We start from the raw sequence: 120,389 nt of genomic DNA on the forward strand, positions 1-120,389 counted from the left end.
GGGCGAGAGCAGCTGCACCCAACCCGACGCGGGAGGAAGAGGAGCGTGTGGGAGGCTCCTTCCAAGCTCGCTGCTGGGCTAGTCAGTGGCCAGGGGCTGCACCCCAGCCTTCCCCGCTCTTGCAGGATCTGGGGGAGCGGCCTGGTTTCCCTCGGCGTCGAGGGGAATCGGCCTGCCCTGTTGCGCCCGGGACGCGGGTCGTCCCTCGCGCGCTGACACACACACACACACACACACACACACGAGAGTTTGGCCCCCTTTCACTGCGGGGGCCACACAGCAGCCATTCCTCCCTTCCCAGTCCAGCCGTTTGTTTTAGGAGTTCGCCCCCCCTCCCCTTAATCGGCGGTGCGAGCGGGGGTGGGGGTGGCGGCGGAAGAAAGAGCGGACGGAGCTTTTCTTCCTTCGTCACCCCCATTGTTGGCTGGAGATAAGGGAACAAGCTGACCCGTCCAGTCTCCCCTGTTGTTTGGGCGGGAATATGGGGATGGCCTGGCTTCGTCCTTCGGGCTCCCAACTTCAGTGGCCGAGAAACCCTCCCCGTTTCCCTCTCCCCCGTTGGAGAGGGGGACAAGGTTTGCGAGGTCGCTTAGGCTCCCAGGACCCCACCGTGCCTGAGGTGAAAAGCAGCTTAGCCCCAGGCGCACCATGCGCCTGGGAGAGGACACCGAGGCAGGACTAAGCCCGGTTGGCTGCTGGTCACGGGGCGTCTGAGGGGCTCCCCCTCCCCTCCTTTGGGTTGGCAAAGAGAGCGGCGGCGGCGGCTGCCCAGCGGGTGGGTGGGCGAGCTCCACATCCACCATCTTTGCTCGTTCCTGCTCTCTGCTTGCAGCGCTTGGCGGGGGAGCTAGCAGAGGCCTGGCCTCGCAGGCGGCGCCCTGCCGGGGTGGCTTGGTACGAAGCAAGGCTGAAGGGAAGGATGGTGCTGGGCGCTGGCAGCGGGAGAGGCAGGGCTTGTCCAGCGCGGGCAGAGAAGGGAGCTGCGGCGCCATGTGCAGTGGGAAGGGAGGGAGGCCGAGGCCAGGCCGGGCAGGACGGCAAAGGGACGCCAGCCCTTTGGAACAGGCTGAGGAGCCCAGGGCAAGGAGCAATAGGTGGGGCAAGGGTGGGGCGGCCGCCCTGAGCGCTAGGGGGCGTCCGAAAGCGCAGGGGCCGCGTAAGTGCCCCAAGGAAGGGGGGAGGCCATGCGCAGCGACGGGCAGACGCGCACGCGCGCGCTGATTGGACAGCGCAGCCTTCGCTGGCGCTGCTGCTGTTGCTGAACCCCAAGAGTCAGTGAGGGGGCGCGCGCGAGCGCGCACAGGGGACAGCCGCGGGGGCGCGTGTGCAGCAGCGGCGCGCGGGCGCGCGCGGGCGAGGAAAGGAGCTAGCAAGCGAAAAGAAGCTGGCAGGCAGCTGGGCTGGAGACGGAGCTGGTAGGGACCGGAGGAGCCAAGTCGGCTCTTCCCTTTGGCCCTGTGCAAGGGTGGGGGAAACAGAGTCCGACAGGTAAACTGCAGGAAAGACTTTCCTGTTCTCCCCCAAGGCGGAAACTGGTCTCTGCGGGCAGATTGCACCGGGACATTGCAAGGGCGCCGCAACCCTCACCCGGAGGGCCTCTGGAAACGGGGTGGGGGTGGGGCAAGGCACGCCAGCCGGTGTCTCGGGCCTAGTGCAGAAGCCGGGTGGTGGCAAAAGGCGGCCGGGGTGGGGGTGGGGGCGGAAGAGGATGAAAGATCCAGAAGCCTTTGCTGAAGCGATCCCTGCTCAGCAGCTGCAGATCTCTGAGAGGCGGGGGCGAGGAGGTAGGGGGAGAGTGCGAGGAGCCAGGCCAGGCCAGGCCTGCTCTGCTGCGCTCCCTGCAACCAGCAGCGGCAGGATGGATGCTGCGCTATTGTGAAAGGCGACATTAGGCTGCGCCGATCAGGAGGCAATGTTGCCTGGGTAGCTGCGGGCCGGTGGAAGAGGCATGCAGCCGGCTCGGTGCAGGCTCTCTGCGGCCCCACAACCAGGAGCGGGAGGCGTTTGCTGGGCCTCTGCCGCCGCCGCCGCCGCCGCCGCCGCGGAGGAGGAGGAGCAGCAGCAGCAGCAGTAGAAGTGGCTGCCATTTTGGAGAACAAGGCCCTGGAGGGTTTGCCTGACCCCATTGTTGCTGTGTTTGCTTCACAGGTTGATGCCCGCCGCACAGGATGGATCAAGCCTGCGAAGTGAGCAGGAGGGGCTACCTGCCCCCCTTCACCAGCCCTTTGGCGTTAGATGTGCCGGAGAACGGGGACGGCCCTTACGGGGGGGAGGGTCAGAGCCGAAGCCCCGAGCCACCTAATGGGTGCACCATGCAGTCAAAGGCTGCTGCTGCTGCTGCCTATGGCCCAAACCCTTCCCCCTGCTACATCCCGCTGCGCAGGCTGCAGGATTTGGCCTCCATGTTCAGTGCCGAATATTTAAATGGCTCAAAAGATGGCTCTGATTGTTTGCAGGAAGTTGAAAGGAGCGACTCCAGCGCTGAGCTCTGCGATTCTTCAGTGTTAACCGACTCAGAAGACTTCACCCGGCATGACTCGGCAAGACTCCTGGATTTTGATTCCATCTCTCCTTGCTTGGAGGACGACCCGGAGGTGGATTCCGAAACATCATTCCTAAAAGCAGATGAAAGCCCAGAAGAGGAAACTGAGTTTATGATGGAGGACAGAGACACCGGCACCTACAGTGAGGAGGGGGAGCCGGAGGATGGGATGGAACTGATTGAGGAGATCCAAGGAGGACGTTCCATAGAAATTAGACACAATGAGACACTGTCTACCTTGTTCCCAATCGGCTTTCCTCGAGAGCAAATACAAAGTAACACTTGCAAAGAGGCTGCAGTAGGAAATAGAACTGAAAAACTAGACCTGCGCCCGGTGTCTTATTTTCCTGGAGATACAGATTTAAAAACAGAAAAACAGTGCAGCATTACGAAGAAGGTATCTGAAAAAGAAAATCCAGCCCAGGGTCCCATCACACTAGGAAACTTGATAGAAAGGCTTGAAACTTCAATTACTGCAAAATCATCATCCTCAGCAGCAGCAACAGCAGCATTGCCACCTGTAAGCAGTCTTGGGGTACCCGTTAAGTTCTCTGCAAATTTATTTATGGGGAAATGTTCTACATGGTGTTCCTCTGGTCTGTTGCTGTTACAGAGAGAGCGAGAGTTGGAGGTGGGTGGAGTTAACAGGTTGTAGAGTTTCCATGTGTTTTGTTTCATTTGCAAAGCAAAGTGCAGATAATTAAAGGAAGGTAGTTTGAACAAGAGCTTTGAAAACAACTTGTTTTGTGGTCCTTCTGCCTGGCATACAATCCTAGAAGTTGACACAGTGAAAAAAATTCCTTATCACAGAAGCTGAATTGAATATAATTCCCTTCCACACATTTGAATATAATTCCCCTAAACACATGACTTGTCATCTTTCTCTGCTGATTGTAACAAGAATTAAGATTTGGTAACTTTATAAAAGTGTTTGAAAACATGCACCCCTCACAAACTCCTGCTCCTTATACTTACTTTTTGCACTGTTAGCTGAAATGAGGTACTGTATTTAAAAAAAACCCAACAACTATGATAGCTGGAAAGCCAAAACATTATTCAGACAGAAAACCTGCTCTTCAGTTTTCCTTTTCAGCAGATTCTTAGTGGTTTTCTTTTTAAAAAAAAATTATATTATTATAGTTGCATATGCTAAAAAGGTTTAGTCTTTGATTTCTGGCTGTCTTTGTAAGGTTAATAGGGCTGTTTCCCACAAGGTAATAGTAAGAAAATGTGTATACTTTTGTGCATATATTTTTCTTGATTCATGTGCGCTCTTTAGAAACTTGCTATCAGTTGTGGCTTTTCAGTGCATTAATATTACACACACACACACACACACATATATATGAGAGAGAGATAGCAGCCCTTAAAATGCACATGCATTGCATTTTACATGTGGTGTGGAATGCATATGATAATGCAAGCAAGTGTTTACATCTTATGTCCTGGTATACATTTGCAGTTAAGATAGCGTGTGTGAAGTGGCCTCAGTTAAAACAAAACACTCCATTACTAAAATGAGATTTCATTTAATAGTTTAAGTGAAAAGTGTGAAGACTTGCATTGTTTTCTGTTTTGCAGAATGAACTGGTGCATGCAGAGTAATTTTTTATGGTTCTGAATTCTTTTAAGAGGAGAACTGAGGTGTGTTTGTTGACTTTTAATGATGGTGATAATGGCCTGGTTTGTACATAAAGCTAAACAAAAAGCCATGGTGAAATTTCAGTATGTTAGTGTGTGAGTACTCGCAGTAAAAAAAATGTGGCTAGTTCTCCCTTGATCTTCCTGATGGTGTGCTACTGAAATTAAGCCATGGTTTGGCTCAGCATTACATCTTAATGTGGGCTTGTGGTTTGTCTGGGCAAGAAACACTGTGAGTCTGAATTTGGAAATAATGGTAAATTAATCTGTACCTTAATTTCCAGGTAGTGTGGCAGTAAGAAGACCAGGCCATAATTATTATTGTGAGTGCTTGCCCATTCACACTTAGCAATGATTTGGCTTAGAGTTACATGCAAACTGGACCTACAGTAGTTTGAGAATACCTCAAGTCAAAAGACTTACATTCAGGTGTAACTTTGCAAATAGTGCATAAAGTTGCAGTCCTGTGTACATCTACCTGGGAATGCACACAGTGGAACTGACTTCTAAGTAAACGTGCATAGGATAGTGTTGTGAAATTATTTTCACAACATTTGTGAAACAACATGTTGGGAAAGTCTACTAGAATATTTTGTACCATGGCAAAAATATATATGGTATTGTAGAACTTGAAGTGTTTTGTGCAGTTACATTAGAATTTACCTGGCTTTGGTATTTCAGTTACTGAGAGACCTCTTCCCAAAATAATGTCACTGCCAAATGGCTCACATCTGATATTATTTCTACTGATAGTTACTCATTCCAGAGTATTGCGTAAAGTATTGCCTAAATGTTTGTGGAGCAGATAGCATTGTGCAGGTGTTAACACACATATGTGCACCTGAATACTGTAAAGAGAAGAAATGGGTTGTATCCAACTTAATATCTGAATGCATGGAACAGCTTCCAGAAGTGCAACATAACTTTTACTTCTTTCTTCTCCCTTACTGCATACTCAACCCTGAGTTTTCTCCAACACTCTGGAGTAGATTTGGGGGTGGTGCAGGGGGAGGAGATGGAGGGGAAATTATGGTATGTTGCACTCACAGAAGTCATTCTGCATGTGCAGTGATTTAGCTAAATGCAACCCAATTTTTTTTATTAAGGATATTGTCCCATTAAAGAAATCTTAATATGATCTGAGTTTAAGCCTATTAATCTAGCAATTAAATTTGCATAATGTAAAACAAATGGTTCTGAGGCTAGCAATGTAGGCATTGGGTGATATCCAACTAAGTCATACTCGATGAGTAGTCTCATGGAAATCAATGGACTGGTCTAAGTATGAGTAATGTTGGATACCCCCTTTCGGTTTTGGATATTGCATGCATGTGTCATAGCAAGCATCATCTTAGAAGAAGCATCCCCTTCTCTGTGGCACTAAAGTGAGAATACCTCATAAGTGGTGCTAAAAAAAATAAAAATCTGCATGATTGATTGGGGCCCCAGTGAGGCTATAAGTGATATCACAGCACTTTGCAGATAGTTTTACTTTGCAGAATCAGTTTTACTTCCAAAATTCATTATTACATTGAGTTACAGTTGAAATGGACAACCATTATAAAACATTTTCAAAGTGTATGGCATCTAGTTTCTGTTAGGAGTTTTTTTTTTTTTTTTAGTTGTGCAGAATTCTTTTGATTGTCTCATTGTATAATGGCTTTTTAATGCAAATATTTAAAAAATAGAATGCTGGTGCATAAATATTGATGAGAAATGCCTTTCTTGAAAGGGGGTATTTGGAAATCAGACCTTTTTTTGTAAGGCGTGTAAAGATGGAAGAGAGCTTACCGAAAGAATGACATCAGAAAGTCTCAGAAAATAATTTTGTTTGTGGTTGTCTCATAATTCTGGTCTTGCAATTGTCTCTGAGCAATGGGTCCATTCAAGGTTTAAAAGCAAGGAAGAAAATGTTGTTTGCTACTCTGGTGTCTGAGGCTCATGTGTCAGGGATGGTTTAAGCCAAGGGAGCTATTATTACAGAAATACCGTAAGCAATAATTCTATGACTAATTTTGGTTACGTTTGAAATTATTGTTCTTTGAAGTTAGCTCAAGTAATCCAGTGATCCTATCATCGCACGTTATTTCGTTACTGTAGCCATAACATTCATGTGAAGTTCTAATAGATGGCCATTGCATCTTTGCAAGCTGCTAAAACCTGTGTGCATTTTGGGGGTTAAGTTTTTCTCCCACAACAGTTGAATAGATCTTCAAGTCCCAACAGCATGAATCAGTATCTCTTGTGTTCTCAAGCACTCTTCTTCTAGGGGTGAGAGTACATGACAATTCATGGTGTGATTATTGCAAGATAAGAGTTATGTATGAGCTTCTATGCTCATCAGTTGGTGCTGCTTGCATGTGATGTAGTTAAAATGGATAAAAATTAATGAGCTAAGAATAGTAATAATTAAATATTGTTGCAAGGGCTCCCGCTAGCACAGCTGGGCTTTCCCTCTCCTCTCCCAACACTCCCTCTCCACCTCCCCCAGATCCGTTCTAGAGAGTCAGGAGAACCCTCAGAACACCACATGGGAGAAGAGGGGTATTGTTTCATAAGTAAAGATACTTGTGCTGATGGAATGATCAGAAGTGTGGGATTTTTAATTGCTCCCTGTAAGTTTCTCTTTTTAGAAGTAGCCTAGTATAATCAGACTAAAAAAAGCATGTTAATCCTCCAATTATTGGCTCCATCCAGCTATCAGATCATACCATAGTTTGTTGTGACATGGGCATCCTATGGCGACTCTCATACATTTCTCTTCTTCCTTCCTTCCTTTGGGTTGTATGGAGGATTAAGGTTTCAATTGCATTTTGAAACAAACTTTAGCTTCTCATTTCATCTGGATATGGAAAATAGGTTTGTATAATATCGCACAATCAAACTCTGGCTTGCTATGAGTTGTGCAAACCACGTGCTTCAAAAACTGGGAAAATACAGCTTGCTTCAAAAAGCAAGAAAGCTTCCATTAGACACATGAGGAAAGGGAGGCTTGAAAAAGTGTGTCTGCATTTCCAAAAACTCTGGTTTGTTGCAGTACATAATGTAGTTTTAATAATTTTCAGTTTTGTGTCTCAGATTTCTTCCCTGTTTTTCACCGTGAGGTCCCATGGTGCGTTACAACAATCTAAAAAATACAATATTAAAATAATTTAAAACAAATTACAGTTAGTGGAATATATTGTAAAATTTCTCAGGTGTCAAAGGCCAGGGTTAAGAGGTGGATCTTCAGCATATGATGATAACCACAAAAGTAAGGTGTCAGATGCACTTCTGGGGGGAGAGCCTTCCACAGGTTAGGGGTTGCCACAGAGAATGCCCTCTACTGAGCTGTCAATCTCCAAACTTGTGAGGGTGACAGAACTACCAAGAGGGCCTCCTCTGTCAATTGTAATACCCAAGGGGGTCTGAATGGAAAACAGCCTCAAAATTGATAGGGCTTTATGAAAGACATTGAGTTAGGAAAGCAACAAAAGTGCAAATAAAGAATCACATGGAATACTGCTGTTAATGGCCTTGATGCTAGGGGCAAAGAACTAGCAGGTCATCACAGGTCATGATTGCCAACCTTTGAACATCTGTAGATGCCATCCTGTATATGGTTAAGATACTTCTGTATCCTTTAATTATCTGATATCTGTATTTTCCCCCATACCAAATTATGAATATTTATAAACAAGGACATTTCCTTTTCATCTTATGAAAATGAACTGCTCTTCCCATAATTACCAGCACTTCTGACATATGAAATTTGGGGGGGGGATCAAATAAGTGGTCACCATGTATCATTTTATAAAATTATGAAAAATACCGAGTGTATATATAATTATACAAAGTATATAATTAGAATGTTGATCCTAGTTGTAAGCCAACATGGACAAATTATTATACATTATTTTTTTAAATATATGAAGAACCAATGAGAAACTTCAATCAGAAATTTAAACTGGCCTTTTTGTGATTTAAATCACATTTATTTAAATTAGTCCACCCTTGATGTAATGAAATAGCTGGAGGAATGTAGGCCAGTTTGGGCACTGGTGTATCAACCCCAACTGGACTAAAACCACAAAAGGTAGCAGCGAAAGGAAGAGTTCTTGTTCTTTCTTACTGTTATTTTTTAGTGTGAAACACTTTTTTTAAAATGGAAGTTCCAAAGCAAGTGCAATTCATTGGAAAGGTTGCGAGAGAGTAGTTTATGACATCTCTGTAGTGTAGTTCACACTGAATTCTGAAGGCTAGGCTCTGAGCCATTTACATCAACTTGCAGTCCTGAGGTATTAGACCCCTAACACCTCAGCAAAATCATTTGCCAGGCATCAAACACGTTTTGCAATTGGGTCCAATTGCAACCACTTGGAGATCTCTGGATGCCAGGCTGGCAACTGGGGAAAACAAAATGTCACTTAGAGAAAGATCTGAAATATTTTCCTTGAAGCTTGAATTTGTTTTATTCTGGATTGTTTTATTTTACGTTCTAATATGTTCCAAACCACTTTGAGATTTGTTTTTTAAACTATAAAGTGATATAGAAATGAAGTGAATAATAATAATAATGGTGATGATTAACTGCATTGCAAAAAATAAGAGAAAAGGCACCTAGACATTCCATTGTGGTGACCGTCACCTAGTTTTAAGGTGCCATTTGGCGATTAGATTATATATCTGAGTTTCCAACACTGGTTGCAAGTTGGAATGCTATGCTGAGAGAGAAAAGCTTACAGCAGCTCTGCAATGTATCCTACTGTTAATATCGAAGGTCAGAAGTGAAGCTGAAGCTTGCTTGGATTCCCAGTCAAAAGTCCCCTATACCTCTCTGGTTGCAGTACAGGTTGATGCATTAAATTGCCCCCTTCGATCTCCTTCCAGTCAAATCAGCCACTCAGTTGCATTCAGAAGCCTCATTGGCTTGCGTGAACACTGCTTGTACTTTTAAATGTTTAAAACCCAAAATCATAAATTTAAGTTTTGTGCACGAAGCAAGAGATTTAATTTTAACTTTTCTTTTTCTGAGATCCCTCAGCCACATGCATAGGCAACATGCACATGTAAGATATATACTGCAGCATTTAGTCTGTAGTGACATATGGAAGTTCTGTTAAGCCCATTTTACTTTTTAGAGATTTGCTAATCTCTATCAAGGGTGCTATATATTACCTTATTCCCCCCCCCCCCCCCCGTGAAACTGGCAGTCTTCTTAGTAGTGTTCATTTGTAGCAGAATTAATGGTCCTAATTTAACCCAAAAGCTTTAACCAAAATAGTCTGCCACATGCAGAAGGACATTTTGCAGTACAGTCCCAGGCATGTTTCCTTAAAAGTATTATTTAAGTTCAGTGGGATTTACTTCCTGGTAATTGATTTTAGCATTGCTGCCGTAATTCAATTTATTTCAATGGGCTTAGGCCATCTAGCTGCATCTAGGGTAGCAGTTGATTTATTGGTGGGAGGCAATTTTAATTTATGTAGACAAATGATGACAGTAGATCAGAGAGTTTATCTTTATTTATTTTTGGGATGTTCCAATGTGTTACTGTTCATAGAAAATAATATATTTGTTTCTTTGTTTCTTTCCAACAATGAATAGTAGCTTTTGCTAACTTATTAGTTGCCTCACATTTCTTTCAAAAGCTCAAATAGTATCTGTCTCGAGGTTTTGCTTACACTCAGATGTAAACAGCTACAGAATTTTAACTGACTGAAATTCAGTCAGTGGATAATCTTAGTTCATACCCTTTAAAATCCCAGATCAGCAACAAATACTCCCAGAGCCAAATCTATCCCCCTACGGAATACTCTCTGATCCCAGCCTTGACCCCCCCCCTCAAGTTGCCAACTTGGAAGCTATAAAAGATGTATGGAGAAAATTGAAGTTGTGGCTGTGGAGGTGAAGTAGGATTTACCCTCTGTCACTACATCCAAACTATATCATTATTACAAAATTTATTACCCCCCCCCTTTACCAGGAGGTCCCATGGAAGGTTGTAACATGAACTATGGTCGGAAGAGTAGGATGAGTCCTGAAAAGATATACCTCAGGTGTCAAAGGCCAGGATAAAGAGATGGGTCTTCAGCATGTCAAGTGACAGTGCTGGATCCAGGAGTACATCCAAGCTTCCTTCCTCCTTCTAAGGAAGTGCAAACCCATCAGAAAAGGTGGGCTTTCTACCTCCTGGACTTGAGAACACATAGCACTTTGTTTCACAGTTTAGTTTCACTTTGTTGCCCCCCATGCAGCTCATCACTGCCTCCAAACACCTGTCTTGATGCCTCAGTCAGCTCTCCTGATACAGATAGGAGAAAGAGAGGGAGAGAGAGCGCTGGGTGTCATTCATATATTGGTGCCACATCACTCCCAAACAGCTGATGACTGGTCCTAGTGGCTTCATATAGGTGTTAAATTGCATGGGTGATAAGAAGTATAGTGCCCCAACGACCACTTCCTTGAGCTATTCCAGAAGGATGCTATGGTCAATGGTATAAAAAGTCACCAGAAGGTCAAAAAGAATGAGCAGGGTTGCATTCTCCCAATCCCTCTCCTGACAAATGACATCAGCCAGGGCAGTTTCAGTGCCCTGACCAAACAATGGCTAGTTGCTGATTAGGATTTTAAAAATGGTGTTGTTAAAGCCATTAATTTGGGGGGGAAACTATCTGAAATTATTTACAACAGGCAATCCCTGCTGCTGCAGATTGGTGAGTTTTACATTAAACTTCTATGTCACATATAACCATAAACTAGCATAATTTGTGAACAAGTTCTGGGATGTACTTGACAGATGCAGTCCTTGCTAGAGGCCAATTACTTTCCTTTTAGGGACATTTCTTTTCAGGGAGAAATAAGCTTGGCTCTTGGAGGTGGTGCTGGTGTCTTTGTATGGGAAGATCCCTTGCTTGTCAAGAAGCAATAGGGTACGTCATACTCAATCGGGATGAACACTTCTAAGAATGACCATTTTTTTAAAAAAAAGAAACTTACCTAATGACAGAACTTTCCTAAGTGGTAATTATACGAAGTAAACAAGCAGTAGTGAAGTATCGATCATGCCTGCGCTTTCTTTCATAGGTTAATTTAGAGGAGACTCCTTTTCCAATTGGTTAGTTATTACGAACACTACTACACAGTATTCATTAGTGTTTTAAGTTTCTTCACAATGCTCTTATCTTGTAGTTGTGTAAAGGGAGATATTATCAGTGAGTTGCTGCATCCTTTAAATTGACTCTTGAATGTCTGTGTGCCTCACCGTTCAGAAATGTGATTGATTTCATAGTACAATTAGGTGGCAGGAATCTATGCCTTTGAAGAGTAAGGAAACATCTTGCAAAACCAGGAGTGAGGAATCTCAGGCCCAGGGACTCAATACAGCCCTCCTGGCCTCTCTGTCTGGCCTTTGAGACTCTTCCCAGGCCATGCCCCACCCTTGTGGCCCCACCTGTCACTGTCCCTGCCCCACAATTGCCTTACTGGAATATGTTCTAGATAATGTAATTTGCTTGCTCGGTTGGATGGAGAGGTGGTTGTGGATGTGTAGAAATCCACAATTCTTGCTTGGCTGGAATGTAGCCTATCGAGTAAAGGTGTAAGAGTCATTGTATATGTTACACAGAGCAGATTTGGAGAGGAAAGGGGGAAACCCCTGTAGCATACAAGGAAATCCTTGTACTGATGGGACATCGTAGTTGACTACCACCCATAGGGGTTATTATTATTTATTTTTGTTTATTAAATTTGTCAGTTGCTTCATCTGGCCCAGGACAACCCAAAGTGTCTTACAACCCGACAAATGGACAGTAAATCACACATAGATACATCAACACCAAGAGTAAAGAGAACTACAACAAAAACTTCTTACCCACTTTTTAAAGGCCACAGATAGTGTAAGGCCAAAGGCCTGGTTATAGAGGAAAGTGTTGGCCTAGTGCATTAGTAACCTGGTCATAGCTGGATTCCTTCTATTCCATTTTGATAGCATTGGTTAAGGCTTCAGTTGCAGTGAGAGAAGACCAGATTGTGCCATAGCTCATAAAATAACACTATAAGACTGGGCTACTCTGTTTAATATGTACTTTGGTAAGGAATATTGTCAGCTAGCTTGAAGCTGTAAATATTAGTAGTTGTGTGAGTTGAGAATTTCAACTTATTTGAGAAATAAGGGTTCTGTATCTGAGACACAAAACTGAAAATTATTAAAACTACATTATGTACTTCTATTTAGGTACTGGAGCATATACTATACACTCCATGTAATAAAATCACCTCAAAGCCATGCTTGTCATACAAACAGGTTTTGCATTTCCTGGTTTCTCTTGTGTTCTGGATAGAATTAACGATGGGCTAACACAAAGCTCAACATCTTGGAGACTATCATGCTGATATCCCTTGTCAATTGGATATTGTTGTGGAAAATAAGGAGGGAACTATTCAGGGACTAGTTGTTTTTCATGTTTGGAAAACAGTAAAATGTCATTTGAAAATAAATGATCAGGAGAACTTTGCTGCGTTGAAAATATAGGAAGTGTGTCACGGAAAGTGCCATAAAAATAAAGATACCAGATGCTGAATAAACTTATTTGTTAACCAAACAGATAAATATTTTAAATAATTAATAGTACGCATTATTAATACCGGGGAGAAACAACCCCGTTTCCTAACTTCTATGATGAGAATGTTTTGGAAATTATTTTATTAATTTTTATCTAACCAAATTTCTCATTTCATTTCGTTGCATTTAGTTACAGTAAGCATGGCCTCTTTGTCTGGAGCGGGGGGGGGGGGAGGGGGGCTATGAGGAAGGTACCATACAACATTACAGGGAAAGTTTAAAAAGAGATTTAACAGCAATCATAATAGCCTGAACAGTCTTTCTAAATTAACACAACCTTCTTTTGAGATGTTTTTAAATGAAACAATGATATGCTATATAACAAAGGATAGGAGGAGGTTATTTACTTAAAACGTTAACACCATACTGAACTTCAGGGAAGCAGTAATTTCTTTATCAATACAATGTAAATGGAAACAGTGCTTCTAGAAATCTATTTTGTTCATATCCTGTTTCTTTTTATGTTAAACAATGCCCCCATTTTGACATCATGGCTTATTCTCAAAGTTTATTTATCCAATATTTTGAGCAGACAACATACTTGCTGTGACTATCATGGAAGAAGTTAATTTTTTGTGTTCTCTGTTTATTGAGATGTATAATTTAACAACAGTAATAGGGAATCTGATAGTATTCATAGAGTAATGTTTTAGATATTACATCTTGTGCCTGTTTACTCATACAGTTGTTAACCTGTTCCAATTCATAATTATTATTCAATAACAAAGGATAAATTTTGGATAAATGATCTTTAACTTTATAAAAAGTGTCAAGTTTTGTTAAATTCCTTAACTTCCAAATTTCAAAACAACATGGTTCAAATAATTTTTTTAAAAAAAGGTTTCGAAACAATCTCCCCTTTTTGAAAAACATTGAACCGTGCCAAATCCTCTGGATAATTTCAGGGTTGGATTGCTGTAATTGCTGTGTTGGGCTACCATTGAGGTTGATGTCAAGGCTTTCGTCGGTAGAGAACATGGTGACTGGGTTTTTTGTGGGGACAAACTACTGCCAGATAACAACATAACACAATTCTCACCATGAAAATTCTTCCAGATTTGTTAGATCTTCTAATTCCTAATATAGAAAATCATAATAATTTATGTAGAATTTGTATAATTCATTACTACTCAGATATCATACAGATTTTTATTTGTAACTTTATGCAAATTATTTTCTTACTTTTTAAAAATCTGTTTTATATCCTTTTGCTTTATCTTTATATCCAGCTAATGAGCTATAATCAGATATTAGCCTTCTAGTCCTGCCAAAGACTTAACTGAGTTTGATATTTCTGTGTCTTGTTCATGCGTTACTATTCATAGGAACATAGGAAGCTGTCTTATACAATGTTAGACTACTTATTCCATCTGTTCCAGAGCACTGTCTATGACTGCCAGCAGCACTCCAGGCCCCTGCTACCTTCCAGATGTTGTGGACCAGGCATAGGCAAACTTGGCCCTCCAGATGTTTTGGGACTACAACTCCCATCAACCCTAGCTAACAGGACCAGTGGTCAGGGATGATGGGAATTGTAGTCTCAAAACATCTGGAGGGCCGAGTTTGCCTATGCCTGTTTTGGACTATAACTCCCATCAGCACAGCCCTTCTGAGTGGGCCCAATGGGAGTTGTAGTCCAAAACACCTGTGGGGCAACAGGTTGGCAAAGGATTAATCTAGAAATCTGTTGCTTACAAATGAAAGAAAGGAATTCTGTCATAGATGTGGGTCTTGTTTTCTTTATGTTAAAGAAATGGGAGGATATTTTACACATTGGTATGTGTGAGCATTCAAATGCTTGGACTGTGTTCACATACTGTATTTCATACAACAACAAATGATTTTGTAAGGAGAAGCCATTTTGCTGCAATTTGGGTATGTATTTTTGGGAATGTGGGACAACAGAAGGTGCGTTGTTCATTGTCCCTACCCTTTATAAAGAGGAATATTGAATGTTGTGCAGGTATAGCCGATAGCTTTATGTGCAGTATAGCAAACTGCATTTCGTTCTGCGTTAAGTAGGCTAGGTGAAGTCCTCTAATTACATTAATGCTGTTAAGATTTAACAGTAAATTAAATCACTTGTTCATACTTTTGCCATTACAACCCACCCTCCACCCGAACATACACTATTACATAGATTCATTACAAAATGATCAAAATCTTATCTTTCGTTTTGCTTCTGAGAATGTTCTGTAATTGAAAGAATTGGATTGTACACATAATTCCAGTACTTTCCCCACAGGGCTGTTAATGAAATCACATCTGCCTGTAAAGGCAGCAAAGAAGCACCATGGCTTTAGAGTGCTGTGAGAGTCAGGGCCTCCTCCCTTTTACGACTGTGCTTTTTTATTTTAGTAGGATGATGCATAATACTGTCCCATAGTGGGAGGTGTTAGAGTGGGTGGGAGGAGTTAGAGTCTGACATCCTCTCAGATGGGAGCTATAAACTTTTGACTAGGGGTAGAGCTGTGTAGATGATGGAGTCCTGGACTAAATTTGGTATTGGTACAGTATCAGGCTGCCAGTATTGTTGTGTGTGGTTTTTGTGTGTGTATATATTTTGTATATTTTTTGTATATTTTCCTGGGGACTTGTTGGAATAGGTACGTGTTGGAGATTGTGTTAGTGTTTTTTTGTGTGTGAGAGAGTTTGGTTAAATGTGTGCAGGTGTGGAATGATTGGAAAGATAGGGCTCTGTTAGCTGATGTGGAATTTGTGTGGGTATTTGAGTAAGTGGGACCATATTTTATGGTTATTGATGTTCCATATGCTGTATTATGCCTTGTAATAGTTTATATACTGTATCTTCTGCTTATCAGTGGTTTCTGCATGAACCAACTGAAAAGCAGGTGGGGGAGAAGGGTTTCTGGATGTGGCAGGGTTCAGGTGGTGCGTGATGAAGGAAAGGAATATTCTTCCTGCATTCTCTTGGATTTCTCACTGTGTGCTGAGAAAAGAGAGCGCCTTCAGCAGCACATGGCAAGGAAATGCAGAGGCAGAGATGTGTGTGTGGCATTGGCTCCACCCACTTTCAATTTGGTATCGCCTTGTGTTGGCACATGACTTCCATAATGTTGCTCACAAGGGAATACAGTTCATCACTTGAGCTGGAAACTATTCCCCACCGGTAGGTGACCTAAAAACAAGTCTCACTGTGTCGAATGGACCTTACACCCAAGCATATGTGTGAAGGTTGCAGTCAATAAATCTTATTCCCATCCTTCATTTCCCAGCCCTATTCCTTTACCTTTGCTATGGGTTTTATTGACTTTGCCTATTTCCCCACCCTTTTGTTGTGTCCGCCGTTTCCCACTTTCTTCCTGCCTTCACCCCATCAGCATTTTCCATATTGACTTCCATTTGCTGTAAGGAAACAGGCATGTTAGTTCTGGGGGAATTAAATTAATACCGTAAGTGGACTTGTGAAATGCAAGCAGCCCTTTTTATGGATCATCCCATGTGAAACATTCCAGTTTACACAGACAGCCTTTCTGCCTAAACTGAGTGCCCTGTTTGCAATCTGTGGTTTGCACTCTGGTTTTTCCCTTTTGCTGTCTCCATACCCTGAGCACTTGGTATCTCACCATTACCTGTGAAACATCCTTATGTTTCAGAGCCATAATGAGCTAAAATAAATACTTTTAATTTATTTTATATGACCACAACATTAATTAACTACAACTGCAGTCGTACCTTGGTTGTCGAACACCTCAGTACTCGGACATTTTGGCTCCCGAACGCCGCAAACCCAGAAGTGAGTGTTATGTTTTGCGAATGTTTTTTGGAAGCCGAACATCTGACGTGACTTCTGCAGCTTCACAATGAGTGCAGGAAGCTCCTGCAGCCAGTTGGAAGCCACACCTTGGTTTTCAAACTGTTACGGGAGTCAAATGGACTTATGGAACGGATTGAGTTTGACAGCCAGGGTACGACTGTACTGTATTTCACAAACACACTACAAGGTGTGAAAAGAACAGAGTTGTATGCCCTCTGAAGCAGGGCTGGCAAACCTGCAGGCCATATATACCCCTGCCCCAGACATTTTCAGTAGCTCACAGAGAGCTCTTGGCATTTGCCCTCCCCCTTTAATTTTTTTATTTTAAAATCACAAGTCAGTGCTGTTTGTGCCTAGGAGACCTTCCCTGCTGAGTAACTCAAGTGGTAGTGTTGTATTCACTGTCGCTTCTTGGTTCTGTAATACCAAAATTTGTTTTGAAGGGCAGGATGCAGTCCTCTTGACCTAGCACAGCCATGGTTCAGGCCCTTGGCCTGAAATATGCAGGGGGAAATGGGACTGGGCTTAACTATTTTTATAAGGTAGTAGTGAAGATTGATGAGATAATGTGGATTAAGCACTTTAACAATTAAGGCACTGTGCAAATGTTGTTGTTATTGAGAGACCTGGAGAACACCTGAATCATAGCTACAGTTCTGTTTCAACTACAGTAGAACTAATCTCCTCAGCCAAAAACACCAAAGCAAAACTCTCACAGAAGGGGGTGGGGAGGTGCTAAGGCCATTTAAAGCCATTCTTTGGATTGCTGGGGAACTAGAAAGTGCCTGTAATCTTCCCACCACTTTCTTAATGAGCAAGGAGCATCACAGTTGTTAATGAGATGGAGAAAAGCTACAGAAATGATATTCGCTGGAGACAGAACCCTAGTGTTAATTTGTGCAAGCATGTGATTTATTCTGCTGCTTCCAATGAGACCGGTGGAGCTGAAAACCGCTTTAAAGTGGCTTTATGAAAAAGATAGTTATTGGATATGTGCAATAATTAAGACTATTAATAGTATGACTGTTTCAAAAGGGAGCTTTTGTCTGAGCTTGATATGTCTCTGCCATGACTGAGCGCTTGTGAATTTAATATAATTTGTTTAGCAATTTCTTCACTTAGTGTGATCATCTCTATAAGCTACCTTACAAGGAAAACTGAAAATTAGAATGGCATCTGTGTTTATGTATTGGGTTTTGAAATGTAGGAAGTGAATGTGTGTTCCGAAGAAAGAGGTCTCTCAATAAGACGCAATGACTGGTGGGGGTTTAAATTATTTTTTAAAATATATTTCATTTTTTTATTTTTCTTAACTCTTAACTTTTCTTGAGAGTCCCATGGACTGCAAGAAGATCAAACCTATCCATTCTTAAGGAAATGAGCCCTGAGTGCTCACTGGAAGGACAGATCCTGAGGCTCCAATATTTTGGCCACCTCATGGACAGTGTTCTCGAAGCTACTAACATGAGTTTGACCAAACTGCAGGAGGTAGTGGAAGACAGGAGTGCCTGGCATCTTTGGTCCATGGGGTCACGAAGAGTCGGACACCATTAAACGACTAAACAACAACAATGCTTCAGCAGCTTCGAGAACACTGTCCAACCATCTCGTCCTCTGTCGTCCCCTTCTCCTTGTGCCCTCAATCTTTCCCAACATCAGGGTCTTTTCCAGGGAGTCTTCTCTTCTCATGAGGTGGCCAAAGTATTGGAGCCTCAGCTTCAGGATCTGTCCTTCCAGTGAGCACTCAGGGCTCATTTCCTTAAGATAGGTTTGATCTTCTTGCAAGTCCATGGGACTCTCAAGAGTCTCCTCCAGCACCATAATTCGCTTTGCTGAAGCATAGTGTTAGAGTAATACAGTTTGGATAGTATGTGGCGATGAGGTGGTGAGATGTGGGAGACAGTGAAAAATGGATGTATTTTGTAGCACGCTTGCCCTGTCCCCTTACTTGCTTGTGTGGGGTGTTTTGTTCTGGCACCCCCAACTGTTAAGAGTGCTGTGAGGGAGTTGCTGCAAGGTTCCTGTGAGGGTTCAAGGAAAACAAATGTCCACACTGTGCTCCAGTTCCTGGCAGGGTTCTGGGACACAAGTTGTTTGTGCAAAGAGCTCCCTTTGTGTGCAGAGCACCACTTCTTCCTCTTTTGTATTGTTGGAGTCCCTTCTTGTGAGCCCTGTGTCGCCAGAGACAAGAGAAATAAAAGCCCCCCGCTGCATGACTTGTCATCTTGAGTTATGACATCCCTGTATGTGGTTTATATATTTGTGGTGGTAGGCTGCATTTGGGCGTTGAGACTACACCATAGCCTATGTGAGAGAGGTGCTCACTGAGGTGGGGCGGCGGCTATTTTTTCATTTGTTTCCCTCCCACTGCTGTAAATGGGAGGAAATTTCTTGCATGTGGTCTGGGGCTGTTGTAAAGCTACATTGTCACTGAGGATGTGGTAGTGGTCTGTGGGGAAGTGCTTCTTCCCTCTGCCATTTCTGTGCCAGAAATTCCATGCTGCAATTCCATGGTGCTGTGCTGCCATATCTGTTATGGCACCAGTGTTCCACAGAGTTCCTCATAGCCCCTCATCCAGCATAACTCAAGCATAAGAGTGTTCTCCTATGTGTAGTGTCTTTCCTAATGTTGTATTAGTCTAAAACTGTGACTCATAATGCATCATGGTTGTTGTTTTTTTAAATAAAAAAGTTAAATATTGCTTGTTGGACTAGAAAAGGTCAACATTTGGGGGACTTAGATTATGGTTTTATAACAATTTTAAAAACATTGGTCTGTTTAAAAAAACAAGGCGTATCTTTCATTTTGAATAACACTTTAATTCTTAATTAACTTTGCAAGCACGAAGTCTTCCTAACTGCAGATATGTGCCCTTGGCACTTCCTCTTTCTCTGTATTCTATGTAGTGGAAAATTGAAGTAGATGACTAGTACAATTGTGCTCTGGCTCCAATAATTTAATGTTGAACTTCACTTCAGAACTGATGATAAATTACACGAGAGCTAAATTTCTGTGACAGATCTTTATCTGAGGACTTGGGTTTCTGCTAAAGAGTTGAAAGCAACACAGGAAGCAGCTTTATACCTTATAGGTCCACCTAGTTCAGTGTTTTGCTACTCTGACTAGCATCAGAGGTCCAGAGTTGTCCTTCTGAGACCTACCTGGAAAGGCCATGGATTGAATGGGGGACATTTTAGTATGCAAAGCAATTGTTCTAAATATGTGTTCTACCACCTTGCTATGGAGGGGGGGGGACACAATTTGGAAGGGGAGAAGGAGATGCTTTTCTTCTGAACCTACTTTCCCCAGTTTATTTTCCCCCCACCTTGGGTTTCCAGGTGTGTGGTTTTCCTGTATGCTAGAGAAACAGCTTAAGAATTAAATACCCTACAGTACTGTTAAGTTGTGGGCGAACATATCAGACGACATAGTGATTCTTCCAAAGCAGCTCTTTATTTGTAAGCTGGAACAGAACTGAACTGAGGAGCTCAGTCAGCCTGCTTATATAGAACTCCACTAGAATGCAACAGTAACCATTTTCTGTAACTAGCCAATCACTGAACGTCACTTTCGATCCTTCATTTGCATACAAACTATCCAATCACTGAACGTCACTTTCGATCCTTCATTTGCATAACTATCTACAGTATCCCCCTGCTGGCCCAGGGTGAGAACTTCAGTACATAACAAGTACCTTCCACATCTCCATCCAATCACTGCCTCTTCCTTCTGCTTTTCAGCTGTTCATCCTCACATATTAAAATTTAGTTAAAATCAGCATTAGCATTTTTAACTGGACATTTAAGAAGCACAAATGTAGTCTGTAATTATGGTTTCTTGATTCAGGCATCATGCTACACCACCATTGTTTTCAAACCATGGTTTCCGATTCTGCATTCCTGGTTGATTGCAAATCATGGTTTGACAATCCGTACATCACAACAAGCATTGTTTTTAATATGTTTACAAATTCACTTTCCCATTTTCTATTGCTTTCTCATACCTACGTCTTTGCACTGTTCTTCTGGGGACTGCAAGATGCAATAAAGGCTCACCCATTCATTCTGTCTTTGATTTTGGAGCGAGCTGAAATGAATCAATTTAGTGTTGATATGGGGAGATTTTTAATCCATCAAAGAAAGTGGGTGTGTCTGGATATATAGTTTGCAACTATCTCTGTATCTAACCTAGAAAAGTTGATGCTGTTTTAATAAAGCTTTATTTAGTCTGAGGAACTAATTTTCAATATTGGCTTCTAACACTTAATAACTTGTGTAGCACTTAGTTTTAAAATTATAAATTTCCTCCTTCCATAATTTTATATGTAGAATCATGGCTAGAATGCAAAGAGGAACACACATTTTTGGGTGTTGATATTTCTGTTTGGAAGGATCCCTTCACAAAATGCTGCTCTGGAAGGTCCTCCAGCTTTTGAGAGGGAGGTGGCCTTTCAGAGAGTGTACGGAGAAGGTAGCCCCATGTGTTCCACCTTAAAAGCAAGGCTAGAGCTTGATTCTTTGATCACATTTTGCAGTCACTAAGAAACATTAGAACTGAAAACGTTCCTCCTAACGGCAAGGGTATCCAAATCCTCAATTTTAGCAATAACATCTCATTTCCTCCCTTCTCCTCCCCACCCTTTATTTTGCCTAGTACCAGTTTAGAGCTTTAGCTGTTTCCTTGACAGGAAAGGGCAGCGATTCTGTTTTTCCATTAGGAGAGGTGACTATTGTGTTCAACTCATCCACATTTAGAGTTCTAAAAACTGCTTATTTATTAGTGATATAAGTTTGCCCTTGGCAAATGTTTGGTTTGATGAGGAAAAGAGTCAGGGTTGGCTGCTGGGCCTGCACAATGTGTAGGTTGTAGATCTGTTAACTGATTGGAAGAATGTGAAGTGATCTGTCTTAACCAGTTAGCTGATTTAACTTTTTTTGTTTAGATACAAGCTACCGTAATCTCTATATTGGTGCCTTTGTTTCATTTCCCAAAGGAAGTGTAAAATAACTTGTTTATAAATCTTCACATTATAATGTTGCTGTTTACAGTTCAGTACACAAGAGCATTGGTAGAATAAGAGAAGATTTGTGATATTTTCTTTCTCAATCCTTATTTCAGCAATACCTCAAAACCAAAAATAAACCAGTGTGCCCTTCCACTCTTACCCTCTTGCAATTAATCAACTGATTTAAGCCAACTGCAGTTTACAGTCCTGGTGGCTCAAGCAGCTTCCACTAGAGTGAATTATATATCAATGCAGTTTATTGTTTTTTCTCCATAGGGTCGAAATAAGAAGAAACCTGCTCCGGTGAAGTATGAAACTGGAGATCTTGTATGGGCAAAGTTCAACAGGCGTCCATGGTGGCCCTGTAAAATTTCCCATGATCCTGTGCTAGACACGCATTCAAAAATGAAAGGTAATAATATATTATTTGCATTACATGATCAGAGTTTTAGTGATTTGTATTATCCATACACAGCTCACTTTGCAGATTAGCCTCCATAAGTGTGTATTGACCAGGGTGGCTGTCAAATAAGCTGCCTGGGTGAAGATGATGATGTTGAGGGGGGTGGGCTGTGTATCTTTAATGTTTGTATAGCTTGTCAGGCAGCAAACTGCAGCTTCCTCTGTCAAAAGTTCTGGAGTCCTGTACTCACTCTCTCTCTCTCTATATATATATTTGGCTTGGTCACCCTGCCATGAAAAAGTGAAAGGGTAGTAACAGCCATCACTATTTTAGATTGCAAGCCCTTCATTTCTTATCTTAATTGCATACATAACCATATGCATTGATGGCATTACATGAATGCTAATGATAATAATAAGGCCCAGCCCTAACCTGGGATAATTAGAATGTTTCATGGAAATCAGTGGAACTTTGTTTGGTTAGTGGTTTGTTTAGGATTACAGGTAGGTAGTGGAAGCCTATGGCTCTCCACTTAGAAGCAAGCCCATTAAGTTGGACTTACTGCTAGGTAAAGGTATATAGAATTGCACTTGGTCTCATCCTGTGCCCACTTTCCTCGGAGTAAGTCCAGTTAAACTCAAAGGGCTTATTTTTAAGTAGACGTGCATAATACTGTTCAAGTATTCAATACTGAGAGATTGTGAAGAAAAGAGTTCTCAAGGTTCTGGAGTTTAGGAGGTGGAAGAGGAAGGCTTTGGTGGAAAGAGAATATACTTCAGTGGGTGGGTTTGCTGAAGGAGTATGTCATGAAGTGAAATATTCAGTGGTGAGAGAACAATGTGAAAATGTTAGAAATCAACCAAGAAGACAAGGGTAGGGAGAGTGGACCAAGTGCAAGGTGTGAGCGTTATTTCTTCACAACAGGTAAATTATTGCCTCTTATTGAAATTTAAAACGTGTGTGCCACCATTGCAAAGTCTCTGATATTTTGAATTAAATCCACTGTCCTTCAGAACCCCATATTCCCCCCCCCCCGCAAAAAAACCCCACTATGCTTGCATCCCTGAGAACTTCAACCAGGAACCAATTTGAAGAGTAAAACTGTTCTTCTAAAAATGAAAATTTGAAGTAGAATAGGCAGTGGTTGAGAGAAGAGAATGGTACCCAAAGACGCATTGACCTCTCCCAGATTCTTGTCCACATAGTGTCCAAATAGCTCCCTAACAGTACAGTGGTGCCTCGCAAGACAAAATTAATTCGTTCCGCAAGTTCTTTCGTCTTGCGAGTTTTTCGTCTTGCGAAGCACGGTTTCCCATAGGAATGCATTGAAAATCAATCAATGTGTTCCTAAGAAAACCGCCTTCAGTCCAGGTCCGGGGACAGTCTGTCCCCCGACCTCTTCTGAAGGCTGGGGGGGGGACAAGGGCTTTTCTTCCCACCCCCAGCATTTTAAAAAACCCCGGGACAGCAGAGGACTTCTCCGCTGTCCCGGGGTTTTTTAAAATGCTGGCGGGCGGCAGCGCTGCCGCCCACCAGCATTTTAAGATCGCCCCGGACAGCGGACTTCTCCGCTGTCCCGGGGCGATTTTAAAGCCCCCGGGAAGGCAGGCGGGGGGGGGAGCAAAGACTTTCGCCCCCCACCGGCCTTCAGAAGAGGTCCCTCCTCTGAAGGCCGGTGGGGGGCGAAAGTCTTTGCTCCCCCCCGCCGCCTGCCTTCAAAAGCCGTCCGGGAAAGTGGAGAAAGCGCTGCGTTTCTCCGCTCTCCCGGGAAGGCAGGCAGGGGGAAAAAAAGACTTTTGCCCCCCGCCGGCGTTCAGAAGAGGTCCAGGACCTCTTCTGAAGGCCAGTGGGGGGCAAAAGTCTTTGCTCCCCCCCCCCGCCGCCTGCCTTCAAAAGCCGTCCGGGAAAGCGGAGAAAGCGCTGCATTTCTCCGCTCTCCCGGGAAGGCAGGCAGGGGGGAGCAAAGACTTTTGCCCCCCGCCGGCCTTCAGAAGAGGTCCTGGACCTCTTCTGAAGGCCGGTGGGGGGCGAAAGTCTTTGCTCCCGCCCGCCTGCCTTCAAAAGCCGTCCGGGAAAGCGGTGAAAGGCGCTGCATTTCTCCGCTCTCCCGGGAAGGCAGGCAGGGGGGAGCAAAGACTTTTGCCCCCCGCCGGCCTTCAGAAGAGGTCCTGGACCTCTTCTGAAGGCCGGTGGGGGGCGAAAGTCTTTGCTCCCCCCCGCCGCCTGCCTTCAAAAGCCGTCCGGGATAGCGGGAAGCGCTTCCCTGCTATCCCGGACTGCTTTTAAAATGCTGGCGGTGGGGAGCAAAGCCTTTCGGCCCCCCGCCGGCCTTCCTGGACCTCTTCTGAAGGCCGGAGTGGGGGGAAAGGCTTTGCTCCCCACCGCCAGCATTTAAAAGAGGTCCCCGGAGATTTCCCTATGGGCTTTCTTCTTGCGAAGCAAGCCCATAGGGAAATTCGTCTTGCGAAGCGCCTCAAAAAACGGAAAACCCTTTCGTCTAGCGGGTTTTTCGTCTTGCGAGGCATTCGTCTTGCGGGGCACCACTGTATCTGAAATATGTATGCTGAAGTAGGGAAGAAAAAGAAATTAAAACTTGTGCTGTTCATTCATTCATAAGATGTTTCTCTTTGGGAAAACAGTTGCTTCTCTATCCTATGATGACAGCTTCTGAACTCCTTTTAACCCATGGGTAGGCAAACTAAGGCTTGGGGGCTGAATCCGGACCAGTTGACTTCTAAATCCGGTCTGCAGATGGTCCGGGAATCAGTGTGTTTTTACATGAGTAGAATGTGTCCTTTTATTTAAAATGCATCTCTGGGTTATTTGTGGGGCCTGCCTGTTGTTTTTATATGAGTAGAATGTGTGCTTTTATTTAAAGTGCACCTTTGGGTTATTTGTGGGGCATAGGAATTTGTTCACCCCCCAAAAAAATATATATATAGTCCAGCCCCTCACAAGGTCTGAGGGACGGTGGACCGGCCCCCGGCTGAAAAAGTTTGCTGACCCCTGTTTTAACCCCTGACTCATTCAAAAAGTAAAACACAGGGAGCACTGAATGCAGAGGGCCAACAACCTCTAGCAAAATTTGGAACTTTAGAGTTCTCTCCAGAATTTCAAAGAAAAGACTGATTTAATATTTAATATAATTCTCTCTGAAAAATGGGTTCTAAATTAAATCTGTATTAGTTTGCTTCAGTGAGCAAGTGGATAAGACCAAAAAGCAAGAGCCACACCAAAAGAAATACAGTGGTACCTCGGGTTAAGTACTTCCGGAGGTCTGTTCTTATCCTGAAACTGTTCTTAACCTGAAGCACCACTTTAGCTAATGGGGCCTCCCACTGCTGCTGCACTGCTGGAGCATGATTTCTGTTCTTATCCTGAAGCAAAGTTCTTAACCCGAGGTACTATTTCTGCATTAGCGGTGTCTGTAACCTGAAGCATATGTAACCCGAGGTACCACTGTAGTAAAAATAACCAACACATCATGAAAAAATGTGTATATTTATTTAAGACAGTGAAAGCATAATACAAAATGAACAGTAAATTATATTTAAAAAAATACACTACAGATGAAACAATTATAATGGGGCAACCACATGCACTATATGCACTATATGGGAATATGAAACAACTTGCACTGACTACTTATAGTACATAAGTTATTATAGGTAAATTACCAGTTATCCTTCTAACACTCTCCCTCAAGTCCAGCTAACTTAAAAGCAAATGCAGTAAGAATGTTTCACTATATTATAAAGGTCTGCTTAAGCAATATATGAAAATTACTCAAGATTTGAAAGAGAGTAAGTGAGATGTAGGGATATTCTAAAAGACTTGAGAACTTGGGAGGAATAATGAGTACATAAATGATTTTACCAAAAGCTCCAAATCTACCAGACTTGCTGTGGTGAGGTCTGTTGGTTCCAGATGGAAGTTTCCTGAGCAAAAAATGGAAGTACAAATCTCAGCAAACATACAAGCTTGCTCCAAGAAATGCAAAATTCACAGACCTGTTCTACATCTCCCAACACCACCATTTCAGGGAATGTAATGTTGGGGGAGGGAGAAAAAACAATATAAACTAAAAGCTGTAAGGAAACGCTGAGAGAGAAAAAGAAGAGACTACCCCAGTCTTACTTCTCCATTTTCTTAATTTTAAACACCTCCCATTTCAAATCCCTATCCACACTCTGGTTTTCTCTGGTAACCCCCTTAAATAAATTTACCCATTAAAAATCAGTCCATTAAATCATGACTTACACCAAAATTCTCAGACTTCTTCATTACTCTTCCTTAATTGCAACCCTGAATCTCTCAGCTTTCTTTATCAAAACAAGAAGTCATTTTTGCCAAGCCAGAAAGAAGAACCTTGAAAGTACTTGGTTCTGCCCTGCTTTCTTAAGCTAATTGTCCAAAACAAAGACTTCACTCTTTGAAAAGGAAATAAAATGTTGGTTGAAAAAAGAATTATCTTCTAATGTGACACACATATAGAATAAAGGCACATATGCAGACAATTACCAGATAACAGGGGGAAACTTCACTCTCATTAAAATGCCCACTTCTTATCCTACACTCCTCTCCCTCTTCCACCCCATGGTTTATAATTGGTGTATTTTCCATTGAACAGCTGCTTCCCTGTCTAATCATATGGAGACATAACTGTAAACCCTGAACAAAAAAAAACCAAAAACACATTTCACATCAAAAGGTACCTAGAGTTATTAGTGTATTGAAGTAATAAGATACTTCTTTCTTAATTCAACAAAAGTGCTGTGTTTGTCCAGCTCAGGCTTGAATAGATTACAGGAATACATTTTGTCCTCCTCCTTGCTTTTAATTAGAATAGCAAGTAACCAGAATTCGGTCATCTAGGGGCACCTTTGGTGTTGCTATCAGAGAGAGGTTAACCTATCTTCATAGGTTCCATTGCCGTATTTTTCACAAAGCTTTTGTCGTAGGAAGAATGCTCCCATTATTCAAGGATGCTTAGCCAGCATCTTTTCTGTTCCTGCAGCCATCGACCTAGGCATAGCGATCGTCATGGCTTCCTGAAACCACAATTTGGTGCATACAATATGTGGATCTGCTCCTTCCGTACAGCACCCTGGAACCCAGAAAATAAGTCCAAAAGGGACTTGACTATCACCCTCTAATGGTGAACTCAGGTGGTGAGTGCCAATAGAAATAGAGCCAAATTAATGCATATAACAAACAAGAGGGCAGGAACCAGTGTGTTCTGGGGAACCCTGAGTGAAATACAAAACAAGGGTGCAATACTCCCCCCACCCCAATGTTGCATAATTTATTCCAGGTCCCATTTGTTAGATATGTTTTAGAAAATATTTTGGGGGCATTCCTACAGCTTGACACAAAATGCTAATCTTGCCAATTTTGTCTTTGATAGTGTCCAATCGCAGACCACATCGAGAATACTATGTGGAAGCCTTGGGAGACCCATCTGAAAGAGCCTGGGTTGTAGGGAAAGCTATTGTAGTCTTTGAAGGAAGACATCAGTTTGAAGAACTGCCTGTCCTTCGGAGAAGAGGGAAGCAAAAAGAGAAAGGTTACAAGCACAAGGTAAATCTCATGTTCTCATTTGGTTTCTTCTTGAGTGTTCTCACCTGAGTGCGAAACCTAGGTGTATGATTTAGTGGAAGTGAAGTACTTCTTAAAGACCATGGATCGCAGTTGGAAAAATTTAAACTCATGCTCAACTCTCTCACTTAACTCCATCAGCATACAAAGGTGCTCCATTTTTTGGGATTGCGTTTCTTATACTGCTTTAAAAATGCCTGATATGATTTGAGACTTGGAGGCTGCTGATAAAGGAATGTCTTTTGCGTTGACTTGTCCATATAGCTACCTGATAATAGACTGGAAATATAATCATGTAAATCTGGCCATTATGTTAGTTACAGGTATATAAAGAGAACTTTTGACAACACTTTTCAATGTGATTAATGGAGAAAACATTGTATCTGAAGGGCAAATGTGGAGTAATATGCGCAGGAAGGAAACCCTACTGTATTTCAAAATCTTAGTCTACAGCTTGAATTCCTTCTGGAGCCAGCATCCCATTTTGTGGTCCTAGCTCTGTGTTAATATTTCCAAAACTGAGATTCTGGCATAAAACATCCAGGCAACCATTTTCTTGAGACTAGATTCAGAAGAATTCAGCTATATTCCAGTTTTGGAACTTATTAAGCTCTCAGGGAGCCAGAATGGAACCAGACTGTTTGTGCTTAAAATAAAAAAAGGTGACAGAGCAGCTTTTAAATTGATTGTGTGGGGGAAGCTGAAAGCAGCTGCAAAGTCCTGTTCAGAACAAATCATGGCCCTGAGAGGAAGGGGGGAATTATTATTATAATTTAAATTGGGGAGAGGGTAGAATGTGTCACTGAGAGTGCAGGGGCACATGATAGCAACTGAGAGGCAAGCAGGTGTCAGAGATTTGTGGAGATGGAGTAAAAAGCCTTTTGAGTTGATATATTTCCCACTGTGCATATGTATTTGAATTGTTTTTAAAATGTGGAGTGTTTTATTCCTTGTTGTTTGCCACTTTGGACTCCTTTGGAAGGTGTGTGTGTGTGTGTGTGTGTGTGTGTGTGTGTGCGTGTGTGTGCGTGTGTGAAGCCTCTGAGTCAAGATGAGTGAGCTGGAGTGCTTGGCCTTAGATGAGAGCATTGATATAGTGGACATAATGGAAGCCTGCTATAATGGAGAGAACCAATAGAACACAGTTACCTCTGGGTACAAGCTCTATAAGAAGGACCAAGAAGGGCATATTGGAGGCGATGCCACTGTGTGTGAAAGAAAACATAGAGTCCAGCAAGCTAGAAATCCCCAAAGGAGCAGACTCTTCCTGGACTTAAGTGGCATGCAGGACCTGGTGTGAGATGTAAATGTTATAGTACCTACTGGGAGCAGTGACCATAGTGCTATCTAATTGCATACATTTGTAAATGGACAGTTGCCAAGAAAATCCAGCACAGTCACATTTGACTTCAAAAGATGAAACTTTCCTGAAATGAAGGGATTGGGGGAAAGGAAAAGGAAGTTGAAAGGCATAATCAAGAGAGCTAAATCTCCAGGTCAGGAAAGGTGCCACCAGGGCCAGGAGGATACCAGAGTGGTTAATGAGCAGAGGCAAAGAGCTATTAGAGCCAAAAAGTTTTCTTTTGTTATTTTTTATTTTATCAGCAAGGCCTAGAACATCATCTCTTGTCACAACTGACTTAGTTCCTCAGACTCCCTTCCTGTGAAAGTTAGATCAGGCACAGAGATCTGCTATATATAATCCACCAAGGAAACAGATGCAAATAATTTATTCAGCTTCTCTGCAGTCTCTTTATCCTCCTTTAGCATACCTTTGAATCCCCTGTCACCTGAAGGTACAAGCGCCTAAATGATGTTCTGCTACTAATGTATTTAAATAATATTCTATTGTTAGTATTTATGTTTAAGCAATGTGCTCTTTGATTGTTTTATAGCATCCTTTATTGCCTGCTTAGCAAATGAAAGTCTTGTCCAATGAGGAAAACAAAAAGGAGCACAAATTTTGGCAAAAGAAATGTAAGCAGGCAATAGGGGATGCTATAAAACAATTGAAGTAGCAGAACATCATTTAGGCGCTTGTACCTTCAGATGACAGGGGATTATATATAGCAGATCTCTGTGCCTGATCTAACTTTCACAGGAAGGGAGTCTGAGGAACTGAGTCCGTTGTGACAAGAGATGATGTTCTAGGCCTTGTTGACAAAATAAAAAATGACAAGTCACATTCATGTTCTCCACGACTCTAGCTTTGATCTGCGTACTTTAATTAATTATGTGCTGCAGTTACATTTTGTGAAAGAAGATAATGTTCATATCTGTGTGTAATTTTATCTTTTTGTGTATTATATTTTTTTTGTAACTTGTTTTTTCCTTTCCTATACTTTCCAGGTTCCTAAGAGGTTTCTGGCAAAATGGGAGATCAGTGTTGGCCTTACAAATGATTATCTAAAGCAGAACCGTGCTCAAAAATACATCCCGACTTCCAGCAAACCGGACAGTGAAAAGGATGTGCATTTAATGGGATCTTGTACAAAGGACTCCTTAAATGAACAGAGCAGACAACTGAATGGATGTTTGAAATCACTAACATTGGACTCCAAACATTTGACCCATGATAAGGGGAAAGTGTTCACCAAATCCCGAAACAAGAAGAGCTCTGACACCCGGAGGAGAACTAGAGTAAGAAAAAGTAGCACCAAACTGGAGGCATCCAAGAGAGAAAGTGGGGGGAAAGGGCCAGTAAGCAAAGCTAAAAATATGGTTGCTGCAGATATGCCAGAGAAGCAGGCTTCTCATGAACTTTGCAGAATAGCAAAGAGCCTAATGGGATCCAAAGGCAGCATGGAAAACTACTTGCTCTCTTCTTTTGGAGAAAGACAGTTCGAAAACAAATATAAGAAACCAGGGTTTGATATATCTAATAGCAGCTGCCAGCAGGAAACATCCAAAGCGGACGTGAAGAAAAAGAGAAATCCAGCAGGCTTCACTTGCAGTTCAAAGCTACAGCAGCACTATTCCAGAACTGATGCTGGAGCAGAGAGGAAACAAATAGACTCTGATTCATCGGATAACGGTACCTGTGATCTAGACTCCCTTGACCAAAGTTTAGCAGCGGTAGCAGCTTATAGTGTCTTGAAGAATAGTGACTCTGTAAATAAAAGTGGAAAAGAACTGTGTTCAGGGCAAAGAGATATTAAACATTCTGCACCTGTCTCAAAAAGCAGCAATCGAAGCCGCAAACCTCCAGAAGGTTCTCTAGACAGGAATATCAATGTTGAAACAGGAGGTGAGGAATTCCGTGAGCCATCCCTTGCAGCTGAGGTGGCTTCAGTTTACAGGAATGACAATCTTATCAATGTAGATAAGCACACTACACTCCAAAGTAAGGGGTTTATAAGTCAAATGGATGCAAAACAGCCTCAGTTCAGAAATATAAAATGCAAGCATAAAGAAGCTGCTGCTGGGACAGACTCCTCTCTTAAGGAAGATGAATGTAGCCCCGACTGCTGCTTTTCTGCTACCAAAGGTTCTCCTGGGTCTCAGTTAGATATGCCTAACAAAAGTGGGAAGGCTGATGGCCCCAAGCTGCTGAACAGCACAAATGAGAAACCCGGTGATTCCGCTGAAATAGAAACGGCAGTTGTGAAACACGTGCTTTCAGAACTGAAGGAGCTGTCGTATAGGTCCATGAATGTTGAAGCGAAAGACTGTGGGCCACCTAAGACCACAGTGCCCTTACTCTTTTCATCTGTCTCTGGGCAGAACCATTTGCCTATTGAGCCCGATTATAAATTCAGCACCTTATTAATGTTGTTGAAAGATATGCATGATAGTAAGACGAAAGAGAAGCAGATCATGACTACTCAGAACATAGTCTCTTATAGGAGTTCTCACAGCGATGATAGTTCTGGAAGTAACACTCCAAGTGATTTGACATCTTTGCCTACAATGGGAACCACTCATAAATTAGAAAAAAGCCAAGATAGTGTTCGAGAACCAGAGTGTCAGAAACCCAAAGAAGGTCAGTCCTCTTTTTCACATGGTATCGCAACCAAGTTGATCGATCCCGGTGCTAACAAAAGGGAACTCACAAACGCTTCTGTTTCTGGTACAAACTGCACCACAAGGCGCAGCTGTCCAAAATCTAAGCAGCTATCTAAACTAGTAGCTAATGCAGCATCAAAGAGCAAAACACTAAAGCGGTTGTCTAATTCAGCTGAGAGTGTGCCCCGCCAGGATAGAGCTGCCCAAGGCTCAGTTGCTAGTGCGCTAGACAATGCAAAGGAAGATGTTGAAAGGAAAGTGTCTTGGGAGTTGATGGGACACTCCCCTGACGAAGACTCTGCAAGTTCCTCTGATGACAGTTTAGTTCGTATAAGAATGAAGTCAGAATATGATAAAAAGAGAGAGAGCTGCAACTCCTTTGAAAATGGGGAGTTGGATTCAGGACTGGATAGAGAAGGCTCCTTGGGTGATGAGCCTAGAGATGTATGCCACGTAGCGCCCAAAAAGCGATGGCAGCGTTTTAACCAAAGCAGTGCTAAAGCTGGTAAGCACATCAGTAGATCTAGGGAAGCAGAACAGTTACGTGCCTTTGGCCTCTACAGAATAAAAGCAAGCTTCAGACTGTAGGCTTCTCCTCACTCTTTAAAAAGGGAGCATGCATTATAGGCAAGAACTGTGAGAAGCACTTAGTTAGCTGGGCAACATTTTGCAGAATCAGGGGGATGAAACAAAAATACAGTTCTTACAGAATTGAGAGTTTTACAGTTTTGAGATCCTAGTTTGAGTTCTCTGTACAAGGTAAGGATTCCTTGTGCTGCACCACTGCAGATTGGGGGAGCTGGAACCACATGGTGAAATCTTCCACCCTATAGATAAATAAATATATATGGAGTATTACTCAGTAATGGGCAAGATCCTACCTGAAGTCTATAAGTGGTACAGCTCATAAACTCTTCAGCTGTCTGCATCTGCAGGTTGTGAGAACTAGCCCTTAAGAGGTTTTGTGCCACGAGTTGCAGTGCATAAAAATCTTAAGGTTATCCAATTGAAATGCTGGTTGTTACTCTAGCTTTTCTCTTCCGTAAATTTTAATACAGGTTCACTTTAATCTTTTAAAACTAGAAACAGCGCTTAAGAAGGCATAGTGTGATTTGCAAATATATATATATATATGGTTTCTCTTACCTTGTGCAGAAGCTTTATTTATAAATTAAAACATGATGGACCCAATTCTAGCATGAAAGTATAATATTTACTGCTCAGTATTACAGGAGACTCATGAGAAGGAAAAATTGCAGCCCAAAAGGTAGATAAAAGTTTGGTAGTACTGTACCAAATAATGTGTGTTTATTTCTCCCTGTGGAAAGCAAGTGGTCTGCTAAACTGAGTGTATTGCCAACAACACAATCCTATACATGTCTAACTCAGAAGTAAGTCTGTTGGCTTACTGATAGCTAAATAGGTGCAGAATTGCAGTCTAACACAACTTTACCTGAGAGTAAGCCCAGTAGGACTAACTTGCAAGTAAGCATGTCTATGGTAGTGCTGCATGTTGGGTTAGGACTCAAGAAGTCACCACCATAGACTGCAGCAATTTAAACTTGAATCTTACATTCTATAAACTTTTCAATCTTGTTTTGCTGTTCTCCATTAGTAGTTTTTGATCAGTGATCGTGCATTGGGTGGCAACATGAACTAAATTTCAAAATGTAGAGGGCTGGCCTACCCTGTTTGCGAAATGCAAATTGCATGCTATGTGAAATAGAAGATAAAGCAAAATGTGTGAGCCAAGGCAGTCCTAGTTCATTACTTATCTCTGTGTACTCCATAAATTAACTGCTCTAGCATTTAACTTTCTGCTAGATCTGAGACACATTCTCTTGAATGGTAATCGCCCCACCACATTTTGAAAACAGATTTTGCAACATGTTGTGAAGAATAGGTATTTTTGATAAAGGATTTCAGTAATGTTTGTGGATTGCAGTAAAATGCAGGAGATGTTGCAAGATGAGCAATAAAGTATTATTAACTAACTTTTATGAGGAAAGTATCCAGATCTTGCCTTCTGCAGAAGACAAAAGGTTAATTTGGCAAATACACAATTATAATTATTTTTATTCTGGCCAAGGGCCAAACACGCTGCATTCAGTTTAGCTTCTCCATACACCTGTTCAGAGCATTTCAGCTTCCCACTTCCAAGGGCAGCTATTCCCAAAGATTTCCAGGGGTTGGGCGGTGGCAGCACTTTAGAGTAAAAATAGGTAAGATCATTCTGTTTCAGTTTCCATGTACTCACAGGTCCATTCTGTTCTGTTTTTAGGAGGGGGAATTGATTGCTTTTTAATAATACGCACTTCCCTGTGATATGCATTTTCTATGCATCTTTCCTATAAAACAAATTTCTATATGATTGACAATGTATCCCCCCCCGCAATATGCATTTTTGTAAACATTTCCCCTATGAAACATGCATTTCTGCATGCACTTTTTAAAAAACAAAACTGCATCGCTAAGTGGGCAAACTGATAGCTGCATTCCAACCCACCCATAAATCTAGGGAGAGCCAATCTGACACTAAAAAAACTCAAAGCAGTTTATAAAAAGAATAAAAAGGGGGGAAATAGTCTGTGTTTAGCTTATTAAAAAAGTTTAAAGCAGATTACAACACCTGTAAACATTCTACATATCTGAGCAAGCATGTCCAAACAAACATGTTTTTAGCAGATGCCTAAAGGAGTACAGCGGATGTATGTCAATAGGCAGGGAGTTCCAAATTGTGGTTGCTGCTGCACTAAAAAAAATTCTTAGAAATGCAGAATGAGTATTGTTTGGCACTTGTAGCGGTGTCCATTCCACAGATTGAAGCAGCTGAGTGGGCACATATGGAGGAAAGCGGTTTCACAAGTAAACTGTGGTTCTGAGTTGTTAAGGGTTCTATATACTAATAGCAGCACATTGAACGTGGCCCAGTAGCAAACCTGCAGGCCTCTGAGAACAGGTGTTATATGTTGACGGAGTCTCACTTCTGTCAGTAATTGTATTGCAGCATTCTGCACTAACTGCAGCTTCCAGATCAAGTGCAAGGGAAACTCCCCCCCCCCCAACAGAGCACATTGCAGTAATCCAGACTTTCTTACTGACATTGCTTCTGTTTTTCCCTATGCACCTCCTCCTTTTTTTCTTAATCATCTTTACGTATTATTGTAAGCAACCACAGTAACTCCATTGTTAGGAAATGCTTTTATTCACGATGATTCACTATGTGGCACTCCACCACAAAAACCATGAGATGTTACTGTACAAATTCAGTAATCCAAGTTACAGTCTCTCACATTGGTATCAAAATAATTTTTACTCAATAGCTACAGCCAGAACGAGGATGGGTACTATTTGTGTTACGCCGTGAACCTTACTGAGATAGATAAGGGATAGCCAGCTTCCTTCACCCAAGAGATTGGTGCTCTCTGTTCTTGTCTTGGCCGGAGGTGGTTGATGCTAGAGGAAATGTCCATAGCTGCTCAATGACTTCATCAGGGTTTGGGAGGTGCCTCTACAGGTCCTCCTTTCCTCTACTTTCAGCCTGATGACTCCCATGCATGTTTATGGTAAAGACAGAAGGCAGTTTGGAAGAAGCAGCAGAGGCATTTTATTTATTTTTTTTTCTCCAAAATTTTTATTAGGTTTTTTTTAATAAAAGAGATACAAAATTAAAAAACAGCATTGTTTGTGTCTTTACAAAATTTCATAACGTCTTTGGACTTCCTCACGTCATCCGCTCGCACTTACATTGTTCATAAAATTTTTCAAGCAAATTACCATCTTATTTGTAATCTTATAACCAATCATTACAATATAGTCTAATAATGCTCATCTAATTTAGTGATGGCCAATTGTTTATAATCAAGCATCCTTCTTAGCATTCCATCAAATTACAATAATTTTGTAAGTAAATCTTAAATTTCTTCCAGTCTTCTTCAATCCTTTCTTCTCCCAGGTCTCGAATTCTGCCAGTCATTTCCGCCAGCTGCATATAGTCCATCAGCTGCATCTGCCATTCTTCCAGCGTGGGTAGATCTTGAGTTTTCCAGTTCTTTGCGATGAGTATCCTTGCTGCCGTTGTTGCATACATAAAGAAAGTTCTGTCCTTCTTTGACACCTTCTGGCCGACAATACCCAGAAGGAAGGCCTCTGGTTTCTTAGTGAAAGTATACTTAAATACCTTTTTCAGTTCATTATATATCATTTCCCAGAAGGCCTTCACTTTAGGGCAAGTCCACCAGAGGTGAAAGAACGTTCCTTCATTCTCTTTACATTTCCAACATTTATTGTCAGACGAGTGGTATATTTTGGCAAGCTTAACTGGGGTCATGTACCATCTGTATATCATTTTCATTATATTTTCTTTCAAAGCATTACATGCAGTAAAATTTAGCCCAGTGGTCCACAACCTTTCCCATTCCTCAAACATAATGTTATGCCCAATGTCCTGTGCCCACTTTATCATAGCCGATTTAACCATTTCGTCTTGTGTGTTCCATTTCAACAGCAAGTTATACATTCTTGAAAGTACCTTAGTCTTAGGTTCTAACAGTTCAGTTTCCAGCTTCGATTTCTCCACCTGGAACCCTAGCTTTTTGTCATTTTTAAAAACTTCTTTAATCTGAGCGTAATGTAACCAGTCTCGCACTTTATCCTTCATTTTTTCCATACTCTGCAATTTCCAGTTATTTCCATCTTTTTCTAATATTTCCCAATATTTTGGCCAATTGGCTTCCATATTGGGTCTTTTTCGGGCCTTAGCTTCCAGAGGTGAAAGCCACCTTGGGGTTTTATTTTCCAATAAGTCTTTATATTTTGTCCAGACATTAAACACTGCTTTTCTGACAATATGGTTCTTAAAGGCCTTATTGATCTTAACTTTGTCATACCATAAGTATGCATGCCAACCAAAATTATTATTAAACCCTTCCAGATCCAACACATCAGTGTCTTCGAGAAGTAGCCAGTCTTTTAGCCAGCAGAAAGCTGCGGCTTCGTAATACAACCTTAAGTCTGGCAGGGCAAAGCCCCCTCTTTCCTTTGCGTCAGTCAGTATCTTAAACTTAATTCTGGGCTTTTTGCCCTGCCAGACAAATTTAGAAATATCTCTCTGCCACTTCCGGAAGCATTCCGTCTTGTCTATAATCTGTAGTGTTTGAAACAAAAACAACATTTTTGGCAATACATTCATCTTAATAGCAGCAATTCGGCCTAACAAAGAAAGCTTCAATTTTGTCCAACTGTCCAAGTCTCTCTTAATTTCAGACCAGCATTTTTCATAATTTTCCTTAAATAGACTCAGATTTTTTGCTGTTATGTTCACCCCTAGGTACTTTACCTTTTTCACCAATGATAATTCTGTTTCTCTCTGAAACTGTTCTGATTCAATATCTGTCAAATTTTTCCCCAACACCTTAGTTTTCTGTTTGTTTAACTTAAATCCCGCCACCCGACCAAAATTGTCAATCAATTGTAAAACTCTTTTCGTACTAGATTCCGGCTCCTGCAGTGTCAAAACTAGGTCATCTGCAAAAGCTTTAAGTTTATATTGTTTCGCTCCGACCTGGATCCCTTGCACCAACCGGTCCCTTCTGATCAAGTTTAAGAGCACCTCCAGGACTGAGATAAATAACAAAGGGGAAATCGGGCAGCCTTGTCGTGTTCCTTTTTCAATTTTGAACTCTTCTGTTACCACATTATTAACAATCAATTTTGCTTTTTGTTCTGAATATATTGCGTCAATCCCATTTTCAAAACCCCTCCCCACTCCCATTTCTTTTAAATTTCCCTTCATAAATTTCCAAGAGATGTTGTCAAAGGCCTTCTCCGCGTCTATAAAAATTAGCACTGCTTTAGTGTTTATGTCAGTTTGCAAAAGTTCCAAGACATCAATAATGTTCCTTGTGTTAGCAAACATATGTCTGCCTGGGAGAAAGCCTGCTTGGTCTTTATGAATTACTTGACTTAAAACTCTTTTAAGTCTGTTTGCCAAAACATCAGCAAATATTTTGTAATCCACATTTAAAAGGGAGATGGGGCGGTAGTTCTTGAGCTGTGTCTTTTCAGTTTCTGATTTTGGTATCAATGTGATGAACGCTTCTTTCCACGATTCTGGCGCCTTCTTTCCCTCCATAATTTCATTGCTGACCTCCAGCAGTGGTTGGATCAAATAATCACTTAATGTCTTATAGTACTTGGAGGTCAAGCTGTCTGGCCCTGGAGATTTGCCCAATTTCAAGTTCTGAATGGCAAGTTCAATCTCTTGTCGTGTTATTTTGCTGTTCAGGAGTAATCTATTTTCTTGTGACAATTTTTCCAATCCGTTTTTCCTCAAAAATTGTTCAATCTCAACTTCATTCTGCGGCCCTTGAGTATATAATTTTTTAAAATATTTTTGAAAACACTTTCTAATCTCCACGGGGTTCTGTATACTTCTTCCTTCAATTTCCAAATTTGTTACTATGTTCAATTTTTGTCTTTTCTTCAACTGCCAGGCCAGCAGTTTCCCACATTTATTTGCCGATTCAAACGTTTTTTGTTTCATTGATTTAATCTTCCATTCTATTTCCTGGTTTATCAGTTTTGAATATTGTGCTTGATGAAGTTTAATTTCTCTCAAAATCGGCTGTGACTTCGGATTGGCTCTTAGCTTCTTCTCTAGTTCTTTAATTTTCTCCAGAATCTTGTGCAGCAGAGGCATTTTAGCCCATATATCTTTCCTTCTACACAGAGGAGAGTACTTCTATTGTACGAGATCAAGAGAACCAGACACCATTCTGTTGCTTATGGACTACCAGTTGCCCAGCTCAGAGATGTTTACTCTTCGTTTACAACAGAGTAATCAAAGCTTAAAATGAGAACTTTGCACAATGCTATTCAGTTTAAAAAGGAAAAAGTGGAAAGTCAACAGGTGTAGGAGACAAATTTATTAGAATGAATGCATAAACCTCAATCTGCAAATATTTCAGGCACTTCACATCACCTCTATAAAAATTAGTTACCCTTATGGAAGTTGGAGCTAAAGTTAGCTCTTTTGTTACCCCCTACTTAAACTATAGCTGGGTTCAGATTCATTCTTATAAATTTGTCTGTCCCTACAGGATTCCTATTTTTCCCCAGTGCTGCCTTAATCCTACCCAGTGTCTATGGCTAAGCAGGGAACTCTGCTTTTCTGAGTTCCACTTATAAGCACTAGCTGCAGTGCGTCACTGTGAAGATGATATATCAGATTAGATATGGAATCTTCTTTGGCAATCACTCGTAGCCGAGTAAGATTGTCTTCGATAAACACGGTTTTAACAATGAGTCCATAAGTGACTGTGGAGGCCAATTCTGGATCCACATGTCCTTCCACAGTGGGGACATTGGTTTCTGGGCAGGAGTTGATCACAGTGTGGATTTGCCAAGCATGCCTCCCTCTTAGCATGTTTCTCCCTTGCATCCTGAGTTTGAGGGTCTTTGAAGACATAGAGTATAATACTGTGTTCCACATACTGATTTGGATCCAGCATTCTCATGAGCAGAACTCCATTAATGGAATGATACTGCTAGAGGAAGAGCCCATTTTTTCCAGTTCCACCTTCCTTCCTCAGCCCCCTGAAAAGCTGAACCTCTGGGACAGTATGGGGACTGCAAGGGAAAGGGGAAATCAGGAAATATCATTTACCCAACTTCTTCCAGTGAGCCTTTGCAGGATCTCAGTAGTCCCTCCAAAAATGGAAAAGCTTATCTATTAATGGAAAGGGCACACTGGATTCAACATGTTGTAGAAATTATTATTATTATTATTAGAAATGTACATTGTAGTCTTATTCTTATTAAGAGTTTTTTCTCTGGATATGTAGCCACTCTTGTTTCAGGACCAGCTTTATTTTAGAACTGCTTTCATACTGTGTTAGGAGGAGCCACCTGTTTTGCTTGTTTGCAATATTGATGTTTATTGTTTTTCAACATAGGATTTCCTCGTGGTTTGTTTGTTTTTAACAACAGGAAAAAACTTTTAAAAGAGGAGAGAGAAAAAGAGTTCCTAAGACTTATAATGGACTCATTTGTACAATCCAGTTTGAGAGTAGGTTAAAAAAATGTTGATTTTTTTATATAAAAAAGACAAAACTCAGAGGTTTAGGAGAGTATCCTAGAAGAAAGTCATATTACAGTTTTACAGATATGACTTAATTCCTGCTTCAACCACAATATTTCAGTCCTAGCTTCTTACCCTCAAAAGGGGCAATGCAGTTTCCCCTGCTTGACTTGCACGTGGCACTGCTAGGCCAGACTGGGCACAATTTACTGCACTGAGACCCAGATAAGAATAGCCTGCTGACACTGGGGACAAGATGTTGATGGCAGTCATTGCAGCTCACTTGCTTTCCATAATTGGGCAGGAACCGGGTCCTTTTCCTTTGTGGGGTGACGGTTGTGGGGTTTGCATGGATTAGGATCACTGTGTGGATTCCTACTGAATAATGAGTGGTGGCATGGTGGTCAGGGAAGAAGCTTTGTATGCAAACCTGAAGGAAAGGGCTGCTTTTGAACTATTATGGCAGGAGAGGATTGCTTAAAATCTTAAATGGCATAGTCAAGGAGTCTCAAGCATCTGAGCTATACACCTCAGATTCATGTGATCATCACTTTGTTGAGGGCACTGGAAAATGGCACAGGAGCTTCAGCAGACCCTGGCCATAATGAAGGGTTCTATCCCAGCCCTTCTGATCTTCTCAGAAGACTAATCCTGAGGCTCTTTCTCCTTTTTTATCTTCTCAGTAGCTCATTCAGAGAAGAAACGCCTTAGGAAGCCAAGTAAGCGGCTTCTGGAATATGCAGAAGAATATGATCACATATTTGCACCTAAGAAAAAGAAGAGGAGCCAGGAGCCATTTCGGAAGGTGGGTATGAAACAAAGAAACAGGTATAGGCACCTGCGAGAAATTGGGAAACTGTCATCTAGGTAGTTTTCCTTTTTTTAAATAGGGTTTTTAAAACTAGAACTGGGATCCAACATGTGTGTATGCTTTGGGGCAAGGTAGTGGAATTCCACTTCTGGCTGAGGCCCCTTCCATCACATGCAAATGCCACCTGAGAAATTGCCTCAAACTTTAGGAGTAGCTTATCAGAGGGCAGGTGGGTAATCAAGGAACCCCAAAGAACTCTGGTGCTTGCTTGGAATGCTGCAGGTGACTCTAAGGAAAGGCAGAAGCTTAGTGTTAGAGACTCTTGCTTTCCATGCAGAAGGTCTCATGTTCAGTCCCTGGCATCTGAGAAGGTCCCCTGTCTGAAACCCTGGAGAGCCTCTGCCAGTCAGTGTAGACCAAATCGCGCCATACAGAGAGCAGCTTCCTATGTTCCTTCCCAAGGATCCTAGCCATTATGAGCCAAGTTTTTTGAAACAAAAAGTACAGACATCTCAACAATTCCACCCCACTTTTATATACCTTCATGTTGTCTCGGAATGAGCAAAGTGATTGAAGGAAAAACAGAAGTGCCCGGCTGGACCTTGGACTATGGCTTTGGCTCCTTCTTTTCTTTGACTTTCTTTTTTGCTCCAGATGGGTTGGCTTTGAAGCACACACATCAGCCAGGATGTTGTTGCAAATGTTGTAGTGGACCTTGGTTATCTGCCTCAAGAACATCATGCTTAACCTTTATGCTACAGGTTCCTGTAGTACTTTGAATTACAAAGCATAGAATTAAAAAAGATATATATATTCCTGGTCATGACTGAAATAAGCAGGTTTTGCTTTATGATTTCAATTCATCAATGTTTCTTACTTCAATTGTGAGAAGGGCTATACCTTGAATAGGTTTCTTTTTAAAATGAACTCAGAAAACAAATAACTATAGCGTATTTTCAACATTAGAAACATTGTATTTCATCAATTCACATACATAACTTAACTATGGGTTATACAGCTGCCAATGAAAACAGCATCTCCATAGGCTAGTTGTCCCTCACTCCCCAGTGATGTCTAGTGATTCTCACTCAGTGGCATGAAGTCATCAGACTATTCATTTTCCCAACCTTGTCAAACTGTGCCCAATGACGGTATGTCGGGCAAACACTGCATCTGATGGCATGGGCTGGTATTACTTGCAGGGAGGGAAGCTAGACAAAGACAAGCCATTTTCAGCAGCAGCAGCACCATCACATACACTGTGTATTTTGTAAAATAAAAACTTGGTTGTGTGTGCTTGCGTAAAATGATTTCCTAGCACAGCCAAAGATGACCAGTTTTCTTCTCCTTGTTTTTCACCTGCTGCAGAAATGTAGCCATACTTCTCTAGAGAAGTCTGAAATCAAACAGGATTGCAGCGCTGGCAAGCAAGCTCGTAACAAACATCTAGAAAAGAAGCCTTTGGATTCAGTTTCGTCTGCTTCTTCGTCTAAAGAGTCTCCTCCCGTTCTTGAAGCTGAGCGGTCTTTGTCAGATGAGCCCGACTCCCATGCCATGGAACCAAGATCAGAAATGCCAGTTTTGACATTGTCATCACCAAATGTTTTGGAAGGTGCTGCTGCTGTTTCTCCTTTGCAGGGAGAGAGACAGTTAATGAAGTCAGGTAAGACATGTATCATTAGCATCTTCACCAGAAATAAGCTCTAGTTACTTGAAACAAAACAGGTGTCTTGTTCCTTGGCCCTTGATTCCTGTTTCCTGATTCTAGTCTCAGTTAACTTTATACTATACTGTAGTGTACTGTACTATACTATACTTTACTGAAATGTTTAAATGTGTCTTTGATTGTCCTTAATCTTGCTACCACACTTGCTATCCTCTCCTGCCACACACTTTGAGAACCACACACAATATGTCATTGCTCTTTGGTTCGGACCTGAAGCTTTTGGTGCTGTCTCTCACAAGGATGGGGGTGGGGGAATAATAAATGATACTGAAGTTTTTGTTCCTCGTGAGATCTAAATAGCAAAAAGGAGGATTTTTTATTATTAAATAAATAAACTACAGGTCTTTAGACTTCAAAGCTCCTGATGTCTTAGATCTCAAAGTGGCTTATTACACTAAAAATATACAAAGCGAAGACGAAACCTCAAAATTTTAAACCTAAAAACTTAAAAATTTTAAGCCACAAGAATTTTCAACCTCAGAAAATTAAAACAAGTTAGCTATAGTTGGGGCTTGCTGGGTTCTACCCAGTATTCCAGGTGTGGTCTGACCAAGACAGAATAGAGTGGTACTGTTACTTCCCTTGACCTGAACACTATACTTCTGTTGATGTAGCCTATAATAGCATTAGGGATTTATTTACTGCTGCATCACACTGTTGACTCATGTAAAGCTTGTAATCCACCAAGACCCCTAGATTCTTTTCACATGTACTTCTAGTAAGCCAGGTGTCTCCCATCCTATATTTGTGTATCTGGTTCTTCTTGCAAAACCTTACATTTGTCCCTACTGAAAATCATTTTGTTAGCTTGCAAACAGTTCTCTGATCTATTAAGGTAATTTTGAATTCTGATTCTGTCTTCTGTGGCATTAGCTACCCCTCCCAATTTTGTTATTTCTTGGTTTGGAGCAGATGAGGTACAACAAACAGTACTGGTGTTATACTGATTCTTACTTGGTGCTGATAAAACTAGTTTGTTTCTAGTGAGGAAAATTCATTTTTATTTTAGGGAGTTTTGAGAGTAAGCGCCAGAGGAAACCAACAAAAAAGCTGTTGGAATCCAATGATTTGGATACTGCATTCATACCAAAGAGAGAGTGGACTTCCATAAAGAAGGTAAGTTCCTTCCTTCTGCTTCAAATGTTACCAAAGATCTGCTATTCTCCTGAATGTAAAATTATTTCATCTGCACAGAATTTTGATCGGCTTTCATTTGGTTAAGGGTACCTAATAGAAGCACTCAGTAAAAAATAATACAGTGGTACCTCGAGTTAAGTACTTAATTCGTTCCGGAGTTCCGTTCTTAACCTGAAACTGTTCTTAACCTGAAGCACCACTTTAGCTAATGGGGCTTCCCGCTGCCTCCACGCCACCAGAGCACGATTTCTGTTCTCATCCTGAAGCAAAGTTCTTAAAAGGTAAAGGTACCCCTGCCCGTCAGGGCCAGTCATGTCCGACTCTAGGCTTGTGCGCCCATCTCACTTAAGAGGCCAGGGGCCAGCGTTGTCCAGAGACACTTCCGGGTCACGTGGCCAGTGTGACTAAGCTGCTCTGGCGAGCCAGACCAGCACAGCACACGGAAACACCGTTTACCTTCCCGCTATAAAGCGGTACCTATTTATCTACTTGCACTTAGGGGTTCTTTCAAACTGCTAGGTGGGCAGGAGCTGGGACCGAAAGACGGGAGCTCACCCCGCCGCGGGATTCGAACCGCCGACCATGCGATTGGCAAGCCCTAGGCGCTGAGGTTTTACCCACAGTGCCACCCGCGTCCCTATTTCTGGATTAATATTTCTGGGTTAGCGGAGTTTGTAACCTGAAGCGTATGCAACCTGAAGCGTATGTAACCCGAGGTACCACTGTAGTGATAATCAGAGCTCAGCCTATAAAGTTCTTGTTGCACTTCTTTTCAAAAAGGTGTCATTCTCCAAACTGAGCGAACATTAGACCCGTAAGCCTTTGAATCTATGGCTCTTTTACAATGACCAGAGTCATGCTGTCAAACATATGCACATATCTCATTATTTTCAGTTGGGAGTCTGTAGGAGTTCTTTTCACTAGAGAGTGCACTCTTTCAACAAATTGATAGTGGATTGGCTGGCTGTGAAGAGAAGAAAGCCTCTGATGTACAAAATATCTCTCTGTGTGAGCACGCATGTGTTTTAAAGTAACGTAAGCACCGGCTGGAACTCCAAACCAGGACTCCTCTCTAAAGACTTTTCCTGTGCTAGAGATCAGGCCTTTTCTATAGGAAACTATGGTTATGGTCCCCTTTGCTAAAATGTATCCAAACAGAGTCCTTAGAAGATTTTTTCCATTTTCATTTTTTCCATACCTTGGAAGTCAAACAGAATTCATTCCGGAAGTCCATTCGACTTCCAAAACATTCAAAAACCAAACCACAGCTTTTGATTGGCTGTAGGAAGCTCCTGCAGCCAATCAGAAGCCCCATTGGATGTTCGCATCCCCCCCCCCCCAAAAAATTGCAAACCGGAACAATCACTTCTGGGTTTGCAGCATTGCTAATTCAGGACTCAATTTCAGTTTGTTCTGAAACACCTATTGTGATAGGGACAACCATAGAATGCTTATTCTACATTTTATGAAAAATGAATTCAACTTGCTTTTCTTTTTTGAAAAACTGTTAAAGCAACCACATCCAATATGAAAATGCAATAATCATTTGTTTATATACTGAAGCATTTATGTCCTATCTTTCTGTCAGGGCGGCTCACAATAACAAAAGTTAATCCATCTGTTGATAAAAATTAAACAGTAACAATTAAACAATAAAACCAGCCACAGACACACAAAAGAAGAATTTTGTAGCAGAGCAGACATTAAGAGTAAAACCCGTTCGTTAAAGGAAAAAGCCAAATTTTGACTGCAAAAAATCACAGAATTGTTGATTTGGAAGAAACTCCAACAGTTGCCTAGTCCAAACCCCTGCAACACAGGAATCATGGCTAAAGAATTCCTGACAGATGGCCATTCAACCTTTGTTTTAAAATCCTCCAATGCTTGTCTGCATGCAAGAAGCAAAGAATGATGTACCCAGCAATCTGTGGGGCCTCAGGTGTTGAGAAAAACTCCTGAAAAGGCTGATACTAAAGTAGGTGGTCCTTGGTATATTCCGGTTCCAAACCATTTAGTTAAATCTATTTTTGGGAACTGCCCTGAGATCTACGGATGAAGGGTAGTAGACAAAACTAACTAAATAAATCTAAATAAATAAATAATAAAGTGAAGCCACAGGCACTTTATTTTCTTTTGCTGCTGCCTTCATGATAATTCATTAAATATACAATTATATTGCTGTAAGCTGCCTTGTGAATTGTAAAAATGAAAAGGAAGGGTCTAAATATTTTGAACTGTGAAAATGGTATAATATGCTGCATTTAGTGGAGGCCCCTCTAGATTTGTTAGTATGTTACTGTTTTTGTGAAAGTTATGATTTTTCTTCTGCTTCAGCTGTGCAGAAAGATTTCTTCAACAGTTATAACTAAGTAAATATGATTCTTCCTACTTCTTGCCACCCAGGGGTTCAGACACTGGGCAATCACCTCCCCATCCTTCTGATTATGGAAATTTGTGATGCTTCTTCTCGTCGTTGTTTGTTAATATGTTGAAGGTAGAATTTCCGTTGAGATGTGGCCAGGGAATCACATCTCGTTGTAGGTGTGCGAATTTGCTTGGTAAATTGTCCCTGTTGCTTGTTCGCAGTGTTCTGAGGCTGGTCCTTTGGATACTGAAATGTCTGAGTTGTACTCCACATCTCAGCTTCTGGACGCTGGTGAAGGTAGGTGGTGCTTCTGTTCTGTAGCATGAAGCTGGCAGTTTCCTGTGAGTGAACATTAATAATAAGCTAAGCAAGATTCTTCCGTCACGTTACATAATCATCAGCCCACTGCAGTGTAAGCAGATATTTTCACGTAGAGAACAAGTCACAAATGAACTGGGTCCAGATCAAAAAGAAGGAATTGCATCTTTGCCTAATAATAATAATAATAATAATACCCTGCCCATCTGGCTGGGTTTCCCCAGCCACTCTGGGCGGCTTCCAGCCGAATATTAAAAACAAAACAGCATCAAACATGGCACCAATAAGCTAGTTAAAAGGAGTATGAAGATAAATGAAAATATAAGAAAAGATAAATTTTGGATAAATATTATGTTAAAATTAAGCTTCTAAGCTGGGGGTTCTACTATCTAAAATTAGGGATAATATTGGAAAATTATAATATAAGAATTGAAACAAGGTGATAAATTGCTGGGTAAAGATCGAAAATTTGGAACGCAGGAACGAGAGATGTGAGGAAGTCCAAAGAAGTGAAGAAAGTATGGTCATTGTAAAATTATATGTCATTTTCTTTGTCTTTTTTTATTGTATTAAGAAAATCTTTAATAAATATTTATAAAAAAATAAAAAAATAAAAGTAAAATAGTTGCTTATTGTCTTGACATCTGCTGGGAGGGCATTCCACAGGGCAGGTGCCACTACCAAGAAGGCCCTCTGCCTGCTTCCCTGTAACCTCACTTCTCGCAGTGAGGGAACCACAGGAAGGCCATCGGTGCTGGACCTCAGTGTCCGGGCTGGATGGTGGGGGTGGAGACACAGGTATACAGGACCGAGGCTGCTTAGGGCTTTATTAGTCAGAATCAGTTTAAAAATGAAAACATACTAGAATTTGTGGCAGCAGTGAGTGTAGTGATGGACTCAGGAGCACTCCAAAGATGAAAAAGGTGTGTGGGGTGGATCTGGCCAGAAATCTGTTCAGACAACAGCAGAGTGATAAGAAACAACGTGAGACTCAAGGTGTCCTTCGGCTTGCCTTTCTGAATTTTCAGTGCTCACCAACCACATTTTTCTTCATGATCATGAGGATGAGAAACTAGCTGTTAACCAAGGTGGCTCCTTAGACGCCAGTAACTCTGCTGTATGGTGTTCAAAGGGATACCTGGAACCACCCTGTTTATCAACTCACTGGTACTTTCTTCCAACTTGTGGTATTTGGGTAATGTGGAACAAGGGTGACTTTGTCTTATTTTTGTGAAAATATACTCAACAACACAATATGAATTTTCATTCTAAACTGTGTAGTCCTCAGAGGTTTGCAGACATTTATCTGGAATTGAATTACGGGTTAAGAATGGGTATGGTGTGTCCTACTCATCAGTGCTGGATTTTGGGGTTTAAAATTTGAGGGCCATAGTTGTCAGAATTACCTTAGGGTGCAGTTATAGTCTTGAAACATCTTCCTTGCTGCAGCACCTGAAAAGGTTCCAGGCAAACAGAGAAGGCGGAAGCGGCAACGACGTACTTTTGCCTCAGCGCCATACAAGAAGGAAAAGGGTGAAGATGTACTGGGAGAAAATGCAAACTCTGAGGTACTTCTGGGCTTTGGATTCTGTAAAAGGATACATGTATGACGTCTTTTTGAAGTAGCATTATATTTTAAAAAATGCATAAAACTATTGACTGTGTTGTAAAAGAAGGTATAAAAGACTTAACAGCAAACAAAGGCAAGAGTATTGTGTATAAACTAGTGGCTCATGTTTAAAAGATTTGCGTTAACCTAAGTATTCATACACACATACATTTCTGTGCCGCTAACCCAAGAAAAATGTATTTATTTTTAATTATACATACAAACAACAATTACAGGAACTTGTTCTCACAATGTGTATAAGGCTGGGAAAACCTGCCACAGCTACAAGCTGAATGTCACACTAACTGCCCTGAAACCCTTCAAAAAAACCTCCCCTATTCAGAGAGTGGTGTATATAAAATCAAAAGTAAAAACATAAAAAGGCAAAGTTCAGAAGCACATAAAACCAGGTTTTAGGGATATTGTTGTGATACGTACATGGTTGGAAGTCCATTTTAGATTACAGTATACTGAAATTCACTGGACAGTTGGCTTTAGCATTTGAAACAGTATATTCTAAAGCATGTTTCTGTCATAGGCTTCCAATTTTACAATACTATATTTCCATTCACATACAGGATGTGGAAATGAAAGCTGCACGTTTTGTATTTCACATACTGTGTTCTTTCCACAAGACCTAGTATGAAATTGCTTTTCTGCTCTGTGACACTTTCATGGAATAGAAATATATGTTCTTTTTCTCTGAAACCAGTATACTACAGTCTTCTTGAACATCCACCAGTTGTTTGAAAGTATACGCCCACAACTTTCTCTTGGTTTAGCAATGACAGGAGGGTTTCTGTACATTAGGGTTTTATATATTTATTTAGTGGTTACGTTTATAACCCATCCTTTTCTCACAGTGACCAACGTGTTCATATGAGTGGAAGAGTTGCACCTGCTTCTCTTAACACAGTCATTTGCAATTGTCCATTTGCATCTCATTATATAGTCTACACTGTTTGCTGAAGACACACTTCTGTACCCTGCCCTTTGACAGCTGAACATTTGTGTGATATTTGTGAGACCACCCCTATTATTCTTTGGTTTGTTTTGAGTTGCTTTATTTGATTTTGATATTGTATGATTTTATGCTTGCAACCCATCATGGGATCTTGTGAAGGGGGGGGGGTATGAAATATAATAAATCAATAGCATTGTGTGTCGGATACTGAGGTTGCGCCCTGGAGACAGTGTGGTGTAGTGGTTAGCGTTTTGGAGCAAGACCTGGGAGATGGGGCTTCTAGTCCCCACCCATGAAGCTCACTGGGTGACTTTGGGCAAGTCGCTGTCTCTCAAATCTACCCAACCTCTCAGGGTTGTTGTGAGGATAAAATGGAGATGGGGGAAACCATGTATGCCACCTCCTGAGCAACTTGGAGGAAGGGCAGGATATAAATGTAATGAATAAATAATGGTTGTGGAGATTCCCAACATAGGTGTTTAGGAAGTATACTGCCACAGGGCAGCAAAATAGTCACAGTCATGTGTTTTTATTAAAGTTCAGAATGTTTCTTTCCCTCAGTGAAACCTTAAAAGTGGAGAAGTGTGAGGAGAGTTAGCGCCACAGCATGAGGCATCTTCTGCAGGCAGAGTGATTAGGGCTAGAGGCGTTGCATGCAGCTCAGCAAGCAGGTTGGCAGAACATCCCTATGTATTGTACCCAAACTATAAGAGCAGCCCAGAGGAGGGGGTAAATGAAAGAGAGAATCTGACTGATCACAGTCTTTCTTTTTCTCAAAAGGGAGATAGGACTAATCATGGAACAGCTGGAAGTCCCAAGGAGACTATTGAGGAAGGGTCTGAAAATGACCATGGAGTGCCTTCATCCAAACGGATGCAGGGGGAGCGAGGAGGAGGAGCTGCTCTCAAAGAGAACGTGTGTCAGGTAAAAGTCTGAAGTGCTTTGCTTGAATGCTGGTAATTGTGAAGATGACTTGAAGCGGCCAGACTACTTGGGGACAGGCCATGTTAGCAGGAACCAGATCTTTGCAGAGCTTGCATCCAATGCTTTTTTAAAAGCTTCTGCAAACAAAACTCTTAAGGTATTTTTATTAATTTTGACATGAGGGCTTTCTGTCTACAATCCTTATTTTGTGTGCAGTCCCAGAACCATTTTGGGTAGACAGGAAGTGTAGGGGGTACAGGATTGCAAAAGTGTGTTTAACGTGTGCCTTGTAAGGAGCTTCTGAAGTAGTGTAAATCACTCAAAGTTCTAATGTTTGAGCCAAACAATTGGACCACAGCGGCTGTTGATGAAAAGTACTTCTGAAAATGTGTTAGCTGTGGTTTAGTAGGTATGCATAAGCTAGGATTCCCTACTCCCACTGTTAAGTTGTGGGTGAACATATCAGACGACATAGCGATTCTTCAAACAGCTCTTTTTTATTCACAGGCCAGAACAGAACTGAACTGAAGGGTTCAGTCAGCCTGCTTATATAGAGCTCCAGTACAACATAACTGTAACAATTTTCTAAAACTATCCAATCACTGAACGTCACTTTCGATCCCTTATTTGCATAACTATCTACAATATCCCCCTGCTGGCCCAGGGTGAGAACTTCAGTACATAACACCCACCTCTTTAATTTCAGTCCTTGACCACACACTGTTTATAATTCCTTTGCAGATCTGTGAAAAGCCAGGTGAATTGTTGCTCTGTGAAGCCCAGTGCTGTGGAGCTTTCCACCTGCAGTGCCTCGGGCTCTCAGAAATGCCGAAGGGCAAGTTTATCTGCACTGAGTGTTCCACAGGTACGAAACTGTACTCGCTGATGGTGTGGCGAGCTCTCGGGTTGCTTTCAAATGTTGGAGCTTGTTGAAAACAAATGGCTTTGCAGCATGGAGCAGAACGCCTCTGCTGTCTACCAGGCTGGAGCAATCCTGATCTTGTATGTTGTTGCCTCCAGCCGTGGTGACTGTTTGTAACTTTTTTTTTTTTTTTCTCTGCTGCTGTTCAGGACTCTTGCACCTTCTGTTCTTTGATTGTGTTTCTTCTACTTTGCTGCCCTCTCCTATTAGGAGTCCACACGTGTTTTGTATGCAAGAACAGTGGAGAAAACGTCAAGCGGTGCTTGCTTCCTTTGTGTGGGAAGTACTATCATGAAGAGTGCATACAGAAGTACCCTCCCACAGTCATGCAGAACAAGGGCTTTCGCTGCTCACTGCACATCTGCATGACTTGCCATGCAGCCAACCCAGCAAATGTCTCCGCATCTAAAGGTACAGTAACCTTTTCTTGTGTCCAGAATGGAAGTGCATTTCTACATTCATATTAATTCATTGGTGTCCGTCCCCCCCGTTCTTGGATATTTTAAAGGTGGGGTTGGTGTCTAAAACTTCAATCTTAATAAATGATTTTTCCAGCTTTTATTATTATTAAGAAAATGTAATTCCAATATATTTCTCTGCTAGGTCGCTTGATGCGCTGTGTCCGATGTCCTGTTGCATACCACTCGAATGATTTCTGCCTCGCTGCTGGGACTGTGATCCTTGCTTCCAACAGCATGATTTGCCCAAATCATTTTAGCCCTCGAAGGGGCTGCAGAAACCATGAGCATGTAAATGTCAGCTGGTGCTTTGTTTGTTCAGAAGGTAAGGCGCTTTGTGCTGGGCCTGGTGCGTTATGAGTGTTGCCATGTTTTGAATGAGTACAAGCATAGGAGGATGTTGTTGAGCAAGTGAGGGGGCAGCCTAATCTATCAGCTCTTTACCACGAAATGATACAAATGGCCACGATGCTGTCCTTTGTGTAAGTGAAACATATTGCCGGACTGAGGTATACAGTCAGGATCATCTCTGGGGGTCCCTACTTTGGGCCTAAGGGAGAGGGAAGCAGCCAAAAGAAGGCAATGGGCCTTCCATAGAATGCAATACAGTGGTACCTCAGGTTAAGTACTTAATTCGTTCTGGAGGTCCATTCTTAACCTGAAACTGTTCTTAACCTGAGGTACCACTTTAGCTAATGGGGCCTCCCGCTGCTGCCGCACTGCCACCATGTGATTTCTGTTCTCATCCTGAGGCAAGGTTCTTAACCCAAGGTACTATTTCTGGGTTAGCGGAGTCTGCAATCTGAAGTGTCTGTAACCCGAGGTACCACTGTATCTAAAGGCAGTGGTCATGTTAGTGGGATGGGCCACAGTGATAAAGCCACTAAAACAAAATGTAATATATATGTTTGCTAAGCTTGCTGACATAGCAGGCACAGCAAATGAGACATGGAATATGGAACTTAAGCCCTTCTTCCATAGAGCTTAGGGCAGTATACATGGTTGACTTCCCCCTTTTCACCATCTCTCCTTCTGTGAGCGAAGATTGGCATAACTGCCTCCTTGTCATATATAACACCTCAGAAGACGAAGGAGTGGAAAAAAGTAAATGTTGTGGCCCGCAGGTGCTTCGCTATGCAAATAGATATGATTGGGTTTAGCACTGGCATATTGTATTGGCTTTGACATAGTTGAGACCTTTACAATAAAATGGATACCGGGGGGGGGGGGTGAAGTTAACTTTATTCTGGAGACCAGCACGACCCTCTTTTGACCCATTTTCCATTTAAAGAACTGAAGTGGGATTTTTTGAGGTCTGGATAGGATGAACTCCCCTTTTAATGTGATGCTGTGCATAGGTGTTCCTGTGGTTCTGTCCCTGACATACCTGCCTTTCTTTCTCACAGGTGGAAGCCTTCTGTGCTGTGAATCCTGCCCTGCCGCATTCCACAGGGAGTGTCTGAACATTGACATGCCAGAGGGGAGCTGGTACTGTAACGACTGCAAAGCTGGCAAGAAGCCACACTACAAGGAGGTAGTCTGGGTTAAAGTGGGACGTTACAGGTGAGAGTGAATGAAGGCAAATTCTGTTATATTTAAAAGATTTCAGTTGTCTCTTGTGAAAGCTTGTTGCTACTGCTCATTTTCACCGTGTGATTTCTGTTCTCATCCTGAACCTGAGGTACTATTTCTGGGTTAGCGGAATCTGTAACCTGAAGGGTCTGTAACCTGAAGTGTCTGTAACCCAAGGTACTACTGTATTCACAATGTCAAGAGGGGACCTCCCCTCAGCTTTATGTGTATTCTTACCAGCATGGCTGTTGCTGCCCTTACAGTTATTTCCACAATGTTAATAGAATACGTAAAGTCTTCTACTAATGTGGGTTCCTGTTATGCCATGGTTAGGTTAGCACGCACGCGCACACACACACACACACACACACACACTGCATCTCCAAAGGAGTGGATCTAGGAAACAGACATTCCAGAAATTTATCCATGGGTTCATCTGTTTTTCTTGCCTTTGTTCATTTCCAGGTGGTGGCCAGCTGAGATTTGCCACCCTAGGACCATCCCTGTCAACATCCAGAAAATGAAGCATGTCATCGGTGAATTTCCTGTGCTTTTTTTTGGGTCAAATGATTACCTTTGGACCCACCAAGCTCGAGTATTTCCCTATATGGAAGGAGATGTGAGCAGCAAGGACAAGATGGCAAAGGGAGTTGATGGCATTTACAAGAAGGGTAACCCATTTTCTTTTACTCTAATGTAACCATGAAAGTTAGCAATGAATCCCATCTTTTTCTTTGTTCTCAAGGAAATAAGATGCTGCTTTAGGAAAAAAAGAATAGATTCTGGCATCATTATACTTCAGAAATAGCCCTGGCTAGAATTATAGATTGAGCAACTTTGGTTTGTCATGATGTCTGAACTGATGAGCAGTGGTTTGTGAGTGGTCGGCACACCAGAATTGGAAGCTGTGGTTTGAAATAGGTTTGCAAACCATAGTTTCTGCTAAGCAAACTAACTATAGTTATAACTATTGCTTTGCCTCCAAAGGCCACTGGGCCTAGACACAGAAGCACTAAGCAGACAAGTAGTTCTAAACTATACTTTGTCCATCCAGAACCTCAAACTGTGGGTGCATTTGCATGCCATGGTAAACAATGGTTAATTCTTTACCATGAGTATGCAGCTTGCTCCCCATTTTTCCCCTTCTGCTAGTGAGCAGGAGCAACAAACCACAACTCTTGGTGTACATGGTTGAAAAATAACACTAAATCAGGGATTATAGTTTGTTGTTCCACTTGCTACTGGATGGAATAATGTGGGAGTGATTTCCATATTCCTGGTGAACTATTAACTGTGGTTTACTGTGACATACAAATTCAGCTAAAGTGTGTTGAGAGGTCGGAACTGAGTCTCTTTTGTTGTTGTTTTTAATCTTTCCTGAAGTGACATTTCTTGAGGTAAGAACTCAGCATGGAGTAGATGGGGATTGGTGTCTATATAGCTTTAAGATGTAGGGATAAAACAAATTATTTCAAAAAGCTTGAGTTACACAAAACAATGTCTTTACTTTTTGCAATCCTGAAACAAAGGCATGCTAAAGTTTTCTGGCTACTGCCTGGGAGTATGGAAATCTCAGTACTGTTCTCAGTTTTGCTACAGACTGTGAATCCTAGAGAATCCTCTTTGTGGCTGCTGTTTCCTGTCCCGTCTGTTACTGGTGCCTCACTTCAGCATATTTTCATGTAAGTGCATATATAAAAGTGGCTGAATGTCTGTTCATGTATAATAAGGAAGTTTTCTTAATTTAGCTCTGCAGGAAGCTGCTGTGAGGTTTGAAGAGCTGAAAACGCAGAAGGAACTGAGGCAGCTACAGGAAGACAAAAAGAATGATAAGAAGCCCCCTCCTTACAAACATATCAAGGTGAGGATGCAGGAAATGATAGCAGATGGCGGGCCTTGGGCACATGTGTTGCCCCCTATCCCTTGAAGGTGGTTGGGCTATGGGACTGTGTGCTCCATCCTTAAACATAATGAAGGCACAAGTCTTAACCATTGTTAATGCTGACCAGGACGTGCTCTTAACTATACACTCTTCTTGCCAATCTTTTCTTCATATCTTGCCACCTGCCACTACACCGCAAAAGCTGAAACCTGTACAATCTGTCCACTGTGAAACATTTCCTTTAGACACAAGCTGTTTTTGGTGGTACCACAGATTCACATGGCAAGATTCACCTAACAATTCATGTCAGTGCAAGCCCTGTGTGAGGATTTCCACTTGCACAATGGGACTTTTCCCTCCTCTGCTCCCCCTCCACACCCGCTGAATTGGGTCTAAGGGGGTTGGGAGAAGCCCCAGAAGTGCTGGGGGATCATTCTGTCTGGCAAGGTGCAATGCTTGTGTTGATGGGGTGTTCACTGTAGTGCAACATTGAGTTTTACCTATGTTTTAATCCCAGTGTAAACTATGAGGTCACCTATTGGCCACATGAACTTCAACTCTTTGCTGACCTGCAGTAAACCTTTGGTGTATAAAATCCTGTTGAAAGGAAGGGAGTCTCCTTGCTGTGTGAACTTGTATGTTCTTTCTGTCCCACCCTGAGAAAAGGATCACCTCACACTACTGAACACCATTACAATAGCTGATTAAAGTGGAAGGTGCATTTTCTATGCTGGTAGAAGAGTTGCAGCTGAAACAATAATAAAAATTAACATTATACATGAAAGTGCAGTATTGATCCATTTCAACAAGTATCGCTGTAGCAAAAGTTGTTTCTGATTTCCATGTATGTAGTCTACATTTCTGCATTCCAGTGATGTACAATTTAGCTAGGCCAGCTGATTTACTTGGTGGCTTATATCTGTATTTAAAGGTGAACCGGCCTGTAGGCAAAGTGCAGATCTTCACGGCAGACTTGTCTGAGATCCCACGTTGCAATTGCAAGCCAGCTGATGAAAACCCCTGTGGCCTAGACTCCGAGTGTATTAATCGCATGTTGCTCTATGAGTGTCACCCTGCTGTCTGCCCTGCTGGGGAACGTTGCCAAAACCAGTGTTTTACCAAAAGGCAGTATCCTGAAGTGGAAATCTTCCGCACACTGGCAAGAGGCTGGGGCTTGCAAGCCAAAAGAGACATTAAAAAGGTATGTTTGTTTTTTGCTGTCTTAATTCTTCCCCAAGTTTAATTTCAGCGTCCCACACTTTCTATAATTGAATTTAGTTTTCCTTTCTTAAAGCATAAAATTTACAAAGAGAAGAAATGAGTCATTATTCTTGTCTGAGACATACATACACATGTGGTAGGAGTTTGTTTCCCATGGTTACCTAAATATATAGTCAGTTTTGCCTTCCCATATATAAGCTGGGTTCTGTGTTAATGGAACTTTGAAACAATCTGAACTAGATTTAGCAGAAATCAATATATGTCAGGATTTCCCCAGATGAGTAGTATTGCTTACCTCTCTGCTTTTCATCCTAAACCGCAAATTCTTGAGTGCCCAGTTTTTCATCACGCTTCTGTGTTTTAAGAAACAGATGGAAAGGACTGCTCATTAGACTGTTTAAAACCCCCACATTTTCTTACACCAAAACCATCCTTAATTAATACCCATCTAAGTAAAGGGATCTTAAACCCCATATTTAAACTGAGTGGATTACCAAAAAAATTTCTATCAAGGCAATGTCTGCATTTGCAGTTTTTACTGTTGTAAAAAGTAACTACTGTAAACGCTTGAATTGCTGAATTTCAGCTCTCCAAGGCAAACCATGAGCCCTAAATCTTGGGTACTTCTCGTGGTTAATTATGATTTAACTCAGCACAGCAGTAGGAGGGTTAGGGAGGCACTAAGTACTCACAGTTTTCTTTTTTGGAGGCCATGGGTTGGCATAGTGTGACAGGCGTACCAGACTGCAAAGAGCAGTAGTCTAGGTCAAAAGAAACCAGTTTGTAATAAAACTGATGGTTATGATGCTCTAGTATGTTTTATTAAGGAATGCAGTTCGGTACCTAAAATAGAGATGGTGCCTCCTCAGGCTCACCTTCCAAAAAGCACTAAAGATTTTGGTTTCCATGAAAAGCTATGAATTAGTAACTTTTGTTTTAATGGTTGTGTGTTTTGTTCATTTGTTTCCTATGCGTATCTCTTCCCATCCCCAAACCCCCTGAGTTTGATTGGTCTTGGCTTTGTATTCAGAGTACTATTTGTTGTTCTCTCATCTCTTCCCACTTCCACACTTTCAGGGTGAGTTTGTCAACGAATATGTGGGAGAGCTGATAGATGAGGAGGAATGCCGAGCCAGAATCCGCTATGCCCAAGAGCACGATATCACCAACTTTTATATGCTAACTTTGGACAAGGTGTGTGAAAACATTCCTGTTTTCTATATCTGAAGTAAAATACTGCTAGTTCATGTACGTTTGAAACAATAAATTAAGATACTGTGCCTTCTGTTGGCATTGGTTTTAGATTGCAAGACCACCTGTGTGCTTTCTTGGAAAGACATCTCCCCCAACCCTCAAATTTCTTAAGAGCATTCCATATCTGTATTGCACTGCCTATAGCTAAGAATAAAGTTCTGTGTTTTGAAAGGCTTGAGTTCTTCCCTGTGCTTTTTAGGATCGAATAATTGATGCTGGACCAAAAGGCAATTATGCTCGATTTATGAACCATTGCTGCCAGCCAAATTGTGAGACACAGAAGTGGTCAGTGAATGGAGATACTCGGGTTGGCCTTTTTGCGCTCATAAATATCAAAGCTGGTAAGGAGCCCTTATGATTAGTAGCCTTGTTTCTGATATTTTGGCGTATGTATCAAGAAATGAAAGTCTGCAGCCTGAGGGCAGGTTTAACTAATGAGTCCCACTAATGGAACTCTGTTCAAGGACCTCTGCTGATTCAGTGGCACTTCCCTTCTTTTCCCATCCTCTCACTGAAATTGGCTTTGTGGTGGGGGGTCAATAAAACCCCCAGAACTGCATGTGGGGGGAGCAGAGGGGGGTCATTTTGTCTCACAATCTGAAAAGCTTGAGCTGATGGAACGATTGCCATAGCACTATGTTGGATTCCTCCCTGAGTGTTTGCATGTAAGAAGTTGAGATACTTCTTCACAGTAAGTGACACATATCTCTGCGTTCACCATCCATTACATATAATAGAAAGCTTTAATAGGTAGCAGCTGTCATAGAATCAAAGTGTTGGGAGTAGTATTTTGAAGTCATTTCCCAACCCCCTGCTCAGTGCAAGATACAATACAGCATCCCTGACAGGTGGCTATTTGGTGGAAGGTATGTTCTTCTATCTGTGTATTTGTACTATATTCACAGTGTAGGAAATTTCATCCTGCTTGTTGAAATTTCATCTTGCATGGCCCTCGGGAGGTAAGGTAATGCATTTATACTAAGTCATAGACCTTTGTTGCTAGCGTACACTGGAATTTCAGCACATACAAGGAAAAGTAGAAGCAGCAGATTCTCCTCAGCATTTGCACATTTTTTTTTTTTGGGTGATTGGTTTTTCTTGTTTGTTTTTAATCTTTCATTCCAGTTCTAGAACTTCAGGTTTAGCAAAGCCTATTACAATCCAAATGGGTCTCATTGATTTCTCTTATTACCAGGGACTGAGCTGACTTTCAACTACAACCTGGAGTGTTTGGGGAATGGGAAGACAGTTTGCAAATGTGGTGCTCCAAACTGCAGTGGTTTCCTTGGAGTAAGACCAAAGGTATTTCAAACCCTTATTTAGATTTCTTCCTTCAGCTGCCCTTTGAATTGCTTGGGGTTCATTTTTTACTTAATTTAAAGGAATCTTTTTCTCTTCAGTATACTCCTCTCCAAGTTACAGTGTGATTGCTATTGCTGTTGATAAAAATGACACCCCTTTAAGGCCCACTCTGCATTGCTTAAATCAGATGAAAATGGGGGGGGGGGGGACACTGGAAAAAAGCCAACGCCAGGAGAGATCTGTGCTAATAACATTAATCACTGTATAGGGAAGTTTTTAATGTTGGATGTTTTACTTTGTTGGAAGCCACCAGAGTGACTGAGGCAACCCTGTTAGATGGGCAGCATATGAATAATACATTGTTGTTGGTGTTGTTCTTTTCCTGACACAGTGGTCAGGATGAATGTAAAACTTCCAATGTGTCCAAAATGAATATATGTTTGTTAGGAACTTTCATAGCTGGGGAAACTCTGGGTTTATTCATACTAGGAAAACATAATCTTATCATATGGCCTATTCAGAATTGAACTGTTTACTTACCCCTCAAGAATTGTGATTGCAGCTGTTTTCCTTGTGGTCTTTCATCGTCAGCTAAAGAAGTTTAACAGAAAGAGGTATGAGGACTGGGATTTGTTCCCTTTGACCATTTACTCAGTGGCATTGTTTTGTCTCCAGAACCAGCCACCTGCCTCTGAAGAGAAGTCCAAGAAGTTCAAGAGGCGGCATGGGAAGCGTAAATCCCAAGCAGAGATTATGAAGGAGCGTGAGGATGAATGTTTCAGCTGCGGGGATGGAGGGCAGCTGGTTTCCTGTAAGAGGCCAGGCTGCCCAAAGGTGTACCATGCTGACTGCCTCAATCTGACCAGGCGTCCTGCAGGTCAGTCACGTATTCTCACTATTATTCATAGAAACCTTAGTATAACAGCTGCATCGATAGCACTAGCCTCGAGCGAGAAATGATGCCTCCAAACTTAGCAGCTGGTGACAGTTCATATAATAAAAATGGGAGGAGAGCCCAGCTGCATCAGAGCAAAGGCCTATCTAGTCCAGCATCTTGTTCTTACAGTGGAAGGCCAGAAGCAGCACCTGAGTGCAACAACACTCTCCTCATTCATGTCCCTCAGCAATTGGCATTCAGAAGCATACCATCTCTGAGTGGAGTGCTTGTTTGGTGTGGACAAAAGACCAAATAAAAGGAAGTTCCACCAGCTCAGTTTGCTAAGTTTGAAAACTTGATTTAAATCATTACTTTTGTTGTTGTTGTTGCTTGAACCAAAACTAACTTGAAACACAGTGGTTAGAACTGAATGAACAAACCAGCGCATTTTACATAACTGCAAAGTAATTTATAATGGCAAATGGATGCCTGGTAAACTAGAGCTGTTTTGGATGATATCCCCTTAGCAACCTCCAGAGTTAGTCCAGGCTTTCTTTCATGTTGATTTCAGCCATTCGCTGATCTGACTTTCTCACCTCCTCTTAAGCTGCGCCTTTTTTTTTTGTGCTGCAGGGAAATGGGAATGCCCTTGGCACCAGTGTGACGTGTGCAGCAAAGAGGCAGCTTCCTTCTGCGAGATGTGCCCCAGGTCCTTTTGCAAGCAGCACCGAGAGGGCATGCTCTTCATCTCTAAGCTGGACGGACGCCTGTCCTGCACAGAACATGATCCATGCGGACCTAACCCTCTAGAGCCAGGAGAGATTCGTGAGTATGCGCCTTCCACAGAATCGGCAGCTGGCTGCCAAAACACTCAGCCATCAGACGAGCAGCCTGCGGCTACAGGCCCGAAATCTCAGCCGTCAGAGAGGCTACCTCTGACTGTGGCCCTGAGGCTGCAACCCTCAGATAAGCCACCTTCCTCTTCAATGGCTCTGAGGCTAAAGTCCTCAGACAAGCAGCCTTCCTCTGTCGCGCTGAAGCTGCAGTCCTCAGATAAAGCACCCTCCACCGTGGCACTGAGGCTACAACCATCAGACAAGCTGCCCTCCACCCTGTCCCTGAGTTTAAAACCCTCAGACAAATTGCCCTCCACCCTGTCCCTGAGGTTAAAGCCCTCAGACAAATTATCCTCAGCCCTTGCCCTTAGGTTGCAGTCGTCAGATAAGCCGCTCTCTGCCGTGGCGCTCAGGCTACACCCCTCAGAAAAATCGCCCTCCACGGTGGCCCTGAGGTTACAGCCCTCTGAAAAACAGGCTTCTGCTGTTGCCCAGAAGTCACAATCGTCAGAAAAGCTATCCTCCACAGTAGCTCATGAGTCACAGCTATCAGACAAGCCGGTCACTGGAGAGGCACCAGGACCTCAGGACAAGCCACCTGCTCCGGAGGCATTGGGACCTCAGACAACAGACAAAAGCTCCACAGTGAAACCACCAGGATCCAAGAAGTCAGAACTGTCACCTACTGCAGGCATACCCAGGTCTCAGAATTCGGAGGAACCTCCTGTTGCAGAGATACCAAAGCTCCAGGTGTTGGAGAAGCCTGCTGATCCTGAATCTCCAAGGCCTCAGCCACTGGACAGGCCCATTTCTCTTGGCCCAACACCCAAGCCCTCGGGCAAGTCTGTTGCTCCACTGAGTCTACGATCTCAGCCAGTGGTCAGACCAGTCACCCCCATAGCCCTGAGGTCTAAACCATCAGAAAAGCCAGCCACTCCTGTAGTCCCACAGCCACAGCCGCCCAACAGGGTTTCTACCCCAGCAGATGCTCGGCCCATGCCATCAGACAAGCCTTCCACTACCACAGGTCTGAGGCCTCAGCTTCCTTCCCCACTAAGCCTGAGGCCTTTGCTTTCAGAGAAAGCACTGAGGCCTGTTGACCAGAACGCTCAGCCAAAAGAAAGAGGCTCTGTGACTGTGGAGCAGACTCCTCAGCAGAAAGAGCGGACATCTGTATCCGAGGAGCAGCCTTGCAGGCCTACAGGGAAATTTTCGGGCTATGTTGGGCAAGCAGCCCACCCTCTAGAGAATTTTCAAATACACGAACAGACCCCTTGGCATAGTGCGAAAGGACTGCAATCGGTGGAGCAATCGCTTTGGACAGCTGAGAAACTGCAGTCTCCTGAGCACAATCTTTGCTCAGGCCAAGAAGCCGCATCTGCACCTTCCACGGAGCAGCCATTTTGGCCCACAGATAGATTGTGTGCATTTGAACAACCCCTTTGGCCTGCAAGAGAAGCTCCACTGCCTTCTGGACAGGCATCGTGGCTGCCCAGAAACATTCAAACGTTGGAGCAGATCTCGTGGCTCTCTGGGAAAGCACAGACACCTGTGGGGCAGGACATTTTGCCTTTGTCTGAACAAAACGTGGTGCTAGTACTGAACCAGGATTCCCCTGGCCATGAACCTACTGAGTCTAAACCTTAGTGAAGCCAGTTCGAGGCCAGACGGGTCACTATTTTTGTTTTGTTTGTTTTTTTATTGTATGGGGAAGGGTATTTTGTTTCTTGGGTTGTTGTTTTTTTTTTAAAAAATCACTTCCCCAGTTCCTTGACCTTCCAACATCCCACCCAAACTACCCACCTGCATTTACCTAAATCCGAACGATGCCCAGCCTAGCAGCAAGAATGTAGATGGCCTGTTCCGTCTTCATTTTGGAAACAATAAAGCTGAAATAAAGGAATCCACTGTGGATAATAATCTCTAATTCCATTGAAATAATCAAAATTACTAACCTTGCATGTCTTGAGTGACAGGCGTGCATTAATGGTGTGTCTCCTAGATTTGCTCCTACACTGTTCCAAAGAAGTAGCTTCATTCCATCTCACTAGTTGCAAGCCAGCCATTCTGTACTGGCACCTTGCATTTCCAAAACAATTCAACTGATGGAATCCCGTCATTGGAGAAGCGAAGCGAAGGGACCTGACAGTTTCCTCCCTAGTTTTCATTTCTCAGAGTTCTGTTTTAGGAGAGTGTTTTGCTTGAGAATATGCTGCCAGGGCACAACAAATACAGGTGCTTTTTGAAGAAACATTACTTGAAGTTAGCTGAGAAGCCCAGTTCCACTAGGTGGAACTGTCTGCTCCTTTGTGAACAGCTGAAGATCCTTCACGGACTCTATAATTGGAGGTGGGGGGGGGGGAAGAAATTCAGAGATACCATCTGCTAGCATTCTTATCCTGGGACTTAGATCTCTAGCACAGTAAAGTCAGAGCCCCCACATAGGCAGAATTTTGACCACTAAAGGCAACAGCAGGTTAGACAAATGAGTCAATCTCTCTTCTGGATTTTTGTGGTGCATCATTGCTGTTACCTAACTTTTTTCAGTCTTTGCAACAAGAATTATTAGTGTTTTTGGATGAATGAAACTAATTCCCCCCCCCTCCACTACAAGCAGTTGCTTAGGAATCATGTTTGCATTGTTTACAGTAGTCCTAACTATTTGGGGTGCATTCCTCTGGCTAAAGTCTGTCACCTCAGAAGGCGGAACAGAACTAATAACCCATTTGAGAATAAATGTTTCCAGGATAGAAAGCGTGTTTTATTAATCTTACCTTGATTAGTCTCCAGCTTAAAGTATTTCCCATCTTACCAAAAAATACTGAAACAAAAACTTGAATTTAACTGGGCTACACTGAAGAATATCTGCATGTCAGAAACAGAGGTAGCTGAGGTCATAGTTCTCACACTGGAACACTAAGGGCTGCAGCAGCTGGCTTAGATCTCTCTTCCTTTCTTCATCTCTCTTTCCCAGTCAGTGCAGCGCTTTATGCCTTGTGCGTAGCCAGGCTGGTATTATGCATAACTCTGGTGGAAGTGGTTATTGTTACCCAACCAGACATAAATGCAGCTTGCTATGGTGCTGGTTAGATATTGTTGATGAACTATATTGAGGATCAGAGAGGTTACTGCTTACTTGGCCCTGAATATGTCTAGGTTTCTTCGTATCTTGACTGTAGGAGAGACAAGCAAGCATACCATGCCAATATTTCACATGGTGGTTTTAGTTAGACACACTGATGTCTGGAGGCAGCTTAACAATCTCTCTCTTTCTCTCTCTCTCTCTCTCTCTCTCTCTCTCTCTCTCTCTCTCTCTCTGATGTCTGGAGGCAGCTTAACAATCTCTCTCTCTCTCTCTCTCTCACACACACACACCCCTTTCCTGCTAACTTTTGCCTCCTTTTCATGTTCTGTAGGCCTGGGTAGCTGAAGTCGCACAGTCTGTCATGCTTCAGCTTCAAGCAGCAAATTTGGCTAGCTCCTAATTTACCCTTTTTAGATTTCCAGGTGTTGTTGTTTTTTTTGCACAAAGCAGAAGGTCTGGTTTCTGATCCTTTTACTTTGAAGCATATATCATTGGGGTATTCAGATTCTCTGTAGAATTGCAATAGTACTACAGTTGATCCTATACAGTGGCAGTTCAAGTTCTGACCCAATACATTTTTCAATGCTGGCTTTCCACAATGATGGTACCTGCTGGGCACTACAAAACATTCCCCACCACCACCACCACTGTGCATCTCATCCTCTCCCCTGAATCATTTCCCTCTCTCTCCAAAGCTAGTGACTTTGCAAAGCATTATAGCTAACGGAATCTTAGTTCTTAACATTGGTTTTCCTCGAAGACCTGCAGGCTCAGCGGTTGCTTATTGCTGAAAATGGGGAAATGCAAGTACATTTTGGTTTCTGCGTGACTCCTGCACAAAGGGAAACAGGACAACTCTTCTGAACGAGACAGAAACAAGAAGCCAAGGGCATTTTACTAAAACCTTTTTTAAAACAAAAAGATCACCTTTTTAAACAAGCAAGCCAAACCAATCACGAGGTTCAGTATGTTAAATATTTCTCATGTGTGGAAAATAATAATAATAATAAAGCTCTAAATTTTACATATTTAGGCCTTCCCGTGAGCTGGACTTTGTCGTGTAGATTGTGTGTTTAGGGCTTCCTTTGTGCCAGACCCCACCCCAAGCCAGCTGTACCTGTAACAAGAAAGATGCCTGCACTGCTTTGTCCAACTCTGTTCTTGCAATGTCATGTGTTTTTAACTAGCTATTTGTTTCATGGAAAAACAACAACAATAAACTGTGAATATTTTTGGTGGAGGCTGTTTTAAATCTTTAAAACAGAGAAAAGTCCATTTTGCATTAATTCTCCTGAGTGTAGGTGCTAGGGGTCAAGAATGCATGACACGGTAGGGGATCTGTGCAGCAGCACATTCAGAATCTTTATCTAGGAACTCCTGCTTAAAGTCAGTTGGATTTTTGCATGGCATTTCAGCCCCCGTTGTCTGCTGCCGCCCTGCTTTCTCCTTTTCCCCCCAAGAGCCTCTCTGTACAGATTCAGTTTTGCCACCGCCTCCCTCCCTGAAGGACTTGTTTTGTAGAAACAAGAAGCTGATCAATTAAACTGGGCATCTGAAGTAGAAAGTGTCACGGATGTATGTGTGGAGTGTGTGTACCTGCATACCTGTAGCACAACTTTATACTGATAGCATCTCTCCAAGTCTGGAGGCTGGTGTCTGGTTTGTTATGGTAAGTAAGGAGAAAATCCCAAGGTGCAGATTAAGAGAAATGCTACGCAGGAACCTCACCCAATCGGCACCTTCAACCCAAAGCAGGGGTGGTTTCCTATGTGAAATGGGAAGAGCCAGTCACTCCCATAAGACACAACATTCAATTAGGAAGGGACGCTGGCCAAGCAGAAGCCAAGTGCTGTTTGATTCTGAGAATGCAAACAGACACAGGCTAGGAGAGTGCTGGGAGAGATATTGGACCTGAATGCTTCCCCTGTTGTGTACCCTTTTACCTAGTGTGAATCAACTACCTTTCCAAGAGCTGGGCTGCCAGAAACAAAATTTGATCCTGCTTCTTAAAATGGTCCAGGCATGTTCTATTCTGCTGTTGCTTATGTGGTACTTTGCTAGGGGTGTGAGCATGGCAAGCGGCTTCTGGTGTGCAAATCTTACTCCCCATCATGTTTCTATATTTCATGCAGAAAATAAGGTGCTATAATGCTGGGGTCTAGTGGGACATAGAGCTTTGCACATTTTGTGCTTGAAAATCTGTGCCAAGAGGCCAGATCTGTGGCAAGAAAAGCTTAATTGAAGACTGTGACATTTGAATCATGCAGAAAAAAACAGATTTGTGTATGTTTGCTTATTTCCTAACTTACTCTGTTTCTGTTCATCATGGGAAGGGGCAAAGAACTAGGTATGACAACAAATTTTGCCCAGCAACTCTCCTCCACCCATGAGTATCTGAAATTAAATCAGGAATCCCCCACCCCACCTTTTTTTTTTTACACAAAACAATTGAAAATTGATTCAGCAGCATCCTGAGCTTCTCAAGCGCCAGATTCTACACTAGCTCCATAGTTTCATGGAATAATAGACTATAGTGGAGCCAGGTAGTTGTACTTGTACCCTTGACTGGCATTGTTTACAATGAAGCTAACAAAATACAATTTCCACCCCATTTATAAAATATTCACAGGTAATTAAAATTTTGCCACATGAAAAATACGTAATTGCTGTACAATGGAGCAGATCATTCTCCAGAAATCAGGTGTTTAGTCTCTGTGCTTTTCCCTATTGGATGTTTCTCCAAAAGTTAGAGCACCAACAGGACTGGGATTAGATCAACTGCAAGTGCCTAGCTCTGTTAAAAAGATGTTCATGTTTATTTTTGAGCAATTGGGGTATTTATAGCAGCTCAACAGGGTATACCTCTATTCAGTGCTTCCCTCTGCCCCTCTCACTTTTAATGTTGCAAGAATTACTTCCCTTTTCCGACCCCAGGGTCGTGGCCTGAAGAGTGTTCTTTATGTTAAAATATTTGGAAACAACTCCTCTGTGCAATTGACTAACATGCTGCTAAGAGCACCTGTGATGGGACTTTCCTAGAATGCATCACCTTTTGCATTATGCTGTGGCTACTAAGGTGGTTATTTGATTGGTTTAGGGCAGGGGTGAAGAGCAGATGTTGAACTCCAACCCCCTCACCCTGGCCTTACTAGCTCGGGCTGATAGGAATTGTATGCCAGTGTCTAGAGGGGACACAGGATCCCCACTCCTGGTTTAGGATGAATACTTTGGAATGGAGGAGCTGAGCTGTAGGCTTTTGTAATAATAATAATAATAATAATAATAATAATAATAATAATAATGACGACAACATTTGGAATAGCTTTTAAACATTCTGCAGCCTACGTAATTGTGCTGAAACGGAATAAAGCCTTTCCCCTTTCTGCCAAATCTGCATGACTAGTAACATACAAGAATTTGTTAACAAATGCATTGAGTGTGGTGACATTTTGCAGTATTGATGGATTCCCTTCCGTGGGAGTCAGAGGGCTAGGGATGCTGGGAATGTGATGATTTTAACAAGTATTGGATTTCATGTGTGAAAGCAAGAGATGTCAGAGCACATTTCTCAAGTACTGACAGAAGGCAGGAATAGAAGTTATATTTTAAATGGCCACATTTTTGCCCCCCATGCTCCCAGACTCTGATTTTCTGAAAGATGGGATCAGTGTACAAACGACACTTAGTTCCTCTTCTCCCTGCTGAGGCAGTGTGGTCTCTTGAAAGTGAATGCTTGCAAGGGTATTTGTGCATAGGAAACCACTTCTCAGCCTACGCAGAGCATCATCTTGGAAACATCTGGAATTTCACTAACCCTATTCCCTTGAGTGGGTGCTGAGCAGATGTGGCAAGGGGCAGCTCAGTGCCATTCCTTCCATTTCTCCTCAGCAGCATCACAGGGCATATTCCTTTGCTGTAGCAGCTTATTTCAGTAATGTATGGTGTGGTGCTTTTGAATTGTTCAGGTCTGTAATATGTTGGGAGAGAGAAACTCTTCTCTAATCGCTTGACAGTCCCATCCCCCCCCCCCATTTTGTTCCAAAGGGGTTTGGGCAGGGCTAAGACTGGAGAGCTCTCCCCACTCATTTAGCTGCTGGTACAGAAATGGAGTAGCGTGTAGTGCTAACGGAGATGAAATATTGCATTTCCCCAAGCTGTATTGCTTTGCCCTCAGGCAGTATGCTGCATGCTGACTCTCCCAGACTCTCTGCTGGGAGTTGTGACTGAACAGAGCAATTGCAGGAGAAGGCCTCTGGGAAAAGTCCTGTTCTGCAATGACACTCCAGTGCATAATTGCAGTATTTCTGCATGAATAATGGGGAAGGAATTCTTTTCAGTGCATCTATTGTGGTTACCAACAGTCAAGCATAATGTCTTTTTACAGAGCTATCCTATTCTCATCTACGTTCTCTACAAATGGCCGGCAAGGGAAATGCTTTACAGTATCTACATTAGAAGAAGAGGAAGAGTTTTGGCTCGTGGATTCTTATTTTTCCTCCCCTGACTCATTTAACTGTGTGTGTGTAAAAACTATGACAATGAAAAACAAAGTTGTCCTACCCAAATGTTCCCAAAATATGTACTGTAATTCTTTGTATATAAAAGAAAGCAATTACTGTAAAGTAAAGTTTAACTTTGCTCTTGACTGTGTGTGCTATTTTATTGAGCCTAGATATGGCAGATTCTAATCTGCTTTTTAATCTAAAAAACAAATTGAAATCTCTGTAAGTTTGTATAGAGATACGGCTGCCAGGAATAGTAGGGACCTTGAATTTGTGGTCCTCTGTGGGTCACAGCTGGGGGAATGGAGAGGGGGCTGCTCAGCTTGTACCAGATCAAAACAGTAGTTTATAGCTTAGAGAGAAGTGGTTTTTCAGAATGATACTAAGTCTGAGATATTGCTCTCAATTATAACTTGTGAGGTGCATCTAACCATTTAGCAACTAATTCTGAAAACTCAGCTTCCATAGAGACTTAAAGGTTTGGTAAATCAACCTGAGAATGGACCTTTATTACCAATGTAGCAAATAACTCTTAGGAAGCTTTTGGGCTCTTGCTGCTTGTATAAAGCCTTTGAAACTTGACACAGAGGTAGATGTCAATGGAACTACAGCCCGAAGATCACTTTCAATACTTTTGCACCCAAATTTTAGTGCACTGAGTGAGTGCACCCTACCTTGTGCCTACCAATTGCTTCTCCCCCAGCCACAGGCCACTAGGTTAGCCAAGACCAGAGTTGCACTATGGCAGTTACCTGTAACAATATAGTAAAAAGACATCCAGGCATATATATTTAAAGCCATAAAACACACTCCAAAACATCTAAGGGAAGAGAGCATATGTTGGAGAAAAACCATCGGTATATTCCATTCCACAGAGATGATCATGTAAAGGAAAACTGATAGAAATAGCCTACTCTGTCAAATGGGAGAGTCTTGTGCAGCTCTGTAATCTTTTCCATTCAGCTGCCGTGCCATGCTTCAACAGTACAGGCCAGCACCGCCCTTGGCACAGGGATCCCCAGCTGCATCTGCCTTTCTGCTTTCTCTGGAAAGAGGGCGGCCTGCTTGTGTAGATCAGCACCCCTGGTGCTCCAGCCAACTAGAGCCTAGCCCAGGTTCCCCTTCATTTTCCAGCCACCTTATAACTGCTGCAAAGCCCATCACTGCTTGTATCTACAACTGTTCTGTGATGCTTATTGATGCTTTTACAGTATTGGAGCAACTGGGCCTGCTTATCACACAGGTACACATCTATCAAATTGGCTGATTAAAAAAACCACAGCAAATTCTTAAGCCTCCTCAGATGCTTGTTTTTGTTCCCTGTACCAATACATGTTTCAACTGCTGGAACGTCAGAGAAACGTCAACCATTAGAAACTGGTGGTCAGCCCATGTAGTAGGAGAGGCACCAGTGTTTCTTCCCATTCCCTCTAGGAGTTTAGCCTGGAAACTTCAATAAGAACACAAACCTAGCTGTGTTTCTCAACAACACAGGACCACAATGCACTTTTATTTACATATACATAGCTTATTAGAAGCCATTTAAATAATAAAGCAAAAAATCAGGTGCAACACCATCAAAACAGCAGAACCAACCACTGCCAGAACAAGGTGTCTTCAGCGTTGGAGAGCCGGTTGTGAAAAAGCAATTCCTGAAGCGCGTCAAGAATTTTAAGTCAGCCTCTGGAAGGGATGGGAGCACAAGGCAGTCAAGGTCTCTGGTCAACAAGGCAGCAGAAAATCTTGCAGCGTGTGCCGTGTTCTCCCCCCTCCCACCATTCCAAGGAGAAGTGCCAGCAAGTGATGCTCCACAGGTCCGAAAGGGCAAGACATTCCATACAGCAGGGAAACAGTGAACTATCCAAAGACAGCATGAACTGCTATCCCAGGAGGGGAGCACTGCTGCTTTGGCAAAACAAGGAAAGAACTCAGTGATGGCAACAGCTATAAAAGTAGGTGGTAGTGTTCTTTTGACTCAGATCAACTCCTTTTTCCTCTGAAAGCAGAACATATACAAGGGTTAGGCAAGTGGGGCAGATTTGTAGCAGCAGAATATTCAATGGCTCTGTTAAGAGGATTTCTTTCTCCCAGGGAAAAGTCCTGCCCTGTCCAGATAAAGTTTGCATACAGTCCTTCATCTAAAGAGCCTAGTGTGGTTCACCACAGAAAAATACAAAAGATATAATAAAAGCAAACCAATAACCTCCCCCTCCCACAAAAACACATCTAAAAAGCCATGGACTGTTAATCGGCCAAATGCCTGGTTGAAATGCCTGGTTTTCACCTTTTGCCTAAAGATAAGCAACGAAGGTGCCAGGTGTGCCTTCCTGGGGAGAAGGTTCCCCAAACGGAGTCACCACAGAAAAGGCTCATTCTTGTGTTGCCACCCTCTAGACCTCTCACGGAGGAGGCACACAAATAAGGGCTTCAGATGATCGCAGGGCCCAGGCTGGTTCATATGGGGAGAGTCTACAGACTACCACAACTCCCCCTCCCTGACCCTCAAGTCTGTCCTGATGCCACACCAAGTACCCAGGTGGGCACAGACCAACTCCACCCTGCTCACCCAGCCAGTTCTCAATGATACATACCACAACAGCCTCCTCACCCACAATCAGATCATGGATGAGGGAGGTCTTACTCAAGAGCAAACCTGGCATTCAGCAACAGCAGCAGCAAGTCCAAGAGCTGGCTGACAGGACAACTGCAATTCCCCAGGTGGAGGAGGGGCTGGCACACTGCACAGTCGCTAACTGCCTGTGCTGTGTGCCCCTTACAGTCTACCCACCTTCCACACTATACCTCCCCCTACCCTGAACCACTGCAATTAGGTCCCCCTCCCCAGCTTCTCTCTTCCCAGAGGCAATAGAGTTCATTTGGAAATGCAGTTCATGGAGTCTCTGCTTTCTACACACGTAAACAATCATGGGCATTCTTAAAACACGTTTTTTTTTTCTTATTCAGCGTGTCCCCAAGTCCCACTTTCATGTCCAGGAAATATATTTGCACCAGAGGTTCTATGCATGTTCAGAAGAACATGTGAGCACACACACAGAGTGGAAGTATCTTGTTCAGAAACTCACCAGTCATCTCCTGAAAGGCAGTAAGCTGCGCATAATCCTCAGCCACCTTCATGAAGAGCTCATCTGTAAACAAAACACAGCAACACAGGATTGGTGTCTCGCCCACAGCTGGCTTCAGTAGGAACACCTGAACTGACCTGAACTTGGGAGGCAGCAAATGGCCACTGGCTACAAAATTATGACTGAATGATAAAAGGGAACAAAACTCAGAAATAAGCATCCTGGATATCCTTTGGTAAACACAGTGATACCCTGAGATCTACTGCCCTGCCCCACTTGTCCACTCTCATCAGATTGCAGCCATAATCTTGATCTTAGTGGAATTTGGAATTGTGGTGCAGTTCCACCTGGCGAGAAAGCATGGACAAGGTACTCAGCATCACCCTTATTTATCAGGAGCCACAGTGACGCCATATGCAAACTGTCCCCAACCAAAAGGAGAGCAGCAGTCTTCTCACTCTGGGCATGACTGTCCAGAGGCATTAGCCACACTTAGCACCATAAAGCCTTGCAATGCACCCTGGAAGCAATACTCACCCACATTCTGTCCAGTCTTACTGGAGGTTTCAAACAGCTCGGCTTTGATCTCTGAAATGACAGTATGTCAGACGGAAAGTTTTAGTCGTTTTACTCTACAATGGGGACTGCCATTGTAGATGCACCAATGTTAAGAGCTCCTGGTGCACTGTGATTCCCTTTCTCTCCTCCCAACAAGTGAAGAAGAAAAGCCTAACCATCCGCATAGTCCTGCACATCATGGAAGTCAATTCCTCGCCTTCTCCTGTCCTCGTCCAACAAATCACACTTGGTGCCACACAAATAGATCCTGCAGTTCTGCAGAGAAAGAGAACAAGGCAAGTACTTCCATACAAGGTCAGTCTAGCAAGCAGGTATTGCCAAGAATCCATGTAGCCAAACCAACAGGACCCACCCTATTTTTTGGTGACTGTGTTTTGTTTTTAATTATAAGTTTTAAAACTGTTTCATACTGTATTTTAAATTGCTGTAACCTGCCCTGGAACCTTAGGGTGAAGGGCAGGTAATAAATCAAAATGTAGTAGTAGCAACAGTAATAATTTGACATGCCCAAAATCCAATCCTAAGGTGCACACAATTAACAGAGCTCAGGGAATGGTTACACACAATGCTGTTGTGCTGCTAAATCCACCTGGGAGATGGTCTAGAAGCCTCATACTTTTGACCTTCCCAAGAACATGAGATACAAGTCAAGCAACCATGTAACCTATCAACAACTGGCCACCCTCCCTCCCTCCATCCCCCTGAGGAACTGCCCTCCAGTGTCCCAGTATACAAATTACAGAATGATGCTCCTCTGTAAGACCAACATTCCCTGTGGCTCTCCCAGTGAGGCGAATATTTCTTTTCTCCCTGCCTGGAAATGGAGATCTACTTACCTCCTCAAAGTTCTGCAGCTCATTCACCCAGAATTTTGCTCTCTGGAAACTGCTGCTATCAGTAAGATCTGTGGAAGTGGGGAGGTGTCAAGACTAGATCCCACCCAAAAAGTTCATAAAGCAGATTCACTGACCCCTGTATATATAGGCAAAGTAACTGAGGTACTGAAATGAATAGGTTGGCTAGGAAAGAATTGCTCTCTTTCCCTGAACAGCTCATAATAGAGCCTCTGTCCACACATCTTGAGTTCTTTTGTGGCACACAACTGAAATGTGTATAATAAGATAAGGTAAAGGTAAAGGGACCCCTGACCATTAGGTCCAGTCGCAGACGACTCTGGGGTTGCGGCGCTCATCTCGCTCTATAGGCCGAGGGAGCTGGCGTACAGCTTCCGGGTCATGTGGCCAGCACGACTAAGCCACTTCTGGCGAAGCAGAGCAGTGCACGGAAACACCGTTTACCTTCCCGCCAGAGCGGGATTTATTTATCTACTTGCACTTCATGCTTTCAAACTGCTAGGTTGGCAGGAGCAGGGACCGAACAACAGGAGCTCATGCTGTTGCAGGGATTCGAACCGCCGACCTTCTGATCGGCAAGCCTTAGGCTCTGTGGTTTAACCCACAGCGCCACACACACAAATCCCCTTCCACGAAGAGTTAAAGGAAAGGCTAATGGGAACTGCCAAGCTTTCTTGACTTAGACACTAGGGCTGGAGCAATACATTTTTTTTGCCTGAGGTAAAGGGCAAAATGGCCCCCTCTTTCCATGTACAAAAGCTAACTGGACTGGTAGTTGAATCTCGTCTCAACAGTGGCAAGAGGACTGTCATTCTAGCTTAGAGGACACAAGACAGGCCATGTGGCACACACAGCTCTGCCCTCCAACATCTCACTGTGTCTCTTTTACCACCATCACCCATTAACTGCCTGAGGCTCCTGTCTCATTTCACCTAACTGTAGAGCCAGTCCTGTTGAGCAGCCATGGTCTGACTGCCTTGGTATGCCAAAGCACAGCCTAGTATCACTGGGTAGAGACGCTTTCCCTCCTATTAAGGTAATACCCCTGCAGTTTTGTGTTCAGGCAAAGAAACACCAGGAAACCTCCAATGATAAGGAATCTCCCATGGCCAACACAAATCATGTAATTAATCCCAGACTAGTGGTAGACTAACGATTTCAGCAACTCTGCTGCCATCATAATAGCTATTGGGGAGGAGATAGAACTACACGTGCAGCTTTCATAGAGCTGTCCTCTTAAAGACAGGAGCACTATAGAGGCAGCTCCTTGCCTCCCTTCTGGCCTTTACAGGGCACTTTTAAAGTGGCGCCATGGAGAGGGAATGGGGATGGACACAAATGAAGACAGGAATTGGTGTCTGAATGGTGCAAGGTAAGTGTTGCCCCAACAGAAGAAGCAGGCTGCCATGTGGGCTCTATTTGAGGATATAAAATGTATTTGGCAGGGGCTAGCTCTTTTCACAAACACAAGCACAATGACACAACCCCCAAAGCAATGCATGAGAATCTCTCACTGCTGCTAGTTCTGAGGCAGAGCAAACTGTCCTCTCTATTGTGGAAGTGAAACTGCTAATAGACACAGCTTAGGAAACAAGAAAAGAGGCAGTAAAGCTGGCAAGTAAAGCAGCGGCTAAGTGACCACATCCTGAGGAATTGGTATTTCCATGGTGTTTTTAACTGGACACCTGCACATCTGCAGAGGAACCAAGTCTGTGCAACTAGAGGGCTGTCTGTCACTGTAAGAAAGCGATGACAATGGAGAGATCAAGGGACCCTCAACTAACATACTGATGGAAGGAGGGCCTGAGTGTGTAGCAAGCAATAATCCCCAAATAACATCCCAATTATACTCCCTCTGTATTTGTTTGATACTGTTCCCAAATATTTGCACACAAATCTCCTTCAGAACAATGGATTGGCTAGCACAGCCCTTTCCAAGTTTGTAAGACTGTTCTCCTAGCATTGGTAGTCCAGAGCTACATGGGTACCTGAGCTGGCATGCAAGTGAACTCTTACCATAACATACAATGGCAGCTTTTGCCCCGCGGTAGTATATCCGGCTCATGGCCTCATAACGCTCTGAGCCAGCTGTATCCTAGAAAAGGGAGAAACAGTAAGATTTTGTACCCAGCAGCTTAGAATCCCGGTGGAATTCAACATAGCACTAAGGAGCCAGTCTGCTTGTCTGTCAAAATGATTTCACTTCCCTCTACAGCGGTACCTCAGTTTTCGAACATCTCCACTGACAAGCATTTCAGTTTTCGAATGCTGTAAACCTGGAAGTAAATGCTTCAGTTTTCGAACACGCCTCGGAAGTCGAACATGCCACGTGGCTTCTGCTGAGTGCAGGATCCTGAGGCCTGGCTGTCGGCTATTGAGTTTTCAGTTTTCAAAAGTTTCAGAACTCAGTCTTCTGGAGCAGATTATGTTTGAAAACTGAGGTACCACTGTATATTGTTCTGGGGATTCACCCAACTCTCCAGAGCAGCTTTAGGGGAAACATACAGCAATGGGGAAAGCCCAACCGCAGTAGTGGGAGGCCTTGTGCTGGTGTCTGCTAACAGAACTGGGCAGTGGAATCCAGCCCCTAGAGCTTGGCATAGAGCCCTTTTTCAATTAAACGCAAAACAGACTGATCAAAGTGAAGGAACGAAAAGAAAAACTGTCAGTGTTGTGGAGTAAATAGAACGTTTGCTGGGCAGCTCAAAAGAAATAAAAGAGAAAACACAGTGATTCAGCTACAAGAGCGAAATAATTAAATAGCAGCATTAAACACACAGAGAGAAAACCAGTGAACAACAGTAAACACCAGACATTAAGAGCTGGGATTTGAAGACCACAAATTGTTTCAAAGGCCAGACATAGAGAGGTCTTTATGTGGTGCCAGAAAGGTGCCAAGCAAGCATCTCTGGGAAGGCCGTTCCACAGTTGGGGTGCCACCACCGAGAAAGCTCTAAAGTTCCCAAACGGTGCCCCACAAACCTAACTCAGGTGGTCTGCAGCATGTCTGTGAACAACAGGAGCAGTGGCAGCTCTGGGACAGACCAGAAGCGACAGGTAGGAGGAAGCGACTTGAAAGGAGTGAAGACCAGGAGCCAGAAACATATTGTCTTTTATTGTATTACCATTTGTATTACAATTGGAATTGATAGTGTATTACGAAAACCATGCAGCATCTAGCATAGTGCATTACAACAAAAAGAAAAATAGTTAAGTAGTGCACCAAGACCCTTAGCAAATTTCAAGTTGTTCATGGGGGAAACGTTTGGGAAACACTGTTCTAGAAGCCTCCTCACACTTGTCCCCCCCCCCCTGCACAGCCAAAGCATGTCCCATTAGTTCTCTGGTACTTTATGTTTGCCACACACAGCCAGTGTCATTCCCATCTTAAGACTTACCCAGATTCCCAAGGTTACGGTCCGACCTCCCACTGGCATCACTTTGGCTACAAACGCAGCACCTATTGTCTAAAATAAGAAGAATACATATGAATGCAGCTGCACCACCTCATCAGCTCTTTAAGAGTAGCCACTAGTGGCAAACAAAGTATTTCTTCCAGACAGCCAAACCTGGAGGTTTTTACAAATAGGAAAAGAATTGCTGCACACACACCCCCCCACTCCTCTTAGGCTGTCAGAACATTACAAACAAATGACTAACACAAGTACATACTGACCGGTAAGCTAGTAAATATTTCTGTGGATTAGTGACATCAGTGAATCTCTTTGCAAGGCTACCTTTAACAGATAGCAGATATTAGCAGTTTCTTTCTTTTCCCTAGCCAACATGGCCCCTTCTGATATGGTACGTTGTCTTACGGGCCTTCTTAGTTTCACTTTCTTTTAGGCTTCAAAGTTCCTTTGTGGTTACAAACCGCTCACCAAATGTCCATTTCACAACATACAAGATTCACTGATAAAGGTTTAAGAAGTGGAGGGGTGGGAACGGAGGAGGACTACAGATTGCTCAACCCAGTTGCCACTTGAAAGGCTCTCCACATCTGCCCCCACCCCCCGAAGGACACACTCACGTTCTGGTAAGGTCCCACAAGGAAGCGGTTGTGAACGTATCGCTCCACCAAGCTGGTCTTGCCCACGTACTCTTTGCCCAGCATCACAACTTTGGCATCCACACGCTGCCCGCTCATCCTCTTGCCCTGGCAGCCGTGTGTTCCCCTCCAGGTGGTCCAGAGGGATCCCCAACGCCCCCACCTGAGTCGGCTGGCACAGCCTAAGAGAGATGCAGCTCAGGTGGAGAGGCTCACCTGCAGTAAGCAGAGGAGGAAGTACAGCAAGTGACTCAGGAGCAGCACCTCCCCATTCCCACGTCACCTCAAAAGCTAAGAGGGCTCCAGTAGGCATAAGCCAGAAGGCCTGGCACTGCCCAGAATGCAGGTGTGCCCTGCATCCTCCACAGCAGTTGCACGAAGCTACAGTGGTACCTCGGGTTAGATACGCTTTAGGTTACATACGCTTCAGGTTACACACTCCACTAACCCAGAAATAGTGCTTCAGGTTAAGAACAGACCTCCACAACGACTTAAGTATTTAACCCGAGGTACCACTGTACTGGCACGCAGTAGCAGCACTTTAAAAAAAATGCGGAGAGGGAGGCAAAAAAGGGCAATACTATTCACAACGACAATAGGAAACGTATTTCTCCAGCACTACCCATTTCTGCGGCAGCTGTCCACCGGGGTGCTGCCGTCCGCTCTAAGGGGCTGGACTAGATGATCCTCAGGGTCCCCTCCGACTCTACCATTCCGCGATCCTACGCTGCTCTGTCCCCAGGGGACAGGCATGGGTTTCCCTTGGCCTCCACGAACTCCACCCATGTGGGCGCACCAGTGGCTGAGGGACTGGCCCCAGGTCTGGCAGCACCCTGTATCCGATGACGCGGCAAGGGTGATCCTAACAGGAGGCTCCCCGGAGGCTTCGGGACAGCGCTCAGCGCCCAGCCCCGGTTGCCCGGGCGGCAGGGGCTGCTGGCGGCTTCTGCAGGGCCGGGCTGGGGAGGAAGAGGGCGGCGGCACTCACCCCGGTCTCATGGCGCTGGAGCCGGTCGCCGCTGGCGGAGGCGGGAGGGAGTCGGGACGCGGCGGCGGCGGAACGAGCCGCCGACAGACCAGTTCCCAGCCAGCGCTGCTGCTGCGGCGGAGCAACCCGGGGAAGGGGGCGGGGCTTCGCGGCGGGGCCGGAAGCGCGCGGCCGCGGCGGGGCGGGGCTTGCGTCCCCCAGTGCACGAGGAGGGAGGAAGACGGAGGCAGCGGAGCTGAGGCGGCGGAAGCGCCTGGGCTGCTCGTCGCGGAAGTCGCTGCCGCTGCCCTGCCCTCGCATGGCGGCCGCTGGGCACCGCTGGCCGCGATCTTCGGGACTGGCTGTGACGCCGGAGAGAGGCCTCCGCCAGCGAGAGGCCCGGGAGGCGTAAGGCGGGCCAGGCCGCCGGGCGACCGCCGCCGTTTCCTCTCCGTCTCCTGCAGGATCGGTGACCGCGGAGGTAATGGGGAAATACTTCCTGACCCTGAGCGTCCTCAAGGGGCCCTGGGACCAAGTCTTCGCCGCCTTCTGGCAGCGCTATCCGAACCCCTACAGGTGAGCGCGGGCCGTGGGGTCTCCTCTCCCTCACTGGAGGAAGTGAAAAGGGCTGGGCTGGGGGGGCACAGTGTTTTCCTCGTGGGAGATGCCGGGCGTCAGCCTGACAGAGCGATACTTTCTCCCTCCCGTGATCCCTGCTCCCGTCATTGGCTCCGGAGCAAGCCCCATACATTTCGGGTGGCCCCGCACTCGGGGCAGATGCGGCATTCCCAGCCCGAGCCTGTTCACGTACATACAGGCTGCTCGGTTGGCTGAGGCTTGCCGCTAGGGGAGCGGGCGTCGGGGTGCTCACAGCCCCGACTTGGTGGGCTCAACCTGGCGATCTGTGCTGCCCCCAGCGGCGGTCTCAAGACGGGGTGATGCAGTGGGGAAAAGTCTGGCAGGAGACGTACGTGCTGGTGAAGCAGTTGCCATTCTTTTCTGCCAAGGCCGCTGCATGAACCTTTCACCTAGTGCGCCGGGAGAGGCTTTGTGGCCATCTGGGTGTAATCTTTGATAGCCTCTTATTTGAGGCTAAGCCGTCGGAGCTTGCTGTTTACAGATCATTTGGATTTTGGGAGGTGGGGCAGGGCAGGGATTTCTATAAACAGGAGTAATTAAGATCAAAAAGATTTGCTAGATGATAGATTAGCACAGGCAGATATGTTGGAGGTACGGGTGTGGTGTGTGTAAAAAGTTTGCTCTGGAAGAGCCATTTTCAAATGCCATAGGCAACCTTTTATTTTTGCCTGTTGCCTTGACTCTTGAGGAAACCATCCTCTTAATCAGGCTTCCTCAAACTCGGCCCTCCAGATGTTTTTGGCCTACAACTCCCATGATCCCTAGCTAGCAGGACCAGTGGTCAGGGATGATGGGAATTGTAGTCTCAAAACATCTGGAGGCCTAGTTAGAGCTCTTAACACTGCTGTAAAAGTGCACATGCACAGATTTGTGTTTTCATTAGGGATCAGTTGATTAAAACCAACTACTAGCTTCTGCTGGTGATTGACTCACCTGTAAATCACCTGACCTCACCGGGACCTCAAGTACGGTAATCCTTTTTTCCTTTCAAGCTGAGCTACAAAGAAAGATCCCAGCCAATCTAAGCAGGGCTTGAAGTCAGCACTATTAGCTGAGTGGCACTGTCATTAAGCCTCAATTTTGGCTAGGGTCAGCTACACTTGTGAGCTCTGCAGCTCCCTAAGCCACATGTTAACATCGTACATGCCATCTAGTGGAGGTGGCTTGGGAAAAAGAGCCAAATCGGGGCCTAAGTGGGAAAGAGGGAAGCAGTCCAGCTAGGAATGGCATTCTGCTCTGCTGAGTGACTGGATAGGAGGCAATGTACTCTTGTCACATGATTATACACTTAGGAAAGCTTAGAACAGCCTTCCCCTAATCTGGTGCCCTCTGGGACTACCAACTCCTATCTGCCCCAACCAACATGGACAACAGCCAGGGATGATCAGAGTTGTACTCAAAAAAAAAAAAAAACAACTGGAGGGAACCAGTTGAGGAAGCACAGCTTTAAATGAATTGGCCAGATTCTCTTCTCTCCTCCCCAGCAAACATGTCCTGACAGAAGACATTATACACCGAGAGGTGACAGAAGACCAGAAGCTGCTTTCCAGGCGGCTCCTCACCAAGACCAACAGGATGCCTCGCTGGGCAGAGCGCTTCTTTCCATCCAATGTCGCCCACTCTGTCTACATCCTTGAAGATTCCATTGTGGACCCAATGAACCGAACCATGACCACATTCACCTGGAACATTAATCACGCGCGTCTTATGGTGAGCAGGCTTTGAGCAGGGCTAGCAGCATAAACTCTTGCTGTGTTTCGTCCTATGGGGAGAGTTGATGGTCATTTTGTTGTGCCATCTCTTGTGCCTTGCAGGTGGTGGAGGAGCGGTGTGTTTACAGAGAGAACCCTGAAAACAGCGGCTGGACAGAAGTCCAGCGGGAAGCTTGGGTTTCCTCCACTCTGTTTGGTGTCTCGCGTGCTGTCCAGGTGAGTGGTCAGTGACCCGTGTCTCTTGATACACTTCAGCTGCAAAGAGGCAGTCTTAGAAGAGCTCAACATGACGGGTACATCTGGATAGTTTTGTAACTGGGAACTAGGGCTGGGCGATATCAGCTTTTCAACACTGCTGTGTATCACCAGCCAAACGTTACAGTTTGGTGATATACCCCAGTATTGAAAAAACAAGATGCATTGGCCTCTGCCCGCGAGACACCAGGTGAAACTGCCCCAGCTCTCGCCTCAGGCACAGCATTGGGGCTCCTTTGACTGCTTGCTGCAGGGAGGAATTCAGGAGTGGTGGCAGTTTCACCAGCGATATACTGCTGAGTGAAATTGACATCACGGTCTGCTTCTCATACAGCTGCTGGCCGATATATTAATATATCACCCAGGTCTACTAGGAACATAGCTGATGGGCCAGGCTGATTCCTCTGAGTTCAGGTTGTGTAAATGAGTGGACTCTGGCGGCATTCATTATTCTTTTCTCTGCTCACTCCCCCTGTATTCTTGTTTTAGGAGTTTGGCTTGGCCAGGTTCAAAAGCAATGTGACCAAGAGCACCAAAGGGTTTGAGTACGTGCTGGCCAAAATGCAAGGTGAGTACTGTTTCTAAGCCTCCAGCATTGTTAGCATATTCAGGTTCTAAAAAGCACACAGAACCCTCTCACCAGTGCCAATATTTCCCCCCTTTAGTTTACTGCACCCATGAAAGCATGTAAATTTTGTGGGGAGAGCAGCAAATTTGCTGCATCAACCGGAGACTAGCACCGAGTAGGGTAGAGCTTGTTCCCTTTTCTGCAGGAAGTTCCAAGAGAGTTTTGGGTTGCTAATTTCACCAGTCCTGCTCCAGAGTAGTTTTAGCATTCTAAACCAAGGAATGAGGTGAAGACAGAAAATGCAGCTTTAGAATGTCTGGAACTACCTTTGGGGGGGCAGGCGTCTTCTGAGCTTGTTCTAGGTAAACCTGTAGACTTCTGATTTTTAGCTAGTAGCAATATGGACTATTGAGAAAACAGAAGGAGAGTTGTTAAGAGCCATGACAAACAGATGGGAAATACATAAAACTCCAGTCTGTTGTTCAGAAACTGAGATGGTAAAACTGATAGGTATGGAGCTGGTAGTAAGCTTCCCTTTGGCTCCCCGTTTCTCTTTTTCCAGTTGGTGTTTCTCGTGAACATTAAGGCTAGATAAAATAACACTTCCTTAACTATGTGGAAGGAGATGCCCACTGTAGAGAGTGATACCTAAACAAACAGCAGCAGCAAACTCAAACGCTTACATTGATTTTTTGTTCAGACCTTCAGGCAGTTCAGTGGCCATACTTAAGAGCTTTTGGCTTTATTACAGGTGAAGCACCATCCAAAACCTTGGTGGAAACTGCAAAGGAGGCAACCGAGAAGGCCAAGGAGACTGCCTTGGCAGCAACTGAGAAAGCAAAGGACTTGGCTAGCAAGGCAGCTACTAAAAAGAAGCAGCAATATGTTTGAAAAAAACTAAGTTTTCCTGCTGTGGGGAATAGAATGCAACAAAATAATACTGGAAGGCTTACCTGTCTGTAACTAAGCGTCTCTTCCCTTGGGAAGCATGTCTCTAGCTTTTGTGTGTTTTTTTAAATTGAAACTATACAAATCTGACAATCATCTTCTTTCTAAAAGGTGTAATTATCATTAAAAGAATAGACTTCAAGTTAATCCAGTGCCGGGGCCTGTTCCTCAGGTGGGCACCAATTTTCAAAGCTGTGACTAAGCCAATAGAAGTCTTCCTGTTTACATTACCTTCTATGCAACTTGGAGGTCTCTGTACATTAAGATGTGGGTGTCAGTGGCTGCTGGTTAGCAAGTATGCTATAAACAGCCTCACCCATGTTTTGCATTCTTAGGAGAAAACCAGATGAATAGGATGCAAGAAATTAAAAACCTTTACTAGAATACTGCTGAGTACATAAGCAGATGGGTCACAAAACGGAAGCAATGTTTGTTTCGGGGAAAATCAGATACTTCAGTTGGGTGGAATGTGCCATGGAATGAGAGCCCACTAGCCATTGTCCTAGCTGTTCCCAGCTCCCCTTGATGCAACCCATTCCATGTTGAGGAATTGGAGATAAGAGCAACCTGGTTTTGCTAGCTTGTTCATCCTGCATTCCTGGAACTAAGTGCATCTCTGCTATAAAGTTGGAATGATTCAGTATGTCATGGTCTATTGTTGCCCTTGTTGAGACTTGCTTCCAGTCCTTAACAGGCCAAGCCTACCTCCACTTTCTGACTAGATGAGACACACAAGCTTTCACAGCGGGTGGGGCACAGAAAACCATATAGCTCCCCATGCACAGCGTAATCTGTCTGGTACACATTAAGTGCTGTGGGGATCTCACCCTTCTTTCAGCCCTGCCCCATAATTGAGTAATCCAAGTCTTTTATCCAAGTCTCTAGAAAATGTTCCGGCTTGATCTAGCAGAAAGGTAGAGGTACAACGTGGGTAGCACTGTCCTTTGCACCATGCAGAGTTTTGTTCAGAGCCAAATTCCATTCATGAAATCCTGGCTTTGCTGCTGGAAATCCATCTGGGTGAGAGCTGCCCTTATAACTAGGCTTCTGTCCATCATAACCAAAAGTTGCTGGCGCTGGAATAACTGTGTTCCTGCCCAGTGCTGAAGGCAGCCACAACATCCTCTTCAACGCTGCTGAACGCCAGACCTTCCACATCCACCTCTGCATCTTCTGTAGCAGAAAAAAAAAATACATCAGATTTCTTTACCCATACAGGATCTAGTATCTTTTACAGACACTCCAGAAGGTCACTAGAGGCAAGGGAGCTGGGACACCTCCAGCTGCTGCTGAACTGCAACACCTGTCATTCTTGGTCATACTTGCAGAGGGCTGATAGGAGTTGTAGTCTGGCAACATTTGGAGCTGTCACAAATTCCCCACCCCTGCCTTCCACAACCTGGTACTCTCCATGTTTTGGACTATAGCTCCCATCAACCTGAGCCAGCACAGTTGTGCTGGCTGAGACTGATGGGACTTATAGTCCAAAACGTCTGGAAGGCACCAGGTTGAGTAAGGCTGTAGTAGAAATGTCCAGTGTACCCTGCTCTTACACTTATGCCTTCAATAGAACGCATCCAGCTATGGGGACCACAGCACAGGCCATCCAATTGTACGGCAACACCCACCTGAATCGGAGCGTTCAGAAGAGAACCGAGAAGAGTCCAGGCTATCGGTTCGCAGCCTCTCGACACTGGAATGAGCCAGCAACTCTTCCAGCCGCTGGTGCAGGTTCTGCTGCTCACAGCGTAGCCTCTCCTTCAGTTGCTGTGCTCTCTGCTCCTGCTCTTCCAGCTTCTGGAAGGGGAAAAGGGGTCAAGGACAATACCCAATAACTATAGCAAATGCTTCGGCTCCTTCCGGGTTCACCAGCTTTTGTGACTTTTTGGGAAGCAACATTGCACTTCCACCGCAGCTGTCCAAGAGGACTTTGATGTCTGGCTTATAAATTCCCTGGAAACATTTGGGTGGCCACAGCTGCTGGCAAGATGAGAGATCACAGGGGTATGATCCAGCAGGGCCAAATGAGCACCCAATGTGAATTAGTTCATATGCGGTAAAATAAAAAGGTATACCCCTTAGCAATGCAACACACTGGTAAAATAAGAGGTTTAGTCACACGCATGTGATTTTTCACCCCTCTGGAGGTTGGAAGCTGTTTGATCCATTTCCAGCCCTACTCAGTAAATCTGTTGGATCCTGCTCATACACCGTCTGTCTCATATGTTCCAAGTTTAAAGTACAAGGCTGGCAAGGCAACATTGAAAAACAGCCAGTAAGCAGGGAAGTGTGTCGCTTACCTTAATATGCAGCCTGGCTCTGTGCAAAAGACTAAGGGTTGTGTAACGAGAGCACTCCGTGTTCATGGGGACCTGTTGCTTAAGCTGATCCAAACAATGACGCAGCTGAGCCCTCCTGCCAGAGAAAAAGAGATCACAATGTGGGTTCGATGCATGAGATGACACGGGAGCTCACCATGTCTCTGGGTAAGGCCTTGAGGCAACTTCCAGGCCCTTACAAAATTGGAAAATGTGTGCCTAAGTCTCCTCTAGCTAGAGAGCTATAGTCCTCCATGTAGTCCAGGTCTCAGACTTCATTGTAATTAATTAACTTTATGTACGGAGGGGGAAACAGAACCAGATCTCGTCATCTGCCTGCAACTCTTACATGCCTGTCTTCCTGAATCCAAGCAAGCTGATATGGGTAGATGGATAAAGGTAGAAGATGTATACAAATTGGGATGGTTATAATAAGTAGCATGAGCAGAATTACAGACACCCAGATCTAACCAACATGGCTTTCTTCCCATCTCTCATTGTATAGAAATCCTGGTAGAGTGATCCATGGCTACTGCATGCAGGATCTTAACAGTTGGAAAGCCCTACCATAAGAACACAGAACTAAAAACTGGCCCAAACGAGTGGTCTCAGAAGATCCATAACACGGTCTTCGTCTAGTTATCAGAGGTGTGTGTGTGTGTGTGTATAAGATTGAAGTGATTTGTGTGTGGAGGCGGCTAACTCCTTCAGACGTCTTTTAACTTCTTTAAAAAAACACAGGAGTTCCAATCATGGCTTTCCTGACATCTCATCTATTTACTGTAGGTATTGAGTTTTATGGTCTAAGTTGAACATCTTGTGATCCTCTACCCCAATGGAAACAACATGTGAGCATTTTAAATTAAACCAGGAACTCAAAAAAGGCATTTTGGCAAGATATGATGTACAGTGATTGACAATTATGCAAGGTTAATCAAGAGTGACAAATTTATCACATGGCACCTTCATTGCAGGAGGTGCCAGGATCTCAATGCTGAAGAGTCAAGACCAGGGGTCAGCAAACTTTTTCAGCAGGGGGCCAATCCAATGTTCCTCAGACCTTGTTGGGGGCCGGACTTTTTTTTTTAAAAATGAACGAATTCCTATGCCCCACAAATAATCCAGAGATGCATTTTAAATAAAAGCACACATTCTACCCATGTAAAAACACACTGACTCCCGGACTGTCTGCGGGCCAGATTTAGAAGGCGATTGGGCTGGATCCGGCCCACGGGCCTTAATTTGCCTACCCATGGTCAATACACATTATTTACTTAGCTGTGGTAAGTACATGTTAACTTTATCACAATTTGATTGGAAAGTATGTATAGTCCTCCAAATATTTCACATACTTCTTCCCTTCCATCACCCTCCATGGACATTTGCCTATGTGCATCTCCATTTAAAAATAAATTCCTATTGAAAACTAGTGGTCAACAGCATGCTAACTCCTTATACAAAAATTCGGTGCACATCTCCTAAGTTTGGCAAGGTAGAAGTGGCCTGGGGCAGCCTTCTTACTCAGCTGTAAAATGCTCATGAATTTCATCTCTCTACTTAGATAGGAAGTGCTCTTATAAAGAGCAGCTGGTATGTTCAGTGCTGTCAACTCCCACTTCCTACTGAACATGATAAATGAGAAACTACCCCTCTTCTCCCCACAACCCTAGCCCTTCCTATATGAAAATTTACCTGTGCTTCTCCAGCTCATTGTGCACAGTTCTGAAACAAAAGAAGAATAGGGAATAAGATTAATGCATCACATTTAGATTTATAGAAAAAGGATAGTTGGTTTTGTTCACATTGTCCACTGAGACCGAAAGTTCTCATTCAATCCCAGTAAAATCCTACCTTCCCAAAGCTCAATGTCTACTATCCACATAGTGAATATGCAGGACAGGAGAGGAAGAAGATCCATTTCATTCTCTAAAGTAATTTGTGAAGAAGCCCAGTAACTGGCACTGGACTGGACCAGTCAAGGTCCTGTTTGCTACATCATCAGAAACCCACACATCCAAGGGCCCAGGAAACATGTAATAAATAGCACAAATCCCTAAGTCTGGGGTGGCAGGTACAAGCTTGAGGTAATGTAAAACTAAATGCCTATTTGAGAAGAGTCAGATTTCACAGAGAAAATGACAAGTGCAACAGCACACTGCAAGAGGTGGGTGTAACTATTTCTGCAGTAAGAAAGCCGAGAGGTGGTACATAGCTCAGGGATGGAGCATATGGTTTGCATGTAGAAGGTTCCAGTTTCAATCCTTAACATCTCTAGGTTGGGCTACAAAAGACCACTGCCAGCCAGTATAGACCAGGCAGGCAATGTTGTGCTCTCAAAATGTTGTTGGATGGCAACACAGCTGCATGGCTAATTTGCAAGGATGATGGGAGATGCAGTCCGACATCAAATTGGCTACGCCTGGCATATAGACAGCAATAGAACTAGGTGGACTAATGCTCTGACTCAGGATAAGGCCGTTTCCTATGTTCTCATACTTGTGGTTGCATGACAGTGGCACAACTGGTTTTAAAGAACCAGATGTCAGGAATAGTCATAACTGCTAACCTCTATGCCAGGAATGCAGCTCCTCGGAGCTTGCACAATGTCACAGGAAATATGCAACCATCAATTAAAGCATTTTGTTTCCTGCAATTAGGACTTCTGTCTCCTATTGGATAGTAACGCAGTAGAGTATAGGAACCTCGGGGTACATGTATTGAAATGTGAGCCTTGCTCCAGTGGAAAATGTAAAAGCAAAACAAAATACCTAGTCCAATTCCTGAGCAAGGTAAAACCAATGAAAGAGGAGGTTTTAATTTTCTTAAACCACAAAGCCAAAAACTGATGTCCAGGAGAGAGAAACAACTCCACTGGTGGCTACGGCTTGTATCCAACTAATTTAATTCAGAGTAGACACACTGAAATTCATGGATCAGTATTAATCAAACCCAGTAACTTCAGGTCTACTGTCCATACAACTAATACTGCATTCAAAACTGGTTGCCTCATGTCATATACAAGCATTTTGTTTCTGGTGGCGACCCCATCACTTTGAAGAAGCGCTTTGCCAGCCTCGCTGAGATTTCACACCCCCATCTTCTTTATTTTTATTTCGCTATATAGACTTCTGTTTTCAGTTAGTCCATCACCAGATATTCCACTGCAGTTCCAATGGCAATAGTAGAACAAAACCTTACCTGACGTTTTGCAGGGCATTCCGAGGCTTGGACCTCTTCCGGGGCTGCAACGAGTCTTTCCCGGAGTAAGGGGACAGCGAAGCGTAGCCATGTTCGGCTTCTGCGAGACAAAATCCGAGGCTCGGAACGATTTCGCCTCCGCACCATTTAATAACCCCCAGCCCACTTCTTTTCTACGGAAGAAACCCACCACCCCATTCCTCCGCCCCACTCCCACGGAGGACAGCCGGTCCTGCCTGCCTCCGATCGAGGCAGCCACAGTATGGCCCTCATACCCCGACAGCCAAGCCACCGCCCCCGACCCTGAGATAGGCAGGTGGTACCTCTCTCCCTGCGCTCCAGGTACTCCGCCGCTTGCAGCAGCACCTGAATGTTGCTGGCCATGAGCTCCATGACAACAGACTCGGACCGAGCGAAGACTTTGTTACACCGTAACCGACCCACTGCCTTCGGCTCCGGCTCCGCCCCTTCGAACGCTCCGAGGTTCTAACCCCGCCTCTTCGAACCCTGGCGGCAGCCGCGGCAGGCCTCGGAACCGGCTCCAGTTTTGGCGCGGGCCGAAAGCTTCGCTCCAGCAGCCGAGAGCTGCTTTTTGAACTGCCCGGAACTCCCAACACCCGTGACCCTCTGAAGCTCCGCGAGCCCACCCAGCTGACTTGTTTTGAATCTCACCCTGCGGCAGACGTGGCCTGGGGAACTAGCGCTCTCATTGGCTGAAAGGCTTGACCAGGCGTGGCTACGTCACTGCAGTTTCAAAACAAATTCGGGCGGGAAAAGGACGGGGCTTCAAATTTGAATTGGAGGCGGGGCCATCGCTCGCCAGCGGGAGTACTGTATATTGACGTGAGGGATTTTTTAAAATAAGGTTTCTAGGAGGAGGTCAGGCTTCTAATACCTCAGAATTCAGAGTAGTTCCTTCGTTCGTAGGTACTGTCGACAATTTAGACTAGAACCCCTCGCTTCACGTGTCGCTCAGTAGTAGAGCAGGTGCTTTGCATGCAGAAGGTCTCAGGCGCAATCTCCAGGTAGAACTAGCAAAGACCCCTTGTCTGTCCCGTTGCAGAGAGTAGCTCATAGCTGTCAACTTTCGGATTTGAAAATAAGGGATCAGCAGCCTCACCTGTCCCGGAGACAATTTACGGGATATCTAACAATCCGGGATAGCAGCGAGAAACGGCGCTGAAATAAGGGAATTTCCCTCAAAAAAAGGGAAGGTTGACAGCTATGGACTAGCTGCCAGTCAGTGGGCAACACTGAGGCAGATGGCCCATCCAGTGCCCTACCTTGGGAAAGGTGCAAGAGAATTTTAGGCCTCCTCTTGTCACCACAACTCATGCGGTCGGGGAGGGTAAGAAGAGTGCCCTGTGAAAGAAGTAACCTGGGCTCACTATTATAGTGCAACAAGATAATTTCTCATAGGGAAAACAAAGTTAATCTGTCACATACTGCTGTTATTTAATACAATAGTTTACATGAACATGCATAATTTAAAGTAAGTGTGTGTGTGTGTGTGTGTGTGTGTGTGTGTGTGTTTAACATGCATACCCTGACTGATTTCCAGTCACATAAGGTACTCATATTTTCCTTATAGAGTTGGGCATGTGAATGTATACTCTTCACCACATCCACAGAGTTATAATTTTAACAAACACTGTGGGGAAGCGCCTCAAACATAAACAGACGTCTACTGTGTCTCATCCACAGTTTATATGAAAACACTTGGGTCTGGGTTAGGTGTGACCGACAGGGCCATTTATCCAAGGAAATCCAAACCTACCATGGTGTTAAACAAGGCCGCGTCCTTGCGCCTACTTTATTCAACTTCTATATTAACTCCTTAGTAGGAAACATGGAGAAAGAAAATGCCCACCCCCCTAAATTGGCTACTACACCCTCCCGGTTCTCTTATATGCAGATGACGCAGTTCTAATTTCCTTCTCCTGTGTAGGCCTAAGAAAACTTCTAAGATCTCTCAGTTTATTGTAATGCCGAACAATTAACTATAGCAAATCCAAAGTTATGGTGTTCTCTAAAAAAAGAATGAGACACAAATGGAGAATTGACAATCGACATATTGAACATGTATCATCTTTTAAATACCTGCGTATAACCTTCCAGGAAAAGGGCTTGTGACATTATCAGGTTAAGAATACTATTGCAAATGCCCAAAGATCTACCAACGCTATTTTAAAGTTTTTCTATGGAAAAGGGGGCCAATATATTCCGGCAGCCTCCCAGGTCTTTGCTGCAAAAATATTAACACAACTGACATGGTGGGGTTGATTCATGGGTAGCTGCAGAGAAACACGGAAGTAATGGAAAAGCAGAAATGGAAACACAATTATATCCTCTGCTATTTTGCAGAGTAAAACAGGAGGCCTGTAATGCTATTGGTGCTGGCCGCAAGTAAGCCCTGCCAAGTTCAAAAGGGCTAATTCCTAGGCAGATGTGTACAGAACTGTAGGCCTACCATATACCTTAAGTTATGCCAAGGCCTAATCCCCTGCTGCCCTCACCCTCACTGATGGAGGCTGTTGTCAGCCCTGTTCCTACACTAGCTCCTAAAGCAAATGTGAGAGGAAGCTGACAATTGTATTATAATGAAAATTCATAATAAATCTTACAAGTGGAGCTGGCTATGCTTTTAGAATAGTCACCACTCCAAATGCAGCTGGGGAGATGGTCATATGAAGGATAGAGGGAAGCACTGGCATCTTAAGTTTATCCTGACAACCAAGATGGTGAGAGTGAAGGGGGTCAGTGTCTCTTTAAAGGTAAAACTAGGAAAACTTGCTAAGTTCCTAAATGTACAAATCACCCTCCACCCACATACGTACATGGCTGCTTTTCAGACCTCCCTCCTCCTCCTGCCATTAATCAGAACTTTTAAATTCCTTCTTGCACTCATTCGGGGCCTATCATTGGTACCAGCTAAAAGCACTGCAGTGGGTTTCTGGGATGAAAATCAAGGTGTTTGGTAGAGGTGGAATTACAACCAAAGTGTTGGCAGCATTAATTGCTCAAGGTGAACACCCATGTGAAAGGTTGAATGAACAAATAAATCCCTGTACACACAGTCAATGTAACCTACCATTCCATTTACGGTGGTACCTCTGGATGTGAACAGGATCCGTTCCGAGCCCCATTTGCATCCTGAAGCGAATGCAACCTGTGTCTGCGCGTGCGCGGGTCGCTGCGTCTGCGCATGTGTGTGACATTATTTTGAGCGTCTGCGCATGCGCGAGCAGCGAAACCTGGAAGTAACGCGTTCTGTTACTTCAGGGTCGCCGCGGAGCATAACCTGAAAATGCTCAACCTGAGGCATATTTAACCCAATGTATGACTGTATATCAAAAAGGTTATCTGATGCTGGAAGGCAGGTGATGTAGCTCATCAAACCTGCACAGAGAGGAGTGGGGATGGCCGGAGTGTGAGCTGAAGGAGGGGGAAAAACTACACACACAGACACAGCAGGAAGGTTTAGAGTTTGTATTTGCATTTTCCTGGGGGAAGAAGTGTAGCAGCAGATTCTGCCTCTCAATATCCAACAGCTAAATTCAGCAAAAGTGTTTATTTTTTAGCCCAGAGAAGACAAATTGGCAACAGTAACAGATAGCATTTATTCAAGTATTCAGGAGAAGAACCAGCTCTGCCTGGTTTCAAAAAGGAGCTATAAATCTCCTGGAGAAGCTTCAAAAGCGTCGTCCACACAACAGTGTGGCAGGAGAGTTTTACAAGAAAATACATTGCATATGAAGATTGTTGAAGCCCTTAGCTGTATCAGAAGCTGGTGGGCAAAATGTCATGGCTATCCTCCACAAGGTTGCTGCTGGACTAGAGATCCTGCCTTTCAGTTCCAGTGAAAGGCTCCATAAAGCCCTTATTGCACATACACCCAAATCTAGTAATGCAACCTCAGAGATTTGTCAAAAATAAATCCACAGGACTGATGACTATCATGGGGCTCTCCCAAAAGCCAGGCAACCAGCACCAGGCAATCCCTCCGTAGGCCACAATTTACTCTAAGGAAAGAGTAATGGGGGGAAAGATGCTTTTACTGTCATTTACAAGAGCTTGCCGAAACATCTTCTACAGCAAGCTCTAGCTCCAGCCCAAGGAATCCCACTGGGAGTTATTTATATTAAACAGCAAAGATTCAATCCCCAGCTATTAAAGCCTGGCGTTCCCATCTCTTGCCCTGACCACCAAGGCCTTTGGAAAGTTCCCAGGAGCATCCTAATAAGACAAGTGTGGTTGTTCCCACAGTCCTTTGCTGACAGTACAGGCTGTTGCCACTTCCAAAGTCTTTGGTGTTTCCACAGGCACAGAAGGTGTTTGAGGCAGCTCCAATCAACTGGTATTTTTGCTAGTGGAAGGCAAGTGGGTGGTGTAGCAGTGTGTACAAATGCGGACTGGCTTCAGCTGCTTGAAGTGGGGCAGAGGTGCCAAGTGTGACGAGCAGCGAGAGCAGAAGATCTGGGGAGGAAATAAGATTGTGCATCAAATAGAGCCGAGGGCCATGTGGTACTGCAAGCCCCACTTCACATGAAAGAGATGCGGTTGCCCTAATCCTTTGGCCAAGAAACAATAAAAAACATGACTGACCCAGTAGAGGTCCCAACAAGGACTTAGATTGCAAGCTAGTTCAATTATTGCAACCTCTCCCCATCCCTCCCCATCTGGAGAGGCCATCCTTTCAGGCACAACCTTTACTCACAATATTTTTTTAAAGGCATCTTTCCAGGGGAGCATGTAAGCCAGTCTTGCCCAACCAGGGACCCCCTATATGCTTTGAACCACAACTTCCCTCATTCCTGACCACTGGGCCATGCTGGCTGGGGCTTATGAGGTTGCAGCCCAAAAGATATAGACACCAAGCCCAAGCCCTGGCCCATGACAAGATACGCTATAGTTAAAGTGTTCACAGGCATGGTCTGCCTGGTGCTTTTGCAGCCGCTGCTGCTTCCACTAGAATGAAAGTCCTAGGAGGTCCTTATTTAGCCCCATCACCTACCTTGCCACAACTTCGGCAGTGGTGCCGTCTGCGAAGAAAGGTGAAAGGCACACGGCAAGCCATGCAGTGGCTGCAAGTGCTGTCTGGCACCCAGTCTGGTGGTGCTAAGGCATCTGGAAAAGAACAGAAGGGCAGTTGGGGACATGGCCACATGTCTCCTAAAGTCCGTCAGAGCCATAAAACTTCCCCCAGCTAAAATGTGTTAAGAGAACTCCGAATACAGAGAGATATATGTTTATTCAGTGACAAAGCAGAAAGTAGTTCACGAGGAGTCACAAGTCATCTGCCCAGGCACAAAGCCTCAGGAAAAGCCATGGGGCTCTAGAGTGGGGCACAGTTTGGACAACACAGCCCCTAAAATGTAAGGCAAGAGGGGGAGTGTGCAGGATCTTTTACTTACTGCAAACCAAAGAGCAAAATTCCTTTTGTCAGCAAGGCCAGCCCAGGGTCCCTGCCTGTGCATTGGAGATCCTTGAACATGGGATCAACCTTTCTTGAAGGTTTGGTAGAGTGTGAGAGAGAAGCTCAGACCAAATTCCCCGGGACAATAGAGATGCTCAGGAAGAGGCCTGTTTCACATTTTGGGCTCTCACCTTCTCTCCCAGTGCCTCCCCGGCTTCTGGAGCAGAGAGCACAGTCTGCCAGGTGAGAAGCTGTTGGTAGCACATGGACCTCCACCTCTGAAAAGGAAAAAAGAAAAGCTATAAGCATGCAAGTTGCTACTGCTCAAGGGAAAAGGCATCTATGCCAGGGCAAAGATACAACTGGCATAGACACCTCAGCTGTATGTTCCCATAAATGTTCTATTCATTATCCTTAAAAAAGGGGTCCAACTACATGTTACAAGGGAGACACATAATCAGACATACCCAACTTGGTTTTAAATGGGGAGGGAGAAAGAGGGATGATGATGCCTAAGCACCAGCCACAATGTGGTGCTTGGAGTGTGTGTTTTCTATGCATATATGAAGAACTAAAAAGTACTCCATGTTCTTCACCTCAATATGCATCCCCATGCTCACTGGTCTAATGCACAACTGAAAGACGAAGGGGCAGGAACCTGGATTGAGCAAAGTCACGCTGCAATTAGCAGCAATCCTTTGAGCAAAGAGAATGTTTTATTGGGCTTAGAGCAAGGGTGTCATTAACAAACTCAGTTCCAGTGACTATCACACAGTACCAACATGTAGCTAAAGGAGCCCTGCTCTCATTCTGAGGTCCATTAGCCAACTGAAGTAATTAGCACAATATAAGATATTCTTTTCAGTTGTGGTGCCAAAAATGAAATTACTTCTCAACAGACATTCATTTGGTCGCCTCTTTGCCCACAAACCCTTAAGAGTGTTCTATTTAACTTATATGCAGAATTCATCATGCAAAAGGCTGGGCTGAAGCTCAACATCAAAAAAAACGAAGATCATGGCCACTGGGCCCATCGCCTCCTGGCAAACAGAAGGGGAAGAAATGGAGGCAGTGAGAGATTTTACTTTCTTGGGCTCCATGATCACTGCAGATGGTGACAGCAGTCACGAAATTAAAAGACGCCTGCTCCTTGGGAGAAAGGCGATGGCAAACCTAGACAGCATCTTAAAAAGCAGAGACATCACCTTGCCAACAAAGGTCCGTATAGTTAAAGCCATGGTTCTCCCAGTAGTGATGTATGGAAGTGAGAGCTGGACCATAAAGAAGGCTGATCGCCGAAGAATTAATGCTTTTGAATTATGGTGATGGAGGAGACACTTGAGAGTCCCATGGACTGCAAGAAGATCAAACGCACCCATTCTTAAGGAAATCAGCCCTGAGTGCTCACTGGAAGGACAGATCGTGAAGCTGAGGCTCCAATATTTTGGCCACCTCATGAGAAGAGAAGACTCCCTGGAAAAGACCCTGATGTTGGGAAACATTGAGGGCACAAGGAGAAGGGGACGACAGAGGACGAGATGGTTGGACAGTGTTCTCGAAGCCACAAACATGAGTCTGACCAAACTGCAGGAGGCAGTGGAAGACAGGAGTGCCTGCCGTGCTCTGGTCCATGGGGTCACAAAGAGTTGGACTAACTACTAAACAACGACTAAACGACTAAACAACAAATGACTAAACAACAACAAGTTGCTTATGGTAGGCTTTCCCCCCAGTGCAGCCTCTGATGAAGTTTTTTCTTTGTGGTTGCTGATATGGTTTCCACTATGCAGTTTTTGCTGCTGTTATTATTTTGCTTTTATTTTGTTTGTGAATTCTGTGATATTTTTTTTGTAAGCCACATCAAGTCTGATTTTAGCAGAGAGAGATAGGATATATATGTTGAGATAAATAAATAGAAAACAATGAAACAGCCCAGAGTCCTTGAAATTTAAGTAGGATTGATTTAAGTATTACAAACGGCCAGCCCCAATCTGGTGCTTGCTGGTCCAGTAAGTTTGGAATACAATTCCCATTTGTGACCATTAGTCATACTAATTTGGAAGACCTTAGGTTGGGGAAGACTGCATGACAGTATAAATGACTCAGTATGTGTCACTAACATGACTGCCCAGCACTTTTAGTGGAGCAGCATTACATGTCCATGCCATACCTAGCTTCTGCACATGCAAGCACTAAGGAAATGCTATGAAACCATGCACGAGTCAAGGAGTGTCACTCACGGCCAGTGTCTGTCACCTCCTGTTCCTCTGCCCGGGACATCACAATTTTAAATACAGTCTTCAGGATGGCACGCAGATCACTTGCAAAGTTGGTTTGGAGCTGGTCTGCCACTCCTACCCAAACACAACGCAGCAATTTGAGTAATATCCATTGCACAATGACACAAGGGCAAGAGATAAACATGTAAATTTTAGCCAACTAACACAAAAGTCCTTCCATAGAGGGAAACAGTAGTCAACAGCTTCTAACCAAGCAATTGTTTCCATCTCAATTCTGAACCAACGGGATACTATTTTTTCACTACTCTCTCCTGCTGAAGAGACTAATTCTCAGTTTAGGTGCTAAACCTTCAGGATTAAGGCTAGGCAAGAGAGTTCATGCAGTATCTGAGCTGAACCAAAACTTACAGTTCAAAATCCTTAGGCGACATGGGGGCAATACTTGCCTGCTTTACAGGTAAGTTCTTGGGCTTCTTAGTGAATGTGTGTGAAGCACTTTCAGCCGAGTCATTCAAAATTTAAGTACTTGCTCCAATGAATATATATTTTATTAAAATGAATGATATTCCCTAATCATGTAATAAGACAATAGCTGCCATCTTCTGAGCTATTTTTAATGGCATGTGGAACAACTTGTTCTAACTTGCCATCATATCCAGATCGGGATATTACTGCTTATAGTCACTGTGATGCTTAACTAAGGAGTCACCAACCTTTTGTGTGATAGGTGGTACATTTGGAATTTTGAGAATTCCGCCATGAGCAGCGGTCACAGAATGGCTGTTGTGAGCAGAGGGGCATGCCGCAAAATAGCTGTCACAGCTAAATGATAAGGAGAGGCGGGAGTTCAAAGTGGTGTGGGCAAGCCCCTCCATCAGCCATCCTATCAATGTCGCAGGAGGAAGGCACTTAACATTAGCTACTGCTCGGGCAGAGAAGATCTTTGCACCTCTCCTCTGTTCAGAACAGATGCGAGTATGAGCCTCCACTGCTGGCTTCCAAGGAAATGTGGGCATGTTAAAGGGGGAGTGTTGAAGAGGAGCTGTGCAGGGAAAGCAAACAGTCTCTTGTCAGTTGTGGGTTTTTGAATGGATGCTTTACTGAGACGTTTGCATGTAGCATAAGCAGTATTGGTGAGGAAATTTTATCTCAAGCCCTGCTCCCCCTAAAAGCTTATTTAATTCTAGAAAACCAACTGCTTCCTGCCAGGATCTCTTCCCCAACAGGGCAACAAGAAGCTTGTTTGGAGGTATGATCAGGTATGCCGTCCTTCTACTTGGACATATCTGCTCCTTTCCATAATCTTGACCAGCAGGAATGGTCAGGAATGGTAGGAATACATTCCAAACATAAGGAACACCTGTTCACTTGTCCAGTTTGTCCAAATCAGGGAATCTACAGAGGCCCGTCTGCTTATATATATATTTTTAAAAACTCCCTTCTGCTGCCAACCATACACCTGCCAGCCAATGCCCCAGTTGCATTATGGGATATTGGCTGATGGAGACCTCCCTTATCCAGCAAAAACAGGGTACTCACCAGAGATGCAGACAAACAGTGTGTGGATCATGTCCTCTGTAGTGGTATAACGGGCTCGCAGTTCTGCCCAACGAGCTGTCTGCGGAGCTTGTGTGATCACTCCTGCCTTGGTGCTACTAGATCCCTGACCACGCTGCCTGTTAAGAAGAGAACAAGCAGCATTAGAATGGGTATTAAGGCGTTACTCTCTCACCTTCTGCACTCCAGTTCTTTTAAAGTTCTCCCTTCTCCCCCCCCCCTCAAAAAACAACAACCACCCAAAGGCATCATCTGCCCTAAATATATGAATGCCAGGTAAGCAAATGCCAAGGGAAGGATAAGCAATATATACAGTAAATGTTCTCACATGAGCTTTGGGTCAGCTAAGATGTATGAACCCCTTCTTTCCATTTCCAAGAGACAAAAGCCACTGACGCTGGAAAGAGGTAGGGCTCTGACAGGGTTTGTCAACTACCTTGGTTCTCTCCGAAAACGTTCTCAAACCAAGGCGTGGCTTCTGATTGGCTGCAGGGGCTTCCTGCACTCAATCAGAAGCTGCATCGGATGTTCGGCTTCCAAAAAACATTCTCAAACCGAATGCTTTTTTCCGGGTTTGCAGCGTTCAGGAGCCAAAACATTTGAGTCACAAGGCAGTTGAGAACCAAGGTACGACTGTACTGCCACCTAGCTGCAAAGTTTTCGATTACTCCTTTATCTCTCATGTAGTCCACACTGCTCAAAAGCTACAAGCACTCCTGATTCCTGCAGAAATACTGATGAACCCTTTCCATGGTCTTGATGCTGTCATGGATAACACTTTTAGTGGCTTCCACATTAAGGATTTACTGTGGAAGAGCCATGCCTTGTTTGCTCACTTTTACAGAGCACCTACATGACACTGTCAACAAAACAAACCCTTCTTATGCTTTCCCTGTTTAGCTTTGTTTCCCCCAGAACTTTTAAAAAACCAGAAATCCAATTTTATTTTTACTTGGCAAAAAAGCTACGAAATTTCCTCAGGTGTATAGTATAGATGGCCTATCGCACTGCTATTCTGATTGGATTGCTCTAGCCATTTCCTAGATCGTGTTCTAGCATTTCCTTCTCTATGGTATGTCTCTCTCTCTCTCTAGGAATCAGCTCAATCACTTTAACCCTCCTCTTTCCAAAAATATTATTGTCATTATATCATTCTCCCCACACCACACTTAAATTGTGATCCAGGGTGGTGGTGCACAATCATGATCTGGTGCGCAGTAAAGCGGAACAGAGCAATTAATCTTTTCCACACGGACAATGGGCCCAATGAAATCAGCACACAACCTCAGATTCCAACATTTTGGGCTGAGGGTGGGTGGGTGAAGAGAAGTGGTTCTTGGTCATACCTTGGGACAGCCGAGGCACGTGGTGTCGCAGCACCTCGGAAGTCAGGAGAATCTATATCCTTGAAGGGCTGTGAATCTGTAGTGCTCTCATTCAGTACACGCTTCTCCAACATGTAAAGTTCTTCCTTGGACAACACACGCAGCAAATCCCTATAAGGGAGAAGGCTCATAAAGGAGGCATCTAGGAAAACAAGACACTGAAATTGCCCTAAAGGAACAGACTGGATAACCCAGCTCTCATGTAGTACCCTGGAAGGAAGGTCAGATCTACTCTCGTTATGGTAGGGCTTCAGTGCAATGTGGAAACCAAGCTCGCAAAAAGGCGCTCATGCCACCATGTGCAAATGCATATAGTTTGTACCCCCTGATGAGGCAACCTGCTGCTGCATCTCTCCCCCAGCACCCACACAAACTCTGATCATGTATCCAGAACATCTTGCTTCATCCTCTGTTAACTGTATGTCTGATTACAGGAGAAAGACACCACTAACATTTATGCAATAATTTCCATTTAACTGAGGGTTGATCAAACATCAGCAAAGTTATGTGGCAGAATACTTATTGGATTGTGCAGCTTCAGACTGCAGGGATTGCATTTTTCAAATGAGCTATATTAGACCTTCCCGTGACTGCACTAAAGCACCAAAGTCAGGTGATTTTGCTGAACATGTAGCTTGGGTTCTTAACACAAACCCCTCCACAAAGACCCAGACGCTTCTTAACCTGGTGAAGTTCCAGTTGAGTTCCTGTGCAGCAGCTGCTTTTATAGTCACTCACCTGATTTTTCTAAGCAAGACGTAAAAGGGGCTAAAGACTCTGGATATCTCCTCAGGCCTCCGCTCCAAATTGAGGGGTCCATCTGGGTAGATCAGAAGACCACTGTGTACGGGGCAAAGAAATAAAACAAAACACAGGGAGGATTGGATTTCCTGCTGCTATGTATGTTTTTCCTAATACATTAATTATTATTGGAGGTGGGGGTTTTTCCCCAAAATGCGAGAACTTTCAAAACAATAATGGGTAAAGATTAATGGGAATTGCTCTTTCGTCATATCGTTTGGGCAGAGAATTCTCAAAATGAAAGCTGGGACACTGTAGTAAACCTTGTCCAAGTTTCCTCTTTTAATTTCTTTTCCAAGATAGCAAAATTTCCCTAACTTTAAATTACTTCTTCGGTTAGTTAGCGGATGCGCATAATTCAGCTCCGATGCCACTGCTCTGCCTATTTTGTGCCCACCACTCTCTAAATTCTTACTAGCAGCTATGTTTCCCAAGGAGCTTTCAGTGTGTTACCCATGTTGAAGGGGAAACTAAAAAGTAACACAGCCACTTACTGCTGAAATGGGGACATAGTACCATACTTTGAAGAACGAGTGGAATTCGACAAGGCAAATGCTGGTGGGAAAGGGCCACTTGCAAATAACTGTGTGCTGGTACCTCAGGCAGTAGCTGCCCCAATCAAGATCTAAAGGAGCAACAGCTGGCTTTGGGAAAGTCATCCCACCTATAAAGTAGTCAAACAAACCGAGAATAGGCAGGGAGGATGGCCATTTGGAGAGAGGGACAGTCCGAAAGTTTTAAATACAGCACAAGCAAGCAATCTTCCCAACTGCATGAGCCAGAGCAGTGGTGGGAAACTTTTGGGGGCCTCTGAGACTCATTTGGTGATACGTTACATCCTCTCCACCACCATGCAGACACACATGAGAGATGGGGAGAGGAACATGTTTAGATTGCCAAGATGCCATTGCACACCTTCCTGCTGCCCAGAAGATTAGCAAGTGCCGAGGAACTTATAGATGTGTAGCTGATTTATGTACCGTGAAGGAAGAAGTAAAATGAGAGACCTCCGTTTAGACAAATGTGACTTGCCCCAGTTTTTTCTGTTAAAAATGCACACCTGTCTTGCCAGCTTTGACAGCTATAATTGCCAGATTGAACATTCCACATGTCTCGAGTTTATCGAGCTACCGGGCTCCATACTCAACCAAAAGATGACAGGTAAAACCACATACCTGATAATGGCCAGGCGGGGAATGGTGAACATCAGCTGCGGTTCATACCCATCAATCGTCTCCTGAGTCAAGTAGCCAAGTTTCAGAGCTCTAGATGAGCGAGGGAGAGAAGGGGCAGGAAATGAGGAAGGAAGGCTTGGGCAGAAGTCAAAATCCCTAGTCCAAGTAGATAATTATCCTAGACCTCACTTGAGCCAAGCTTCCCACATCAAAAAGGAGCATTGGCTGGTCTGCGTCATAAGGTTTTGTAAAGACCCATCTTTGTGCCCAGGTTTTCTCTGATCCATAAAACAAGACCCTGCTTATTATGCTTTAATCTCTTGATTTTTAAAAAACATGTTTTTATTCTACTGCTTTGCTGGTTCTGGAAAATGATTGTATTTTTAAAAAATGATACTGTTTGTATTTTATGTTGTATGTTTCCAAGAAATATAAAAAACAAAAAGCCGTTTATAAATACATCTAAACAAATAAAATAAAAACAATAAAATAAGATGAATGTTCATTCTATTGGAGAGGTAGATAGTGCTTGCCCAAGGATCTTTCCAAGCCACAGAGCGCAAAATCCTCACCTAGCCACAGTTTCACAGAAGAGCACAACAATCTCCTGCTGCCTATAGATTTCTTCGGGCGACTTCACCGAGACTAAAGATGACACGTAACTGGAAGAGAGAAACAAGCTTTGAAACCCAGCTTAGCCACCACTCTCAGCACCTACCTTGCATACAAGACCTTTGAAACTCACACACTGGCAGCATAAACTTCAGAAGGCAGCAGTCGTCCTTTCCAGATATTCCCCTTGCTGGCCAGTCACTACTTTTATTGGTTCTGGCCAGGTTGTTTTTTAGCATCTTTTCATTTTCATATTTAAAAAGCAGCTCTTAGAAGTTCCCTCCTCTTCTGTCCACATTGAACCACTTTCTGCTCCTTAGCTTAATCCACTGCATTGCCTAAAAAGGTCAGCCTATGACATGCCCAATTCCTTAAAGCGAAACATGTACTCATAACATGAACACCACTGTTTAAATATCTGCAATGGCTGCCCATCTACTATTGAAACAAGCTTAAGGTCCTTGTGATAACTCACAAAGCCCCAAACAACTTAGGTCCAGGGCACATTTGGGACCACCTAAACCCTTATATCCCAACTTGATCACTGAGATCACCTGCAGGAGTGCTGCTGGTTGTTCCCCCACATTGGTGACACGCATTTGACATCGACACAAAAGAGACTTTGGTGCGATCTGCCTAGTCCTGTGGAATGCTCTGCCAGCACCTTCTGTTTCAACCTTTAAATGCCTGCTGAAAACTATTTTATTCCACCAGGCTTATGCAGACAATTAAGAATGCATATTTCCATAACAGTCAGTTGATGCTCTCTGATTTTTATTTTTTAATGAGTTTTTATTATGTATCATTATTATTGTACACTGCCTTGAACCTTTGCATGATAGAGTGGTATATAAATATTTGTTATAAAGAAAAAATAGTCAGAATGTAAGACCCCTACTGGATGAGCCTGGAGACCTATCTAGTTATACAGCTGCCAATCAGATGCCTCTGAGAAGCAGGTTTGCTCAGCACCCACCTCAGCTCAAACTCAGCAAAGAGCATATCAAAACGAATCAATGCCCTGCGGATAGGCTCTGAATAGGGTCCAGGTTGGTTCAGGCTTTGTTCCCGGAGTACCGTCCGCACCAACTCCAAGCTGCACAGCAGATCCTTGGCCAGAGGTCGCAGCCGTATCCCATCTGCTTCGTCCACATCAATGTAGGTGCGTGCCATCAAACACTGGAGGGAAGAAGAGTTTGAATTTGGATTTGATATCCCGCTTTATCACTACCCGAAGGAGTCTCAAAGCAGCTAACATTCTCCTTTCCCTTCCTCCCCCACAACAAACACTCTGTGAGGTGAGTGAGGCTGAGAGACTTCAGAGAAGTGTGACTGGCCCAAGGTCACCCAGCAGCTGCAGGTGGAGGAGCGGAGACGCGAACCCGGTTCCCCAGATTACCACTCTTAACCGCTACACCACACTGGAAGGAATGGTGACAGCTCAGGAACACTCTGTGTCCTTTGACTGCCTCTCCCGCCATATCACACTAGCTATTTCAGGGCTGGGATGAGCCCACCAGCAACTGCCAAGGCCTAACTCCAGGAACAGAACCACATTACATCCCAATGAAGCAAGCAAAATTCCCAAGCGCACAGCAATCATCTACTCAGGTGAGCCAGAGAAATCACAGATAAAGGAATCCAGGCTTTGAGTAATGAAAGAGGAAAAGGAGAAGATGACGACACTAGATGCACAAGGAGTTAGGAGCTTCCCCTATTCCAGCTGTTCATGTTTGTAGCCTAAAATGGAGCTGTACTCAAGAACAGAACATACAAAGAGTAGTTGAATGTTCTAGTCCGCCAAATCAGGTGGCACAGTGGTTAACCAGAAGTTTGGTGGTTTGAGCCCACCCAAGGATGGCTAGGGGCTGGATTCCTGCCTTGCACAGGGTTGGACTAGATGGCCCCCATGGCACCGTCCAACTCTACAGCTCAATGATTGCATGAAATCCCTTCCGCATGGCTCACCTCAGCAGCAAACAGCATGTGGTTTCGGAGATTGTCCACGAGGAGGTCTTCGGGGAATTTGATGACATAGTCACGGCCATGACGCTCCTTGGGGATACACTCATCCATAATTCGCTCTATGATGGACAGCAATTCGGTCTAGGAGAATGGGTAGAGTGGTTGTTACCTTCAACACAAGGACATTCTGGAGACACCAAATGAGCTGATAAGGCAGGAAGCCAGGTCTTCCCAGAAAATTACTGATGGGCCAGGGTAGATTTTGGCATTTCCATTGCCAAACATCTCAGCCAGAAATGGAACTCAGCAGTGAGGATTTAGCAAGAGAAATACTGTTCTGTATTCTGTGTTGATCAGAGGAGGTGAAAATTGGGGTAGAGGGGGACCTCAGACTGCAGCTGCTCCATATTCCAAGAGTGTCCCACATTTTTTTTCCTGCCACAGGAAATTTACTCTTAAAATAGGAGGAGGAAATCATTTGCCTTTAAAAAACAACAATAGCCAACCCCAAATGCACACAAGCACTGAGGGAGCACTACACTCTGGAAGACTCCAGTGTATAATCTCCATCTTGATCCTTGCCAGTCAGAGGCATGCCATGCACACTGCTCCACTGAAGCAGCCAGGGACTGTGGACCATGTACTTTGGAAAGAATCTCCAAAGGAGGGTGCAATGAGACCAATGCGGGTCTTGCCATCTCCTAATTGGAGTATATGTGCATTTAAAATGAGATGATGAGTAGGAAGGGGAAGCAAAATCCCTCACTGCACTTCCCCATTGGAAATCTCTTATTTTTATTTGTGTGCTGGGTCCTCTCCCCCCCCCCCCCAGGCCAAGGTTGCTTTTGGTCATGGAGTTTCCCCAAGCAAACAGCTAGAAGTGTGTCTGTCTGTGTGTGTGTGTCAGCTACTGCCACCTATCAATGCTGTGCTTTGAAGTGCCACCCTCCCTCACCTTCAGATCATCGTGTCTAGTTTGGCCCTTAAAGAGAATGCCTTACCTGACTAAGGTGCAGCTGATTTAATAGAACCAGGTATTGCTGAGGATCTGTCTCTACATCCAGACAGTTGATCTCTGTCACCACTTGGGTCACTCGCTCATCGGCATAGAAAAACTGTGACAGTAACCTCGGATCGGAGCGCTGAATATAAGAAAGCATGGTTTATTCACAGCTCATCCCTATGAGGCAATGCTGGTACTCATGAACAGAAGTTGAGGTAGTAAACTGGTTTCTGAACGATACCATTTCAGACTGCAGGTGGGGGAAATTACATGACTGAATGTGCTTCACTGCGAGGGGAGGGGGAGAGTTCCCTCTGTGCAGAAAACTAGATGATGTTGATGATGATACCCCTACCATCTGACTGGGTTGCTACAACCACTCTGGGTTTAGTCCAGCTTTTTCCCTGATGTATGTTTTAAATAAACAGTAAATGCAAGATTATTTTTGCAATGGAGGGACGTTCAGTCATGTGAGGTGCTACTTGCATTTCGAAATGGTACAGTCCAGAAACAGGTTTACTACTACATCTTCTGTGTATGAAAATTAGGCCTCGGCTTTGATGCAACTTCTTGTTTTCCCTTTCAGAAACTGCTTTGAATAGCTCTAAGAACATAAATACATAAAGATTTTGAAGATGAGTATCTATTGGCAGAAGACGTGGTAAGGATTAAGACCCTATTCTCTACAAGATTTAGATCAGTGGAAAGATATGAACTAAAAAGAGCAACGCTAGATCAGACCAAGGGCCCATCACCCAGTAGCCTGCCAGTTTTCAACAGACGTTTCTGAGAAGCCCAGGCATAGTGCCTCTGGTTTAACTTACCAGTCGTAGTTAACACCCATTTACAAACTCGTCCTCCACACATTTACCTAATCCGCTTTAAAGCCATCTAACCCTGCAGCCATCACCACACCTTGTGGCAGCATGTTCCATAAGTTAATTATATGTTGTGTTACGTGAAGCCATCTATTTCAAGTTCCTAGACACCACCAGAATCACATTTCAGGCACCTGGGGGGAAGCAACTTTACATCCAGTCATTACATACATACAACCATACGCCATTAAGTAACATCTTTTGCAGAGTTTGGGCACAAAAGGCAGTACTTGAATTGTTGTATCCAGCCAGATTGCAAGGATTTAGGTCAAGAATAAAACAAACAAAACAAACAAACAAACAGAGGGCCTTCCAGTTCACCAAAGCGCTCAGGCACGCACCCCAGGCCTGTTCTATGCTATTTGTTTTTGGGAACAATGATAAATCTTATGAAAGAGGAACGACCCTCTAGGCTTAAGATGCCAATTCCTGACAGGTGGATTCTAAGCCTAATTGTGGCAAATAACAAATGAGAAAAATGGTATCTAAAAGATGGGAGGGTGGGGGCAAGACAAGAAAAACCAAGGAGAGTTCACAGGGTTCCCACAATTGTAACTTTGTCTATTCATAGGTAAGTTCTACTGAATTCAACACGGTTTACTCCCAGATTAGGATTGCAGCCTTAGGACCTATCCACACTAACCTTTCCTCTGCTCTTTCCAGGCATGGTCCACACTTTAAAACTCTGTGTATGAGCACCCTTTCCCCCCACCCCTTCTGGATCTTTATCTACAGAAACCTGCTCTTTAAAGCTATATTGAGCAAATGGCAATCCGCAGAAAACCCAAACTGACAGTTGTTCTGATTGGGCACTAAAGAGCGGGGAAAGCTATGGGACATCACCACCACCGCGCTCAGACATGGACCTGTGTCTGGAAAGAGCGGGACAAAAGGTACTGTAGTTTTTCGTGTATAAGACGATTATTATTATTTTAAAATGATAAAAATTGGGGGTCGTCTTATACACGGATAGTGCAGAGGGGGGGACGAGCGATTTGGTGGCAGCCGCGAGCAGGATACTGTGATACTGTCAGTCGGGTGAGCGATTGTCGGCAATCCCACCAAAAAAAGCCCAACAACTGTGGCCAATCCCCCCCCCCCCAAGCTTAACAACTCTGGGCAATCTCCCCCCATTTCCTTAATTTTGAGTCCCAAAAAATAGAGGTCTTATACAGGGGGGCGTGTTATACATGGAAAAATGCAGTAAGTGTGGATGAGCCCTAAGTCCACAACATGGTCCACAGGTCCTTTGCAATGGGACTCTCTGTATCCTCCTCTCAAGCTGTTTTTAACCCCTCAAGCATGCTCTGGGACTCTAAGAGTAACATGGCATGGACCTGCCTCTTTCAGTGTGAAGAAAGCACCAGATGACCTTGGAACAAACAAGGGATGTCTGTATTAGAAACCCAAACAAATTTTAAATGGGATCACCCATCTTGGCTTCTTCTGATGAATGTGATTCTAAAGGGGTGCTGAAGCTTCTCGATCCCTTATGTTCTTTCAGACGCAGTGGTGTAGCGTGGGGGGTGCAGGGGGGGCCAGCCGCACCGGGCGCAACATCTGGGGGTTAGGGTTAGGGGGCGCAAATCCACGCGTTAGGGGGCGCAAATTACTTGCCTTGCCCCGGGTACTGACAACCCACGCTATGCCACTGTTCAGACGGCATGTGAATGGCTAAGCTAGGCAGAGTAGAAATCTGTGTAGGCTAATTATTGAAGTCCAGGAAACTTATTTGCAGGACTGTCCTTCAGATCAATGCCATGCAACTGCATACTCTGCCAAACAGAAACCGGCAAAGGCAACAGTAACATGCCCAAGATTATCCCCACTCAAATGCAGCCTAGTCAGCACATTTGAGTAAATTAACCTTGGGACCAAGCCAGAAGTCTCAAGCTATTGCTTTGAAGCTGCTAGAGACAAGCAACTTGTGCTAAACAGAAGTGTCTCTGCATTTGCCTCCCCCTTTTTGACAATTTTGAAAGGGAGAGGGAAGCTTTGGCTAAAGGCCTTTCAGCAGAGGCTGGACAGGGATGCTTCAGCTGCACCCTGCATTGAGCAGGGGGCAGGATTACTTGACTTCAAAGCTCCCTTTCAACTCATAAGAACATCAGAAGAGCTGGCTGGATCAGCCAGTGGCCCATCTAGTCAAGCACCCTGTTCCAACACTGGCCAGCCAGATGTCTGTGGGAAAGATGCAACCAGGATCCAAGTAGAAGAGCACTCTTCCCTCCTGCGGTTTCCAGCAACTGGTCTTCAGAAGCATTGCCGATTCTGACTAGGGAGGCAGAGTACAGCCATCATGGCTAGTAGCCCTTGATAGCCTTGTCCTCCATGAATTTGTCCAATCTTCCTTTAAAGCCATCCAAGTTGGTGGCCATCAACACCTCCTGCCAGAGTAAATGCCATTTTTTAATTATGCATTGTATGTATAAGTACTTTTATGCTGTTCTAGCTCCATGCCATGTGCAAATTTATCTATTTATTTATGTATTTTTATTAAAGATTTTCTTGGTTTACAAAAGTATATGCACTCTCTCTCTCTCTCTCTCTCTCTCTCTCTCTCTCTTTTCCCCCAAGTAACATTTTTTACAGAACAGTTTCAGTTGTTGAGACATTAGGAAGAAAAGGGGGAATGAGGTGGCGGGGGAGAGATGAGTGGGGGTGGGTGGCGAGGTTTCTATTTTACTTAATATATGTGGGGTTTTGTGTCAGCGTCACTTGTGCAGGTTCTCTGCTATTCCCATGTGCAAATTTATAAGCTTTTATTATGTTATCTCTCTCTCACCTTTTCTCTAACCCAAACACGGCAACCTTTCCTTTTAAGGAATTGCTCCACCTCCCTGATCATTATGGTTGCCCTTTTCTGAAATAAAAAATCCTCCTTCTGTGACTGTGCAGGCTGTCCTAACTGTCCACCCCTGACTCCACTGAGTGGGAGGATTACTAACGGGTCACATTCAAAGGCTCATGATCTCCACCTTTGTGACAAACAGGATAATGACAGAGTTTGGAAAGGTTTCTCAAAGCCCCTCAAGTCACGAGCAAGCATCTTTCTCCATCTACTTCCGGCATATAATGACAGAGGCTCTTGCCTGAGCAAGTCCATGTCACAAATGAACCTTCGGGGAAGGGGAAGGTACGGTGGATCAATTGCTTATTGCTGCTGCTGTTATATTCCTATAGAAAATACATTGGCCTGTTCTAAGATTATTTTCTAATGCTGCCTTTCAGTTTATGCACTTCTGTCTTGGGATCCTCAGGCCTATAAATATGATACATAAATAAATAAAAATAGATAAGGCATCTAGAGCAGTGGTTCCCAATTAGCCAAGTACTGCAAACCCCCCGTTTTTCAAAAATCGAGCCGTGAACCCCCTACTTTTGAAAATGTTGATATCTCTATGGTAGTTTTTGTTATGTCAATGGTGCCATGGATCCCCTGGGTGGGTTGCGCGGATCCCCTGGGATTTGTGGGTTATCAATTGGGAACCACTGATTTAGAGAAGTGCCACAGCACTGCCACGTGACTACTTTTGACTAAACCAACTACTCTGGAACTGCCTGTTGAATGGTTTCTTTAAATGTAAAGGTTCATCATTGTTGTACTCAATGTGTATGTCTTTAAGGGGCCAGAGCTAAATAACGAGACCCAGCTTTACAGCTGTGAAACATAGCATGTGCTGCTGAGTTGTATTGATTGGGTTTTGTCAGCAATTGGGTGTAGTATATAAGGAGCAGCACCTAGCTCTCCCATTACCCTGGGGGATGGGTTGGTGGTTGGGTCTGGTTTGTTGTTGATGTATTTAGTGTAAATGGAGTTTTTGTTTTTCTTATTAAAACCTTGTTTAAGTTATTTTGGAGTCCCTTTTTAATGCATGGTCTCCCCAGCAAGCTCTCTGCAGGGCTACCATACTGCAAATAGCCAACACTGCCACCCTTTAAGTATGTACAGAAACTAGTTCATGAACTGAACCCAGCTCATGCCTTCAGACTGATCAAGGGGCAGACAGAATGCCAAGGGCAGACCATTTATTGCCAGTCAGTAACTGGCACGGCGCTGTGGTTAGATTTTCTGCTCTGTAAATGAGGCAGCGCACACACCTATGCATATACAGAGCTGGGCTCACGGATTACCAAGTGACGGAGTTCTCTGTAAGGATCTTCACCCCCAGTGGGAACTAAAGGCATGCCAGGACACAAAAGCTAGGATGGGGGGCAAAGGACTGTAGGAGTAGTTTATCTGTCAGAATCTCTAGCGGACAGGCTGTTTCCCACTTGGTGCAAGCATTTCACCAGAACCAGGCAATCGCAGCCAAGAGGCCAGCCAACCAACTCCTCTGCTCATGAAAGAGTTATGTGGGCACTTGGAGAGAGGGTCTTGCCCAGCAATGGTTAAAAGAATAAAGCTCACATCCTCAGAGTACAACAAGGCCAGTTTAGTGGCATTTAACAACAGAACCTTTCCTGCAGTAACTCCTCGGCTAGAGAATTTTGCCTAGTGCCTAACATGTGGTCTTTTAAACACCAAGTAAGGACCTTCTCCCCCCACCCTGGCTTTTCAGTTTTTAAAACAAGGTTGAGCACTTTCTAGACCTTGTTGCTGGTTTTATTTGGATGCTATTTCTGATTTTATGTTCATATTACATTGTTATATTTTATGGGTTTGGAATATTGTAAACCACAAAGAGAACTTAGCGTTGATGGGTAGTATAAAAATTCTGCAAATCAGGGGTTGGGGAAGACCTTTGGACCTCCAGAAGTTGCTCCCATCAGCCTTGTCAAGTATGTTTGATAGCCAGGGATGATGGGAGTTGTAGTTCAGCAACAGCTGGAGGGTGATAGTGTAATTTAAAAAAAAATTAATTCAGGTGTGGGGAAACTTTCTTACAAGTTGTATGCCACTTTCCTCCAGCCCCGCCCTCCTGTGCAAAACCAATAGTGAAACACTAGCTGTTGCACACCCACCACAGAAAGGCTATCTTCTGCCCCACAGTGCAATGCTGTACAACTGGCAAAGGATGAAGGCATTCCTCATTATGGTATCCTTCAGAATTGCCACCATTCCTTACCATTCACCATGCCAGCTAGGGCTAATAGGAGTTGTTGCCCCAAACATCTTGGAGGGACTCTAGTGGGGAAAGGCTGTTCTAGAGATAACATTAAAACCACTGGATTTTGTAAAAGTTCTTTTTTCTCTGGAAAGGCCTTCAGAGGTTGCCACGCAGGTATGCTAGCAGACTTGTTCACCACAAATCTCCTTTTCTGTCTCCAATCTGTTGTGGTGGTGGTGGTGGTGGCTGGCATTCGACACAAACAAATACTGCACGGCCAGATGGGAAAGGCCATAAGAAACCAATTTCAAGCTGGGTCAGAGATTCTCATAAACAGGTGTGACATGGAAACGCTCCCAAACAGCTGACTCTGTGCAGTGGTTTTTGTGCAGAGTTAACACAAGATGAAATCATGCAGCCATCTCAGGATGTGCACAGCCTTGCGGCATGAAGTCATATACACACACCTCTCTCAGGTATGCTGGGAGGGCAGGGAGCTCTCACAAAGAAGACGTTAATCTCGGGAGCACAAACATCGCTATGCTGCACCTCCACCAATCACACCGTCAGCTGCCTCCACCCAAGTCAAGCCATAATTTGCTGGTGAAGCAGCTAAGGCATAGCAGTTTACACCAAGAACCAAAGAAACAGCACGTTCTGAAGCAGGTGGGGGAGACATGAGCCAGCCCTGACTGGGCTCCCATTAGGAGTCTTACACAGATTTTTCTTCCTGAGACCCTAGCTAGGCCTGTCATTAGCTCACTTGGTGCCTCAGTTCCTCAAATGTTGCAAGGTTTTGGTGATCAGAAACTGAGCTCCCAAAACCACTGTTTCTGTCATTGGAAGGAATAGTTTTCTAGGCCAAATCCTCCAGCTGAGGAACAACAGAAGGCAGAAGCAGCTGCCATGCCCCAAGAGGAATGACACCTTCACAATACTGCCCAGCAGAGCTTCTCTGGGTGGTGTGTGGAATCCAGCCAGGCCAGCAATGCATATGTTGAAAACCTTTGGAGGCCTGCAAAAACTTGTTTGCAAAGCATTATTAAAATACCTCTGATCGGCATCAACTTAGATGCTGCGTTGACCACAGTGCCCAGGTCCTATGTTCAGAGCACTGTCAATTCAGGCGCTTGGCAGGACTTGCTCTACCTGCCGTTTGTTCAATTCTTGCCCCTCCTCTACCTCATTAGATCAGGCAGGAGTGGGCTGACTGGCTGGGTTCAGGGGAAGTGCCTCTTTGTGAGAGATGGCGGTTGCTTCTGAAAAGGTCTCCCTGAACTCTTGACGATTAAGCTGGTCACATACACACGAGTAGGTGGTTGTTATGCAACCCCAAACACTCTCGGGATGACCTCAGTTTTCCAGTTTAATTACTGTTTGGTTTCCAGTCTGGTTTTGGAAAGGAAAGTGCTTTGGTGACCCTGATGGGTGACCTATACCAGGAGGACAAGAAGAGACCTTGCTCCCTATACCTCTGTTTTCCCCACTGCCTCTGCTGCTTCTGGCTGCATGGATGAGCAGCACAGGGGAGACTGAGGGTGACGCATGTGCTAGGTTTCAACCTCTGCTCCTTGTGAACTCTCTCCCCAGCTGCTGATCTGGTCTGTGGAAAACAGCTGAGGAGCAGAGAAGAGGAGGCATGGCTGCAGGATCCTACTGCTGACAGCTTGTAGGTTTTCATACTGAGAGAGGTGAGCCCTTGTGCATGTGAATGGGGAATGTCATGCAGGTTTGGCCTCATTCACTGCAGCCAGAAGTGACCCCTAGGCTGAAAGCAAATCCTCACCCCTGCTATACAGCAGTGTTCTTCAAGGACTGCTTGCTCCCACATGAACATGCATGCATGCATGCATGCATGCAGAAATTACCTTGTATTAATAGCCTGTTTCTTCCCAGCTCAGTTATGGATGTATCTTGATTTAATAACTATTTGTTGTTTGCTCATTTTAAACATAATATGTTGAAACTATTACTTTTACCGTGAGTCCCTCCATGAAACTGTGGGAGGTTGGAGAGCATATTTAAAGTCAATGAATGAATGAATGAATGAATGAATGAATGAATAAATAAATAAATAAATAAGAAAGGCAAATAAAGAGGATTTCTTCCCCTTCCCTTATCTTTCTGGATCTCTCTTGGCCAACACTTACTCCAAATCCACTGCCTTCTTACCATCAAAATGTAAGCCACAGAATAATGCAGCAGTTTAGAACTTCTGCAGAGATTACTACTGTCTGGTGGTCAGCTCTGCTCCTCTCTTTGACCACCAATCCCTCTAGTTGGAGATCATCTCAACCGCAGGACAGACACACCCATAGCCTGTTTCGCCAAGCACTGGACTTGCAGTGACCTGTACAACCAGACCATCAATTTTAGCCAACACAGTCTCTTCCTAGTCACCCACAGAATCTCTTCTTCTTCATACATCGTCCTACTTCCTGTGCCAGTCACAGAAATGAGTGAAGGCATGACACAAGGAAAGTTGGTTGTCTTGGCTATGAAAACTTGGAGAAAACCCAGCAGCATTAATCATCTCTTTCTCTCGCCACCTCCAATACTGAACCACCAAGAGAGAGAATTCAAACGCGTGATCAGCAGGTTCCGAGTAACAAGAATTACTTGAGTTCAACAACAAAGGAAAACTATGGGAAGGAGATAATGAATCAAACCTTATGTAATATGCAAAATGCTGAAAATTGTATCATATGCCAACATGGCTCAATGGTATAGCACATACTCTGCATACAAAAAGTCCCAGATTCCAATCTCTGGCATCTCCAGTCAGGGTTGAGAAAGACCTGTGCTTGAAACCTTGGGAAGTCAGTACGTAGGCCATGTGCAGGGTGGGGCTAATCCTATGGCCCTCCCAATGCTGTTGGTCTACAACTCTTATTACCCCTAACCATTGGCCATGCTGGCTGGAGCTGATGACAAGTAGATCCAACAACATCTGGAGGGCCACACTTGGCCCAGGATTGTCTACACCAGGGCTGACTAGAGAACCAATGGTCTGAGTCACAGTGTAAAGCAGTTCCTACATACCTATAGATCAGCAAGACTCATATGGATAACAGCAGTACCATGTGCAATTCATTAGCAGAGTAATTAGGGTGAAAATCCAACACACACCCCAAATTCATTAGGACTCACTTCTAAATAGACTTGGTTAGGATTGCATTATAAATTACATGTTTATTCCACAGTAGCAACTGGACCATATTGTGTTAGCAAACACAAAGCACATTACTGGAAGACATGGCGGAAGACTTAAAAACCAGTGTGAAGGCAGACGTGCTTAGCAATATGTGAGTAATCTTGCTTCCATGCAAACATCACAATGACAACCTGTTTTCTCTTCCTGATGGATTTATACTAGACATAAATATACAGGCTTGTTTTATTCAAAATAAGTTGTATCCAAGTAGTCTGTTCGGACAACACCTACAGATAATTATTACCAAATCTTGAAATACTGGAGAAAAGCCAAAAGACACTCATGCCAATGTTTGAAGAGGACAAGAGAAAGGGCAAGGATTACTATAACGTAATTATTTAGCCCAGTGCCAATCCAATGAAAAAGCAATCAAGGGAGCCAAATAATTTCAAAGAACAAAAAGATCAGATCAATGTTTTGCAGGGAAAGGGTTCTTGTTAAACAAACCCTATTTTAACCTTTTGCTGATATTACAGGTTTAATTGTAAAATGATACCAAGTTAAATGGCCTTGCTGGAACATCTGGAAGATATTGGCTCCCGAGGTTTTTACTGAAGCCCAAACTAATGAAATGCTGTCTCTCTTTGGAATGGACTTATAGCTCCAACCTAGAAGTGAAGCTGCAAGCTTCTAGGTAATGATGCTCCGCAACACCCAAACTCCCTCCCCCAAGTTCTCTGTAAATAGCATTGGACTCTGACGCCATCTCTTGTGTTGCACTGAGCTTTGGAACAGAGAGAACCTTCTCTGACCACTGATCTGTCTAGCTGCAGCTCATCACAGTCACAAGATCAACACACTCGTTGGTGGTTTCAACACAAAACCTTTCCTCTACTCTCTGCCCTCAAGTCCTCTGGTATGGGCAGAAAACTTGAGAGGGCTGGAGGCGGTTCTCTTGTTTCATCTTTGGCTTTGGAGTAGGCAGAAGCCACACGAATCGTAACACTACTTCAACCTGCTCCGGAAACCAACGTGCTATGAGATAACACCCCCTTATACCTCTCCTTAAAGCGTTTTGTATGAGCACAAGATTTAGAGAAGGCTTTGCAGTGACCACAAGTAACGTCTGGCTAATGAGCAAAGAAAATACTTGTGGGACCCTGTAAACAGGACATTGTGATGCACCGTCATACTGACTAGTAACAGACAGGCAATCGGATCCACAAGATCTGTGCAACCCACAGAGTATGTAGTGAGGATGGCAGAAAGTGGTGTTGATCCACTATTAAAAAAAAGAGAGAGATGTATGCTTAAGACATTTGACTTAAAAGTACAGAGGAAGTTGCCTTGTATTAAGTCAGACCATCTGTCCATGTAGCTCAGTGTTGTCTACACTGATTGGCAGTGGTTCTCCAAGGTTTCAGGCAGGAGGCATTTGCAGCTCAACATGGGAACACCAGGGATTGAACCTGGGACCTTCTGTGAGCAAATCGAGGAGAAGCAAAGAGTTATGTGGGGCAAGAAAGAATTTGTGGCTAACCAATAAGGGTGGCTGACAGCTTTAAGGAGGAAATCACCATCAAAAGATAGTGTTCCTAGAAAAATCATCAGTTCAGGGTCCAGCTTCCTGTTAATTTTAAAAGACATACCAAATGCAGCATAAAAATCATTCGTGAGGAAGTCTTTAGACTACACTAATTACAGCCTGATTCTCTCTGCTGTGATCATATGTTAAAATAATATTCCATAGTTGTTTACTTATGTATTCATTAATTCACACCCAGCTCCATATCTTCCAATCCCATTTCCTGTTGTATTTGCAGTGATTTTCTGTCCTATTTTTTTCAAACAAATTCCTTCCACACTTTTTCCATTCTTTTTCCAAGAAAAGCTTTAATAAAACCTTATTTTTAAAAAGTAATTACAGACTGATTGTATGCAGATTCAGAAGTCTCTTTATGTTCTACAGGACTTGCTCCCAGGTGAGTAAGTATAGCGTTACAGATTTGCAGCAATGTGGCACGTTAATGCAAGGAAACCTTAGCAAATAATGAATATTCTGAGTATGTAACTGACTGGGCAAGAAATATAAGGGCAAGAAATCCAACACATAGAATCATAGAATTGTAGACTTGGAAGGGACCCTAAGATTAAGAATTTTGTGCTCTATGGACTGAGCTATCTGCTATCAACAACCCAATCCAAGTGGCTACAAAAGGAGACACTGCTTTTTAGGCCACCCTAAAATAAAGTTGTGATATTTATTTACATTGTTGATAGCATGTTTGAATCATCTGCTCCTTCTGGGGCTCCTATACTAAAAGAACACTTTGCGTTAGCATGCAATTGGCCATGGTGAGCCACCTGGGCTCTCTCTCCAGGGATGCTTAAATGAAGAGTTAGATTTCAACAACAGTTCTGCAGTTGTGTACTTGGCTAGCTATCATGGCATACCCAGGTAGGCTATTGGAACTGCTCTCTTAAAGCACAGGAGTGCAGCCCATGGCTCCTGTGTGAATTAGAGTGGGCATGGCTGGCTCTAGTCACCCCCACTGGCATTCAGTCTCCCCCCCCAACTGTATGTGGCTGTTCAGGACAAAAAATGTTGCCTATCCCTGAACTACAGAGCTGCACAAAGATCAACAAGATGCAAGCTTTATCTTTCGAACCAGGGGAGTTCAACTGTCACTCACGAGTGACAATTATGCCCCACTTGTTATTCCCCCTCACACACCCCGTTTTGCAATGTGACAAATTAATGCAAGGAAACACGCTCCTTTTCAAAATGCCAGCAATACGCTATTCCCTAAATTCTATTAAGACAGATTGCTCAAGGATAGACGTACGTAACAGATGTTGAATAAACTGGCCTGTGGCCTTCACATTCACTGTCCGCAGAGTTGAACAAATAAATATGACCCCACCATGAGAGAATCAGAGTTCTCTTGGCTCTCCCACAGCTGACAAGCAGGTGAACTGAAGCTTCTCTGTAATGCTACAACGAAGTCAACAAATGACCACACACACAAAGTCTTTATACCGATTTGCCTTTTCATCAATTCTTTATGATACATTTTTCATTCACTCTTGAGAATGTGGATAAGGGCAAGCAAGAGGGGGTGATTCATTGCTGTTTAGGAAAAAAAAAAGTTGGCCAATAATAAAAAGTTACCTAATGTGATTATGAAATATCTGAAAAGGAACAGAAAATCAATAATAGGATTCATGAGCAACTATTGTCACTGGTAAGCAGCTATCTGCTATTTTTGGTTCCTTCTGGATAAACAGCCAACAAAAAAAAAAAAAAAAAAAAAAAACAAGAACTGGATTTTCAAGAGTTCATAGCTACTGGATGTATGAGTCTTGCCAGCCACAGGAATGTTCTCTTTCAAAAAAAATTTCCAAACAATCATGAGCAGTTGGGTCACAAAAATGTTTGTTTGTATGTATGTTTGTTTGTTTGAACTATGGCTTAGTTCTTACCAATGTGTTAACATGCATCTGCACTGGAACACATCATGTTTGAATGTTCCTCACCAAAAATAAAAAATCCCTGCATGTAGAAAACTAAGAATTCAGCGTGATGGCTAGTTTTCTATGTGAAATGTGTGTGGTTTTTTCCCCAAGTTGAGGAGCATTCACAGCATAATTCTATGCATATCTACTCAGAAGTAAGTCTCACTGAATTCAATGGGACTTACTCCCAGGTAAGGGTGTACACAGGAATATAGTATGGGCAAAATGGCTTTTAAAAAATAAATATGCCCTTCAATCTCAGCCCCAGCAATTGAACAGCAAGGCCTTAAAATCAGCTTCATATTACAGTGGTATCTCAGGTTAAGAACTTAATTCGTTCTGGAGGTCCATTCTTAACCTGAAACTGTTCTTTACCTGAAGCACCACTTCAGCTAATGGGGCCTCCTGCTGCCGCCGCGCCGCTGGAGCACGATTTCTGTTCTCATCCTGAAGAAAAGTTCTTAACCCGAGGTAATATTTCTGGGTTAACGGAGTCTGTAACCTGAAGCGTATGTAACCTGAAGTGTCTGTAACCCGAGATACCACTGTAGTAGCATAAGAGGAAACTAAGCACCTTGTACTAAAAGCAAGACCTACAGGTTTTCTCTTCTCAATGCTTAGATTTGAACCCATATGCACTATATTCTTTGTACGTCACCATTGTTGCAACATTTATTTATTTCACAATATTTATATCCCACTTGACTGTAATAAAACCTCAAAGCGATTTACAACACACTGTACTGTTCATAGAGTATGACGAATGGATCAGATAGTCGTTTCACCTACCTAGTTTAGTATGCAATCTCTGACTTTAAGTTGTGTCAAAAAAATATAAAAATATAAATGAACTATATAAAATAGTCTCTTCCTTTCTCCCTGAAACATGCCAGTCACTTGACCCCCACATTAGAGGGTGGATTAATTCCCAAAGTAGCCTTCACACCTATTCCCCAAATCTGCTGGCATTTTATTATTCCTGCTCCAAGTAATCTAGTCTCACACATACCGTAACTGTCAAAATCCATTTGAATGCTGCTCTACTTTAGGCCTCAAACAAGTTCTGGGGCAGAGAATTCCACAACACATTTTTACTTTTATCAGCAAATTGTAGGCTGTAATCCATACCTCTTTGCTCCTATTGCCAATTATTGTTTTGCTTATATAAAATAATAACTCTCTCAATCATAAAGTGGGTTTTTTAGCTCTGCCCCTAAAACAGTGATGGAGAAACAGTGACTTTTTCCTTCCTAGAATACAAGGTGGTTTACAAAATTAAAGCTCATCCAGCACTGTAAGTTTAGTGTCAACCAGCTGAGCTATCTAGCACACGACATAAACCTAGGTTTATTCCCTAGAGTAGAGCTAGCAACCCCGGTTCTGTTTACTAATTACACCTTGGTATATGCTTGGCTGAGTGAAATATGAGTCATAAACAAGTCAGCAGGAAGTCAACCCCCTGCCAGCCAATAGATGACACCGATCCCTGTAGAGCCAGTTGCATCCACCCACAAACTTCAGTTTCACCCTTGCAAAGAAGTGATGGCACAACACCTATTTACACACAAACTTCAGGCTCTCAGTTCCATCCACAACTGGCCCAGATCTCCCTCTCCTAAACAAGTGGTATGGGGCAGCTGTGTTTGGCCACAAGGTCTGGCCTACAAGCCCCCTCCCCCATGGACTAAAATAAAGTGAGACTAAAATACTTTCATTTTAGCATAGGGTTTGGCTGACTCCTAAAACCTGCTATCAGTTACCACATAGCTGGTTTTTCACTGCGCTTATTGGTCTGTTTTGGCTTTAATCTCTCCTGTTGCTGGCTGTTTTGAGCAGCTTTTTAACGTGCTAGAAAGGCAGGAGATGAGTGTTTTCAGCAATACATACCTTGATCTGTCACATAAACCCTTTTCTTTACCCATATGAAATGTATGTCTCCATTGGTAGTCACGGACCTGGATGAAAACTCTAGAAGAAATCCTTAGAGCAAACCTAACCAGTACAGAGACGCTTTTGCTGTGGGGGATCTTCTAGTGCCACTACTGGCAGAAGGTGACAGACAGGAAAAAAGTAGAACATCACAAACCCACATGCTTACCCTGGAGCTTAGAAACAGCATGCCATCTACGGTACAGAAGAAGGTGAATTATTTGAAGGGCTGACACACAGGTGGAGCAAATTTGATTTGTTGCTTGATTTGGGGAGGACCCAAAGCAATGGGTTCAAGTTACAAGGAAGGGGATTTCTCAACTAAACATTAGGAAGAAGTGTTTGATGGTATGAGCAGTTCTCTAGCAGAACAGGCTGCTTTAAAAGGTGGTGGGCTTTCCTAATGAGGTGTTTAAGCAGAGGCTGAATGAAGGATGCTATTGAACTGGATTTCCTGCTTGGGAAGGGGTTGGACTAGATGATATCGGGGATCCCCTCTTGCAAGACTGGGATTCTAGGAAAGTTGAGAAAGAAGCCACTCCGCACCACAGAGCTCTTGACTGCCAGAGACAACAACCACTGAAGGGAGCAAGGTCTCCACACCTCTAAGGTCTTAAGGCTCCAGGTTTACCAGCAGGCGAGAGGACAAAGTGGCGGTAGACGAATGAAGAAACAAATACAAAGGCGTACACAAAGACACACCTGTGTACACTTATGTCATTCCCGAAGAGCTACAACATCAAAGGCTCCTATACTCAGCAAATCACTACCACGCACTGAAACTCTCATTTCACTCCCAAGCGCGCATTGGAAAGGGGGGGGGGCTCATTCTTGACACCCTTTTACACCCGGATTGTGAAGGCAGCTGGGAGAGGGGCGTTTTAAGAAGTTGGGAGGCTAACTCAGCTGTAATCCTCGACCCTGATTTGGCAGCCTCCGCGTGATCAGGATCGCTGCCGCGAAAGAGAAGCAGCTCCCGAGAAGTCCGAATTAAAACGGAGGATTCCCTTCAGAGCCTAAGCGAGGTGGGTCGCGGACGGGACGCGGGGAGCGAAGACCGAGGCGCGAAAAGCTCCCCCCCCCCCCAAACATGCCGAGAAGAGAAAAAGGAGCCCTCACCGGGCCTAGCCCAGAGACAGCGAGAAAGAAACCGAGCGCGAGCCCGTCGGGGAGCCCGTCCCGGCTGGAAAGAGCCCCTTCTCGGAGCCCCCCTCCTCACCTTGGGTCTATGCAGCCATCTGCGGACTGCGGCGGGCAGCATGGCTCGAGCTCGGTGCGCGTCGGCGTCGGTGGGAGAAAGCGCTCTGGCTCCAGCAGACACACCTGAGCCGTCTGCACTCCGCCGCCTGCGCCTGGGGCTGCCCTTTGGCGCCTCCCCGGGGCGGGTCGAGGCGGGGCTTCGGGCTCCCGGAGCGGGACATGGGAGCACCCGCACGCTTTTATCCCCGCCCTGCTCCGGCGCTCGCTTGGCGGACGAGGCCGACGCCCCCTAGCGCGCGCGCGCGCGAGCGAATTGGCGGCCTCGAAGGGGCGGCGTGGGGTCTCCGCCCACCTCGCAGAGCGGGAGGACACCAGCGGCTCCCTGAGAAACGTGCGGAACAGCACTAGTCTCCGAGGGGTGGGGGGCGAGCGAGCGGGGAGGGGGGTCGGTTCTACCGGGAATAACTTTCCGCCTTCCGAGGGGGCCATAGGAGCCAACCCCCCATAAAATAATTGAGGGGGCCTGACCACCCCAAAGTTTATGGGCATTGCCATTCAAATAGTGTGCTTGCAACTCATCATGTGATTGATTATGCGGGGCGGGGCTTTCCTGCCCCCCTCTATTTTATTCAAGTTGGCACCCCTGGAGAGGGCCCTAAGAGTTTGGAAAAAGAGATCATATCGTGATGATGATCGAGCTCCAAAGTGCTTTCTGTCTGTCCGCCCTCGCGGGGTGGGGGGGGGGGCTGCCTTTTCAGGGGTGCTCTTTCGCGGGGCTGGTACTCCAGCCGGGTGCGGGGCACCTGGGGTAGGTAGATATGAGAGGGCGCGCCGATGTGCCCGGCTTAGGGGCGCCATTTCGGAAGGGGGGCACGATATATTATTTCGTTTGCTACCTTTCTGTGTCCTGCTTTTTCTTCCACTCCAGAGGGCTTTCCCAAGCGGGCTCCCATCCAGGCACCGACAGACTCAATCTAGACCTGCTGAGTTTTAACTTTACTGCATCTTGTCCCTTCAGAACATGCCCTGAGGTCTGATTCCAGCTTCAAACTTCAGTTGTATGTTTTAAAAACAGGATTTGTTATTTCCTAGCTTTCTGATCCTTTGTTCGTTCTTTCATTATCCTTTATGATGGCTGCAACAACCTTATCAACACAGAATAAACAACCAGGCATTCACACACAGAGAAGAGAATGTGAGCACACACACACAGTCACCATTTAATTTCACTTCGTTTTGCCAATATTTGCCATATAAATTAGAGGGAACCAGCTAGAAACAAGTGTGTTTCTTAACACTGTATGTATAAGAACCTGATATAAGAACAGTACACCCAGTTACCGGTACCTTCTTTCTTAACTGGAGATGCAGCAACAGGAAAAGCTGCCCCAGTTGGATTTCAGCTTCTCTTACAGAGGACTGCCAGTGAAAAGGCAGGAACAGAACAGGTTAGATATCTGATGCCTTGTTGGCTCCCTATACCAGCATCAGAGGAAGATGTGCAGGCGGGAGGGAGAGCCTACAGGTTTGCCAGGGCTTATGTTTCCCTGGAAATGCTTGCCTCCTAATGCTAGCTCTATGGGGACCAGCTGTGGATATTCAGGTGGGTGCTGGGGGAGGCATCTTCTAAAACACTGTATTATTAATCCACATGCTGTGCCTCGGCCTTTAAAACAGACTCTAGAGACCAATTTAACGAACACACATTGCAGAAGATTCCCCACCCCAATTCAGTGAGTCGTTACTGTATCTTTAAGATGAATATACTCTCCTGATGCCTCAGCCATCGTTTATTATCACATTTTATCTCTGTTTCCTTTATTCAAGCCTCTGTTGATGTTTAAAACCTGTTTTTAAACCTGTCTTCTCTTTTCTCCCTCCCCTCCCCTGACTTCATGCTATTCCAGGATTGTGATGT

At 44.0% G+C, this 120,389-nt stretch overlaps 5 protein-coding genes and 1 long non-coding RNA gene across 6 annotated transcripts; 2 read left to right on the plus strand and 4 right to left on the minus strand.

Moving 5' to 3' along the window:
• The first annotated feature begins 1,300 nt into the window (after positions 1–1,300).
• Positions 1,301–67,563, plus strand: NSD1 (nuclear receptor binding SET domain protein 1). Its single transcript, XM_083726345.1, has 23 exons — positions 1,301–1,488; positions 2,149–3,062; positions 21,846–21,981; positions 27,380–27,552; positions 29,920–31,552; positions 40,339–40,460; positions 41,835–42,129; positions 43,202–43,308; positions 45,916–45,991; positions 47,462–47,580; positions 49,366–49,509; positions 50,251–50,374; positions 50,642–50,842; positions 51,035–51,214; positions 52,296–52,452; positions 52,927–53,132; positions 54,210–54,322; positions 55,275–55,544; positions 56,642–56,758; positions 57,018–57,159; positions 58,014–58,120; positions 58,796–58,997; positions 59,631–67,563. Exons 2-23 carry the CDS (start codon positions 2,169–2,171, stop codon positions 61,478–61,480), a joined length of 7,368 nt encoding a protein of 2,455 aa, XP_083582471.1. The 5' UTR covers positions 1,301–1,488; positions 2,149–2,168; the 3' UTR covers positions 61,481–67,563.
• LOC310838728 lies at positions 54,816–58,782 on the minus strand. The gene is made up of 3 exons (XR_014561140.1): positions 58,661–58,782; positions 55,860–55,917; positions 54,816–55,091 (listed from the first exon to the last, which is right to left on the minus strand). It is a non-coding gene; the product is annotated as an uncharacterized lncRNA (long non-coding RNA).
• A 1,335-nt stretch (positions 67,564–68,898) lies between the features above and the next one.
• Positions 68,899–77,147, minus strand: RAB24 (RAB24, member RAS oncogene family). The gene is made up of 9 exons (XM_083726334.1): positions 76,973–77,147; positions 75,967–76,200; positions 75,335–75,403; positions 73,953–74,031; positions 71,919–71,986; positions 71,238–71,337; positions 71,041–71,091; positions 70,504–70,566; positions 68,899–69,416 (listed from the first exon to the last, which is right to left on the minus strand). The coding sequence occupies exons 2-9, from the start codon at positions 76,081–76,083 to the stop codon at positions 69,349–69,351; spliced, it is 615 nt and encodes a 204-aa protein (XP_083582460.1). The 5' UTR covers positions 76,084–76,200; positions 76,973–77,147; the 3' UTR covers positions 68,899–69,348.
• On the plus strand, positions 77,148–81,716 carry PRELID1 (PRELI domain containing 1). Its single transcript, XM_083726332.1, has 5 exons — positions 77,148–77,527; positions 79,075–79,300; positions 79,405–79,518; positions 80,047–80,125; positions 80,877–81,716. Exons 1-5 carry the CDS (start codon positions 77,436–77,438, stop codon positions 81,014–81,016), a joined length of 651 nt encoding a protein of 216 aa, XP_083582458.1. The 5' UTR covers positions 77,148–77,435; the 3' UTR covers positions 81,017–81,716.
• On the minus strand, positions 81,430–87,251 carry MXD3 (MAX dimerization protein 3). Its single transcript, XM_083726335.1, has 6 exons — positions 86,913–87,251; positions 86,590–86,689; positions 85,084–85,113; positions 83,374–83,488; positions 82,702–82,870; positions 81,430–82,246 (listed from the first exon to the last, which is right to left on the minus strand). The coding sequence occupies exons 1-6, from the start codon at positions 86,980–86,982 to the stop codon at positions 82,128–82,130; spliced, it is 603 nt and encodes a 200-aa protein (XP_083582461.1). The 5' UTR covers positions 86,983–87,251; the 3' UTR covers positions 81,430–82,127.
• Positions 87,252–90,145: 2,894 nt separating this feature from the next.
• On the minus strand, positions 90,146–118,673 carry ZFYVE28 (zinc finger FYVE-type containing 28). Its single transcript, XM_083726292.1, has 13 exons — positions 118,491–118,673; positions 102,742–102,882; positions 101,744–101,881; positions 100,752–100,954; positions 99,736–99,825; positions 99,164–99,253; positions 97,926–98,027; positions 97,149–97,298; positions 95,785–95,921; positions 94,246–94,359; positions 92,197–92,283; positions 91,604–91,716; positions 90,146–91,065 (listed from the first exon to the last, which is right to left on the minus strand). Exons 1-13 carry the CDS (start codon positions 118,530–118,532, stop codon positions 90,940–90,942), a joined length of 1,533 nt encoding a protein of 510 aa, XP_083582418.1. The 5' UTR covers positions 118,533–118,673; the 3' UTR covers positions 90,146–90,939.
• Positions 118,674–120,389: the final 1,716 nt, after the last annotated feature.

The sequence above is a fragment of the Podarcis gaigeae genome (genome assembly GCF_964106915.1).
Source record: "Podarcis gaigeae genome assembly, chromosome: 2".
NCBI classification, from domain to species: Eukaryota; Metazoa; Chordata; class Lepidosauria; order Squamata; family Lacertidae; genus Podarcis; species Podarcis gaigeae.

What these genes read in the sequence shown, in the direction of transcription:
- NSD1 (XM_083726345.1), top strand. Translation starts at nt 2,169, where the DNA reads ATGGATCAAGCCTGCGAAGTGAGCAGGAGGGGCTACCTGCCCCCCTTC. An exon ending in GAGAAAATGCAAACTCTGAG is followed by an intron (nt 47,581 to 49,365) that starts GTACTTCTGGGC and finishes TTTTCTCAAAAG; the next exon opens with GGAGATAGGACTAATCATGG. An exon ending in GTTAAAGTGGGACGTTACAG is followed by an intron (nt 52,453 to 52,926) that starts GTGAGAGTGAAT and finishes GTTCATTTCCAG; the next exon opens with GTGGTGGCCAGCTGAGATTT.
- MXD3 (XM_083726335.1), bottom strand. Translation starts at nt 86,982, where the DNA reads ATGGAGCTCATGGCCAGCAACATTCAGGTGCTGCTGCAAGCGGCGGAG. An exon ending in AATGAGCTGGAGAAGCACAG is followed by an intron (nt 83,489 to 85,083) that starts GTAAATTTTCAT and finishes TTTCTCTGGCAG; the next exon opens with GAGGGCTCAGCTGCGTCATT. An exon ending in TTCTGAACGCTCCGATTCAG is followed by an intron (nt 82,247 to 82,701) that starts GTGGGTGTTGCC and finishes TTTCTGCTACAG; the next exon opens with AAGATGCAGAGGTGGATGTG.
- PRELID1 (XM_083726332.1), top strand. Translation starts at nt 77,436, where the DNA reads ATGGGGAAATACTTCCTGACCCTGAGCGTCCTCAAGGGGCCCTGGGAC. An exon ending in CGCTATCCGAACCCCTACAG is followed by an intron (nt 77,528 to 79,074) that starts GTGAGCGCGGGC and finishes TCTCCTCCCCAG; the next exon opens with CAAACATGTCCTGACAGAAG. An exon ending in CGTGCTGGCCAAAATGCAAG is followed by an intron (nt 80,126 to 80,876) that starts GTGAGTACTGTT and finishes GCTTTATTACAG; the next exon opens with GTGAAGCACCATCCAAAACC.
- ZFYVE28 (XM_083726292.1), bottom strand. Translation starts at nt 118,532, where the DNA reads ATGCTGCCCGCCGCAGTCCGCAGATGGCTGCATAGACCCAAG. An exon ending in TTCTGTGAAACTGTGGCTAG is followed by an intron (nt 99,254 to 99,735) that starts GTGAGGATTTTG and finishes TCGCTCATCTAG; the next exon opens with AGCTCTGAAACTTGGCTACT. An exon ending in CGTGCCTCGGCTGTCCCAAG is followed by an intron (nt 95,922 to 97,148) that starts GTATGACCAAGA and finishes TCTTCTTAACAG; the next exon opens with GCAGCGTGGTCAGGGATCTA.
- RAB24 (XM_083726334.1), bottom strand. Translation starts at nt 76,083, where the DNA reads ATGAGCGGGCAGCGTGTGGATGCCAAAGTTGTGATGCTGGGCAAAGAG. An exon ending in CCGTAACCTTGGGAATCTGG is followed by an intron (nt 74,032 to 75,334) that starts GTAAGTCTTAAG and finishes TCCCTTTTCTAG; the next exon opens with GATACAGCTGGCTCAGAGCG. An exon ending in TGTGCAGGACTATGCGGATG is followed by an intron (nt 71,092 to 71,237) that starts GTTAGGCTTTTC and finishes CTGTCATTTCAG; the next exon opens with AGATCAAAGCCGAGCTGTTT.